At 36.1% G+C, this 144,179-nt stretch overlaps 6 protein-coding genes across 13 annotated transcripts in view; 5 read left to right on the forward strand and 1 right to left on the reverse strand.

Moving 5' to 3' along the window:
- The first annotated feature begins 41,222 nt into the window (after positions 1-41,222).
- On the forward strand, positions 41,223-67,353 carry LOC142605930 (LEAF RUST 10 DISEASE-RESISTANCE LOCUS RECEPTOR-LIKE PROTEIN KINASE-like 1.4). Of its 7 annotated transcripts, none has more exons than XM_075777372.1 (5): positions 55,791-56,660; positions 65,111-65,140; positions 65,225-65,545; positions 65,643-66,541; positions 67,009-67,353. In XM_075777372.1, exons 1-5 carry the CDS (start codon positions 55,871-55,873, stop codon positions 67,036-67,038), a joined length of 2,070 nt encoding a protein of 689 aa, XP_075633487.1. In that variant the 5' UTR covers positions 55,791-55,870; the 3' UTR covers positions 67,039-67,353. The 7 variants fall into 7 exon arrangements, with proteins under 7 accessions (XP_075633493.1, XP_075633487.1, XP_075633490.1 ...); XM_075777375.1 differs by having other exon boundaries at positions 67,012-67,353; XM_075777361.1 differs by lacking the exon at positions 55,791-56,660 and adding an exon at positions 59,606-63,244.
- Positions 67,354-75,414: 8,061 nt separating this feature from the next.
- LOC142605650 (LEAF RUST 10 DISEASE-RESISTANCE LOCUS RECEPTOR-LIKE PROTEIN KINASE-like 1.4) lies at positions 75,415-78,289 on the forward strand. The gene is made up of 4 exons (XM_075777319.1): positions 75,415-75,748; positions 76,146-76,175; positions 76,690-77,019; positions 77,116-78,289. Exons 2-4 carry the CDS (start codon positions 76,157-76,159, stop codon positions 78,051-78,053), a joined length of 1,287 nt encoding a protein of 428 aa, XP_075633434.1. The 5' UTR covers positions 75,415-75,748; positions 76,146-76,156; the 3' UTR covers positions 78,054-78,289.
- A 9,260-nt stretch (positions 78,290-87,549) lies between these two features.
- Positions 87,550-88,597, forward strand: LOC142606680 (uncharacterized). Its single transcript, XM_075778020.1, has one exon. It carries the CDS (start codon positions 87,879-87,881, stop codon positions 88,401-88,403), a length of 525 nt encoding a protein of 174 aa, XP_075634135.1. The 5' UTR covers positions 87,550-87,878; the 3' UTR covers positions 88,404-88,597.
- A 13,033-nt stretch (positions 88,598-101,630) lies between these two features.
- LOC142628396 (putative mitochondrial protein AtMg00820) lies at positions 101,631-102,354 on the forward strand. Its single transcript, XM_075802510.1, has 2 exons — positions 101,631-101,886; positions 102,194-102,354. The coding sequence occupies exons 1-2, from the start codon at positions 101,631-101,633 to the stop codon at positions 102,352-102,354; spliced, it is 417 nt and encodes a 138-aa protein (XP_075658625.1).
- A 3,242-nt stretch (positions 102,355-105,596) lies between these two features.
- Positions 105,597-115,012, reverse strand: LOC142631041 (uncharacterized). 2 transcript variants are annotated; one of them, XR_012843498.1, is made up of 4 exons: positions 114,846-115,012; positions 114,658-114,761; positions 114,242-114,378; positions 105,597-105,926 (listed from the first exon to the last, which is right to left on the reverse strand). XR_012843498.1 is itself a non-coding variant. In XM_075805121.1 (4 exons), exons 1-4 carry the CDS (start codon positions 114,961-114,963, stop codon positions 105,825-105,827), a joined length of 450 nt encoding a protein of 149 aa, XP_075661236.1. In that variant the 5' UTR covers positions 114,964-115,012; the 3' UTR covers positions 105,597-105,824. The 2 variants fall into 2 exon arrangements, 1 of the variants encoding a protein (XP_075661236.1); XM_075805121.1 differs by having other exon boundaries at positions 114,242-114,367.
- A 26,936-nt stretch (positions 115,013-141,948) lies between these two features.
- LOC142613086 (uncharacterized) overlaps positions 141,949-144,179 on the forward strand; it is a 10,991-nt gene continuing 8,760 nt past the window's right edge. The window contains exon 1 of the mRNA XM_075785278.1: positions 141,949-142,637. Coding sequence (XP_075641393.1) covers positions 142,315-142,637 — 323 coding nt within the window. The 5' untranslated portion in view covers positions 141,949-142,314. The remainder of the gene's footprint in view (positions 142,638-144,179) is intronic.

Raw genomic sequence — 144,179 nt, forward strand, 5'->3', positions numbered from 1 at the left:
AGTCAGTGGCAGAAAGTAGGATACGTTTCCCAAGCTTCAGTTTGAATGCAAAAGCCTATGACAATAGGAAAAGGAGTGATGTAAGGAGACCATATTGGACAGGGAGAGGTCTTATCGTGGAGGTTGACGTGATGGGGAGGAGGCGGGTTTCCTGGGATAGGAAGAAAGGGAGAGATCATAAGCTTAAATGGGTTTCACGGGCTGGCAAGGAAAAGCATCAGGGTAAGCTGGGTCTGGGTTTGGGCCCTAACAAGTTGGTAGCCCAACTGACTGTTAGTGAGTCTTGTTTAGGCCCACATTTCACAAGCCCAATATTCTTTGAGCTTGGGGAATGCTCCGTTAAGAGTGTTGAGCCCTTACCCTCAGCAGATATTCACGAGAAGACTGGGGAGTGTCCATGGGCGAGTCAGACGAGCTTTGTGACGTCGTCGCAGGTGGTCGGAGGTCTTGTGTGGTCACCGAAGGTACGGGTTCAGGCCGATAAGGGTGGCTTGTGCCTTGCAGTGTCTCCGGAGCCTCCGACGAGTTTTGTGACGTCGTCACAGGTGGCCGGAGGTCTTGTGTGGTCGCCGAAGGTATGGGTTCAGGCCGATAAGGGTGGTGTGTGCCTTGCGGTGTCTCTGGAGCCTCCGACGAGCTTTGTGACGTCGTCGCAGGTGGCCGGAGGTCTTGTGTGGTCGCCAAAGGTATGGGTTCAGGCCGATAAGGGCGGTGTGTGCCTTGCGGTGTCTCCAGAGCCTCCGACGAGCCCTGTTTTGCCGTTACAGGTGACGCGTCGCACCGGGGATCTGGTGGGTTCGCCTCATCGGCGTCGCGCGCCACCGGTAGGAGTGGTGGGGTGTGCCGAGTCCCTTCCGGCGATGGTTTTCAGGCTGGGCTCTGATCGGAATAACACTTTCGGTTCCATTTCGTTGTCGAGTGGGTTGTCACGGTCGGTAGGACTTTTTCTCCCTGACCTCTTTCTAGAGTTGGTGCGAGCTGGACCAAGGGGCTTGAGGGTAGTGGGTTAGGAGGTTAATTCTTCTTATAGCAAGGAACTCTACTTTCCTGGGGAGGTTATACTTGTGGAGGAAGCAGCTGTTTCTCCTGCGAGTGTTGGTGATACAAACTTGTCAGTTGCCTTTCCTCTGCAAATCTTTGATCCGAGTGCGCCGACAACCTTGGCAGAGTTGGAGGAGGTTGATGAGGGTTTTAGTATCGAGACTAACATAGATATTTCTGGGTGGGTGAAACACAGAATTCTTGGTTTTAGTAAATTGGTTGGGTTATCTATGACTCGACATGAGAAATTGTGCATTGCTCTCTTACAGAGGCTTGAATCAGAGATGGAGGTAGCCAATGTGTTACACAGGAAAGTAATGGGTAGCAAAAAGGTGGCTAAGTCCAAAAATAAGGGATGCAGAGAGCTGCAAAACTTGATTTCTTCGGTGAATTATGACAGAAGGTAGAGGGTGGTCTTGTGATGGTGTTGGTAGCTGGGGATATCTTAGTGTTTATGAAGATAAAAATGATTTCGTGGAATGTTAGAGGTTTAAATGATCCTCGGAAACGTCTTGTGGTGAAGAACTTGTTGCGGGAGTGGAAGTGTGATGTTGTTTGTTTACAAGAGACAAAAATTGCTAGCATGAATAGACAGCTGGTTTGCAGTCTGTGGGGTTGCCCATATATGGACTGGGCTGTCTTGGAGGCTGATAGGACTGTTGGTGGTATTTTGCTTATGTGGGACAAAAGGGTTTTGGATAAGGTGGAGATTATGGTTGGTTTATTCTCAGTATCGGTAAAGTGGAAAGGGGTGGGGGATGGGTTTATTTGGGCTTGCTCAGGCGTTTATGGTCCAATTGCGAATGTTGAGAGGGGTCTTATGTGGGATGAGTTAGTGGGAGTTCAGCAGTGTTGGAGGATTCCGTGGTGCTGCTTTGGGGACTTTAATATAGTTCGCTTCCTTAGCGAGCGTAGGGGCGAGACCCGTTTGTCCACGGCTATGGAAAAATTTTCTGAATTTGTTGAGGATCTTAACTTGGTTGATTTGCCTTTGGAAGGAGGTAGCTTTACTTGGTCCGGTGGTGTTGATCAACCAATGATGTCTAGGATTGACAAAGCTTTGGTCACTCCTGATTGGGAGGATCATTTCCCAGATGTTACTCAAATGATTTTACCCCGTACTGTCTCTGACCACAGTCCAATTCTCTTGGAGGTAGGGGGAATGGCAAGGGGGAAAAGTCCATTCAGATTTGAAAATATGTGGTTGAAGTCAGAGGGATTTGTGGATAGGGTTCAAACCTGGTGGAATCGACACTCCTTTGTAGGTACTCCCAGTTTTGTGCTTGCGAAAAAATTAAAGGCTCTGAAAGAGGACATTGTGCAATGGAATCGCCGAGAGTTTGGTAATGTAACGCGTCAAAAGAAGCAATTACTAGAGGAGTTGATAACATTAGACGCTAAGGAGGGGGATTTTGGTCTTTCTGATGGGGAGAAAGTTCATAGGGCTGGTTTGAGGTCCCAGGTGGAGCATCTTCTTTCCTTAGAAGAAATTTCCTGGAGACAAAAATCTAGGATGTTATGTATCAAGGAAGGGGATAATAACACCAAGTTTTTTCACAAAATGGCTAACTCCCATAGACGGTCTAATCATCTAAGGACCTTGGAGGTTGATGGGGTGGTTTTTGAAGAGGCTTCCGAGGTAACTTATCAAGTTGTACAATTTTATAAAAGTTTGTACAAGGAGACTGAGGAGTGGAGGCCTTTTGTGGAGGGTTTGGAATTTGATTGTATAGAGAATAGGGAGAGCGTTTGGCTTGAAAGGAAGTTTGAGAGAGAGGAGATTCTTCAAGTAGTTAGGGATTTGGAAGGGGACAAAGCTCCAGGTCCGAATGGGTTTACTATGGCGTTCTATCATCATTGCTGGAAGGTAGTGGAGAAGTCCTAGCGGTCTTTGAAGAGTTTTTCCATCATTGCAAGTTTGAAAAATCCCTTAATGCGCTAAGGTCTTGGCAAATTGCCTGAGAGTGGTTTTAGATCAGTTGATTTCTGAGAATTAGAATAGCTTTGTGGGTGGGAGACAAATCCTTGACTTGGTTCTCATTGCGAATGAGTGTGTGAATAGCCGTGGGAAGAGTAGGGTTCCTGGAGTCATTTGTAAGCTCGATATGGAGAAAGCCTACAATCATGTGAATTGGGAGGCTTTGTTGTATCTGCTGAATATGATGGGTTTTGGAGTGAAGTGGTGTAAGTGGATACGTTTTTGTATATCCACAATTCAGTTCTCTGTTTTGATTAATGGGTCCCCAGCTGATTTCTTTGGTAGCTCAAGGGGTTTAAGACAAGGAGATCCGCTATCTCCTATGCTGTTTTTGATCTTGATGGAGGTGTTTAGTAGGATGCTGAGAAGAATGGAGGGAGCTGGCTTGATTCGTGGTTTTAATCTTGAGGGTAGGAGGGATGATGGGGAACGTGTTTCACATCTATTATTTGCAGATGATACTATCCTCTTTTGTGATGCAGATGTGGAGCAAATTCTTCATATTCGGTTGTTGCTCCTTAGCTTTCAGGTGGTAACAGGTTTGAAGGTTAATGTGCATAAGAGCGAAATGGTTCCTATAGGGGAGGTTGGTGATGTGCATGCCCTGGCTGATATCTTGGGTTGCAGAGTTGGATCTTTACCTATGTTGTATCTTGGCATGCCGCTGGGGGCTCCTCACAAATCCCCTTCAATTTGGAATACAATTTTGGAAAATATTAAGCGGAAATTATTTGGGTGGAAGAAGTTGTACTTGTCTAAGGGGGGTCGTTTGATGCTACTTAAGAGTACGCTTTCTAGTCTTCCGACTTACTTTCTATCATTATTCACAATTCCTACTCATGTGGCTAATAAAATTGAAAAGTTGCAAAGGGACTTCCTATGGGGAGATAGCAAGATTCATTTGGTAGGATGGGACAAAGTTTGTGCGCCTATAGCCAATGGTAGCTTAGGAATAAGGAAACTCACTACCTTTAATAAGGCTTTATTGGGGAAATGGTTGTGGCGGTTTGAAAAGGAAGAGGGTCAGTTATGGAGGCGGGTAGTAGCTTCAAAATATGGGGAAGATTAGGGGGGATGGACCTCAAAGCTGGGTAGGGGAGCTCATGGGTGTGGTTTGTGGAGAAGTATCCGCATGGGTTGGGAGGATTTCAACAAAAATTGTCAGTTTGTGGTTGGATTGGGGAATAGGGTGACGTTTTGGCAGGATGGGTGGTATGGGGATCAACCTTTTCAATTGGCTTTTCCAAGGCTGTATGGTATTGCCATTGATAAGGAGGCTTCTGTTGAAGCTTCTTTGCATAGGCAAGGGGCGGAGGATAGAAGACTTTGAAATGTTCGGTTTAGTAGATTTTTTAATGATTGGGAGATAGATGAAGGGTTGCGGTTTCTTCGTATGTTGGGTGCTATAACCCCTCCTATGGATGTTGGAGACCGGATGAGTTGGAAATTGAAGCCTAATGGGGCTTTTGACATCCGGTCGTACTATAACAAACTAAGAAATTCTCATTCAACTATCTTTCCTTGGAAAGCTATTTGGAGAGTTAAGGCCCCAAGGCGAGTTTCTTTTTTTGTTTGGTGTGTAGCTTGGAACAAGATCCTAACGGGAGACAATCTGAGATTGAGGAAATTGGTTTTTGTGGATTGGTGCATTATGTGCCGTCATTGTGGAGAGACGGTAGATCACCTACTTCTTCATTGTGACGTGATCTATCGGTTATGGAGCTTTGTTTTTATAACTTTTGGCTTGGCCTGGGTTATGCCTAGTTCGATTCTAGACTTGCTTTTTGGTTGGTGGAATTGGCTGGGGAAGCATTCGTCTCAGATCTGGAATTTAGTCATGTTGTGCATCCTATGGTGTATTTGGAAGGAGCGAAACCGGAGGACTTTTGAGGATTTGGATAGCTCTAGTGATCAGTTGCTTGCTTCTTTTAGTGAAACTCTCTTTGATTGGTCTCGGGCGTGGGGACTCACGTCTAGTGATTCCCTCCCTTCTTTTCTTTGCTCCCTTTTCCTATTGTAATTTCTTTGTTGTTTGGTTTTCTCTCTTGTTTCTCTTTGTTCTCTTCTTCTTGTATTTTCTGGGTTGCTCTGTGTTTTTCAGGCATAGAGTAACCTTTCGTATATATACCATTCTTACTTATCAAAAAAAAAAAAAAAGAACGCCAAGGAGAATCAATATGTCAGGGCTTTCACAATGAATCAAGGCTCTCACAATGAATCAAGGCTCACTTGCTCCCAACCAATACAGTTATTCAAATATTAAGAAAATGACCCATTAATTCAAAAACAAACAAGGTCAAGGAGGATATGGAAGTGTATACAAAGGAAAGTTACGGTCATCTAGTACCAGTTAAATTCATCAATGAGTTAAAAGGTAGTGAAGAAGAACTTTTTAATGAAGTTGCTAGCATTAGCAGAACTTCCCAGTTATCATAGTCACTCTTTATGGACACTGTTATGAGAGAACTAAAAGAGCTCTCGTCTATGAATTCATGCCCAATGGATCTCTGGATAAGTTTATATACAACCATGAATCATCTAGCAAAAATTGTCAGTTGGAACAAAAAATACTTTTTAAAATTGCAGTTGGTGTTGCTCGAGGATTAGAGTACTTGCACCGTGGTTGTAGCACTAGGACTTTGCATTTTGACATAAAACCTCAAAATATTTTATTGGATGAAGATTTTTGTCCAAAAATATCTGATTTTGGCCTTGCAAGGCTATGGCAAAGGGAGAGTTTGGGAGTTGGAGGAACTATAGGGTACGTTGCACCAGAGGTTTTTAGTAGAGGCTTTGGAGGAGTCTCTCACAAGTCTGATGTTTATAGCTATGGAATGTTTATTCTTGAAATGGTTGGGGTAAGAAAAAATTCTGATGTAGGAGTGTCTCATGCGAGTGAGAGATACTTTCTTGATTGGATTTATCATAATCTAAATTTGGGTGATGTTGGAAACAGCATGGTCATAATAAAGAAGGAAGAACAAATGGATTGGAAAATGGTTTTAGTGGGTGTGTGGTGCATTCAGACCATTCCAACAAATAGGCCACCTATGACTAAGGTAGTGGAGATGTTGGAAGGCAACGTTCATTCCATAGAAATTCGTCCAAAGCCTTTCTTGATTTCTCCTACAAGATCAGAGCAATATTCTTCAACAAAATCATTATCATGAAAATTGGCGATTCGCATGGCAAAAAGAGAAGGGGGAAGGGGTGAAGGAAATTCTATACCTTTCTCATTTTGGATGGAAAGATGGAATCGTTGCTCACTAATGCAAAATAAGAGTTTGGATGAAAGACCCAAGTACAGGGATGGAACTACCTTGAGACTAGTGGGTCCATAGCTCCCTTGGCCCCAATTTTTTTTTACTAATATACAAATAAAATTTTAAGTTAGGATTTTCAAAAGTTACATTTTTCTCCTGCTTAAAAAGTCATTTTCTCCATTGTTCTCCTCAAAAAGAGCTGACCCACGCTTATGGGTCTCCTCTTAAAATAGAAGAAAAAAAAAGAGTTAATAAATACTTAAATTCAAGTATTGCTAGTGAGTTTCAGTTAGTTTAACTGGTAAAATTTCTGATAGTTGAATAGGTTACTACTACTACTACTACTTCTAGGTCCTCAATTAATGATGGAACTAACATTAGACCAAGGAGGGCAATACCAAAATTTTAAAAAAATTTAGACTAAATTACAAATTATATCTTTAAAATTTGGGGTAATTTTGATTTTGTCCCCTAAAGTTTTTAAATTTTTTGATTGGGTTTTCCTTATGTTACTTATCATTTTGATTGAGTCTTTCTGTCCATGTCTATGCTAATGTGTCTGTTAGGTGACACTTAGGCATAACAAATGCGTTAATTGGTCCAATTAAATCATGTTTCGTAGAACAATTTTGGTGGATTGATTTTGGTTTGGGTTTTATTTTTATTTTTTATGCTTGCATCTTTGTTTGCAAGAGCCTGGCCAAGAGCTACTAGGCTCTTGGCAAGCATAATTGAATCCTTAGGACATGTTTTCAAGTGAATTGTTGAATTAGAGTACCAATCGATAAGCATAACGTAAACAAAAAGGATTACTATTAATAAGAGGAAAAACAAAATGAAGATAACTAATTTAAGTCATTAGTACTTGAGACAAGAGTCCCACAGGTTTTGAAGTGAACAAAAGATGTAGAACCATCCTAGGAATTTTTATTTATTTATTTATATAAGATAGAAATTTCACTCTAGCCTAATCTAAGTGTATGTGTATAAAGCTCATTCTTGAATACTTGAACCCGACCCTTGCTCTCTACACCCCACAAACACATACTTGTGGAGTAGCTATCGCACTAAGAGTGTGCGGTAGTAGGAAATTTCTTAATGGTGTTTGATGAGTATAGAAATATAACGTTGTCCACACCAACGGAAAGGATGATTAGAGTCTTAAAGGAGAATTAAATGATCACGACGGTTATGAATAAAAGAGAGTATTAGAAGACTGTTGAAGTTATAATCAATTCCCTTCAACAAACAAGAAACATTACAGAAGAACATAAATAGAGACACTAAAGAGGCCATCATGCAGATATAAATTCCCAAAGTAAAGGAGGTAAATTCATTCATTCTCACTACTACACACTTGATACCTTGATTCTCTTTTTGTCTCAATCTAATTTTGGTATCAGAGGACCTTTGGCTGACACCACACCAGTGTTGGACTTAGTTCTTGGTATCTTCACAAGCTATTTTCCAGGTCCATCCAGAAGAGGGAACCTCATTGACGATCTTAGGTATCGTTAACTGTACTGACGATTTCACACATCAATAGTTTGGCGTTGTCTGTGGGGAACTATCTCTAAACACAAGTTCACTTGTCTTCCCCAAAAGTTCCTCTGGCATGAGATGGATTCCAACGTTCTACTAGACCCAGCACAAATGGCTTCAGCAAATCATAGCACTCACTACTAATGTAAAAGATCTGAGCAAGTAGAACCAAGAAATGAGGCAACGGTTGCACGACGATTGGGCAAGAAATGATGATGAAGCCTATAGCCCATCCAATAGCCACAAAAGAGAAAGTTGTGAACAAACTGGGCAGTCAAGGAGAGGAAACATCGATTTACTTAAAAGCATGAGGGCTGAGATGGATGAAATGAAGAAGAAAATGCAAGAAAAAAGGGTCCGAAGCTTGGATGGAATGATCCATTAAACAAACTCTCGTTTGTCATAGCTAGAAACATATGATAGACTAAAGGGTCCTCTAGATCACACCATGACATTTAAAGCATTACTTAACCTTCAACAGACTCTACATGAAGTCATGTGCAAATCCTTTCCGACGACCCTTAGAGGACCAGCCCGAGTTTGGTTTAGTAAGTTGACTCCCTTAACCATAGAAAGTTTTGAGCAGTTGAGCAATTTCTTTGTCCGGCATTTTATAGTGGCCCAACAACATAAAAGGCTGACTAAACATCTCCTAACGATAAAATAGGGTGAGGGAGAATCCTTGAAGGCATATGTGAAGTGCTTTAATAGGGAGGTTTTAGAGGTAGACGAGGCTGAAGACTAGGTCGTGTTAACTACCTTCCGGGCAAGATTAACTTCACAAGACCCTGTGGTTTCCCTCACCAAGAACCCTCCAAAAGTGATGGTTGAGCTCTTGCTAAAAGCCCAAAAATATATGAATGCAAAAGTCGCACTTGCCATAATCAGAGTTGCTCCCAAAAGAAAGAAGAGGGAGCATGTGAAGGATGACCGTTGTGAGATGAAGAAAGAATGTTTGTTCACAAATAATACCAAGGCTCCAACCGACAAGCCTAGAAGAATGGTAAATTTCACACCTTTTGTTATGCCTATTGACTAAGTTCTTATGCAGATAAAATATGATCAGGAGCTTAAATGGCCATATCCGTTAAACTCCTCACTTGGAGCTCATAACAAGAAGTATTGCCGATTTCACAAGGATCATGACCATTATACAGACGAATGCAGGGATCTTAAAGAACAAATAGAAGAGCTAATTCAAAAAAGAAAGCTGCAAAAGTTTATCAAAAGAGTTATTAAGGGGGATGCAAAAACAAAATAAGGGTTGATGTTAGAAGATAGCCCCAAGGACAAGGAGAATGAGAGAGAAAGACCCAACGTTGCAATAGGCGAGATAAGGATGATTAATGGAGCCCCAATGACCGGCGGGTCGTTCAAATCTTTAAAAAAGGCATACCATAGGTAGGTCAACAATGTCTATACGGCAATCCCACTGCCAAAATACAGGAGGAAGGGAATCGAAGATATGGTTTTTTCAAATGACAATGCTCGAGGGGTGAAACAACCTCATGACGATCCCTTAGTGATTACATTAATGATCGAGAAATATAACACCAGGAAAGTTTTAATTAACAACGAGGGTTCAACTAATATCATATACCTCCTTGCTTTTCAGCAATTATAGATTGATTCGAAGCGACTTTGTCCCTTCGAATCACCACTCATGAGCTTTAGCGAGGAAAGGGTTTATCCAAAAGGGATCGTGACTCTCTCAATAACAGCAGGGACATACCCAATGCAGGTAACCAAGGAAATCAATTTTCGGGTAGTAGATTGTCCTTCGTCCTATAATGTAATAATAGGACTACCCACCCTCAACTGCTTAAAGTTTGCCACATCTACTTATTTCCTTAAAGTGAAGTTCCCAACGGAACATGGGTAGGAAGAATCGAGGGCGACCAAATCCTAGCTCGAGAATGTTATCAAGCTGTGCTGACTTCAGGGGAGAATCATACCTGGATGGTTGAGGAAAGCAGGAGGAAGAAGTTTTAGAGGCTTTTGTAGATAGTGGAACTGGTAGACGAAGATTCATCTAAGATAACCAAGATAGGAACCAAGCTGAAACAGTCAACAAAGCAGAAAATAATGGAGTTCCTTAAAGAAAATATGGTTGTCTTTGCATGGAGCCACGAAGATATGCCAAGCGTAAGCAAAGACGTCATCTAGCACTACTTAAATGTAGACCTAAAGGGAAAGCCCGTCTAATAGAAGCAATGAGTATTTGCCCCAGAATGAAACAAGGTAGTCATGGACGAGGTAGATAAGTTATTGACGACAGGTTTTATTCGAGAAGTATATTATCTAGAATAGTTGGCTAATGTGGTCATGGTAAAAAAGAGAAATGGAAAATGGAGAATGTGCGTAGACTTCACCAACCAGAACAACGCATGCCCCAAAGATAGCTTCCCCCGCCCACGGATTGATCAGTTGGTCGATTCAACCGCGGGACATAAGCTACTAACTTTTATGGACGTGTTATCGAGATACAATCAAATCCTGATGACCAAGAGAAGACCTCATTCATCACTAGCCAGACCCTTTACTACTATAAGGTAATGCCTTTTGGTTTGAAAAAGCAAGAGCCACATAACAGAGGTTAGTAAATCGAATGTTTAATAAGCAAATTGGTCGAAACATGGAATTTTATGTCGATGATATGCTCGTCAAGAGCAAGGAAGAAGATAAGCACTTGGACAATTTGAGGGAGACCTTCGAGACTTTATGCTGCTACAATATGAAGTTGAACCCGGCCAAGTGTGTATTCAGGGTGGCTTCTTAGAAATACCTCAGCTTTATGGTGTCCTAGAGAGGGGTGGAAGCAAACCCAGAGAAAGGAAAGGCAATCCTCGAAACGACCTCCCCAAAAACCATCAAAGACGTTCAAAAGCTGACTGGACGAATTGTGGCATTGAACAAGTTCATTTCTAAGGCCACTGATAAATGTTTACCCTTATTTAAGGTCCTTAAACAGGCCTTTAGCTAGACTGACGAATGTGAAAAAGCCTTCGTGGAGTTAAAGAGGTATTTGTCAAACCCACCGCTCTAAGTCTATCTAAAGAAGGAGAAGAGCTTTTCTTATACCTAGCGGTTTTAGAAACGGTAGTAAGCTCAACATTAATTAGATAAGAATCAAGGATCCAATGGCCGGTGTACTATACTAGCCAAGCCTTTTAAGGGGCAGAGGCAAAATACCCGAAGATGGAGAAAGTTGACTTTGCCTTGATTTTTGCATCTAGGAAACAACGTCCGTATTTTCAAGCAAACCCGATGATAGTGATAGCAGACTAACCGATAAAGAAGGCAATGGGTAAGCTAGAGGCTACAGGACGAATGGTACAATGGCAATCAAATTGTGTTAATTCGACATAGAATATAGACCAAGCATTGGCCGACTTCGTGGCCAAATTCACTATTCCCAACGACGAATCATCCCAAGACGATTCAGATTTATGGACAATTCATACTAATGGTTCATTAGCCATGGAACTCGGAGGAGTAGGAGTAGTTTTGATATCTCTAGAATGAGACTTCTTAAATATGGAGTGCAGATCAAGTTCCTAGCCACCAATAATGAAGCGAAGTATGAAGCAATGTTGACAGGACTCCGTGTAGCAAAGGCAATAGGAGCAAAGAAAGTACTCTTGAAAAGTGATTCACAATTGATAATTGGGCAAGTCAACAATGAATATGAAGCTAAAGAAGACAGGATGCAAAAATACTTGAAATTAATGAACTAGTTGATTGACCACTTTGAAGAAATAAGATTTGTCCAAATCACGAGAGCTGAAAACATGGAAGTTGACGAAATAGCTATGTTGGCCTCATCAAAAGAAGAAGTTGAACGACCAGACCTGAAGATCGAAGTGCAGAAGCACTCAAGCATTGAAGAAGTCCATATCTTCCCCATCCAAAACAAGGAAAGTTGGATGACACCAATCCTATCCTATATAAGGAACGGAGAATTGCCCCCTGATCTAAAGGAGGCCGAATGGGTTAAAACGAGATCGTCAAGATTCACCATCGTGAATGATGAACTCTAGAAACGAGGATTCTCTCTACCATTCCTAAAGTGTGTAGAACATGACGAGTTCATGTATATATTAGCAGAAATACATGAAGGAGTCTGTGGAGACCACTTGGGAGCAAGATCTTTAGCAGGGAGGATGGTCCAGGTAGGGTATTTTTGGTTGACAATACTAAAAGACGCACATGAGATCATCCAGAAATGCGACAAGTGCAAACAATTCAAGAATGTCCAAAAAATCCTAGGTGAGAAATTGACCACGATCACATCTCTATGGCTGTTTTCCTAATGAGGGATTGACATTGTAGGACCATTACCTCAAGGTAAGAGACAAGTTAAGTTTTTACTCGTTGCAATTGATTATTTCACAAAATGGGTCGAAGTAGAAGCATTGGCAATTGTAATGGAAGTGAAAATCCAAAGTTTAATTTGGAGAAATATCATCTGCAGGTTCGGGATTCCATAAGCAATCATATCAGACAATGGACAACAGTTCAATAACCAAAAATTCCAAGAGTTTTGCTCTAACCTTAGAATCAAGCATCAGTTCTCTTCACCGAGACACCCATATGCTAAAGGACAGACTGAAGTGACGAATCAAACATTGCTGAAGATCATCAAAGTAGTACTAGAAGGAGTAAAGGGTGTGTGGCCAGAAGAACTACCCAACGTCCTATGGGCTTATCGAACAACCACAAGAACACCCACCAGGGAGCACCGTTCAAGCTCGTATATGGTATAGAAGCAGTTATGCCCATGGAGATAGGAGTCACGAGCTTAAGAAGAAGATGGTATGACGAAGAAAGCAACAACGACGCTTTGAAACTCAACTTGGATTGCTTGTACGAGACTAGGGACCTCTCATTTCATAGGATGGCACAATACCGAAAGCAAATGGCCAAGTATTATGACCAAAGGGTGAAGCTTAGGAGATTTGACCTAGGAGATCTGGTGCTACGCAAGGTGATAGAAGCGACTAGATATCCAACAAATGGAAAGTTGGGGCCAACTTGGGAACGACCCTACAAAGTCCTCAGATACTTAAGAAGAGGCAGTTACTACCTAGAGACTATGGACGGACAAGCCCTACCTCATCCATGGAATATAGAACATCTCAAGAAGTACTATCAGCAAGAAGTAAACATCCTTGTATTTTTTATTTCAAAGTTGTCAAATTTAATAAAGGAACAACATAATTCATCAAAAAAATATATAAAAATTGCTGCATGAATATGTATCACTTCTAACAAATTATCAGACATTAATGTGATATAAGTTCTCTAAGTGATAATATAACCCACATGACGACGGTATTACACAACGATGACAATGATATAAATTCTCCAAGTAAGAATATAAATCACTTAATGGCGATAGTGAAATAAACTCTCCAAGTGAGAATATAAATCACATGACGTCGACAGTGATATAAATTCTCCAAGAAAGAATATAAATCACATGACGATGACAATGATATAAATTCTATAAGTGAGAATATAAATCACAAGACGACAACACTAGTGATACAAATCCTCCGAAGTAAGAATACGAATCACATAAAGACAACAAAAGGACAAACGAGATGTCAAAAGTCAAAATATTTCATAAACAAAGAAACCAACATAAGGGAATTTGTAACTACGCGAACCCTGCACACATACGTAAATATATTGTCTACCAACCAAAAAAAATAAAAATAAAAATTCAAAGTGCAAAAGGCTTAAACATGGAATAACACAAAATAAACAAGTTCCTCAAAAAAACAAGGACTTAGTTGGTTCAAGAATTGTCTCCTTGTTAAAAACTAAAACCCCAAAACACACAGGGCAACCCAAAAAGAACAAAAAAAGATTTTTTAACATCTAAGCAGGAGGAACAGGGTCATCTGCACCGTCATTTGCACCAGACCCTTCAATGCCAGTAGCAGCAACAACTTCGTCGGCCGTTATCTCCTTGTTAATCTCTTCAAAATTAAGGTTAGACATGTTAAGACTTGTGGACACAAGGGGGAGTCGCCACCTAGTTTTTGCAATGGTCTAGGAACCATATATATAGCGTCCTCTCCAAGAAGGACCTTTTGATCTTATTACCAGAGATATGGGTTCGGAGTTAAGATACGGTCTTGGGAAGGTGTCAGGCACCCAAAACCGCCCAACCCTAAGGTTTGCTTCCTATCATTGTGTCTTATGTCTTAACCCTATTAAAGGCACACTCAATATTGTATTTACTCTCACACACACACTAGCATACATTTAAACACACAACATGGCATTAATCATCCCAAAAAGACCTAATTGTACATCTATCATGGCATAACATAAATCCTAACATGTTATTATCATACATATCATACCCAAGGCAGCAATATAGGCATAAAAAGATCCAAGCAAACATGTGATTACATCTATACTTCAAGAAGAACTCAACCAAACAAACATGTTTATCTCAATCATCAAGGAAAAATCATATTCAAAGATGGGCGGGAATGTGAATGCGTGACTTACCTCACTTACCTTGCAGCACTAAGCATCTATGGCATTCATATATGAACCTGTGAATGCATATTCATGGCATCAAAACAAAGAAATCCAAAGATAAATCCTAATTTAATCATATGAAAGACAAACAAATAACAAAAATAGAACAAGTACTTACCTATAAAAAGGAATCAAAATAGAGGCATAATATGTGAAACAGATGAATAAAACAAAGCAAAAAACTCAAACTAGGGTTTCTGGGTAGCGGTAAGCATGCGCATGATCAAGCCTGCATGTGCATGATCAAGCCTGCATACACAACCAAGATTATGTTTACGTGGGTTTCAGCCTAGAAACCCTAGCCACAAACATAGCAACACAAAAAACAGACTAAGACTTCAAAACAATAAATCTAACATCCTAACATGCTTCTAATATAAATCCTTAACAACCTAAACTAAGAACAAATATATCAAAGATACACAAAACAAAAATCTACTCCTAAACATGCATTGGATCTAACAACAAATAAAAGTAACATTTAACACATCAAAACATATTCATCAATATATCAAATCATTCAACTCTCTAATCGAAATATAATGAGACACAACAAAACAAAATTAAACAAAACAAAACATATATCTAAGAACATATAATATATAACTCAAATATAAACAACAAGAACACAAGTTATACAAAACCAAAATTAAGGAAGAGCCATGAAAAGAGACTCATTGTACTTATGGAACAAAACTTGTTAAATATTTTACCAACCCCTCGGTGCCTACATAACAACAGTCAATGATGATCAGGGGAATCAAAATATTCAATAGTTCATAGATAATCACAACTCAAAATAAAAGATGTTCTTGAAAAGATTGTTTGAAAAAGGTTTTTTGATTTGGTTTAGAAAGTAGTTTCTACCCTAATGAGTAATAGAGAGGTTTTGAAAAGCTAAAAACATGCTTAGTGCTTGATGTGCAGAAAAATCAGAGTTAGAAAAGAGTTTTGGAGAAGTTTAGGTGAAAAATCAACTCTCTCTTGCTAAGGTTTGAGTTTGGAGGCATAAGGATGTATTTGTATGTTAAAACTAGGGTATTTAGTCTTATTTTTAGGGTTTTGACGTTCCAAAAGGTCTAGGGGCCCGACCCCATCAAAGACGGAGGCTTCAAACCCTAAAACATGAAGTTCTGAGGTTTTGGAATGGGCCTTGCGTATACATGTTTGTGTAGGCGTATGCAAGTTTGTGCATGTGTACGCACAACTCCAATGACCCGACTTCAAACGGTCATAACTCACTCAATTTAAATCCAAAATAGGAAAAATTTATTTTCAAATTGAAGCCCAGGATGTCTACTTTCCAATGCACCAAATCTCACTCAAAATTATATGTGGATAAAAAGTTATGGTAAAAACAATGAACAAATGTCATTTTTCAACAATGTTTTTAAAGCGATTTGAGTACTTTTGAGTTGTGATTACTTCCAAACTATCAAAAATAACTGCAATTACCTTTTGTAGACATGTTAAGCTCATCATTGGGATCGGGGACTAAAGTTTATTAATCGGGTACAAAATAAGGTGTCTACAAGACTAGTGAAATGCTTTTCCATGTACCTCTTTAAGAGCTTAAAACCCTTAAAGTAGTAGTTGAGCAGATCACAGGAATACTCCTAAGAAGCCTTGAAAGAAGCAACAACCTTCTCTTTTTCCTCATCGACTTTCAGTAAAACAACTTGGATCTAGTCGTCCTTTTGTTTCTTCAGAACCTTCTCCACAATAAGTTCGTTAGACACGACCTTTAGACACTCCTTAACGGTAGTTGTGTCATCCATAGCCATGATCGGGTCTTTCCTTAACTTTGAAGCCTCAACCTCTAGAACATTGATTTTGGAATTGGCCACCATAGCTTTCTCCTCATTCCTCAAATACTCGACGGTTATATGAACAGACTCCCCCAACACCTGGCAAAGAAGAAATCTGTAAGTAGGAAGACCGATGAAGAAAAATGAACACTATGAAAAAAGTAAAATACCTGGACGAGCTTATGCATATAATGGTTAACCAATTCATGGGAAGGAACCATGGATAAGCTCTTCAACTCCTCAGAGGTCACCATATTGTGAGCCCTCCCAACGGTTGTCGCAGCGTCTTCCCAAACATCTAGGCCAATCTTAGTTTTTCCCTTGTGAAGATTCTTTGGCCGAGGATTCAATTCCTCAAGGGAAAGAGTGGGCGATGAAGCTTTAAGTTCCATCGGACCAGGAATAGATGGAGAAACCAATGCGGTCGTTGGAGCATCACTAGTACTTTTTTCCACACGTCTTTTTTTTTGTTTCTATGGAAATGAGGGATAAAGGCTTGTTCCTCTTTTCTTTGACACGAGCATAGTTATCTTTGGAGAAGCGTGTTGCCATTTCTTCAAGAAACAAAATACGTGTTAAAAAAAAAAGACACGTACTTTTCTCCTTTCTGGCAATGGCTCAAAGGACGAAAGGGGACAATTCCGACCCTAAGAAGTAGGCATACAATGTCTGAGGATCAGTGAAGTCACCAAAGTCCTCTATCATCTTTGAATACTCCAAAACAGCCTGAATTCAACCTTTATAATGACTCTGTAACTTCAAATGGACAGAAACTAAGAAAAGAACATATGCACATGTTAGCAACAGGAACTGAACATAAAAAAGAGAGAAATGACCAAACGGATTTTAGAAGACGCACCATGAGAAGGGCTCCCCTATCGACGCGGTAACCTAGAGACATTACCCCAATTCTCGTAAAAAGGTGTTTCCTAACTAGAACTCGAGATAAAGAAATACCTAGATATGCAGTTATGAAAGGAAAAGGGGAAATAACCCACCACTCTGGTTTTTCTCTCCCAAGGGATAAACTCATAATATCCATTTTGTTTGGATTTCTTTAGACGACACAAATAAACAAACTCGTCCACCTGTATCATATCACCCTCATGGACAAACAACCAAATCTCCATTCAAGTAATTAAAATCCTCCAAGAATTGGGTACGAGTTGTCCTAGGGCTATATGTAGATGATGAAGGAGTTCCATAATGAATGGGTGGACGGAAAACCTAAGACCATTGACAAAGCTAGCCTCATAAAAACAAACTTCATCTAGAATAAAGGTGCAAGCCTTCTCTTCATTATTGGGAAGACGAATAACAGTCTCTTTAGGAAATTGAAATGTATTTTGAAACCTAGTCATATCTTTTTCTTCTAAGTTGTAGGTTTCTAAGAGGGCTTGAAGTACTTTAATAGGGGGAAGATGAGGAAGGTTTAGAGGCACATGTATCTACTTCTCTAATGATAGCCTAGTCGCTAGACGACAACCCAATATCTAAGCTATTGGACCTAACCCCAATCTCCATTGGTTACAACAAAGATTTCTCATGAGCCAAATTAAACCAAGACAAGAATTGACGGATCAAAGGGAAAAGCTCGATCAACACCGACTTTGGGTGCCATTGGAGGAGATGAAGAGAGCCTAGAGAGAAAATAAAAGATGAGGGAAATGAAGAGAATGAAGAAGAAAAAGAAACAGTTGGTAACCATTCTAAAAAATAAAGAGGCGGGAACACACCTGAGGGTTAAACTACGTGTAGTTTAGGCCTTATCACTAAACTACGTGTAGTTTAGTCATGAACGGTAAAAAAATAAAATAAAATAAAAAAATAAAAAAACTCAAGATTGCCCTAATTAGGCACAAAGTCACCAAGGACCCCCTGTGAGCAGTAAAGGAACCAGAAGACTCTTCCCCCAATGAAGCATGTACATCCCAAAACCATTTCCAGCAGATCACATAAACTCAAGAACACTATCCCCAGTAAGGAAGCATAAGATTCTTCCCTAGTGGATCAAGCATATCTAAAAGATCATCCCTATGGAGGTAGAGGATTCTTCCCCTATGGACCCAAGCATATTTAAATAATCCCCAATGAGGAAGCAAAAGATTCTTCCCTAGTGGATCAAGTACACCTAAAGATATCCCCAGTAAAGAAGTAGAAGATTCTTCCTCAAAGTCCTCAGCGTACCATGAAGAAAGCAGAAGATTCTTCCCCAATGGATCACACATCTACAAAGTTACACTAGTCCTTAGCAAGTCCATTTCTACTACTCCTCAATGAGTTTCTCATCCCTAAGTAAGTCATCAAAGAGGCAGAGGATTCCTCTCCATACATACCTACTCCTCAGCGAGTTTTCACCACCCTTAGTGGATCCAACAATCAAGACTACTCGTGCACATATCCTATGGGAATTGAACATGCAGGCACAGTAGAAAAAGGTAGAGATAGTGATAAAGAAAGAGACCAAGGTCAACCTGAAACAAGAGCCTCACCAGAAAAGGTAGAGAAAGAAGTGAAGAAGACTAGAGGAACGAGTCACCTAGAAAATTTTGAGGCAAGAGCCTCGAATGGACATCACAGAGACTGTATCCTTTTGTTGTTTGTTGGGTTAGCTCGAAAAGTGTCCTTGTTTGTTTTTCTTTTTCTATTTCAATGACTCGAGGATAGTTTATCACTCGCCATTTGTTTGTAAGTGGCAAAACAGGTTCTAGGATAGCGAACCTGTCATTGCTCATTTCCCGAGCAACAAAGGTGGGACTTCAGACATACGAATCCCATGCAACTCTCCGTGGTTGCACCCTGCCCCATGTATGCGTGATGTGTATCATGTGCATGGGTTGAGCCCGAGCCGTATGTCGAAACAAAATGTTTTATTTCTTATTCTTTTCATTCCATTAGTGAAGCTCATGAATCAAAAGAGGGGCATCTATAGACACCGCATTTTGCACCTCTTACAACTGGGGCCCCTGTTCCCCAATGGTGCATGAACTCTAAGGCCTAAGGCTAGTTTAAAGCCCAACAGATATCAAATTAACTTAGGGAATGTTAAAATGGAAAATATAACTTTTTAAATGAGCAAATCTATTTTTGGAAATAAATGACAAAAGAGGCCATCGGCCCATGTACGTGGGCAACAGTTTGCATACCTACGCCAAAGCATGCATATGCAGGCACAATCTTGCGTATGCAGCTAGGGTTTCAGAAACATAAAAAATGCAAGTTTTCTACAATAATTGTAGAAGTTTAGAATGAATCTCACTTCGTAGGGGAGCTCTTCCAAACCCCATTTTTTTCACTATATAAAGTCTTACATGGTACATTTTCAAGACACAAAAATCTCATCAGAAAAATACAAGATTCACTAGAAAATAATGAATCAAAAGGGAATTTTTCACAAAACACCCTCAAGTCAATTTTGTTTTATTGAGACCTTTTCTGACCCCAATCCTTTTAGTTTAATGTTGCTAATCACTTTCTTATTAATTTATGAATAGATTTGACTGAGGGGAATGGTCAAAAATCAATTTTGAAGAGCTTTTTGTTTTAGGTATCCTTTGAACTTTTTTTTTTCTCTTTTGCCTTTAATCTTTGTTTTAGCCTGTTTTATTACTTAGTGATGAAAATCAACAAGCATTCAAGGATCCATTGCATGTTCCAATTGAGCCTATTACAAGAGCAAGATCCAAGAAGATCAAAGAAGCACTTAATGGGCTAATTTAAGAGATTTGGGCTAATTCTAACGTAGGACATTCCAAGCTCGGCCCAAAGGAAGATGAAAGCGTAATAAATTTAATTCAAGCTATTTAGGGCTGATCTGACTTAATTGGGAGTGATTTATGGTATGAATTAATGGCTGATTGACTTTCTAGCTCTATATCAGTTAAGGCAGACTTTTTCCTATTTTGGATCTGCTAATTTCAGACCAAATCAACTTTTATTTAAGGTTTTATTATTTAGTACATTTTAAAGGTATTTTCCTTGTTTTTAGGTGCATTTAATGCTTTTTAGGTCAAATTTGATTCCTGATATGGTAAGGTATCAATTAGGAGTTATTTTAGAATATATTTTCTTGTCTGTGAAGTTTTGTGGAGTCCTTAAATAGGTCTTGAAGTCTGTAAACGTTTTTCAGAATATTATTGAATAAAAATCAGAAAAGGTGAGGCTTTGCTCTCTTTTGGTTATTCAAGAACTGTGAACTTATCAAGGATTCTTCCTTGTGGCGTTCAAACTTTATACCTTTGGTTCGTGATTTTTTATAATCATTGGGTCAATGTCAACTTATACATTTGGTTCGCGTTTCGATTATAAACGTTGGGTCAAGGTTTCTATCATAAATCTGATTTTTAGCTTTCTTGGGTTAAATATTCTAATATTTTTGTTGGGTCTCAAAGCGTGTCGATTGAGGTTCGCATCATTTGGTATCAGAGCACAGGTTCTAAAATCAGTTTTCTATCCCTTTATCTTTTGTTTCCTGTTATCATCCTATCCTGTTTCTTTTGTGTTCTTCATTCATCGTTCTTATTTTTTTGTTTTTGTTAAAGTGCACTAGGTTAAAATCGTGCACCCAGTTCCAAAAAAAAAAAAAAAATTTGTTTGTAGTTTCAATTATCTCAGACCAAAATATCGTTTTCTTTTGTCCTCTTCCTTTGATTTAGTGTTTCTGTCATATTTTCTTGCCGTTGGTATTTGTTTTTACACTACAAGTTGAATTTTTTGATCAAGTTTATTAGTTTAATGAAGAACTGAAAAGGCGAAGTTACGAGTGGAAAAAGGCAAGAGAGTGTTAGAATAATATCGGAAAAAAACCAATTTAAGAGTGAAACACGAGTGGGAGTGACATAATTTGAGTGCAAACACGCGAGGGAGTGCTGTGAGGAATTATTTCTAACAATTCTCTGTTGTTTCAAAAGTATGTCTTTCAGGTGTGAACCATCAAATAGGGAAGGAAGGGAGGAGTCTTCCATCATTTTACAGGCTATGCAACAACAATTTGAACGCATGAATGTGGTGTTTAATAAGATTCGGGATCGGATGGATAGGCAAGACACTGTTATTGCTACTTTGTGTGAGGAGCGTCCCTAAAGAGGCCCTAATGCTAGAAGGCAAGAAAGGCGTTCTCGCATAAATGATTCTGATGACTACCACGAGGATGAGTTTGAAGATGAAGAAGATCAAGCTTTATTGAACAATGAGGGCAGGTTTGTGCCAAGGAGAGAAAGGCGTGGTAGAGGTTTTCGAAGAGATCCAAGATGGCAAGATGGAACTGACAGGAACCTAAGAAACATAAAAATGAAGATACCAACATTCTAAAGGAAAAATGATCCATAAGCATACTTGGAGTGGGAGAAGAAGGTAGAGTTAATCTTTGAGTGCCACAACTACTCCGAGGAGAAAAAGGTAAAACTCGCTATCATTGAGTTTACTGACTATGTTATTATATGGTGGGATCAACTTGTGATGAACAGAAGGAGAAACCATGAGAGGCCTATTAAGAGTTGGGAGGAAATGAAGGCCATCATGAGGAGGCGGTTTGTTCCTAGTCACTACTATAGGCACTTGTATCATAAATTACAGAGTCTTACTCAAAGCTATAAGAGCGTGAATGACTACCACAAGGAGATGGATATTGCCACAATTCGGGCAAATGTAGAGGAGGATAGAGAAGCTACCATGACAAGGTTTCTGAATGGGCTGAATCGTGACATTGCCAACGTGGTGGAGTTGCAGCACTACGTGGAGTTGGAGGACATGGTGCACATGGCAATAAAGGTGGAACAACAGCTTAAAAGGAAAGGAACTCGGTCATTTCAAAATTCGGGTTTCTCTACTTCATGGAGGTCAAATGGGAGGAAAGACGAAGAGGTTGTTTTCAAGTCCAGAGCCAAACCACAAAAGAGGAGAGATGAAGCTCCCAGTATCAACAAAGGTAAAAATGAATCCTAGACTCGTAATCGTGATATTAAGTGTTTTCGTTGTTTGGGAGTAGGTCATATTGCTTCACAATGCCCGAATAAGAGGACCATGATCGCACGTATTGATGGAGAGGTGAAAACTGAAAGCGAGGAAGATGATGACCAGATTCCATCACTTGAGGATGCTTGTGATGAGGAAGTGGAGTATCCAGTGGAGGGCGCGTCACTTGTGGCTAGGCGTGCTTTAAGTGCCCAAGTCAAAGAGGATGACATGGAACAACAAAAGGAGAACATTTTTCATACTAGATGCCATGTCAACAACAAGGTATGTAGTATGATTATAGATGGGGGGAGCTGTACTAATGTGGCTAGCACTACTTTAGTTGAAAAATTGAATTTACCTACCTTGAAACACCTTAGACCATATAAGTTGCAGTGGTTGAATGATTGTGGAGAAGTTAAGGTAAATAAGCAAGTACTGGTTTCTTTTTCAATTGGGAGGTACAAGGATGAAGTTCTTTGTGATGTTGTTCCAATGCAAGCGGGTCATATGTTATTGGGCAGGCCATGACAGTTTGACAGGAAAGTCAATCATGATGGGTTCAAGAATAGGTATTCTTTTGTTAAAGATAATAAAACCATTACTCTTGTACCGTTGACTACAAGATAAGTGTATGAAGATCAAGTGAAACTGAAAAGAGAAAATGACTTGAAAAATTGTGAGATTGAGAATGCAAAAAAAGATGATGAGAAAGAGAGTGAAAGAATAAAAGAGTGTGAACAGAAAAAACAGAGTGAAAACATAAAAAAGAGTGAAAAGACAGTTGAGGGTGGAAAAAATGAGAGAAAAATAAAAAAACAAGGGAGTTTTTATGCTAAGGCGAGTGATGTCAAAAGTGCTTTTTATACAAAACAGTCTATATTTGTACTCTTGTACAAAGAGATGTGTTTTAATACTAACGAACTTGATGAATCTTTGCCTAGTGTTGTTGTCTCTTTGTTGCAGGAATATGAGGACGTGTTTCCTAAAGATGTTCCTAGTGGATTGCCACCTATTAGAGGCATAGAGCATCAAATTGATTTTGTGCCAGGTGCGACGATTCCTAACCGACCAGCCTATACGAGTAATCTAGAGGAGACAAAGGAACTTCAAAGGCAAGTTGAGGAGTTGCTGACCAAGGGACATGTGAGAGAAAGTATGAGTCAATGCGCGGTGCCGGTGCTGCTTGTGCCTAAGAAGGATGGAACTTGGAGAATATGTGTTGATTGCAGGGCTATCAACAACATCGTGGTAAAGTATAGACATCCCATTCCTAGGCTAGATGACATGTTGGATGAATTGTATGGATCATGTGTTTTCACAAAAATTGATTTGAAAAGTGGATATCATCAAATTAGGATGAAAGAGGGTGATGAATGGAAAACTGCCTTTAAAACTAAATATGGATTGTATGAGTGGTTGGTAATGCCTTTCGGTCTAACTAATGCACCAAGTACATTCATGAGGTTAATGAACCATGCATTGCATGCATTGATAGGCAGATTTGTTGTGGTTTATTTTGATGACATTTTGGTGTATAGCAAGAATTTAGACGAGCATATTGATCATTTACATTGTGTGCTTACTGTTTTGAGAAAAGAAAAACTATATGTCAATTTAAAGAAATGTTCATTTTGCATGGACAAAGTTGTATTTCTGGGTTATGTTGTTAGCGCGAAAGGAATTGAGGTGGATGAGGAAAATGTGAAGGCTATCAAGGAATGGCCCACACCTAAGTCAGTCATTGAGGTAAGAAGTTTTCACGGTTTGGCTAGTTTTTATCGCCAATTTGTCAAAGATTTCAGTACACTAGCCGCACCACTCACTGAAATTGTTAAAAAATCTGTTGGTTTTAAATGGGGAAGTGAGCAAGATCGTGCATTTAATGAAATTAAAGAAAGGTTATGTGGTGCTCCTTTATTAGCATTACCTGATTTTTCTAAAACTTTTGAGATTGAGTGTGATGCCTCAGGAATAGGTATTGGAGCTGTTTTGATGCCGGAGAAGCGGCCGATAGCCTATTTTAGTGAAAACCTAAATGGGGCAACTTTGAACTACCCAACATATGACAAGGAGCTTTATGCATTGGTGAGGGCATTGGAGACTTGGCAACACTACCTTTGACCGAAAGAATTTGTCATACATACTGACCATGAGTCCTTGAAGCACCTGAAGGGACAAGTTAATGAAATGACTAGTTTGGATGGTGAGAAGAAGGCTGAGATGATGAAGAAACTCCATGAAAGTGTACGACAACATATAGAGAAGAAGAATGAGCAATATGCGACTAAAGCCAACAAGGGCCGTTGAAAAGTCCTCTTTGAACCGGGTGATTGGGTTTAGGTGCATATGAGAAAAGAAAGATTTCCAGCTTGTAGGCGGTCTAAGCTGCATCCTAGAGGGGATGGTCCATTTCAAGTCCTTGAGAGAATCAATGATAATGCATACAAGTTGGATCTTCCAGGTGAGTATAACATTAGTGCTACATTTAATGTTTCTGATCTTTCTCCTTTTGATGTAGGTGACGATTCGAGGACGAATCCTTTTGAAGAGAGGGGGAATGATGAGAATCGACAAGCATTCAAGGATCCATTGCATGTTCCAGTTGGACCTATTACAAGAGCAAGATCCAAGAAGATCAAAGAAGCACTTAATGGGCTGATTCAAGAGATTTGGGCTGATTTTAACGCAGGACATTCCAAGCTCAGCCCAAAGGAAGATGAAAGCGTAATAAATTTAATTCAAGCTATTTAGGACTGATTTGGCTTAATTGGGAGTGATTTATGGCATGAATTAATGGCTGGTTGACTTTCCAGCTCTATATCAATTAAGGCAAATTTTTTCCTATTTTGGACCTGCTAATTTCAGACCAAATCAACTTTTATTTAGGGTTTTATTATTTAGTACATTTTTTAGGTATTTTTTTTTATTTTTAGGTGCATTTAATGCTTTTTAGGTCAAACTTGATTCCTGATATGGTTAGGTATCAATTAGGAGTTATTTTAGAATATATTTTCTTGTCTGTGAAGTTTTGTGGAGTCCTTAAATAGGTCTTGAAGTCTGTAAACGTTTTTCAGAATATTATTGAATAAAAATCAGAAAATGTGAGGCTTTGCTCTCTTTTGGTTCTTCAAGAACTGTGAACTTATCAAGGATTCTTCCTTGTGGCGTTCAAACTTTATACCTTTGGTTCGTGATTCTTTATAATCATTGGGTCAAGGTCAACTTATACCTTTGGTTCGCGTTTCGATTATAAACGTTGGGTTAGGGTTTCTATCATAAATCTGATTTTTAGTTTTCTTGGGTTAAATATTCCAATATTTTTGTTGGGTCTCCAAAGCGTGTCGATTGAGGTTCGCATCACTTAGTTTATATTAAGCATGTTTGTTTAGGTTAGTTTTACAATTCTTTTTATGTTCTGAGCATATTTGGTTGTTAGAATTAGGGTTTTCTTTTATGCTCTATTTTTTTGTTTCGTGTTTCTGGGTTAGGGTTTTTGAACAACCCTGCACACGTATGTCATGAGCATGCGTATGCAGGTCAAATCTTGCGTACATGGGATTCAGCCTGCGTATGCAGGCTTTTTTCTTCGTATATAGGCATTTGCCCAAAAACCCTAATTCAAAATTTTGCTTTGTTTGGTTTGCTTGTTTCACATATTTTTCCTCTAGTTAAGTCCATTATACATACATATCTGCATTTGAGTTCCTGTTTCACATGTTTTATTTGCTTGTTTGCTTTTAACTTGTTAGATTAGGGTTTTCTTGTTTAAGATGCTATGTACATGCATTCAAATGCTTATACATGATATCATAGGTGCTGTGTTGCTGAAAGGTAAGTAAAGGTAAGTCATGGATTGGTATGAACATGCATATGATGATGTATATTGTTTGAATATTTGTTTTATGTCTTTTAGTTCCAATTACGTGCTTTATATAATTTTGTGATTGCCATGATACCTTGCTACCATGATTGAGTTGTAGCCTCGTTTTAGATGTATGATATGATAGGGTTTTAACATGCTAGAAGAATGCTAGGGTTTGTATATGTGTGTGATTGGGTTCCTTATGCTTTATGGATGAATATGTATGTGTTTTGAGATGAATGATGCCATGTTGTATGCTTAGATGTGTGCTAGTGTGTGTGTGAGTTAGAATACAAGTGTTGAATATGATTTTATCAAGGTTAAGACGTAAGACACAATGATGGGAGGCCAACCTTAGGGTTGGGCAGTCTTAGGTGCCTAACACCTTCCCAAGAACGTACCTAAACTCTGAACCCATATCTCTGGTAGTAAGATCAATGGTCCTTCCTCGAAAGGACACTATATATATGGTTCCTAGATCATTGCAAAAACTAGGTGGCGACTCCAACACTCTTTCCATTGTGTCCACATACACGCATGCACAGTGAGAGGCAAAACCCTAGTTTTCTTTGTTTTGAGTATGGTTTTCTTCCACATACTTCTCCTATGGATCCTATGGCCCGAAAGACTATTCAAGGCACAACTCAAGCTCAGGCTTTCAAGCATTAAAGATAAGAATAGCATAGAATCATGCATCCATTCCCACAAGTTGCAAATTAAGTACATATCCTAAATAAAAAGCATGAATGTAAAATATGTTCTTAAAATACAACCAATGTCTCAAATCAAATCCAAATTGCAAAAATGTATACTAATAGGAAAAATGATAATAAAAGCAACAAAAGAAAGAAAAGAGATATGATATGTTGTGTGTTGTGTGTCTATTTGTCTGTCATGTAGGAACATCAGAAATGCCTCTTCCTTGGTTGGTAACTAGGGGTCGCCACCGAGTCCTCACCACCATCACCATCATCATCATCATTATTGTTGTCGAGATAGGCTAGTCCTCTAGGGCCGTACAAGTCCTTCACATACTAAGTCACTTCCAGCTTGAGGTTCCTAGCCAACCAAACTAACTCCTCATGCTCTTGGATAATGGGCTAAAATTTGAAGGAAAATGGGTTAGAATGAGTACTTGAAAGATGCAAAAGAAGAAGAAGCAAAGAAGAAAGAAAAGAAAGAGAACTCATCGCCCATGTGCCGTTCGGAAAGTGATAGCCCATGACATTTGTGTTGCGGGGCACAGGACGCTCCCTAGTAAAGCCATCAAAGTCATAAGCATAAACCATCCAAGGTAGATGAGGAAGGTCAATAGGAATGCTGGGAGTAGGGGCATCCTGGTACAAGTGTTTCAATTGAATGTCACCAAGTACAAGAATGCAAAAGAAGAGAGTAGGAATGGGAAGGTTGGGAAGAAAGAGCAATACCTCGACAGTATGGGAATGCATGAGGCAAGTACAGTTGAACTCATCATAGTCCAACTCCTCCCCAAGCCGGTTGACATCGGCCACACCGAGACTCCATAAGGCGTACTCGGCGTCAGACATAGAGAGTAGGGCAAGCATGAACTCTAACAGGTCCATAGGCACTTATGGGGCATCCTCACCCACCAATTGGCAATGCAATCGCCCCGCCAAATAAAGCACCCTCAAGCCCGCACCCTCTAAAGGCTGAGTTATCTCAGAGGTGATGACAACAGATGCCTCCAAGTCAAGAGTCGCATCAGGAGGAATGTCAGCCCACGAGTTCCAGTTGATCTGTAAAATGCATGAGGTTAGAAAGAAAGCATAAGAAACATGTGAAGAACACAGTAAAAGGCATTAAATTTCAAACTCACATCATCAGAAGACAACCCCTTTAGGTGGGCCCTTACTGCAAGGGAATTCCTAAGACTTAGGTCCAGCCCCTAAACAATAATACCATATCGAACAGCCCAGCGCTGAGATGAAGAGGGAGGCATGAATACAGTTTGCAAGAACATAGTGTACAAGGCATGAATACAATTTGTAAGAACATAGTGTACAAGGTGCGAATACAGTTTGCAAGAACATAGTGTACAAGACGAATACAATTTGCATGAACATAATATACAAGGTGAATACAATTTGCAAGATGATAGTTTGCAAGGAAAAATAGAGTATGAAGACAGTTTGCAAGAGTATGTATTACAGCTTTCCTTAATATGTACAAGAGCTATAAAATACGAGAGAAAGAAACTAACCTCTAGAAGCTTCCAATGCCCCATTAGCTAGCACAAGGTCCCTCGACTGAGTGTATCTAGGCATGAGTATAGATAGGCAAGACATACCTACCCCCAGTTAGCTCCTCCAACAACCTCGAAGTCACGAAAGAGGGCTAGCCACCTAAAGGATATAGTTTGCCATCCATTGGCAAAGAGATATGCCCCTAGAATGTACAACAAGAATGCCCTAGCCATCCGGGCATAGTCCACAGCCGTCTCCTAGGGAAGGGGCTAGTAATCAGCCTCAATATCGAAGTAGCCAATCGTGTCTGAGGAGTTTATCCTCCCGAGCAAGTCAATCTCAAACCTAGTGCCCAACTTGCCCTCCAAGTTTATGATGGCATTGCCACACCTAAGGCTAGTCATGCGGTGAAAATCACGAGGAGTCACAATCATCTCCCTCTCAGCAATATGGAAGGTGTGGGTAGTGTCCCACCACCTCTTGGTGAGAGATTGCACCAAGATGGTGCTCGCTGACCTCTTTTGTAGAAGGCAAACAATGGACTAGAATTCCGCAACATTTCTGCCTAGCGGTGTGCCTGCGTGAGCCAAAGCCTACATACGCAGACATTAAGCAAACGTACGCAGGCTAAAGCCCATATATGTAGACTCTCAAGAACAAGATTGCGTATCCAAGAAGAGAGGCTGCGTATGCATGAATCTAAGCTGTGTACATAGGCTCGAGTCCTTGTACGCATGAACCAATGAAAAGTGATGTTCTTTGACAGTTTCAAGCATATCTCAACCAAAATTCATCCTAAACATGTTCATACCCCTCTTAAGGTGTCAGGTTTGATCTAAATTCATCCCATAACAAAACTCAAGCATTTACAAGTCCAAAAATAGAATAAACAGAAGATTAGAGGAAAAGTTAAGAATGAGAAAAAAATGAAAAACTCACCAATTTGGCTCGGGCATTTTCCGAAAGATGATCCTCCAACAGGTATGTCAACGAAGGGGTTTCTAGCAATCTCATTGCCCCACTCCAATGAGTGAGATTGAAGGCATTGCTTGAGAGTGCGTATGAGGTCTTTTTGGACTTCGGTGCTATGGAGTAGATGAGAAAGTGTAGGAAGGGGGAGAGTTTCAGAGAAAATGTGAGAGGGAAATTAGATGGTGAAAGAGGGAGAGAGAGGACAAAAGCTTTTTGTAGAGAAAAAAAAAAGCTAAAAAGTAGAAAGAATATGAAGAGGTGAGGAAGATGAAGAAAAGAAAAAAAGAAACGGTTGGTAACTGTTAAGGAAATATGAAGAGGTAGAAACACATGTGATGACTAAACTACATGTAGTTTAGGCCACTACTAAATTACGTGTAGTTTAGCGAAAAAAAAACCCCAAAATCTCTAGTGGGTTCCCAGAAGGTAGGAAGTGCAGAAGAAAAATCCAAGAACAAGTTGAAATGACCAAAGTGCCCTCAGTTGAGTAAAAGACACAAAGACCACACAAGCATCCATAGCAAATTGAAAGCCTTAAGAGCATCCCTCAATGGACCATATGTCACCAAGAGAACTCCCTTGAGAGTTCAAATTTTCAAACGAATCCCCAGTAAAAGTGTGGTACCATCCACGGCACAATGTCAACCCCCTCGTGAGTTGTGAAGAAGATAATCCTCGTGAAGTTGATGAAACTCCCTCGTGGGTAAAGTTAACACAAGTTCCCCAGTAAACCATGAAGAAAAAGTAAACCGTCCCTAGTGGATCACACATCTTCAAAGACTTCCTCGTAGGTCAAAATCAACAAACTTCTCAACAATTTCTTTTTCCCCAATAAAGAGGCTCCCCCAAGGGTCACCAAAATTTTAAGAAGATCATACTCCCCACTGAGTTCCCCTTTATCATCCCTAGTGGATCATTCATCCAAGACTCCCTTGTGGGTTAAAAGAGACGGAACTTATGCACATATCCCAAGGGAATTGAACATTCAAGCACATTACTCTAGGATAGCGAGTCACTCACCTTTTTCTTACAATTGGCTTCTAGGATAGTGAACCTGTCATTGCTCGTTTCCCGTGCAACAAAGGAGGGATTTTAGACATATGAATCCCATGTGGCTCTGCGGAGTCGCACCCCACACTATGTATACGAGTTGTGTGCCTTGTGTGTGGGTTGGGCCTGAGCCGTACGTCAAAACAAAATGTTTTGTCTCTTATTCTTTTGATTTCGTGAAAAAAAGATCACAAATCAAAAGAAGGGCATCTGTAGACCCCGCATTTTGTACCCCTTACAACTCAGGCCCCTGTTCCCCAATGATGTTGAAATTCTAAGACCCAAGGTTGGTTTAAGGCCTAATCAGATTAAAAATTGACTTGAGAGATGTTAAAATGAAAAATATAACTTTTAATGAGCGAAAAAACTATTTTTGAAAATTAAAGGCCAAAAGAAACCCTAGGCCTGCGTATGTAAGCATCAACTTGCATACACACAGGTAAGGTTTTAGGAGCACTAGAAAGGCAAGTTTTCTGCATTAAAGACTAAGGTTTGGAATAAATCTCACATCTTTTGGGAGCCGTTCCAAATCTCCATTTTCATAATATAAATAGCCATACATGGTACCTTTAAAAAACATACAGAAATCCCACAGGAAACACTAAGATTCACTAGAAATAATGAATCAAAAAGGGATTTTTTCACAAAATATCCTCAAGTCAATTTTATTTGATTAAAGCCTTTTCTGACCTTGATCCTTGAATTCAAAGATTACTAATTGCATTCTTATTGGTTTGTGATAGATTTGTCTAGGGGGAACAGTCAAAAATCAAGCCTAGGAGCTTTGCTTTGAGGTATTCATTTCAAACAATTTCTTTTATTTTCAACTTGTAATTCCATCTTTTTTTTTTCTTCTTTACTTATTTTATGCTTTAATATGTTTATATAGCTTAGGTTTATGTGTTTGCATGTCTTAAAAGCATTTTAGGTTGCTAGAAATCGTGTTTTGGAATCTTGCTCTGTTTGCTGTGTTTCTAAGGTTTCTGGGGAAAAACCCACGTGCGCATGATCAAGGCTACGTACACAGGCTTGATTTATGTGTACACAAGTTTGTTCATGCGTACGCATGAACCAGCCCAGAAACCCTAATTTTGTTTCCTCTATTTTTGCTTCTACTTTCACTTGTATACTTCTATTTTAGATCGTTTTTCATGTTTTCATGGTTTTAAGTCTCTGCTTCACACGTTTGTTTTCTTCTTTTCTCTTCACATGTTAGAATTAGAGTTTATCTTGTGTTTTCCTTGTTTAATGCCATGAACATGCATTCATATGCTCATGCATGATGTCATAGGTACTGAGTTGCTACAAGGTAAGTGAGGTAAGTCATGCATTGGTACATGGATTTTTAGTGATGTGATGTGTTTGGTTGATGTTTGATTTCATGTCTAAAAGCTTGGGATACATGTGATGATCTATGTTTACTTGCCAATGTTTCTGCCTTGGATGGATATGATGATACGATGATAGTAACATGTTAGGGTTTATGCTTGGATACATGATACTATGTTAGATGTATGTTAGGATATGATGTGATGAAGCATGATTAGATGTATGCTAGGGTTTTTTGATGTGATGACGTGCCATGCTAGATGAATGTTAGGTTGTTTGTTAGATGTATGATAGGGTATGCCATGCTTAGATGTATGTTAGGTCTTGTTTGATTGCCATGATAGATGTATGGTTAGGGATGATTAATGCCTTGTTGAGTGATTAGATGTATGCTAGTGTGTATGTGTGTGTGTGTGTGTGTGAGTATAGATGTAATGTTGAGTATGCCTTTAATAGTGTTAAGACATAATAGATTGAATAAGAGATTTGGGGTTCAATCCCCACCTATACTAAAAATTGTTTGGTGTATTGGTCTTATAATAAAAACTATAATCAAAAGCAGATGCCATAGATTGAAACTTTCTCAAAAAAAAAAAAAAAAAAAAAAAAAAAAAAAAAAAAGATATTGCTTCCCAAGTACTTGTCAATTCTTCTCGAAATTTGGACAAGAACATGTGAATCATAGAATTCTCACACTTTATGGAAATGAACTTCTATTTATTGAATTTAGTATTCTTTGTTACAAGGATCTTCTCTCAGAATGTTTATGCTCTCTTTCTTTTTGACATATTCCGTGTCATTCTTTTCTCTTTCTTCTTTTATCTCTTTTATATGAGCCATCTCCTTCTTTTTCATATTTTGTTCTTGTCCACCTGGATTCTGGTCTGGTCGAGCTCTTCTTTCTTGCTTTTTCACCATGACCGAAGTCTTCTAGGGTTCCTTCTTACTGTTTAGGCGTCCACCTAGACAACTTCTAGTCTTATCGGGCTCTTATTTCTTAGTTTTTCATAATGAACGAAAACTTTTGGGGCTTTTCTTACTATTCAAGGTTGTCCTTCTACATTAAATGTGGTGGTGGATTTAAACCATATGGAGGGAAAACAGCATTGTACGTGCATAAACCTTAACTCAATTATTTAGGACACTAAGCAAGATATGTGCCACAACTAATTTGTATTATGGGTTAATATTGATCCATAATGGAAAATTTGTACAAGAACACATGAATCATATGACTCTCACACTCTATGGAAATGAACTTTTATTTGTTGTGTGAGAGACCTCGAAATTAAGTTGCTCTAAAAAAAAAAAGATTTTTGGAGTGCTTTTTCAAGACACCTCTCTTTTTGAATAGTTATGGTGCTTCCCCTTCTTGTTCAGATCCTTTTCAGAATAAGAGATAGTAAGTTCCCTATTTAAGGACCCAATCATAGGATTCAAATCTTGGGAGGTTGTGGTTATAGGGACTTGGATTTGGTTGAGTAGGTCTATTAGGTTTTGATGGAGTTTGTATGAGGCCATGAGTAAACCCCATAGGGATATGTTGGCTTGTGTCTTCTATAGTTGCTTGAGGACTTCATCTTCCTTGGCAGGTGTTTGTTAGGTAAATCTATTCAAGGCTTCCACTGGGTTGTTAGTTTCTAAATATAGGGGTTTGAAGTGTCTCCCCCCACTTGATGTGGGCAATTTTTGTTGGATCATTGAAGTCGATGTCATATCCTGTGGTGATAGTAGATGTCATATCCATTAATTCTTCCAATGTCATCATGAAGCATTTGGGTAGGTCATAGATTAGGTCGGATGGATCTTCCTTATTTTCCTCTTCGATCATCAAGCAATTAATCCTAGGTCCTTTTCCAAAATTGTGATTGGGCAAGGGATTATCAATGATGCTAGGCCTTGTAGGCAGCGCAATCACCTTGTTTTCTATTAGGTCCTAAATTGCGTGATGAAAGGCAAAACAACAGTCAATGTCATGACCAGGGCCTTGGTGGTAAACACATCTTTTACTTACATCGAACTTTGAGGGCAAGGGGTTTGGAATTGGTCTAGGGTCTAAGGGTTTCAGTAACCCTTTTACTTTTAGCTTGTCATACACTTGGCTTATGGGCATGTACAACTCATGAAATTCCCTCCTAGGTCTAGGCCCTTGTGGCACTTGCACAGGTGCAATAGGTGCAATTAATTAATAAGGATCATTTTTATAAAATGTTGGAAATTTCTGCAGGTTTAGATCCTACATTCTTTTTAAACCTTGGTGGGTCATCAGTCCTTATGGTTCCATTGGTTATAGCATCCTTAATTTGAGTTCCGGCAGCAATTAAAGCTTTAAAGTTGGGAAAGTATTGTGCAAACAAATATTTATGATACATAGGTAATAAATTCTTTCCAACCATGGCTAACTGTTCTTCCTTACTCAGCCTACTCATCATTTGTGCGGCCTTAGCTCTCCCCTTGGTAATGAAAGTGGAGAAGGATTCCTTCAGCTCTTGCTTGGTAGTCTCGAGATCTCTTCTTGTGATGTCTACTTCCATATTGTACTTATATTGCTTGTGAATCTCTCTGCAGATGTCCTCCTAACTTCTTGCTCTTGCATCATCCAAGTTAAGGAACCACCTAAGCGCGGCTTCCATCAGTGTGCTTTGGTACATTTGTGCAAGTACTTCCTCAGTCACGCCTAAAGGCTACATAGCCCTCATATGCATCATCAGATGGGACTTTGGGTAGCCTATCCCACCAAACTCAAACTTATCCAGGGTTGGCATCTTGAACTTGGGTGGTAACCTTGCATTAGGGAACAGTGAGAGAGAATCATAGTCCATAAGGTCCTCCATCTTACGGGCTCTTCTAATTAGCTCCTCCATTTTATTCATCCTTTCATTGATCTTCTTCTCACTCTCTATGGCTAGTGGATCATGATCAATCTTGTCCTGCTCTTGATTACTCTTCAAATTCTGGAACTATTACATCATACGATTTATGTCTTCCCTCAACTGGATTTGACTAGCTACCATAGTGTTGAGTAGCTCTTGGGTGTTCATGGGTTCCTCTAGGTTTGGGTGTTCTTTTTCCTCTGCCATAGTGTGGAGAGCTTCAAACTTCTTGTGGCTTGAACTATCTTGGAGGTCAAAGATGGGGTTGTGATGTTGCAGCAGTAGAGTTTCTTCTATGCTTGATGGCTTTAGTATTGTGATGGGAGTGACGAGCTTGGAACTGGAGCTACTGCCTTGAGTGTTAGGCTTAGGTTCTCTTTGTAGCCTTCCTTCAGATCTTGACCAAATTCTCCCCTAATGACAGGCTTGGTTGGGTTAATCAAATCTAAGACCTTTCTTTCTTCTTTCTTCACTTTGTATGAGCCATCTCATTCTTTTTTGTATTTTTTCCTTGTCCACCTAGATAACTTCTGGTCAGATTGGGCTCTCCTTTCTCGGTTTTTCATCATGAGCGGAGTTTTCTAGGGTTTCTTCTTACCATTCAGGCATTGACCTGGATAAATTCTAGCCTTATCAAACTCTTCTTTATTGGTTTTTCATCATGAACAAAGATTTCTGGGCTTTTCTTACTATTCAAGCTTGTCCTTCTTCATTAAATGCAGTGGTGGATTTAAACCAAATGGAGGGAAAATAGTATTGTACGTGCATGAACCTCAACTCAATGATTTAGGACACTAAGCAAGATTTGTGCCACAACTAATTTGTATTAAGGGTTAATATTGATCTACAATGGGAAATTTGGACAAGAACACGTGAATCATAGGACTCTCACACTATATGGAAATGAACTTCTATTTATTGAATTTAGTATTCTTTGTTACAAGGATCTTCTCTCAAAATGTTTATGCTCTCTTTCTTTTTGATATATTCTGTGTCGTTCTTTCTTCTTTCTTCTCTTTTATATGAGCCATTTCCTTCTTTTTCGTATTTTGTCCTTGTCCACCTAGATAACTTCTGGTCTAATCGGACTTTTCTTTCTTGGTGTTTCATCATGAATGGAGTCTTCTAGGATTCCTTCTTACTGTTTAGGTGTCCACCAAGATTACTTCTAATCTTATTGGGCTCTTCTTTCTTGGTTTATATCATGAACAGAAACTTCTGGGGCTTTTCTTACTATTTAGGCTTGTTTTGCATTAAATGCAGTGGTGGATTTAAACCAAATGGAGGGAAAATATTATTGTACATGCATGAACCTCAACTCAATGATTTAGGACACTAAGCAAGATTTATGCCACAACTAATTTGTATTATGGGTTAATATTGATCTACAATGGGAAATTTAGACAAGAACACGTGAATCTAGGACTCTCACACTATATGGAAATGAACATCTATTTATTGAATTTAGTATTCTTTGTTACAAGGATCTTCTCTCAGAATGTTTATGCTTTCTTTCTTTTTGATATATTCTGTCTCGTTCTTTCTTCTTTCTTCTCTTTTATATGAGCCATCTCCTTCTTTTTCGTATTTTGTCCTTGTCCACCTGGATAATTTCTGGTCTAATCGGACTCTTCTTTCTTGGTTTTACATCATGAATGGAGTCTTCTAGGATTCCTTCTTACTGTTCAGGCGTCCACCTGGATAACTTCTAGTCTTATCGGGCTCTTCTTTCTTGGTTTATATCATGAACAAAGACTTCTAGGGCTTTTCTTACTATTCAGGCTTGTCCGTCTGCATTAAATACAATGGTGTCAGGCAAGTAACCTTCATTAATGCAAAGATTATTGTGGAATCATTAGGAAATTTCATAAAGCTACCTCGGAAAAGTGTACCTTCTCTGAGATTTATCTCAGTAGCTCAGATATGCCTTAGATACGATCTCGACCTTGGGCATGGAAGACCATTGGTTCTGACCAATGATCCGAGGACCTTTGTTTATTATTAGAATGGGCTAGCCAATGCTAGGTTTGTTTCCTCCATTTGGGCCAATGCTTAAAATAGACCCAATGTTTATCCCATTATAATAAGGCCCAATATTCACCCCATTACAGGTATCCTATATGGAGAACTAAGTAATTAGCTATTAAATTCCACAAAAGAGAATTAAGTCATTAGCTAGGAAACTACTTGAGAGAATAGCTAATGAGATACACAATAAAATCTTACAACATTTTTATAATACTTATTTTTAATTGCACAATTTAATATTTTATCATTTTATTTTGACCTATGAGAGAGACTAACACCTTAAATATAGTCTAAAAATTATCCCAAGTAACAATTAAAATAGCCCAAACAATAATAAAATTATGCCAAATAATAATAAATGAATAACATATTTACCACAAAGCGCATTCAAAAACAAAAAATAAAAATCCATATTTAGATGTATTTTAGATGGTGCCACCGACATAGCCAAAGTCTAACAGGTGCCACTAGATAGCATCAATGAGAATAACGAATTTTCAACTAAAATGTGTTACAGAGACTCTTGGTGCAATTCTGTTCATAATACCATATTTTGTAGCCTCAAACACAAAGAAGCCCAAATTTTGAAACAGTGAAATGCGTTAAGGTCAAATTTTCTATGTATTGGTTTATCCTTTGACAAAACGCACTTTACTTGAAATTGGATAGATCTAACTTGGGTTTAATGTATCAAGAAGTATGTTGCTCAAAAATAAAAAGTGGTATCAGTAAAGACATGAAAGATTGATCCAAGAAACAAGTGAAGAAAAGCAGTTTCAATAATTCTTGACACTAGGCTTGACACTAACATCTATCGAGAATTAATGGTGAAACTCAACACAAGCTCGATCTATCTAGACTTATGATTTAAGAATTCTTAGATTTGAATTTCGGGTTATGATGACTTAAATGATTAGGGTTTCTCTCTCTACAACCCTATATCATATAGAAAGCTTATTTGAAAGTCATCAAAGACACAAAGACTCAATCAGAGAACTCAAACACTCTGTGAAAAGCTACTGCATTTGTGTGCCTTAGGGTTTTGTAACCAAGTGCTTCCAGATCTTCAGTGTGCATTGAAGTGAAGAACTTTGTAGCCAATAACGATCAATCAATTGCTTGGAGTTAGTCACGTATTGGAATCCGTGTATGCGAAGAAGTCTTCTACAACAAGAAGTCCAATTAGAAATTGGTATAAAGGTTCAACTATAGGTTGGTATTTTGTGATAGTCTAGGATAGTGGTAAGATTCCTTATACTTGTAACCACTTGTTCTTAATTAGTGAATTTTTAGAAGTGGTGACCTGAAATTTACCTAGTGGGATTTTTGCCTTGCGAGAAGTTTTCCTCATTCGTCAACAAATCATTATATCATTAATTTCCACTGCATATTAGTTTATTTGGAGATTTGTTGGTGCCTCCATAAATTGTATATAATTTGACCTAATTAATTCAGCTTATTTAGATTTTAATTTTTTATTATTATATTATATTAAGTATTTATGAGAGTAGAATTGTGTGCATCATACTTTTTCTTTTTTTGCGCAAAAATCGGATGTGTCGCATTGTTATTGGAGGGGGTAAAAGTAGACTTTGTGATGGGTTTAATTTAATCTCTTGTACATGACCATAAATTCAGCAAATTGAACCACCAGATAAGTTGGAGAACAAAATTGGAAGCCTAAAAGCCTTTGGGTTCATGGTTTGTAAGTCAGTCTCTTCACATAGTTTTTTGACGACAGTTGCCGTGTTTGTTCAATCCCTTCGGCTGGAAAAAGATCTAATGAAATAGGACTCTTCACATAGTGTATATATATATATATATACACACACACACACTATGGGAGCTACTCGTTCACATCCAAGTGTTGATGAGTCACGACACCTAATCTGGACCAAATTACGCACAGCGCATTGAATACGCAAAGCTTTTAGTCATTATCTGATCAATATAGGCTATATAGCCTTTGCGACTTTGTCCGCTATTTTAATTTGATTCACATTAAATGAACACATTTTTGTTGGTCTTCCACTTTCATTATATACTAGTTAAAGTCCCCACGGTTTTACTCATCAACCTATATACCATATAATTAATTTGAGAAATATTGAGTAAATGAATATATATATATATATATATATATATATATATATATATATTCAAAAATCACAATGATGTGATTAAATCTAGAATTAGGCTATACATGAAAAAAGTATATCATATTATCTTAATAAAGTTAAAGAAATTAAAGTCTTACCGTGAGATAGAGAAAAAATTTGTGATAGTTTAAGTATTATAAAGTATAAACTTTGATAACCTTGTGGAGTGCAAATAATATTTTCTTGGGTGTGTTCACTACTTGTTTCAAGATTAAATATAGAGACAAAGAGAGATTAATATTTGCTACAAATCTGTCGATGTTATGCTTGTAAGGGAAGCCCTTTCTTCTTCCTCAATCTCATTCAATGATTTTCTCCACAATCTTCTGTAACCATAATGTAAAAACAAAAACAAAAAAATTAGTAGATTGAATTCTAAGTAAATAAACTAGCAGTTTCTCAAAAAAAAAAAAAAGTAAATAAATTAGCAGATAAAACAAAACAATTACTTAAAATAAAATAAAAAAATCCTGTAGTCTACACATGAGGCTAAGAGAGGAAGAAAAAAGAGAAGGATGAAGATAACTGATGAAATGCTAATAATGATAATATGGAGTAGGACTTTCAACAGACAACATATATAGATTTCTCAAGGTAAGGAGAAACAATTGAACTATAAAAATGTCTTTAGGGCTAGGATCTTTCGGTTTCGTAGTTTTTTTTTTTTTTTTTTTTTTTTAACTGCTTTGTAGTTGAATTGCTCAATATATATATGCTTAGAAAATCTTAACTACAATTTATAATCTTCCAAATTAAAGTAGAGTACATGATTGGAATATTGGATATTTGTTATCCAATTAGTGGAGAAGAAGTATAATTCCTTTTCATAGGGAATCAACTAGTTTCTCTTTTTTGGACTACAAACTTAATCTATCCTCTTTCTTTCTCCTTAAAAGATTAAGATTGTGTGAAAAAAAGAAGAAGATTAACATCATCTAGAAATTTATACACTTGGAAAATTAAGATCATCCAGGGATCTATGGCGAGAAAACATAAAAAGGAAAGAAGAAGAAGAAGAAGAAGCTATAAGATAGAATAAAAAAGTGAAGAAAACAAAAGGTTAATATCAATTTTTATTTACATGATTTAAGATTTTTGTTCATTCTAATATCTATTCCGTATATTAATAATCAAGGAGTTATGTCTAAATCTGAAAAATCATGGATGAGCTAGAATTTATGTCTTAATTCAAGAAGTAGAGAATCATGATAGGAGAAAATCATGGAGTTATATTTCAATCTTTATGAAATAGCACCTTAGTGATTTTGAACCAATGTTGCACTTTTAATACGACATTTCCACTTAGAAAAGATAAAGAGTTTGGTTAATGTACGGGTCCCTGGCCCCTACATGATAACAGGGTTTACATGACTTTTTTTTATCTCTTATTTCTTAGTCACAAACGTATTTTATTAATAAAAATTATTGATACTAAATTCTTATTTTTATCTAAAACATGATATTGACTATTCAGTTTTGGTGTGACAAAAAAAGGTTGCAATGATTTGTAAAACACGAAGGAGAAGTTGATAAGAACTGTTATTTCTATCTAATTCCAAGGCTTCTAAGCTCTTTTTACTGTACTAATTAAAAAATAAGGATTAGATGAATAATTAAGATTGTAATCAAATTAAGATTTTTATCAACATAGAAATTATAGGAGAATAAAAAAAAATTTCTAAAAATCTAAAAAATTTCTACAATTTGGTGAAGCCACTTGGCGTAACCACAACTTCTAAGCCCAACTTTTATTATATAGTATACTAGTCGCTAACCCGTGCTATGTACGGGAACCTACCTATTTGTGAGGTAAACTAAAATAATTTTATAAAATCTTAAATTAATTAAGAAACTAAAAATAAAAAAATATAAGAAAAAGATTGGGTTACATTCAAAAGAATAATCTATGGCTATAATTTTGCACTGTATCATAAATTATCACGTTAGTGAAGTAGAGAAATAATAATAATAATAATAACAACGTTTGAGTTTGAGTCTAAGTTGGACTTGTTAGAGAGATAGAGTTTCATTTCTTGTTAAATTTGGATTAAACATAAATTATTTTGTTTTAAAAAAATGATGAGTTTGAGTTTAAGTTTCAGTTTCACTCCTTGTTAAGTTTTGACTAAAAAACATAATTTTATTTAAATATTATGCTGACGTGAAAAATTATGAAAATTTCAGAGGTTTCAGTTTTATATATATATATATATATATATATATATATATGTATGTATGTATGTATGTATATGTATGTTGTAGTCTGAACAATAGTAGAATTTAGGAGACTACAACTTGGTAGGGACATGATATTGGATGAGAAGAAAATGTATTTATTGTGTGTAGCGAAAGGCTTTCATCTAAACTCACTTTTATATTAATTAACCATAACCACACATGCAACAAAAATTAGTTGTGGCATGGAGTCTTAAAGACTTTGTAATTAAGTCAACTAAACGTCCAATGTGATTCCTTCTCTCTCTTTCCACACAATTTTTTATTTTATTTTATTTTATTTTTTGTTTTATTGGTTGGACGTTATGTTCACCTGTTAACAGTCACTCAGTTATGTTTCGTTTATTTTCCTTAGTACAATGGATTACCCATATTTCACTACCTATCTTTCTTTTCTATTTTTGAGTTTCTCTCAGGAAATGAATTCGTGGGTTCTCTCATCGTCTCCTTTTCTTGTTTCTTTATTTTTCATATTCTTCTTTTGCATCAAGATTCCTCTTTCTTTATGCGATGAAGATACGTACGAGAGCTGTAGCAATATGTTCAACTGTGGAAAGTTGAATAACATTGGGTTTCCTTTTTGGGGAGATAACCGACCAAATAGTTGTGGCTATCCTGGACTAAAGCTCAATTGCCAGGGAAGTGTTGCTACCATAAAGATTATGAACGTGACGTACCAAGTGTTAGGTGTCAATCCCGATGCCCAAATACTCAAGATTACGAGAGAGGACTTCTCGACTGGGATTTGTTCACCAAAGTTCGTGAATTCCACCCTCGATCCTTCACTATTGGATCTTGGCATTGGTTTTCAGAATCTTACAATAGTCTATGGCTGTGATTTTTCTTTGCTGATACCTTTCCTCGGACAATTCAATTGCCAAAGAAATGGTTTTACGCGCATCAAATCGGGAGCTTATGGGCCTGGGGAATGTAAAGTAAGCGTAGTTGTTCCTGTTCCAGTAAGCGTAGTTGTTCCTGTTCCAGTTCCAGTTCCAGTTCCAGTTCCAGTTCAGTCCAGTCCGTGGACAGATATAGAAATAGATCAGTCAAAATTAGAGGAAGCCATTAGAGAAGGATTTGATGTAAAATGGAAGGTGGATACAGCGGCATGTCATAATTGCACGAGATCAAAGGGAGTATGTGGTTATGACCTGAAGCGGAATCAGTCAACGTGCTATTATTCCTCACCAGGTACGTACTCTCTACTTGTGTCAATAATCGATTTGCATCCTCACAATTTGTCATCTCAAATGGACAACACAGCACCACTACTTATGTTATTCATCCCATAAGCGATGACCAAATGATTCGATTCATTTTTGTTATCCTCTTAATTAGTCTCAATAGATTGATTGGCAATATTGATAACAATTTGGGGTTGGGTCTAATAACTAATACTCTGGAATTTTATTGATTGGTAGTTGTAATAGCATGTTGAAAGTTGAAATACAACATTAAAATCTTAAGCTAGTAGGATAAAATCGGAAATTTTATGTCAGCAGTCACTCTTTTACCTATCATGTTTGAATATTTTGACAAAAACAATAATCCTCTATATATGCCCCAAAAATATCTTTAATTTGGTCTTCAAATTTCCCCTTCTTTTTTTTTGGTCTACGTGGCTAATTGATTATAAGTGGGATGATGACGGAAACTAAAATGATAACAAATTAAAAACTATAAAGACTAAAATGAAAGCTATAAAATGTTGAGAACCAAATTAAAAATAAAGCTAAAATCCTTAATGATAAACAAGAAGTGGTCAATTGATACAATAGTAGGTAGATTTGAAGAGTTCGTTTGATGTGTTGTGCTAATTTCGCTGTTAGATTGTACCTTCTTTGTCTTAGCGTACTATCCATTTATTATTATTACTTGTTTCTTTTTTTCATAATATGTAAAACTTTTATTGAACCAGAAAATTTTACAACTTAGGAGGAGCCCATATTAGAACCAAAGCAATGCTAAGATAACATCAACAAAAGCTTGGGGGCCTGAACTTAAATCAAAGAAACCAAAAGCCCACTCTTCAAAGATCACCTAGCCTAAACATAAAGAGGTTTATTAGCTTCCCTACTAACCCAATTGAAAATACATACACTAAAAGCCTCCGCTAGATTACTAACTATATATCTCCAGCTTATAATCCTCCAAGGACAACTCTAACCCAGCCCCTGAAACGCCTCTATGCAAGCTTTGGAATCACTTTCGATAATTATTCTCTCCAAGTTCTGTGCTTTGGCTAGTTGCACTGCCCATAGTATTGCTTCGACCCCTACTTAGAGAGGGATAATGGTATCGACTTCTTTAGATGCAGCCAAAACCATTGTCCCTCTCCAAACTCTAGTGACCACCGCAACAATTGAGAACTCTTTGCCCACTGCAGCGTTGCAATTAAATTTCACATGTCCTTTTTGAGGATGAGACCAATTGCTGTGGATTTTTAAGACAGAATTGTTATGTGGGATCTCACTTCTCCAGCCGTGTTCTTTTTTTAGCAAGCATAGATTCCCAACTAGGCTGTCAATCTCAAAAGTCTTCCTTTCAAACAACACCTGGTTCCTATTTTTCCAAATCAATTCTAGTACTATGGCTCCAGACAAAGTAAAAGCTTCCTTACGTTCCATATTCAAACCAAATATCATTGGTGGATCTAAAATCCATCTATAAGACCTTCCCAACTTTGAAAGAATAAAGCATCAGTTTTAACTTTCCACTCACTTTCTAACCATAATGCCCTTGCGACTTGACAATTCCAAAAAAGATGAATGGGGGATTGAATATTACGGTCATATAAAACATAAGAAGTTTCTTCAATGAGACATAGCCTGCTCAATCTATCCCTTGTGGGAGGGCCACCCACTGTAGTATGCCAGAGGTGCATTTTTCAACCTGTCATGGAGCTTCGACTTCCAAATTTTCATTCAGACTGGGCGGCTAGGGGCTACGTTACCATCCATTGTTAATTCTCTATAAACTGATTTGACAGTCAATCTCCTTAACTACTTCTTATCCAGGTCCATCCATCCACCTGGGCACTATTACATCTAGGTGTGTTCAATATGGCTTTAACAGAGGCTTTATCAAAATAAAATTACCTGAGAAACCACTAAGCATTAAGTCTCCCTACAAAGTACCAATGAATAACCCTCATTGGCTGGGTATCAGAGTAACAATGAATAACCTCCATTGATTTGGATATTAGAATACTAATGAATAACCCCCATTGACTGGCTGGGTATCAGAGTACCAATGAATAACCCTCATTGGTTTGGGTATTAAAGTACCAATGAACAACCCCTATTAGTTTGGGTGTCAGAATCAATTCATTGTCAAATTATCCATAATCATATATATGAAATCATAGTTTCTAACAAAAAAATATCTTATTCCAATACATATATATATATACACACACACACACACACACATATAATCATATATTCAATATTCAAATATATTTGTGATATTTCTATATTCTTTACTTTAAATCAATATAGCTAAAAAAACAATTAAATAAAATAAATCTTATATTCAATGTTCATATATATTTGTGAAAATTTTTTATTCTTTACTTTGAATTAATATAGCTAAAAAAACAATTAAATAAAATACATCATATATTCAATAATCAGGTATATTTGTAATAATTCTTTACTTGAAATCAATAATACAATAGAAATAAAATTGTAATAACTGTAAACAATTTTCAATAGTTAAAATACGCAAAATAAAACCAATTAGAATAAGGTTACTTACCTCAGCTAGCTCATTACAAGAACTTCTCCTTAACACTTTTTCTAAAATCCTTAGATCTCACCTAACAATTTACAAGCACCATTTAGTCAATAATCATATAATTCAAAAAAGACTTATAACAGTACCTAACTAGGAAAAAAGATTATTAAAAATATCTCATAATTGTCTACTTATTTCACACCAAAATTCCAACTAATCATAATATCTTTTCTTTATATATATATATATATATATATATATATATATATATTCTGCCACCATCTATGCCTTAAAGGTAAGGCTAGCACCTAGTAGTAGTACCATGTCACATGAGACAAGGACGTGTGCTACACTTACTTTATAGCTTTCTTCTTCTTCGTTTCAATTTTTTTTTTTTTTTTTTTTTTATAACTTGTCAGACCTCTAAACCCATGCTTATTAGACTTTTTGTTTTTTCCCCAATTCCATCAATTCAGGCACAGTTTCTTAAACAACCAAACTGTGTAGAAAGTTGACCTTTAGACCCATCACGCCTAAAATCTACAACATCCATCTATGCTTATCACAACAGAGCGCGCGCGCTTGTGTGTGTGTGTGTGTGTATATATATATATATATATTTAAAATGCTGAGCATAGAAAAATATGTAGGTAGTAGCATCCAATTGGCCGAAATATAAATCTAAACTTTTCTTCGTTTGCATCACTAAAACTCTCGAATAATTGAATAGTTTTACTACTGGTCAAAATATCCGCATAAAACAAATACTCTAATTCCAAATAAGTTTAGATTTGACAAGAGAGAAATTCTTAGGCTTTTACCTCAATTGTGCAATCAAACCTCCTCTACTTGAGTATTTTGGATAGTCTCCTCTCTCAAAACATCTATCAGTATACGCTAACTTAAATTAGACTATATATTACTAGAGTTTCAACCTTATTTTTCTAAAAACCCCCTTAGTAATATCAATTATAAAAATTGACCCCATATACAAATTTACTTAAATATCCCTCCTTTTAATTCTTTTTTTTTTCCTGGGTATTACACCATGTTAAAACTTTCAAAAGATTTAAAGCCCAACTCACCATCATGCAATGGTTAACATAACTCATTCCAAGAAATAGGAGTAAAATACTTGACTACTCCAAGCTAATAGATAGACCAGACCATCAACAGTATATTTCCAAGCAGCCCATCAGAGACTCAATCTCAGCTACCTTTGCTTTACAAAATAGCATAACATCATCTGTGCGCTTATAGTAATTTCGATACTCTCAGGGTCTTACTGTTAGGGTTGTTCAAGCCACCCGCAAACCAAATCCACCTGCCAAACTCGACCCAACCCATCACCACCAAATCTGACTACTTTGGCAGTTGACTGTGAGTCCCAACCTTCAAAAACCAAACAGCAACAGATCTCCTCCTCCAAAACCCAAGCAACCCTACCCAACTGTAAATACATAAATTTGGCAATTTTAACCCATTCCAACGACATTTCCAACTAGATGCAATGGAGTTTGGCTACCAACATAGCTAGATCTGGTGGAGATTTGCTAGATTTAGCAGGAATTCACTATGAGTTCTTCGCAAGATTTGGTGGAAATCTCTCCAGATCCAACAAGATCTCCACCAAATTTGGCGAGATCTCACGAGATCTTAGATGAGTCTCGCCAGATCTTATGAGATCTTACCACTCCTTATACTTTTTTGATAGTTTTTGGCTTCACTTGAAGCTGAACACCATCCAAGGATTACCTAATCCATTCAACCTAATACCCTTATAGATCAACTATAGGTCTGGAAGTTCTCCACCTGATCTAATTGGGTCGATTTTAGGTTAGGCACAAACTCAACCCGAACCAACCTGTGGACAGCCCTACCTACTACAATCTGAACTCCACTGATATTACCTCTATCCAATTCTCTATTAATAAGCCTACAAATAATTTCATGGCATAAGATAAACAAATAAAGGGAGATGGGATCTCCCTATCTAATGCCCCATGATGGAGTAATAACATGCCCTTTACTTCAATTGAGCATAAGGGTGAATCTAATCATTGCTACACAATGTTGAATTGGGGAAATTAACTTTTGACTGAAAACTAGTTATGGAGGACAACCTAGATGAATTCTCATTCCAATTTGTCATAAGCTTTATGGAAATCTAATTTAAACCCCGTATAAATTGAAACTATGAACCACTTTTTGAGCTAAGACCACATTCTCTGATATCCACTTGTCAGGCACAAAAACAACTTGGCTAGGATCTATAATCCTAGGTAACAAAGGTCTCAACCTCTTCACTATAATTTTAGAAATTATTTTGTAATAAAAATTAGATAAAAAAATTGGCCTGAACTAATTGAAATTGCAAGCACCTTAAGTCATGGGGATTAAATTAAGGAAGATATGATTTGATTCCTTGAATATCCAGCCATCCCATTCTATTAGGTCATGGGAAATGTTAGTTGTTCATAGTGATGGGGTTTCGGTAGGTTGGGGTTGCTCAAGTATAGAGGTTCTTTGATAAGGATAGAGCCAGGATTTCTATTTGGGGGGTCAAAGTAAGAACTATTTTTTATGATGATCCAAATTAGCACCCATTTATTAACAAAATATCAACAATTTAATAAAAAACACAAAATAAAAATTTCTTAAAAAATTGCAATGTAATTATCTATCCAAATGAAATTTGATGTTCTTTTAATTCTCAAAAATCATAAATGATTAATTCCGTACTAGATGTGGCAAAAATTTCCATGTCAATGTATAAAATCAATGAGTGTTTTGATAGTATTCATGGTTGCAAATACCCATTCAATAGTTGTAGTGGAAATTAGAAGATTAAGTATAAGCTCAAATGTATAACCACTATATAAAAAAATTAGTAGGCTACTAATTTTCTAGTCCTTATTAGCCATTGACAAAATTAAAAAATATTTAACTATTTTTAGAAGCCAAATGTCAAATTACATTATGCTTAAATGATGAAATCTATTTTCAATAGTAGTTTTGCATGATTTATAAATCTTCTTGTTAAAACTTGTTTAAGCATAAAAAATATCTAATCGAAATAGTGCTCAATTATAAAGTCAATTTACTAATGAGAAATAAAAAAATCCACTAGGTGGAACTAGCTAATTGAATAACACCCAAATCTCAAAATTTCAAAAATTTTAAAATAGTCCCAAATAAGCAATCAACCAAAGTGTCGTACCAATTTTTTTTTTTATTTGTAGATAATTGAAATTTTTTGAAAGGGACAACAAACCACAAGTACGGATTAGATGGCCATTTTAATTAATTTTGAGTTTTTTTTGGTTTAGATGATTTTTTTTTTTTTTGGTTTCAATTTTAAAGGGCCATATGAATTTTTAACCAAAAATTCAATAGTATTTATAAATATCATATATTAGGTGGAAAAAAAACATTTCAAAAATCCAAGGGAGGCCATGGCCCTCGGTGGCCTAAGGGTACCATTATGGCTTTGCCTTGTTCTCTAGGTCCTTGTGTTTTTTTGTACGTATCAATCACCATAAAACATTTTAGAGCATTTTCAGAGAGCAACCAAACAAAAGAAAATTAACATGAGAGCAAGCGCATCAACACACAATCTTTCCCTTTTGGGGGAGCCTATATAAGCGCTACTAGGCGAAGAACCTTTGCGATCCTTATTCTTAAAGCGTGAACGAATAGTCGACAAAACTAGTAATTAGTGTAGATGGTCATGGTCTTGCGACTTGAGAATTTGTCGGCATGGGATTCCCTTCTGCTACATGCGGTACTAATTGTGCTGAATGTGGCCCCGTATTAGGCACATCGATCGGGTTCAATTGATTTTTTTTTTTTATTCATAAAGCTTTCACCATCTAGGTTTCGTTTGGTATACGTTTATCATCCTTTTCCACAATCATTTTTTTTCGTCTTCCACTTCATATTCCAAGCATTTAAAAATCATCCTTTTATGTATGATAACTAGAATGAATGAATGGTCAGCGATTAGGTAGGTGGAAAATGGTTCATAGCCACATGTTGATAAAGTTAAACTGAAAAGATCGTGTGGCGTTGCTTGTAGTGAAAAGTTTATGGTATGCTCACTCACATATATGATATGGGTACGTGGAGTATCCCAATGACTAATTTATCATATTTTATTATTCAGTTATAATATTGCCTTTGTTTAAGTCCTAAACTCCCCCGATTTGATCAACTCTCATTTCCATTTCTTATATTTTTCCTCTAACAACCATACTCATATTAGGTAATTTAAAAGAATCTTTTCTCCTCCACCCTCTTGAGTCTTGACTGGAAAAGCTTCACTTTTCGTTTACCATTTAATTCTTTTTTATGCCGTGTTTTGGTTACGATCAAGTTTCATCCAGCATCATTCATTCATTCTATAAGCTGTGGTATATCCAAAGCTAAGAGAATCCAATTAAATTTCTAAATTAGATTTCAATTTTGTGACATGTGTTAATTCAATATCTTAATTTTGGTGAAGATATTTACTACTCATCTATATATATATATATATATATATATATATATATATATATATATATATATAGAGAGAGAGAGAGAGAGAGAGAGAGAGAGAGAGAGAGAGAGAGAGAGAGAGAGAGAGAGAGAGAGAGAGGGGCAAAAATTAGAGACAATTCAATTAAAATCTAATTTTACGTCATGTGTCTAAATTTATGTAGGGAACACATCATAATTATCCACTTAAGTTTGTGCCATGTGTCTACTTAAGTTTTTCAATCTTTGTGCCAAGTGATTTAATGAGTGCAAAATACTAAGAATTTAATATTAACAAACTATAAAATTAATAAATAAATAAAAACGAATCACATATACTCAATAAAAATTATCGCACAATAAAGATTACCACGCGTTTTATCTTATTAAAAATTAGAAAAAAAAATTATCATAAGTAGTATTAAATTTAGGTAAGAATTTTAATATGCGTCTAATTACATTTACTTTTAAAAAAAATAATTTGATTAATTATTTATATTTTATGGTAAAAGTTGTGTCTAATTTTAAATGTAGTTATACATATACATGTGTTACATGCTTTTTTTTTAAAAAAATTAACTAATTATTTGTATTTTTATAATAAAAATTGTGTTTAATTTTAAATGCATCCATGCGTTTGCATGAATTATACATGCTAGCTTAAAAAATAGAGAAGTTTGTTCATTTTTATATTAAAGGTAACACCACATTCAAGGAGAATTATTATTTTTTAAATATAGTCACTTTTATTGCACAATCTTTCAAGAGAAATGTGTTCACAACATTTTCAAAATATTTTCCTAATAAAACGTAAGTGGCGGGTTGTTATTGGTGGGCCAAAAAAGTAATTTTAATAATTGATTCAATTATAACCAATAATAACTAAACATCTATAATTTGTTGTGAAAATGTTGTGGACGTAGCACTTCTCATCTTACAAATGATCATAAATCAATAATATCGATTCTCTACCTGGCACAATTTAAGGAATGATGTGACGAGTACTAAAATTATGAGTTCGTCATATAACTGACGAACCTTCAATCCACAGGCTCGTCCATAGAGATGACGAGCATAAAGTCCACAATGTTGTCATACGAGAAGACAACCACACAGCATTAATGGCATAGCCATCAATAGTTTTGTAAATGATGAGCTCCAACAATTATAAAGGACAATCATAAGCTGGTCAAACCTCCATTTAAGCTTAAGCAGACATTACTCAAACAGCTAAAAGAGCCATTAAAATGGCCAACGACAATTACACTAATAATGAGGCTCCCAACGGCTATATCAAGGCTATAAATAAGCCACCAAACACCAAAAACAAGGTACGCAATTCTAAACATACAAAATTACATTCTTATTCTCTGAGAGATATTGAGAATTCTACTGAATTAATCATCGGAGATTCATTGGCTAACACCACTCCGATTTCTTTCTCTTACATCTTTGCAAGGAAGGTTACCTCATCATAAGTTCTGACGAGGTCATTGACTGACAACCATTTTTGTTTTCATCAATTTGGCGCCATCTATGGGGAACTTAGATCTAAATCATACAGATTTTCTAGCCCTACCATTCAAACGACGCAATGGATCCAAGTTCATCAGCTCCAATTGATCCAATGCAAATGACCCAGCAAATCCAAAGACTAGCAGCAAGTTTTGAGGAGTTGACTAAGTAAAATAAGGAGTTAAGGCAACGCATCTTGCATGAGAAAAGCAACATGCCCCATCCTCACCAGCATAATCGAAACAACGACGATGATGAGGGTCGTAGCCCCCCAACCCGTAATAGAGAAGAAAGTTACAAGCAAGCAGAACGGTCCAATTCTAGAAGAACTGGGCAGTCCAATTCTAGACAAATTGAACAACACAATCGTAATAATGATGAGCTTTTGAAAGACATGAGGAAGGATGTGCAGATCCTTCCTGAACCTTTAGAAGACACTTGACAAAGTGATGTGTAGATTCTTCCCAACAACTCTTAAAGAAGCTGCTCAAGTTTGGTTTAGGAAGGCCGAGTCATCTTAAATAGCAAACTTCGATCAATTAAGTGATTTGTTTGTTTGTCATTTCATCGAGGCTCAATGGCATAAAAGGCCTACTTCCCATTTACTAACAGTGAGATAGCAAGAAGGAGAAACTCTAAAGGCCTATGTGAAATGTTTCAACCGAGCAATCCTAGAAGTAGACGAAGCAGACGACCAAGTCCAATTGACGGCCTTCCAGGCCGATTTAACGACTAAAGACTTTATCTTCTCTTTGGCCAAGACCCCACCAACAACGATGACAGATCTCTTGTTCAAAGCTCAAAAATACATGAATGGAGAAGATGCATTGATAGCAAAGGGGATGGATGGCAAGTGAAAGATAGACGACGTTAATGAGCCTCAACACAAGAAGAAAGAAAAGAAGGATCACTCCCCAAATCAGAAGAATGAAAAGGGAAGTTCAAGCCTCTTGAAGAAAATGGTAAATTTCACCCCTCTGAATATGCCTATAGAAAAAGTTTTGCTGCAAGAACGATCCAAGCTTGAAGTAGCCAAAGCCTTTGACTTCATTGCCACACAAATGAGTTCAAAACAAGTATTGTCAATTTCACAAAGATCACAACCATACCACTGAAGAATGCAAGGATTTGAAAAGACAAATCAAAGAATTAATACAAAAGGGAAATTACAGAAGTTTGTGAATAAGGACCATCGCCATCACCAGGCAAAAGAAAAGCCCAAGCAAGTAAACATTAGGAGAAATGATGCGCAAGATGCCAAGGCCATTATTGGTGAAATAAGAATGATCATTAGAGGACAGGTCACTGGGTGGTCGTTCAAAACTTTGCAAAGAGCCTACCAAAGGCAGGTTAACAGTGTACATATAGGACACCCAATGACGAAGTGTAGAAAGACTAGGGCAGAGGACATCGCGTTTTCAAAACACGAAACTAGAGGAGTGAAATAGCCTCATGACGATCCGCTGATAATTATGCTTGCAATATAAGGATACAACACTCATCGAGTATTGATCGAAAATGGAAGCTCGACAGACATCATGTATATGACGGCCTTCCAAGAAATGAAGCTTGACCCAAAAAGATTTCGTCCTTTCAAGTCTCCACTGTTTTGTTTTAATGAAGACCGAGTTTATCCAAACGAGATTATTTCCCTATCCATCACAGCTAGAACCTACCTTGCACAAGTAACCAAAGATATCGACTTTCTCATAGTTGATTGCCCATTGTCCTATAATGTCATTTTAGGATGACCAACTCTCAATCGCCCTAAATCTGTACTTCAACATACTATCTCAAAGTCAAATTTCCAACTGACCATGGGATAGGAGAGATTTGTGGGGATCAGGTGTTAGCCCGAAAGTGCTACCAAGCAGTGCTTGCGAGGAAAGAAAACCATACCTAGATAGTTGAAGAAAAGCAACAAGAACCAATAGAAGAGTTGAAGACCGTGAAGCTGGTAGAGGAAGATGCATCCAAAACCACCAAGATAGGAGTGACTCTACCTTTAGTAGTAGCAAGTGACCTTATATCCTTCCTAAAGGAAAGTTTGGATGTATTTGCCTAGACTCATGAAGACAAGCTTGGTATAGACGAAAGTATCATAGAACACCATCTAAACGTAGATCCAAAGAGGAAAGCCTGTCTAGCAAAGATGAATACAGTTCGCTCTCGAGCAAAACAAAGCCATTATGAAAGAAGTAGACAAGCTCCTAGCAATAGGTTTCATCCGAGAAGTTTATTACCCGGAGTAGCTGGCTAATGTCATCATGGTGAAGAAGTCAAATGGGAAATGGAGGATGTGTGTCAACTTCACAGACCTTAATCACGCATGTCTAAAAGACAGCTTCCACCTGCCAAGGATCGACTAGCTAGTTGATTCAATTGCAAGACACAAGCTATTGACACTTACGGATGCCTTTTCAGGATCCAATCAGATTCGCATGAGCAAAGAAGACCAGGAGAAAACAACGTTTGTCACAAGCCAAGGACTCTATTTCTACAAGGTAATGCCCTTTGGATTAAAAAATGCTAGGGCCACATATCAAAGGTTGGTGAACCACGTGTTTAGCAAGCAAATCAGGCAACATGTAGAAGTTTATGTTGATCACATGCTCATCAAAAGCAAGACAAACGCAGAGCATTTGGACGACCTAGAGAAACCTTTAACACACTCCAAAAGTACAAGATGAAGCTCAATCCAACAAAATGTGCCTTTGGAGTGTCATCAAGAAAGTTCCTTGGTTTCATGGTGTCCTAAAGATGAATAAAAGCAAATCTTGAGAAAGTGAAGGCCATCCTAGAAATTACGTCGCCCAAGACTGTGAAAGAAATCAAAAGATTAATGGGATAGGTAGCAGCTTTGAACAGGTTTGTGTCGAAAGTTACAAACAAGTGCTTGCTCTTCTTCAAGACACTTAAGCAAGCTTTCGAGTGGACTGAAGAATGTGAGACAACTCTCAAGAACCTGAAGGAGTACTTGACGAGACTACCACTCCTAAGCCCGTCAATAAAAGAGTAAGACCTTTTTCTGTACCTTATAGTCTCTCAGATAGTCATGAGTTCAACCTTGATTAGGGAAGAAAACATGGTGCATAGGCCTATGTATTACACAAGTGAACCCTTCCAAGGTGCATAAGCAAAATACCCTTATCTAGAGAAGGTATCATTTGCATTGGTTGTAGCATTGAGGAAACTCCATCAATACTTCTAGGCACATCCAATCATCGTAATGACGGATCAACCCATCAAGAAGGCCATGAATAAGCTAGATGCAGTTGGACACCTGGTGCAATAGGCCGTCGAGCTTAGTCAATTTGACATTGAGTATAGACCTTGTTCAACAATTAAAGCATAGGTATTGGCAGATTTTATCATTGAATTCACTTTTTCAAGTGACAACCAGACACAGTTTTGGACGGTGCACACTGATAGATCGTCTGTCAAAGAATTGAGAGGCATAGGAGTTGTTATGATATCTCTTGACAAGGACGTCCTTAAATATGGAGTACAACTTTAATTCCCAGCAATAAATAATGAAGTAGAGTATGAAACAATACTCACTAGCTTAAGACTAGCCAAAGCTCTAGGCGTCAAAAGCTTAGTGGTCAAAAACGACTCCAAGCTCGTCGTCAGGCAAGTGAACCATGAGTATGAAGCAAAAGAAGAACAGATGCAGAAGTATCAAAAGTTAGAGTATCAATCCAATTATATATATATATATATATATTTTTTTTTTTATCATAACCCAAATGTATTGTTACTTTATTGCCATATATATATATATAACACTTCTACTTAGGTTGATTTTAAAAGAAAAAAAAAATGAACACTTTATACTTGTGTTAGATGACATGTCCTTTTCAAAATATAATAGATACAAACAAGTGAGCAACTCCTCTCAAGTTGAAAGAGGTAGTAAAACCGTTTGTCTCTCTCTCAAAACTAAAATTTCCTATTAGATGCCACAGTATTAGGTTTTTTGTTTTTTGTTTTTTTTTTTTTAAGAGATTTTCAACCTATAGCATTTGCTGCTAATGATAGCTCTTTATCATCAAACCAAGACACCAATCAGTTTTTGGTGTAGGTGGGGATTAAATCTCAAATCTCTTATTCAACTATCAGAGACTTTACCAGTTGAGTTAATTAGAACCCACGCCACAGTTTTAGTTATAAATAGTAAGTAGCGCGTGCAATGTATATCTACAAATGGCACAATATTGCAAGTCAAAACGAAACCACTTTCAGTTGTAAGGCTAGCTTGAATCGAAATTCAATTGAGCCATTTAATGGACGGCGTGAGAGAACCATTCCCACCTAAAAAGTAGAGACCAACATATCTTTTCATACTCGTCCTATAAAAAGGATTGATCTGTTCATCAAAAAAAAATAAAGATTGATCTAATTCTTACTTGTCCATCATATCTTTTGTTTTTTTGTTTTTTCCGTTGACTTTCTTTCTCTCCTATTTTTTCTGTTTTGGCTGCCCTTAATATTATTTCTTGTTCTCTATATCTTCCAGTTTTTCCATGTAGCAAACTCCAAAATCCCTCATATTACTATGCCATATTCCACTCCTAGAACTATCAAGCAATACAACCAATTCCAGGTTTCCACTGGAATTAACCACATTATTGGGAGGATTAAAAAGTAATAAGTATGAAACGCGAGTCCTTTGAGTCGAACCATGTTGACTTTGATCATATGGTAAGAGTAACATGACATGGATTTATTTGTTAGCCGTGAAAAAAATTGGTGTTTAGGTGAGTTTGTTTGTTTTTTAAGGCGGCTGATATGTTTGACTGAACATTAAATGCTTAAAATGGTTACAGCCTAGTTGTGCGTATATATATATATATATATATAGAGAGAGAGAGAGAGAGAGAGAGAGAGAGAGAACTTGGGTAGACAATCAAGATTTCGTGCAGGGACCGCTTACAAATATTTAGATCTATTAACATATATAACATATTGGACTAGGTCACCTAATGCTGAATTGACCTGTAGTGGTAAAGTCCCAAACAGAAGCTTCTCTTTGAAATTATTAACCCTCTGATTTTTTCAATGCCCACCAGTTCTTCGATGATGTTTGACAAGAAATATATATATATATATATATATATATATATATATATATATATATTTGGTTTTGGTTAAAATGTTTGATAAGAAATAAAAAACCATATCATTTCCACCATCTTCTTTTTCAATCCTTTTACTTGCAATATCTCTCTCTCTCAAAATGCATCCCCATCTCTTCCCAACCATCACTTCGTTCTTGATTATAGTAACCATAACCTTAATCCATTGTCCAACATCTTTGCGTGCGGATAATGAGACATACCTCACCTGTGAGGCACCATTTAACTGTGGCAACCTTGTGAACCTCAGTTATCCATTCTGGGCATCCAATCGACCAAACTATTGTGGTCACCCTAGTTTTTACTTAGACTGCAGCAGCAATGTTCCGCAGATCAACATCACTACCATGAATTACAGAGTCCTTGACTTCAATCTCTCATCACGGACTCTCAAGGTTGCTAGGACGGATTACTTAGACACGATTTGCCCTGCTGCGTTCGTTAATACCACCATTGATAACAACTTATTTTCCTATAATACTTCGGGTGATGTGAACCTGACACTCTATTATAATTGCCGTACACCTCTAGCTACTATGCCAAATCTTGCCTTTTATCAGTTTAATTGCTCCATAAGCAGCAGTACCAACTTTATCAATTACTATACCCTGAGCTCTCAGACTTTTTTGGCAATTAGCAACTTAATCGGAGCATGCGATTACTGGGTCAATGTTCCAGTCTTGCAATCAGCAGTTCCAACTGCTGCAACTTATGATGCTTTAATTGCAGCTATTGATAGCGGTTTCATGTTAGAGTGGGATGCAAATAATTCCCAATGTGATACATGCCTCAAGGCTGGAGGGCTGTGTGGTTCCGACCCAACCACGAGTACATTCGCTTGCCATTGTACAAACGGGACTTTTGCATCCGGTTGTAGCACTGAATCAACAAGTAAGCATCCATTTTTGTTGTCATATATTCTTATTTCATTTCTTATCTAGTTGTCTAAGTCGTTTAGATGCTCAGTTACTAGCATCTATATTGGTAGCTAGCTTGAGTGCTTTAATGGAAATAATTAAAAGCTCCTCAGCAGCTAGCCAAACTAGAGCTAACATAATTTTCATCAGAGTAGAGGATTAAGATCAAGCGTCTATGAAAAACTCCAATCTTGTTTTCCAGAATATATAGTATAGATCCATTGTATATTCCAACATCATACATCATACTAGTCCATGAGACCTGGCATAAAAGAAGTTGCTTCCTTCAATGCAAGAATTAAGTACCGATTTCCTCTGGTCAATGATGGACTAATTCTTTGTGGATCGATGATTAAGATTTTTTTGATCTAACTACTTAATTAGGTGGGGATCAAAGCCAAGTCAAGTTGTGGTAACATTTATTAAAGGTTTTCATTTTAGACAGCGACCTTCCTCTAGTAGCGTTTAAGTTCTGTAGCAGTGCACTGTTAGCCATTTTGTGTTAGGCTTAATCTGGGATTGCAAAACTGACTAACCTTATCTTTTTTATTTGTGGAAGAGGCTAGCCTTTTCTAGTATTCGGATTTTTGCGAACGTATACATATACCTAACCCTCCTTGACCGCATACCAATCACCAACCCTGTCTCTTAATTATGTACTGTCTATTTGGGTGTTATTGATAAAACTCAATTTTCTATCAATTTAGTCTATTTGGGTTCGAATTTTTCTCCTATTCACATTGAAAATCCTAATCCCTGTCTATCAATTTTGTTCTGTCTATTTGGGTTCTTGATAGAATTGTCTTTCAATTTTTTCTGTTGGTTGGGGGCAAAATTTTCTACTATTCGCATTGAAAATCCTAATCAAGATTTTTCTCTAAATTCAATCACATCAGAGCCCCTTTCTGGTACCCATAACAAACACTGGGCTCCTTGGAAAGTCTAACCTGACTGCTTTTTAGACCCCTTTTTTTTAATCCCTCCATTAGTATTGATATTATGCTTTCCAATTTCTTGCTTCGCGTGTATCTTGCAATATATATTACTATGTTCGTTAATTAATTAATTGATAGTGGTATAATATTGACATTGGAAACGATTAACAGAGCTGGTTGCCACCATGGGCAGCAAGTTCCAATTAATAAGTTTAGAAACATTGAATAATTACTGAGGTTTTAATTTTTTGGATCCAGTTAATGTGTGCCGTTAGGATATTTGTTAATAAATTATTTTAAAAAAATACTATTTTTATGAGAAATATGAAACAAAACAAAAAATTATTTTTTTCATTTTCCATAAAAAGTTTTTAAAAGAATTTCCTAAACAAATACTCTTAGGACATCTATTAACAAAATCTTTATTTTTTAAATTTATCTTAAGTGGGGGAAGGAATGTGAATTGTGAAGTGAGAACCCTAAAAACATTCACATTAAAAATACTAGAAAATGTCAATTAACCTAAAAATCATTTGACAAATAAATACTCATACTTAATTCACAAAATATATAGGAATTATTATCCACAAAAATAATGTTATCCAAATCAAATAATTTGCAGGAAACATGAAACATAAATAAAATAGAATTTATTTAGAAGAAAACCGAAAGTTAATTTAATAAAGGATGAACTATTAGTGGTAGGTTATTTGTACTAATAAGTGATGTTTCAGTTCATCACTTATTTCCATTGAAAGTGGTAAGTTAGTTAAGTATGGGATATTAACAAAAAGAGTAAGTTAACGTAATATAATTGAATCTGAACTTATGAATCGACTTAAGCTTTTTGGTCAAGTAAAGTCTCTATATGTTATATTAATTATAGTAATATATGGCTTACTTTAAACAAATGTGATATATTTACACTCTGTTTGTTTCATTGTAAAATATTTTATAGAAAATATTTTTAGCATTTTACCGTGTTTATTCATTGTAAAATTTGGTCAAACCTAAAAATATTTTCCATTGACCTACCATAAAATCTTCTTATCATCAAATAAGAAATATGAGGCTTAATCCCTGCCTACACCAAAAATCAATTGAGTATCTTGGTCTAATGATAAATAGCAATCATCAGAAACAGACGTCATAGTTGAAACTCTGTAAAAAAAAAAATCTTTTGTAAAATGTTTGTAAAATGTTCTATCTTTAAAAACTTGGTAAAAAATTTTACAAAAAAAAAAACATAGTGACTTTCCCTTAATTTGGTGGCTGGGTTGTCAATTCAATTGCCAATGTTGGTGATCCACTGATGTCGGTGATTCAAATTGCTGGACCATCAACTCTCACGAACGAACTGTCAACTCCTATCGTCAAACCACTGATACTAGTGGCTAAGCCACCAGTTTTGGTGGGTTGTGCTTGAACAATTTTACATGTCACACGACTCACACCAAGCACTTAAAAAATTTTTAATTTAAAATATCGTAAAGCGGAACAAACAGAGTGTTTAACACAAAAAAAAATAATAATGCACCTCTTCTAGATAGATGTAGTACTGTAGTTTTCATCAGTAATGAAACATAACTAAAAATAACTTAATAGCAAAGAGTTGGTCAAAAAGTTCCAGCTTCATTTTTTTTTATAGAGATTACGTCAAAAAAATATTGCACCTCTTCTAGATAGATGTAGTACTATGGTTTTCATCTCTAATGAAACATAACTAGAAATAACTTAATAGCAAAGAGTTGGTCAAGAACTTCCAGCTTCATTTTTTTTTAAGATTACGTCTAGCTAACTGCTATTTTCTGATATGTTAACTGCAGTTTTACATTGTTGGGTGTTAATATATATCATTAAATTGACCTATAAAGTACCAACCAGACGCTAATTAGCTTAAATTGTGTCTATGGTCCATGGGGCTATTATTATCTCCACCTTTGTGGTGGCCCTGGTTGGTTTATTTTCAGGGTTCAATTTTTTGACGCCTTCACCTACTCAAAACTAAAAAAACAAAAACAAAAACAAACAAACTAGCCTAAATTTTAGATTTTTTTTTATTGGCATCATGTCAGTTTTAGCTGAGCTTAAAGGCCTCCAAAAAATTTTGATGCCGATTTAGAGCAATCTCAACACTATCAACAAATCTCGTTTCAAAAAAAAAAAATACATAGCCAGACTCACCTAAAATCCTTTTGCATCAATATCAACAATTTGTCCAAGAAATTTACAAATGAACAGTGTCTCGAAAAACTATTGGTGAACAGACCACCACAAATTATTATTTTATTTCTCTCTCTCTAGAGTCAAAATTCCCAGTCTCTCTGTCTCTCTTTCTCCCACCAATCATCGGTTGCTATGGCAGAGAATGATAAATTCTCCAAAATTGAAATGGGGGAGGCAATTTGCAACAATGGTTGGCCTTGATTTGTGATTGGCTAATAACAAACCGTGATTTGCAATTGGTGGAGAACAATTCACCGGATGTGGTTGACCATGACGGTAGAGGAGTGTGACTTGACGGTAAAGGAGTATGACTTGGTAATGACACCGGCAGTGGGTGGTAATGCATGATTTGTGAGTTGGGAAAGATTTTGGCTGATATTGGGGAAGGGTGGAAGAGCTTAGAATGAAAAAAAAAAGTACTCCTAATATTTATATAAATAGAGAAATAAATATTGAGCCTAATTTATGGACTAGATGAATTTAAGTTTATTAAAATTACAAAAGTAAAATTTTTAGATTAAATTTGACTAAGTCTATATTCAGCCTTGTGTGAATGCTCTTAGCCACAAAAGTTGTCTAGAAAAGCCTTGCTTAGTACAAACCTTCTTTCCAATTAAACCTGCTAATTTTATTTTTTTATTATTCTTTAGCGACCTTTTAAATCACCCATAGTTTAAAATTTCTTCGACAATAGATCCATTGTTTTACATGACTCAAGACTCATGTAATAGGTGTTTGCTTGTCAAAGGTTTAGCCTGAAATAGCACTCTTTATTTTCTTCTTATGTTTTTATCCCTGGGAACACTGCAGTTATTTGCTTGTGTCCCCCCTTGTCAAAGGTGTTTATCCTTGGCTTTTGTAATTTGTATACTTCTTTATATCAGTACAATTTCTATCAAATTACTCTTTATCTTTTTCGTGTTAATCAATCAAATTATGATATAAAGACATAAAAACCCACGTTACCATGTGCCACCAATAATATTGAAGTTAGAATTTGTATTGAGGTAGAGTCTCTACCTCAATGCATCCATTAATCATCTTCTTCTTCTTCCTCTTCCTCTCCGTCGCCTCCGACGACGAATGTTATCATCAGCCGTCCTTCGACTATGGGCCCTTCAAGAACCTCTCTCTCCCCTTCACCTCCGAACTCCGCCCTCCCAGTCCCAATGTGGCCAGCCCGAGTTCCGACTCACCAATGCGACCCCACCATGTCACCCGAGTTGACCATCCCCCACTAAGTTACCAAGTCCTCGACTCAACCAAACCAACAAAACCCTAACCCTTGCCAAGTTAGACCTCTGGAATAACACGTGCCTCACGGATTTTGGGATCGGTTTCTCTAGGTGTGTGTGTGAGGTTGTACTCGTGGATTTTATTTTAAGATTAAAACTGTGAATTGAAAGAATATGATATCTGATATTTAAAATATTGAAGTTGATGGATGTGTATTAAAAAATGAATAACTTAATGAGAAAAAGTAAAGTTTTTTGAGTTAGGGTAACTAAAAATAAAATAGTCTGATGTGAATGATCTAAATTTGTTATATAAGCAAAGAAACACAAAAGTAGGATTTTTAGATTGACTTTGACTAAATCTATATTATGCTTGTGTGAATGCACTTAGTCACAAAAGCTGCCTACAAAAACCTTGCTTAGTACGAAACTTCTTTCGAATCCTGCTAAATTTCTTCAACAATCCATTATTTTACAAGGCTCAAGACTCATATTAATCTTCCTTGTCAACAAATAAATCATACATAGATACTATTTCTTGTCCAAACAAGTTGGCCACATTACCCTCAATTATTAAACAATCCACAACATGTCACACTAATCAATCAAACTACTCTCTTTTTCAAGTTAATCAATCAAATTACGTGATAAAGACATAAAATTATAAAAACCCACGTTACCATGTGCCACCAATAATTTTAAAGTTAGTAGTTGAATTGTGTGGCTTTGTGATTGGCTCACAATATCCATTAGGTTTTGGATTAAAAACTTCCAACCAATATTTTGAAGTTACTTCGAAAGAATTCATTCATGTAATTGGACTTCACACATCCAAAAAGTAGTCAATTATAAAAAAGAGTTTTAGACATCTGATAATTACCAAAGCTTGTGAGAAGAACTATAGATATTGAAAATGATTTCATGGGATCCATTGTTTTGTTAATTATCACTAATCACAATTTAGTATTGTAATTTTCTAGCCAATCTTTCAATTTCAAAAGCGAAGTACTACATTTTACACATTTTTTTACACTTTATCACAATCATTTTTATTATATATTGGCTCATTTTAATAAGTGTCCTTGATTTGAAAGTAAGTAGGGATTGAACCGAAGATCTCTTATTCAACTATTAGTGACTTTAGTTGTTGAAAATCCACAATAAATTATAATTAACTGTTTAGCACATCCTTATAAAACCTTTTTTTTTTTTCCCACCGTTTAGAGTAGGTGCCTTAGACATGTGCGTTAAAGTGCATAGTAACATTTATTATTGATTCAAAAGCTCCTTCATTTCGGTCATTTTGTGCAACTGGAGAGAAATGAGAAAACAAAACGTTAGTCCAAGTCAACGAAAGCCCGCCACTGTTATCAGTCAACCTTCCAAAAGTCCAAAGTCCAGGCAAGACAACAGCATTACCCAGCAGCAGCGGCAGCGGCAAAGACCTCTCACCTCATGCCATCTCACTCTTCACCCCTTCCCACCTCAATCAATGTACCCATTAATATTCTTCTTCTTCCTCTTCCTCTCCGTCTCCGCCACCACTTCGCTTCCCACCTCACTCAATAAATTCGACGAATGTAATCAGGCCCCCTTCGACTGTGGGCCCTTCGAGCACCTCTCTCAACCCTTCACCTCCCAAACCCGACCCGCCAACTGCGGCCAGCCCCAGCCGGAGTTCCTGCTCACCAAATGCAACACCACCGATTCACCCGAGTTGACCATCGCCCAACTGCGTTACCGAGTCCTCCGACTCAACCAGACCGATAAAACCATGACCCTAGCCAGGTCAGACCTCTGGGAAAACACGTGCCTAACGGAATTCACTAACACCTCTCTGGGTTCCACGATTCTGAAGTACACTCGCGACAATGAGGACCTCACTATCTACTACGGTTGCTCCGCTAAGTTTTCGGTGAAGCCTACTAATCAGTTCAATTGTAGCATTAATGGGACAGTGAGCGCTTCTTTTTATCTGACCGGTCCGGTTCCGACCGATCCGGTTCTGAATATTACTACATGCCTAGTCGGGGTCAGGCTCAAAATCCTTCGAACCGCGGCGATTGAGCTAACAACCAATCGGTCCGCTCTTAAGGAAGCTTTGATGAGTGGTTTTAATGTGACTTATAGTGACTGTGGCACTCAGCCGTGTCCCAACCCAGGTATTAGACAGTTCATTTCCAAATCAGTAATAACTCTTTTACCAACTAAATTTAAATTTTATATTTATCTTGTTATTCTTCATTGCTTTGTTACGCTGTTCTTTGAGTCCTCTACATTCACCAAACCGCATAAAACTCGGAAATTTGTATTCAATTCAATTTGCCTCGTGCTGGAACATTTATCAGGAAAACCAACATTTTTTATATTGCTCTTTGTTCTGTTCTGTTCTGTTTGCCATTTTCGTTCATTCATTTAGTGGTCCCAGTCGTTTATGTGTCCAATGTAACTTGGTGCTTCAAATGGTTCTTGTCTTGATTCCTTGTTCCCTGCTCGTATTAAGTTGCAAGCCCAATGCCCAAAATGTAGCACGAAAGCTTAGAGCGTGCTGAGATGGTACAGAACACATTAATGCACTCCACGTGTGTGTGGTTTACAGAATTGATATAGTATGTTATGTAATCAAAGTTTCATAAATTCAATCAGAGAACATCAATCTTGACAAATAATTATAGTTGCTAATACTTAGCTCTAATGTACGCACACTCCGTACCATTTAGTTGCCACAGGACATGGTTGTGCCAGGATTAAACTATATCTACAATACATCTATCTTACATATTGATTTTTGGTTCTTGGAAAAATGGAGATTTCTGAATAGTGTGAAAGTGACCCGCCTTACACTTGCTACCTAAATTTTAGAACTATGTAGTAGAATGGTTTCTTCTGTCCTATTTACAGTTGTTCTTTTCGATACTTTTCTTGCATCCTGTAGAAGCCATCAAGCTGCTCTGGCTAATACATAATTCTCTTTTTGTATGCTAATGCGACTCTCTTTTTCAGTTGGTCACTTGACGATTAGAACATCTTTCACAAAGGACACGTAGTAAGAAAGAACATGGGATTTTATGATATCTATTATTGTTGATACTTGATAGTGCAAAGAAGCATTGTTAAACCATGCAAATTTATATCCCCTATTGTTTGATCCTGTTACTGGAACAAAAAATGAAAACTACATTCTGTTCTTTCCTTCCATCTTCTTCCTTTAAGTTACTGCTGTTGACATATGTATCTAAACATGATTAGTTTTGAAAGGGTCGACTTTCTTTGGGGGGATGAAAAGTTTAATTAGGCTTAGGCATTGCAGTTTCTGCAGTTCCTTGCAGCCTGACTTGTATATAAGACCCATTCTACAGTGTATTTATATGCATACAACACCCACACACACACACTACTAATATAGCACACTTTTTCTGAGAATTTTTGTCAATAAAATTTAAAATTTCCCACTAATTTTTTTATATAAAGGACCTTGAAACCTTTCATTGCTATTTATAAGAGCTTAAAAGAAAATGTTATATTAGCAAATTTACATGAAGTGGAATTTATCCCAATATCCAATAAACATTGTACAACTAATGACCAGACTGGTAGAGTGACAGGCCCATCTAGTTGATATCTATTCTTGTCAATATGAAATGCTATCTCCCATATCCCCTACAATACGACATGACAAGCTCACCTCATTTATATAAAATAAAAATTTAATAAGTACTCTTAAGTTTTTGGGTACCCTGCCAATGTGAAAGTTTTTCATATTTTCTTTTTAATTAGTTTTTTCCTCTAGATTTTTCACGTGCAGATCCTCCCCCTTCTGCTCTGTGACGGCTGTTCCATAGTCTTTTCTTGTTTACAATCTTAGTTACAGAAAAATATCAGTTTTGAAAAATAGTACTTGGATTATCTTTTAAGCTTAAATTAGGTCTTGACTATTTGTGTATGATCATGTTGATTGAATATTTTCCTCTGTAATATGAGTCCGTACTCATTTAGACTGACATTTCTGCATCTTTTGACTATTGCAGAACAAAAAACTCAGATATCACTCGGACTAGGTAATATTTTATGGTGTTAAAATTATATTGTATGTTTTCAATGAGAGCAGAGGAAATTTAAGCAAACCCTTGTTTCATCTTCAGGCCTAGGCATAGCAGGTGCGGCCATTGCTGGCATTTTTCTAGGTTTCTGGGTCTTTTCCATCAGGCAACGAAAGAAAAGACACGTGCAAGAATCGAAAAGCAAAGACCTGCCTACACCTCCTTCAAGCACCGGTGGACCTGCTTCTTCATCTAATTTCTCTCGAAGCATCCCGTCTTATCCCTACACAAAGTCAGATCTTGAAAAGGGAAGCACCTACTTTGGAGCGCAGATCTTCAGCTATGATGAACTGGAAGAAGCCACTAACAATTTTGACACTTCTAGAGAACTTGGAGATGGGGGATTTGGCACTGTTTACTATGGTAGGATAACTTCTGTTGTATAATTAACTCACCCATGCCACCGAGCTATATTTGTTTTTAATCTCATTCTTTGAAGTGTTCTCCTAATCATTTACAGGCAAGCTCCATGATGGGCGTGTAGTTGCAGTGAAGCGCCTATATGAAAATAATGTCAAACGTGTTGAGCAGTTCATGAATGAAGTTGAGATCCTAACTAAGATAAGGCACAGAAACCTTGTGACACTGTATGGGTGCACCTCAAAACGTAGCAGAGAACTTCTCCTTGTTTACGAATACATTCCCAATGGAACTGTGGCTGATCATCTTCATGGAAATCGTTCAAAATCTGGTTTGCTGACTTGGCCAGTTCGGTTGAGCATTGCCATAGAGTCAGCTGAGGCACTGGCATACCTCCATGTATCAGATGTTATACACCGTGATGTCAAAACCAACAACATTCTCCTTGATGAGAAATTCCAAGTGAAAGTGGCTGATTTCGGATTGTCACGGTTGTTCCCAACAGATGTCACACATGTTTCAACTGCTCCACAAGGGACACCTGGGTACGTCGATCCTGAGTATTACCAGTGCTACCAACTCACTGATAAAAGTGACGTTTATAGCTTTGGAGTGGTATTAATTGAACTTATATCATCATTACCAGCTGTGGACACCAATAGGCACCGGCATGATATAAATTTGGCTAACATGGCTGTCAACAAGATTCAAAATCATGCGTTACATGAGTTGGTTGATCCGCTTATTGGGTTTGAAAAGGATTACACTGTAAAGAGGATGACAACGTCAGTGGCAGAATTGGCTTTTCGGTGCTTGCAACAGGAGAGAGATATGAGGCCTAGCATGGATGAAGTACTGGAGATTTTGAGAGGAATCCAAAATGAAGAGATAGGTGCTCAGAAAGCTGAAGTGGTGGATATTAGGGCAGCAGATGATGTTGGGCTTTTGAAGAATATTCCTCCCCCGCTTTCTCCAGATTCAGTTGTGAATGATAAATGGGTTAGCAGCTCTACCCCACCTAATTCCTTCTAGTTGTTGAGATTTACTTTTCTCTATGTTTTTGCTTAAAACTCTAAAGTAGAAGGGTAAAGTAATACACTCATGATTGGATGTCAATGAGTGGGTTAGCATTTTATTATCTTCTGTTTTGATTGCCTTTGTTTTGTACTAATAGAATATTAGAAAGAATGCATATATTCATGTTGAGCAGTGTACATAGTATATGGAGCAGTCAACAATTACATTAAATTATATTGGGATGTATTTACACACATGCTATAATGCTTTGATGCTATATTTGAATCTAAGATTTTGAGTTAAGTTGATTTTTATGACTAAATCAGAATTATAGTTCACATAATTAATTGATGAATTAGAAATGGTGGTGATATTCAAAGATTAAATTTTTTTATGACAACTCCTTAAAATTCCTTGTTTTCTTGTTTTTTTGTTTTCCTTCCTAACAGCAGATGCAAGATTTAAGGAGAACTGCTTGACCCAAGTTGTGCAGGCAAGTATGGACATTCATTCAGTGCTCTGGCAAGTGGGTTCAGGTTTACCTTTAGTGATGCGCATTTGTATGAATATAATGGTAAAACCTTGGTCCATTTCAATCATGTACAAAGTGTCCAGAAATTGCATCATAAAAAATCCTATTGAAGGATCAATAATGGGAACCCCAGTGTAGTCTTCAGCCTGTAATTCCTTTGAGACTTAAGATACATGTTCGACTTTCCTGCAATCTAAATCCCACTATCCCATCCAAAATCTAAATAATAATAAAAGAGTACATACAAATTTACGTTATTTTATACAATTAAGATTGTATGTTGAGCTTTCAATTACTGTTACGGTGTAGAAAAAAAAAATTTGGTAGGATAGTTATTTGTGACAGTAATGGTTTTGTTTTTGGGGTTTATTGCATTTTGTCCCTTTAAATCATATAATGCAATATCCCTCCTGATTGATTGGTATTGGTAACATGCAAATTGCTCCCCGCTGTTACTGAATTCTATTCATTTCAGTTTTTTTTTTTTTACGGAAAGTTTTTTTGTTTGAAATTTATGCATTATTTATACTGAAATGTCAATTATGTTGGAAAAATACATGTTTGTATCACATACAAAATATACACATATTTTCATAATAGTGTCTCATATATAAAATTTTGTATATTTTTCATTTTATATCTAACTGATTATCTAATTGAACTGGCCTTTTGAGCTAATCCAATTGGGCTCTAGTATGTAGCTTGGAGTGGGACCAAAAAAGAACCAATAAGACTCTAACTCCAATGGGTCTTGGGCTTTTCTGTCAAGTCTTAACAAGTTTAAAGTTACTATTAATTATATTTAATACTACTATATAAATATAATTACACTCTAGGCCTTATTAATAAATTATATCCTAAGACTTTATTGTACATGCAACCCGTTCATAAAATATTCGTAGTAATACAAAGTCATGAATGTAGACTACCACTTTGAAGATTACTACATCTTAATTCTTGAGTACCCGATTTAATCATTTAAGTTATTTTTCATATATTTATGAAATCTAATTTTATAAATATATATTTTAGTAACTCCTTACTAAAGTGATTAGGCCTAACACTCTGAATAACCAAACTCATTAAATTTGTCTCAAGGGAATATTTTATATCTCCATTAAGAAACTATGAATTCCATCTTGAGAATGTATGTTTCATCAGTACTAAATATGGCTGCCCAACATACTAAGTTTTTGATCGCGACTTTAAATCTCACTCATGATATATCAAAGTAACTTACACCTCATGATCATGTTCAATATTCTCTCAGAATTAAGAGTTCATATAAATAGAAGTCGTGAGATTTATTATTCATTTGACAATCGTTAGAAAAATGATAAATCTCACAGCGGTTCAGTTCAATATGTCTTAACTCTTAAAGTATATCAACACATCAACTAGAAGTCTCATCTTCTATGATCAAGACAAATCATCTTAGTTGATATGTTATAGTCTTCACAGATGAAATGCCAAATTTCATCACTGACTACGAACTATAATTCTGAGTTTAAAAAGAACTTGTGATCTATATCTTCTGTGATTAAATTACATTAATTGCATACTATGCATCTCATGGACTATATGACAATGTCCAATATTCATGTTACCATTATTTCAGATAATAATAAAACAACAGTATTAATCACAACGTTAAGTCATATATAATGTCATACATAGCATCATACAATAAGATTCAAGGACACTAATCCTAACAATCTCACACTTGCCATAAAGACTATTGTGCACTAATCTAACTCTCATTTCTTCCAAATGTGACTCAAAAGTCCTTTGGAGCAAGGTTTTGATAAAGGGATCCGCTAAATTGTTTGCACTATCAATCTTTGCTACTACAACATCTCCTCGAGTAACAATGTCTCGAATAATGTAGTACTTTCTTTCAATGTGCTTTCTTTTCTTGTGATTCCTTGGATCCTTGGATTGAGCAACCGCTCCACTATTGTCAAAGAACAATGTGATAAGAACTTGCTCCATTCTTACAACACCAAGATCAGAAAGGAATTTCTTGAGCCAAACAGCTTCCTTTTTCGCTTCACAAGCAGCAACATATTCAACTTCCATGGTGGAGTCGGCAATACAAGATTGCTTAACACTCCTCCAACTTATGGCTCCACTTCCCAAGGTGAACACACAACCTGATGTGGACTTTCTGAAATCAAGATCTGACTAAAAATCTGAATCTGTATAATCAATAGGTATCAAATTCTCACAACGATAAACAAGCATATAATCTCTCGTTCTCCTCAGATACTTAAGAATATGTTTTACAGTTTGTCAATGTTTAAGTCCTGGATTTAATTGATATTGGCTGACCATACCTACTGAATAATAGATATCTAGCCTAGTACATAGCATGACATACATGAGACTTCCCACTGCAAAAGCATAAAGAACTTGTCTCATCGTATTTTCTTTCTCAAGAGTCTTAGGCCTTTGGTTATTAGACAGAGGAACTCCATATCTAAAAGGAAGTAATCATTTCTTGGAGTTTTGCATGCTAAACCGTTCTAGAACCGTATCTATATATCCAGCCTATGACAAGCCTAAGATCTTATTCTTGTAATCTTGCCAAAACTTGATCCCTAGAATAAAGTTAGCTTCACCCAAGTCCATGGTTCATCAAGATTTTGTTCAAAACCAAATGACTTGATTGCTTGATTAAATCTGATGTTCCATGACCTAGATGCTTGCTTAAGTCCATAAATGGACCTTTTCAACTTGCATACCATATAGATTTCTTCTTCAAGATTGCCATTAAGAAATGCAGTTTTGACATCCATTTGCCAAATCTTATAATCATAATGAGCAAAAATAGATAAGAGAATTCTAATAGATGTAAGCATAGCTACTAGCGAAAAAGTTTCCTTATAGTCAATACCTTCTTTTTGTGTATACACTTTCACCACTAGTCTTACTCTAAAGGTTTCAACATTTCCATCTATCTATCTCTTCCTTTTGTAAACTCATTTGCAGCCAACAGGTTAAATACCGTTAAGCACCTTTCCAAGATCTCATACTTGATTGGAATACATAGAATCCAATTCAGATTTCATAGCTTGGATCCAATGATATGCATCTATATCATTCATTGCCTCTTCACAGGTGTAAGGATCAGATTCAGCCTCTTCTGGGATAGCTTCATAAGTTTCTTCCAAACCTATAAATCTTATAGGAGGCCGAACAATTCTCCCACTACGACGAGGCTTTTGTGTACTAGTCATCTCATGGGTAATATCTTGTGGTGTATCTAATACAGCCACACATCCCTAGTTTCATCCATTGGTTGTTCAATTACAAGTTCATCTATTTCAGTCAAGACAACTTTACTCCTAGGATTAAAATTATTCACATAATCATCCTCCAAAATTTTGGCATTAGTGTTAACAAACACTTTGTTATCTTTATGATTATAGAATAAATAACCCTTAGTTTCCTTTGAATACCCTAAAAACATGCATACTTCTATTTTTGCTTCCAGCTTATCAAACTTCCCTTTCAACACATGTGCCGGACATCCCTAAATGTGGAGATATCTCATACAAGGCTTACTCCCACTCCACAATTCCTTAAGTGTGTTGGGAACAGATTTTGATGGAACTAAATTTAAAATATGCATTGCAATTTTTAGTGCATATCCCCAAAAAGAAACTAGTAAAGTTGAGTGAATCATCATGGACCTAACCATTTCTAAAAGAGTCTTATTCCTTCTTTCTGCTAAACCATTTTGTTAAGGAGTTCCAGGTCCAGTCAATTAGGATACAATCCCATTTCGAGTTAAGTAGTCCTTGAAATCCCGAAGAAGGTATTCGCCACCTCGATCAAATCAAATGGCCTTTATGCGTTTACCTAACTGATTCTCAACTTTAGCCCTAAACTCTTTGAACTTTTCAAAGGTTTCGGATTTCCGTCTCATTAGGTACACATAACCATATCTTGAGTAATCATCAGTAAAAGTGATAAAGTATTTATAACCTCCTTTTGCTTGGGTTAACATAGGACCACATACATTCGTATGAACTAATTCAAGCAACTTTTGGGCTCTTCTACCTTTTGCATTAAAAGGTTGTTTGGTCATTTTACCTTCCAAATAAGACTCACAAATTGGAAATCCATCAAAGTCCATGGGCTCTAAGAGTCCGTCTTTAATCAGTTGAATTCTGTTTGAATTAATATGATCCAAATACAAGTGCCAAAGATATGCATCATTAGTAGAAAGAAACTTTCTCTTTAATGATTTTACATGAGAGTTATTATCTAATTTAGAATTGTATAATTCATGCTTATCCGAAGTAGGGGCCGAGCTAAATGCGATGCACAATTTAATTAAGAATCATGTGTAACTTTAACAAAGGATAACAACAACTAAATTTTTGTATTTATCTAAAAAATTGATAGAGATTCGTAGAAAAAAGTCGATAAGAATAGTTATAATTTTGTATTTATCCATGAGGTGTTTTAAAAAATAAAAGTAAACTTAAAGGTTGATATTAGTAGTTGTATACGTGTACTATGATTGTTATTTTATTATATAAAATTAACGTTGATATGAACAATTAGCGTGAAACCAAAATGCTAATCCTCTAGAATGCTGGAACTCATAACTCATAAATGAAGTAGATTTCCAATTGCTAGTTTAGTAAATCACTTAGAAATTATAGATGAACTAATAATAAAAGGATTAGATGAAGAATTTAGATGGTTGTCAAATTAAAATTTTTATTAACTTAGAAATTATAGGAGAAGAAAATAAGAACAAAAAAAAAATTATATATATGTTTTTTTTTAATCTAAATAAAATTTCTGCAATTTAGTAAAGCCACTTGACACAACCACACTGAGCCCAAATTTTATTTTATATATATATATTGGCAAACCCACTTACCACTTGGTGGTGGCCACTGCCCACTGCTTAAAAATGTGGATTTTTTTTACCTAATGGGGGCTCAATCTGAATTGGTGGCAAAGTTGATTTGGTTGGATTGTGTTAGGTGGTTGTGGATTTTGGGATGGGTTGTGCTAGGCTTGTCCAAGAAAACCCGTTGACCCGACCCACTCGAAATTCCAACCAACCCAATCCAGAAACCACTCAATTCGACTCCCGTGACGGGTCAATGGTGGTTTCTGAGGTACCCAACCCAATTCTGGCGGGTCAATTATTAGGTCCTTGCATTGCATCTCAACTCGATTTCAACCAACCCAACAAATTCCACCACCAAAAAGGCCGCCAATCTCCACCGTTTAGATCCAGCAAGATCTCGCCATACAAGGCCTATTTTCAGCCAAATCCACCTAATTTTCGGCCAGATCCGACCCTAACTGAGAGCCGTCCACCTTCCAGCAAAGAACCATCCGATCCGACTCGACTCTCTGACCGGTCGACAGTAGGTTTGAAAATTGTTCACCCTACTTGGTCTGGTCGGTCGCGGGTTGGGCACAAACCCAACCCAAATCGACCCGTGGTCACCCCTAGGTTATGCTGGGTGTGTAGGGTTGTGCTTGTGGATTTTATTTTAGAATAAAAAATGTGAATAAAAAGGATATAATATTTAATAACTGAAATAGTGATTTAGTATTGAGGCTAATGTATGTATATGAAAAAAAAAATAGATAGCTAAACTTTGAAAAAAAAAAAAAAATTGGTTAGTTTGGCTAGAAAAAATTAATGTGTTTTGGGTTAGTTTGGCTACAAATGAGCAGAGGCTAGTTTGAATGCTCTAAATTTGTTAAAATAACAAAAGTAAGATTTTTAGACTAAACTTGATTAAATCTATATTAAGCCTTGTGTAGATGCTCTTAGCCACAAAAGCTGCCTAGAAAAACATTGCATAATAAGAACTTTCTTCCCAAACCCATTAAGTTTCTTTTTATGGAAATGTTAACAAGCACCTTAAGATGATTTATTATAGGGTCCACCTAAGAAAAAATTAGTATAAATTGATGAGATGACTCAAAATATTACTAAAGTGACAAGTGAAACTCATAGTATTAGTTATTACTTACCACCTCTCAAATCACTCACAGTTTCAAATTTCTTCCACAATCCATTCTTTTACATGACTCAAGACTCGTATTAATCTTCCTAGTCAACAAATAAATCATACATAAAGACTATTTCTTGTGCAAACAAGTTGGCCACAATACCCTCAATTATTAAACAATCCACACAGTGTCACACTAATCAATTAAACCACTCTTTATCTTTTTCAAGTACATCAATCAAAATTAATATAAAGATATAAAAACCCATGTTACCATGTGCCACCAAATAATATTGAAGTAAGTATTTGTATTGATTATCTTAGTGGTCTTTGTGGTTGACTCACGATGTCCAAAAGGTTTTGGATTAAAAACTTCCGACCAATATTTCGGAGTCACTTCAAAAGAATTATTTCATGTAATTCTTTTATGTAATTAATAGTCTCTGTAAGATGCGGGACTTCACACATCTAAAAAACTAATTATCAATTATATATAAAAAGAGTGTTAGACATCTAGTAATTACTAATTACCAAAGGTTGTGAGAAAGAACTATAGATATTGAATATGCTTTCATGGGATCCACTATTTTGTTAATAATCACCATTCATAATTCATAATTTGTTATTTCCTAGCTAACCTTTTAATTTCAAAAGTCTAATAATTCTAGTACCACATATTTTTACACATATTTTACTAAAATTGTATTATATAACGGACTGTTAATATCAAATAAACTTATTATTTTTTCTTCACTATTTATCCTATATAATCATGGCAAAGTGTGTAGTAACGTACTAAGAGCATCCACATCAGTGGATGTAAAACTTTGTAAAATGCAAAAACTAACCAATTTTACACATTTTGCGCCAAAAATCTTCCACATCAATCTTTCTAAAACTGTGTATATTTACACATTTGCTACAGTAACCGTGTATATATGCATGGTTACTGTAGCAAATGTGTAAATATACACAATTTTAGAAAATGTGTAAATATGTACGGTTACTGTAGATATGTATCTTATTATTTTATTAATTTCACGTTCGCACTTTTTTTTTCTCTTTTCTCCGTGCACAACGAAATCAGTGACTTCTCATCTCCTCATCTTCTTTTTCCTCAAATGCACACAAACAACACATCCACACACAAACACATCCACACAAACAAATCAACACAGAGATACACAAACAAATCAACACAGAGATACACAAATACACCCACACACAACATAAACCCACACGAACAAACCAACAGAGAGACAGATCGGTGCTTGATCGGTGCTTGTGGGTCTTGTTTGATTAGTGATTATGGGTGTTGCTTGATCGGAGCTCGTGGGTGTTGCTTGATCGGTACTTGACCGAGTTTGATTGGAGCTCGTGGGTCTTGCTTGATCGGAGCTCATGAGTCTTGCCTGATCAGAGCTAGGGAGATCTGACTGAGATGGGTCTTGCCTGATCAAAGCTAGGGAGATCTCACGGAGAGGGTGTGAATTAGACCGAGAGGAAGAGTTGATCTGTGTTCAGAAATGGATAAATCAGAAAAAATGGGTAGAGAGAGAGAGAGAGAGAGAGAGAGAGAGAGCATGTAAAGGGTAGTTGAGAGAAATAATAAAAAATTGAGAAAATTGATTATTTAAATAAAATAAATTATAAAATAGATGGACTGATGTGGAGAATCTTAAAATATGGGAATATGAAATAAAATAAAATAAAAAGTAAATTTTTAGTATAAAATAAAAGAAAAATTATAGTCGAACTAACGTGAACGCTCTAATAACGTTATTGTTTCAAAAGCTCCTTCATTTCGTTCCTTTTGTGCAACTGGAGAAATGAGAAAACAGTATAAGTCAACCAAAGTCGGCTATTGTTATCGTAAAGGACAAAATACTTCATTCGGTCTTTTTGTGCAACTTTTTTTTTTTTTTTTGCTGAAGTCTTTTTGGCAAATGAGAAATAAGAAATAAGAAAACAGTCCAAGTCAACCAAAGCCGGCCCTTGTTATCATAAAGGACAAAATATATATATATATATATATATATATAAAATGGAATTATTAGTTTTAATTTTTGAATTTGATTAAAAGTTAAAACTAGAGGGCACAATATTTTACATAAAAATTTCACAATAAATTTTGTGGAACAAGTTTTTATTTAAAAAAAGTGTTTATAATGTGAATAACGAGCTGGAAACTAATAATGATGGTGACTTAAATATTGTTACGAAATTCTTGAATAGCATAACTTTAATTTTTAATTATTATTTCTAGACCTTGTCTTACATGACAGCTGACACACATAAACCAACCAACTAACACAAACACTTCCCCCTTTTTTTTTTCTTCCTTCAGTTTTTCTCATCCACTCATTTCTTCACTAGTCTTCTCCTTCTCCTTTTCTTCTTTTCTTCCAGGATTTTCCATCAATGCCTTGACTTCTTCTTCTTCTTCGCACTCTCTCTCTTTCTTTCTCATGTAACCCCAAAGCGGCTCTAGATCCAGTAACTGGGGTCTACGGCTATTTGATACAAACACCTCAGCTCTCTCTATAGACCCAAAACCAAATTCAATCTCTCTCTCTCTCGGTAACCCAAGAACCAATTCTAATTCCTGAACCCTTACATGAGCCAGATCATTGCAATTTGCTTATCTCCAGAGGATTTTTTGTAAGTATTTTGTGGTTAGATAATTGTAGTTTGCATATCTCAATATGATTTTTTGTTAGTATTTTGGGTTTAAAAAACTATTCCATATGATATCCCCTACAATACAATATCAATATGATGAGCTCGGAGTTTTTCTGGGCATCTTTGGAAAATTGAATAAAATTATTAAAGGCTTCCTTCCTCTTTATTTTTCACTTGCTTATCCCGCCGCTTTGCTTTTTTTTTTTTTTTTTTCTTTGTTAGAGCTGTTCCATCGCCTTTTTGGTATATAATCTGAGTTACAGAAAAGCATGTCTAATGTCTTAACAAACATGATCATGTTGATTGAATATGTTTGCCTAGAATTCCAGTTCATGATCATTTTGACTGACATTTCTACATCTTTTGACTGTTGTAGGTAAAACGGCAATGAATAACCTCCAATTAGGTAATATTTTGTGGACAAACTTTTACTCCAACCCGTTGCGTGTGATTCAAAAAAACCATCCACATGTTAAATCTCATTACTTATTATTCATCAAATCATTTTAGTAAGTTACATCAATACTAAATAGGTGAATTTGACGATGTTTGTTGAATTTTCTCTAATCCATTGAATGATAATTCATAACATTATAAGTTCATAGGCATTAAATTACATGATTTTTTATTCATTAAATCATTTAAATAAGTTCATAATTATTATAAGTTCATGATTATATGTCATTACGACATATATTAGTAAATTATTTTTAAAAAAAAATTATAAAAAAGAAAAAAGAAAAAATTGTCCAAAAATTTATATGATTAATATGTTCACTAAAACATACATAAACCCGAACCATTATTAAAATAGTTCATGTAAATAAGACTTTCTATGGAAACAGTATATTTTATGGTGTTAGAACTATATTGCATATATATGTCCAATGAGTTCAGTAACATATTTTTTCCATCTTCAGGCCTTTTCATAACAGGTGCAGCTATTGCTGGCATTCTTCTAGGTATCTGGCTCTATTCCATCAATCAACGGAGGAAGAGACGTGCTGAAGAATCTAAAAGTAATCACCTTCCTACAACTCTTTCAAGCAAAAGTCCTGTACCTGCAGCTTCTTCAACTAATATCGCTCGAAGCAACCCATCTCATCCCTACTCAAATACGGATCTTCAAAAGGGAATTAGCACCTACTTTGGAGCGCACATCTTCAGCTATGAGGAACTGGAAGAAGCCACTAACAATTTTGACCCTTCTAAAGAAATTGGAAAAGGGGGCTTCGGCAAAGTTTACCATGGTAGCTAAAATATATATACTCCAATGCAACTTTACCTACATTTAAAATAAAATAAAAAAATCTCTTTTCCTGAAGTGTTCTCCTAATCATTTACAGGCAAGCTCCATGATGGGAGTGTAGTTGCAGTGAAGCGCCTACATGAAAATAATATGAAACGTGTTGAGCAGTTCATGAATGAAGTAGAGATCCTAACTAAGATAAGGCACCAAAACCTTGTGGCACTGTATGGGTGCACCTCACAACGTAGCAAAGAACTTATCCTTGTTTACGAATATGTTTCCAATGGAACTGTTGCTGACCATCTCCATGGAAATCGATCCAAGTCTGGTTTGCTGACTTGGCCAGTTCGGTTGAGCATAGCTATAGAGTCAGCCGAGGCACTAGCATATCTCCATGTATCAGATGTTATACACCGTGATGTCAAAACCAACAACATTCTTCTTGACGAGAATTTCCAAGTGAAAGTGGCTGATTTCGGTTTGTCACGGTTGTTCCCAACAGATGTCACACATGTGTCAACTGCTCCACAAGGGACACCTGGGTACGTCGATCCTGAGTATTTCCAGTGCTACCAACTCACTCAAAAAAGTGACGTGTATAGCTTTGGAGTGGTATTACTGGAACTTATATCATCGTTACCAGCTGTGGATATGAATAGGCACCGGCAAGATATAAATTTGGTTAATATGGCTGTGAACAAGAATCAAAATCATGCGTTACATGAGTTGGTTGATCCGCTTCTTGGTTTTGAAAAGGATTACACTGTAAAGAAGATGACAACGTCAGTGGCAGAATTGGCTTTTCGGTGCTTGGAAAAGGAGAGGGATATGAGGCCTAGCATGGATGAAGTACTGGAGATTTTGAGAGGAATCCAGAATGGGAATGAAGAGATGGGTGCTCAGAAAGCTGAAGTGATGGATATTAAGGCTGCAGATGATGTTAGTCTTTTGAAGAATATTCCTCCCCCTATTTCTCTAGATTCAGTTGTGACTGATAAATGGGTTAACAGCCCTACAACACCTAATTCCTCCTAGCTATTGAGATTTTTTTTTTTTTCTTATAAACTCCAATGGTCTGTTTAGAAGGAAGAGAGAATGAGAGGAAGCAGAGAAGAGTATAGTAGAGTTGACTAAAAATAAGTTAATTTTAGACTACATCTACTCTACTCTACTCCGTCTCTCCTCTTCTCAATCCAAACGAACCATAGAGTAAAAGGTAAAGTAATGTACACTCATGATTGAATGTCAATGAATGGGTTAGCATTTCATTATCTTCTGTTTTGATTGTCTTAGTTTTGTGTTAATAGAATACAAATGAGAAAGAATTCATATACTCGGAGCCGTAAGTAATTATATTAATTCATATTGGGATGTATTTAATTACACACATGCTATAATGCTGTGATGCTATATTTGAATCTCATATTTTGAATTAACTTCGTTTTTATGGCTAAAAAGATAATTAAAGTTCACATAATTGATGAATTAGAAATGGTGGTGATATGTGAAGATTAAAATGTTATGACAACTCCTAAAAATTCCTCGTTTTCTTGTTTTTGCGTTTTCCTTCCTAAACAGCAGTTGCAAGACTTAAGGAGAACTGCTTGACCCAAGTTGTGCAGGCAAGTATGGACATTCATTCAGTGCTCTGGCAAGTGAGTTTGTGTTTAGCTTGGTCAATTTCAATCATGTCAAAAGTCTACTACTTGCCTCCAGAAATTGCATCATAGAAAATCCTTGGCAATTCCTATTGAACAAAGTTTAACCATCATGCATGAATAATGGGAATGCAGACTCTTTCTCCAATTATAGAATGCAGCCACTTTATATAAGTTGAGAACCCCAGTATAGTCTTGAACCTTTAATTCCTTTGAGAGTTAAGATACAGTTTCCTCGATTATGAGCTTCGACTTTCCTGCAACCTAAACCCCACCCATCCCACCCAAAAACTATTAAAAAAAAAAGTATATACAAATTTATGTTATTTTATACAATTGTGATTGGATGTGGAGCTTTCAATTTCTGTTACAGATTAGAAAAAAATTAGTATATAGGATAGTTTTTTGTGACAGTACTGATTTTCTTTTGGGGGTTAATAAATTGCATTTTTCCCTTTAAATTGTAAGATGCAATATCCCTCCTGATGATTGGTAACTTGCAAATTAATCCCCGCTGTTACTAAATTCCATTATTTTCAGCTCTTTTTTATGGTAAGTTATTTTGTTTGAAATTTATGCATTATTCATACTGAAATGTTAAACCCTTTTCTCTCAAAAAAAAAATTGTTAAACCCTTAATAAACACCGCAAATGCCAATTTTATTATCCATATGATGAAATAAGGTCAATTTTTTTTTTTTAAAGAGAACCCGTTGAGAATCATTTGGATCAAATGCCCAAAATACAATATCATTCTTAATATAAAGGGTGAATAATAAGAAAATATGATAACAATCATTCTGGGAAACTAAAAAATACAATATGGTTCTCAATTCACTACCGGCCAATTATACCATGAAATCCAACTAAGTTACAAATGTTGTTAATCAAATCCCCTAAAAAATAAATAAATTCAAATGCGTCCCAAATGGAACCATGTCCATCTTCAAGATCTCATTAATCAGGGTTTCATGATTTGATTTGATTTTTTTTTTTCTACACACCCCTAGGTTTGTTTTGTGATTGGAAAATGTAGTACTCCCAAATTATAATAAATGCTCTAAATTAACCCTTACCCAAAAAATAGAATAGCCTCTGAGCACGCGCGTCCGTCTTCAAGATCTCATTAATCAGGGTTTCATGATTTGATTTGATTTTTTTTTCTACACACCCCTAGGTTTGTTTTGTGATTGGAAAATGTAGTACTCCCAAATTATAATAAATGCTCTAAATTAACCCTTGCCCAAAAAATAGAAGAGCTTCTGAGCACGCGTGTGCTCAGAGGCTAGTATTCTGTAACTATTATCCATTTTTACTAATTTTTTTATGCAATAATCAACGTGTTATTGATTGAAAGATGATGCAATAATTTAGTATTAACCTTTAGGGGGAGGAAAAAAAGATCTTCTGAATAAATCTTATAAATAGTGCATATATTGAAAATGCATAATAAAATTGTAACAATAAAACTACTTACAAAATACATGTGATGACCTTTACAAAAGCTATTATGAAGAAGTTGATGGATCAATGTTGAAAACTGAAATATTTACATCAGGTAAAACTGTAAAATAATGCACTACATCTGAAACATGGAATAGGTGAACTTATTAATATTATGCCGGCTACGGTGGAGAAGTTGGTGGAGCAATGCTCTTTGTTCCACATTCTAATTGTTTTCCAGCAGCATTTGCCATGAACCTATGATACAAAATGTGTTAGTTTGTGTTATTAATTGAGACTTTAAAAAGTACATAATAATAATAAGCACAATAAATATCAAGCATAAACTTGGATGTAGTGATGAGTATTATGTGTGGTGAAATAATTTTTCATCACAGCCCTTGGTTTTTTTTTGTAACTGAAAAAAAGTAGTGATCCGAAATTATAATGGATACTCTAAATTAACCCTTACCCAAAAAAAGAGAGCCTCTAAGCACGTGCGTAAGCGCGTGCTCAGAGACTAGTTTTTAGTTAATAATTTGAAATTACTCTATTTTTTTATAACTATTATTTTTTTTTATATATTTTTTTTTAGATAAACATTAGGTGTTTTTTTTAAGGAAAAAAAAACAGTAACTTGAGTTGTTTAGCTTATTTTTCTATTTAAAAAGAAAACAATAAACGTATAGTTATTTTGAAAAAATGGAGTAATGGAAGAGTATTCTTATTTTGTAGGCAATGTTTTAGTACAAATTAGAAATGTATTTTTACCAGACTATCCTTTAGTTTTGTCTCTACTTAAACCTAGGGGTGTGATAAGTGTTAAGCGTTTGTGGGTGAAATAAATTTTTAATCACACACCTAGTTTTTTTTTTGTGATTGGAAAATATATTAATCCCAAATTATAATTTATGCAAATTATTAATCCCAAAAATTATTTTTTGATTAGGCACTTATTATTTTCTATTTAAAAAAAACAAAAATTTTCATTTATTTTAATTCAGGATTGTTATATTTTCAAATAACAAAAATTTCTAGGAGTGTGATGAAATGTAACACAAAGTATAAACACATTTGAAAATGCAAAAATCTCATCACATCCCTAGATATTTTTGTGATTGGAAAAAATGCATCAATCCTGAATTATGATAAATAGAAAGTTTTGTCCTTTAGGGGTAACAAAATAAAAATAAAAAATAAAAAACCGTCTCTAAGCACATGCGAGGCTAGTTTCTTCTAATGTGAAAATTGTCAATTGTTTTGATTTTTCTATATCATTAGAAAATTAGTTTTAAAAATATTACTCAATTTGAATGCTTCTTGAACTAATGCTTTTATCAACTAACATAAATGCACCGCAACGTACGTATTAGTCCTTTCACGTATGCTCAAAGATTTTTTCATTTTTTTAAAATGTCAATACTTTCTTTTTCCTAATTTTTTTTTTCTTTTGCCATTCAAATATAAACTGTAATGATAATGATAAGATACAAATAAATCAAATTTTGTGAATAGATTCATAAAGCAAAACTTAATTCACCACAAATTAGTGCATCATTAATCCCAACATCTTTACATGAATATATAATGAAAATATCTTGAATCCACTACTAAAATATTTGTAATTTGTTTTATTACTTTAAAGCCTACAAAGCATTTACTATTCAAGCAACAAAACTTTGTATGAGTCTATGACACAAAATTAAGACCCAACTTCAACTAAAATATTCTTTAAAAAATCATTATAAAAAAAAGTTTTACAGAGCAATAATTCAACTCTTGTTCTTGAGTTCGGTCCAATGGAGATTCGTACATTCTATTTGAAAAAAAAAAAGCAATTATTTCATTATTATATAATTTGGATAGAACAAGGAAATAGAGCAATGATATTTTTACATTATGTAACTCATCCAAAAAATAAAAAAGCCTGAATACAATTTATGCTCCTTATAATTAGAATATAGAATCTATAGATAACAAATCCAGAGAGAGGTTCCTTGTATAGCCTAACCCATTATGTATGTTGCGGGTTCTTTAGAGAGTGGTTTCAAATTTGGGAAGGAATAGACCATTTAATTCCTTACTTGAATAGAATTGATCACTTGACTCAGCGTCCACCCCAAGTGTGTGTTGTATTTGGCAACTTTAATCCCTTGTTTACGGGCCTAATTAAGGAACTCAAAATTAAGTTTCTTTCTTGTTGAAAATAGTATAACAAAGTAGCACAAAGGAAAATGTGTGTGTAAAAGATCTGTTGAATTTCTTTTGAAAATTTGAAATTGACAAAAAAAAATCCGTTCATGGATATCTTGGTTTTTTGGAGCAATAATTTGCTAATAAATTTGTATAAGAAATTCTAAAATCTAAAAAAAAAAAAAAAACTCAAAGAAGAAGGTATAGATATAGACATGAATATCAATCCACCTCACTTAACTAAGTGCAAAGACATTTGCTCCAATACCAGAACACCTTATCCATGCAAATCTTCTACAAAATACACAAAACCAACAAACAAAATCAACATGCCACATAGAATTATATAAGAAATTGTAAAATCTAAAAAAAAAAAAAAAAGATTTGGCCGCGATAAAGTTTTAGGCATGCCAAATAGAACCTAATAAGGCAATAAACTAAAAACTAAAAATTTAAAAAGAACATGAGAGAGAGAGAGAGAGAGAGAGAGAGAGAGAGAGAGTGATACCTAGCATATAAATGAGATACACCAACAATTGTATCAAATCTTTGCCTATAAATTCCCAACTACACACCACCAAATTGAAACAAATAAATAAATCACAACCTATGAAAATCACAACACAAAAAAACTAAAATGTCAATTACAGAATACATAAGGAAAGATTTGAGTACCAACCTTTGAATTTTATTTTAAGCGTTGGCCTTCTTTGCATGTCCACTCTGCCAATCTTTTATTTTATTTTTTTTGGTTCGATACCAGACCTCTAGGGCTCTTAACGTAGCAAATACTATTTTTTTTTTTTTTTTCTTTTTTTAAATTTGAATATGCAAAAAAGATGGGATGTGAGGATAAGGATGGACAGAGTCAAATAAAATTGTAATTGCTAGATGATAATGGGGAGCTATTTTTTTATTTTTATTTTTTTTAATATGAGGGAGGGGAGTTTAAACTTGTACGTGGGTTATTTATTTTTTTATTTTTGAAAAGAGAGTGGATGAATTTTCAGTAGAGTAGATTGAGATAAGAATTGTGGTAGCATTTACTTTATATATATATATATATATATATATATATATATATATATATATATATATATAAATATAATTAAATACAGCTTTTTTTCAACAAAATAGAACCACTAAAAAAAAGCCTCATCTTTGCACGATTGATGAGGCTTGTGTAGTTGAAATATTTGAATTCTAGTAGATAATAAATACATATAGGAATCAGACATTTGAATACAAATGGGTGTTGAGAATAACAATTTTTTTTTCCCTTTTGTGCGTGAAGGTTTTTTTTTTTTTTTTTTTTTGGTAGTACTAATAGGGATTAAAGAGATCGTGATAGAGAACATGATAAGAAATATTGGAATTTTGAAATCTGAAAATTTGCTGTAATTTAGGAACCGTTTAGTGGTTGTAGTCTTGCATTGTGTAGAGTGTAGTGTAGACAACTTTAATTGGATAATTTAGATACACTTAAAAGTCCCACAAATTCAAAAACTTATAAATTAGATTTACAAAATATAAATTATATATATACACAACAATTTCTTAGATAACAACCACTTTATGTGAGGTTTAATACATATAATAATTCTTGTAAAGTCTCTCACCCGAACTTATCTAATATTCCATTCCAATGACTCCTCAATGCAATCCAAAAAATTTGTATATACGTGAACTTGAGAGAGATAAAAGAATTAGGGTTAAACCAAGTTAAAAAAAAAATTTAATCAACAAACCAAAGTTAGAATTTAACTCTATCATGAACTCTTTAAAATCTAATCACCACATCATCAACTATTTAAATAAATAACTAAATAACAATGATGGTAAAAAAATTTAGAATCTAGTTCATGATAGATTTCAAACTCATACTCAACAAATCTAGTTTTTTTTTTTTTTTCTCAAATATTTAATATGCTCAGAGGAACCCAGTGTTTAAAGTTGTCATCTTTGTTCCATTTTTTTTAAAAACGAATATTTAATAAATGCATGCATTAACCAAAGTTACCAAATAAAAAACGAATATTTAATGAATTATATTTTGATTTTATTAAAAAAAAATAATGATAACTTCTTTTTTTGGCAGTGGGTAGAGAGTGTTATTTCAACCGGGGGATTTTTTTTTTTTTTAATTTTTATGAATGTGGGGAGTGTTTTGGTGGACTGGGGGTATTTTTTTTTTTTTTTTTTTTTTTTATAGAACTTTTTTTTCAATAAGAACGTGGGTAGATATTAGATAGTGTGTGTTTCTTTTTTATTAGGTTTTTTTTTTTTTTTTACTTGAATTTCTAAAGGTTTTGTAGGGAAGAGGTTTTTTTTTTTTTTTTTTACTACTGGGGTCCGGGGAAGTGTTTGTATTTGTGACTTGTGAGAAGTTAAGTAGGCAGATAATTGATAGAGTGTCATTTGAACGTGGGGAGTTTTTTTTTTTTTTTTTTGGTTGATGAGAATGTTTTGGTGTACTGGGGGTGTTTTTTTTTTTTTATAGAACTTTTTTCTTTTTCAATAGGAACGTGGGTATATATACAATGATGGTAAAAAAAATTCTTAAAAAGAAAAAAAAATACAAAGAAGGAAAAAAAAGTGAGGAAATAAAAGATAAAGATTTATTAGAATTTAACTCTATCATGGACTCTTTAAAATCTAATCACCACATCATCAACTATTTAAATAAATAATTAAATAAAAAAAATTTAACGCCAAAAACATATACAATGATGGTTAAAAAAAAAAATTCTTAAAAAGAAAAAAAAATACGAAGAAGGAAAAAAAAAGGTGAGGAAATAGAAGATAAAGATTTTTTAGAATTTAACTCTATCATGGACACTTTAAAATCTAATCAAAACATCATCAACTATTTAAATAAATAACTAAATAAAAAAAAATTTAACTCCAAAAACATATACAATTATGGTAAAAAAAATTCTTAAAAAGAAAAAAAATACATAGAAGGGAAAAAAAAAAAGTGAGGAAATAGAAGGAAATAGTAATTGATCATTTATATTTTGATCATTAATCAGGGAGTATTGTAGTAACTATTTTTATTTCAATTCAAAATTTCAAAATTGCATTTCAAAAAAAAAAAGTAGAACTCAAAGAAACTCAATTATAAACCAAAGAAAAGAAAATAAAGAGGAACTTGCAAAATATAGAACCTGAAAATTTATTGGTTGAATACTTCTTTTGTAGCATAAGGCAGCCCTGTCTTTGGATGACAATACCTACAACATGAAAGGACAATTCATTAAGAAATACAGTGGTAGAGTATATGAAGGAACCATTAATTTCAAAATTACATTTAAAAAAAGAAAAAAGAAAAGAAAAGAGAGAGTTAACGTTATACATATAATAAAAAAAAAAAAAGTAGAGCTCAAAGAAAGTCAATTATAAACCAAAGAAAAGAAAACAAAGAGGAACTTACAAAAGACAGAACCTAGAAATTTGTTGGAGCCTCTGACAATAAATGTCTCCAATTTGAAGAAGAATGAAAGATAGAAAGTAAGATAGAAACTGCAAAGCGTACGTGAATTTATAGGTTTTAAAGTGTAGGAGTTTTACTTTACATATCTATCTTTGTTAGTTGAAAACTTGTAAGTGGATATGATGGGAGTACTCTAGACATCCAAAATGTGGAATTCAAACAGGGAAAGCCCCTTAAATAGTAGTATAGAATTAGTTGAAAACTTGTAAGTGGATATGATGAAGGTACTTTAGGCATTCAAAATGTGGAATCCAAACAAGGACAGTACCTTAAATAGTAGTAATTTACATATTTATCCTCGTTAGTTGAAAACTTGTAAGTGGATATGATTAGGGTACTTTAGGCATCCAAAATGTGGAATCTAAACAGGGAAAGCCCCTTAAATAGTAGTATAGAGTTAGTTGAAAACTTGTAAGTGGATATGATGAAGGTATTTTAGACATCCAAAATGTGGAATCCAAACAAGGGCAGCCACTTAAATAGTAGTATAGATAAACTAGCCTCATCACACGGGCAAATATAATTTAAGTTTCTTAATGATTAGTCTAGAAAAAATTTCCTAGAACCACCACCACTAATTTCAAATTGATGTGTTGCATTACAATTCGTTTCTTATCTATACTACTATTAAAGGGGTTTTTCCTATTTGGACCGGATTTTTTTTGTTCTAAAATACCTCTACATCCTTATATTTATAGTGACAAAATTAAAAGACAATCCGGTAAAAAAAAACCCAAACTTCCACTAAAACATTACCTAAAAAATAGGGTCACTCTCTTGTTGATTTTCAAATTTATTTATTCACTTATAAATTAGATTCTCAAAATAAAAATTATATATATAAAATAAAAAGACATATATATATATATATATATTTTTGCTACTATCACTAAAAAAAAAGTCTCATCGCACGCGCGAAATGCATATAACGAGGTTATTGAAACTTTTGGATGTTTTATTTTTTCTTTATATAATAAGAAGACCGTTATACCTTACTAGTCTAATTTAGTAATTTCATTGCCCCTTTAATTAAACAGACAGTCAAACCCCAAAAAAAAAAAATCAACGTCACCCTACCAAACCAGGCCTACTAATAAATAGAAGTCGAATTTCCAAACCTTAATTTGACATAAAAAAAAAAAGAAAAAAAAAAGAAGAAGAGAGAAATGGTAGTAGTAACGAATAAAGTTCCCAACATCACTAAAGGGAGCCACGTGTAAAAATTGGTAGAACATGAAACAGAGTATTATAGGTACTGGGTAGCTTAAGAGACCGAACTAAAACAAAAACCAAAACCCATTTCAAAACAGACACATAAACAAATAATAAATTAGGCTCGTTACAAGTGCTTTGCGCGTGCTATGAGACTTTTTTTTTAGTGATTTTATTTTGTAGAAAAAAAAGACATGTATTTTTATTTCATATATATAATTCTTATTTCAAAATTTTAATTTATAAATGAGGTTTTTTTTTAAGTGGTCCTATTTTGTAATAAAAAAAGTGTTTTTATTTTATATATAATTTATTTTGAAATTTTAATTTATAAGTGAATAAAACAATTTGAAAATCAACAGAAAAATGACCTTATTTTTTAAGTAATATTTTAGTAAGAGTTAAAATTGTATTTTTATCAAATGGTCTCTTATAAGAGTAATTTAGAATCATAAAAATGATAAATCTAAAGAATAAAGCTTTAAGTAGTATTGAATAAATACGAGTAACACATAACCGTCCCAATTAAAAAGCCGTCCATTTTATCACTTTCCACTTTCCACTTTCTAGTTTCCAAAGAATCCAAACCCCACCACCTCCCCCCCTCTCTTAACTTTCCACTTTCCTCTCTTTCTTTCTCTCTCTCAAATTCGCAATCATATATCTCAAATCCTCTCAACTCTTCACTGTTTTTTCTTCCTAACAAGAAAGAAGAGTAAAGCGCAATGAAAATGGAATCCAAATCCAACGCCAATCATATTCCCTACTCAGATCTCGCTTTCTAGTTTCTCTCCTTCACAAGCAAAGCCAACTACTGCTACTCTGTCTCTACTACACCCTCTATTTTTTCTGTCTATAAAAATGGCTACCCTCCAGAAATTCAAGCTCCTTGCAACTCAGTGCGCGGTTGTCGCCGGAAGCCCCACTCGGAGCCCGTCGGCGAGTCCAGTCATCCATCTCCGTCGCCGCAAGACTCTCCGGATGCTCCTTAACCGCACCGACCGACGATTCTCTCGCCGAAACGACTCGCCGTCGGAGATGGACTCCGATCCTAATCCCACATCCAGAAACAACCACAACCACAACCACAACCACAAGAACAGTAGCAAAGAGGTTAGGGTTCGGCATAAGTTAAAGGACTTGTTCGTGTCCTCTCCGCCAATTGAAGATAGGGTTTCCGATTCTAGATTTAACCGTCAAGAAGATGCGGTCGGGTTGTTACCGGCAACCGGAAGCGCCGGTGGTAGTGGAGGAGGAGGTGGTGGAAACGGCTTCGCGGCTAGGCGTGGTGGCGGAATCGGCCCTTTCAGGCCGATAACGGCGTCGTTTCGGTATAGATTGCTTAGAAGACCTTGGCGACCTGTACTCGTCACCATTCCGGAGTAGAAACCACCCAAAATAAATTGTACGGACATTTTCCGAAATTTCCTTTTTCTTTTTATTTTTTTTATTTTATTTATATATTTCCTTCTTTTTATTTTTTTTTTTTTTGTATTTTTGGAAAGTGTTTTCTCCTGTGACATTTTGGAGGTATTTAAAATAGATGAGGCAAAAATGTGAATATTTTGGGTTTGCTAAAATGCGCTTGGAAAATGGGCGCAAATTGGCGGCGCATTTTAGCAATGGAAATATCAATAATAAAAAAAAAAAGAAAAAAAAAGAAAAGAAATGTTGTATTTATGTATATGATTGATGGGTCTTAAAAAGCAAATTTGTGCTTTTATATATGGGGTGATGGGTCCATGAGATGAGAGAGTGGGATTGATCATGAAGACAAGGTTAAGACAAAGATATGAGCAAGGTCATTCATTTTTTAATAAAAGCTCTCTGTCTCTATTGCATCTTCCATGTGTTGTTGTTCAGAGATGTTCCATAATAATTAGTTTATTTTATTTTTTTCTTTTTGGCCATAAAAGAGGATGAAAATAATTATGTTAAGGATATGGATATATATACATATATGCATATATTATGGGTGTTCTTCTAGGTCTATATATATATATATACATATATGCATATATTATGGGTGTTCTTCTAGGTCTATATATATATATATATATATATGCATGTAGGACCCAAATGTATGTAACTTAAGGTGCTGAATAGTGAATACATACTTTGTTCTTTTTTTATTGGGTCTTATATTTTTTGGATTTTAATCATTATACGAAGCACAATCTACGTTGAAATCAAGCTTTTTAGATTTGTGGAGCTCTCTGTCTGCTTCAATTCAGATTTGAGCAGGCCTGGCAAGTATAATTATTATGGAAAATTTGACTTTTGAATATAATAAGGTTTGATTTGGTGGAATTTCTGGGAATTACGACAAAGCTAGATATACAGGAAAGCAAAATGACTCGTAATTCAGTAAAATCATACATGATACATGTGCAATTTGGTTTTCTTTTTATGAGATTGTGTTACAAGCTGATGGGGTGCAAGCAAATTGTCATTTCCCAATAGCCACTTGAATGCTTTGCTTATCTTGGACCTGCTTGGACCACTACCTTTTACCAAGTCATATGGTGGGTGTACGACTTTTGGTGTATTCTTTACGCATGACAAATTTCACAGTGACGTGTCAATGTCACACCATTCCATTGGAAAATTGTGTTGTGTCATTTTGGAAGAGGAATCTTTAGAGATTATTATTTCATAATTCTATTTGGCAACTTAGCAATAATTATTCAATTTTTTAGATTGAATTATGCAGTTTTACGGCACAAATTTCACTCAAGAAGTTATGAGAAGTTTCAATGGAGATTAGGATGAGGAGTTTCAATGGAGAATAGGATAAGACACGTTATACTACGTGTTTGCTTGAGAAATTGCCATATTTTAGAAGTTCTGTTTTGGTTCATTTGCTCAGTTTGAGTCTACTCACACTGCTTTGTATTGATTCTTTTTTCTTTTTTTTTTTTCTTTTTTGAGAAGATTGTATTGAGTCATTTGACTCTAGATTTTATATTATATTTCTTCTATAATTTTTTAATCAATAATATTTATGATTAACCAAAAGAAAAAATAGTACGATTGGTGCCATACCGAATTAGTATCTTGAGTATTTTATGTCGATTCATCTGGCACAAAATGATCAGTTCAAAATGTAAATGTACCCCAAATTTCGACTAGAGGTTCAATAACAATTTATGAAAGTGATAACAAAAAATAACAAGAAATATTCACCCTTATTGTGTTATTGACTCACTCCAACCTATTTAAAAAGTACTATAAAAGAACCCAGTCTATTCAGTATTTCCAAGTTCCAAGAGGGCTTAATTTTTTTTAATTTTTTTTTTGGTTTTTAAATTCCGAAAGGGCTAGATTTTTAAACCGGGGATGCAATGGATACATGCAACATGAATTGCAGCATCTCAGATACTGTTTGCGATTGTTTTCACGTTGCAGGTCAGGTATATTGTACATTTGTATTGTATCATTGTATGGATTGGAACCTAGAACGAAGCTGGCGACAATTTCTTTCTAAGAAAATAATAGGAATCTATTTTGCCTTCTTCCTTAATGAACTGTAAAAGCAAAAGGACACGAGAAATCTATATGCTTTTGAGCTGTAATGCACAAATATTTTTGACCAGACCAGGAAGTTTTCATCGGAATCAAATTTGAGCCTGAAAGAATCAAAAAATTAAAGAAGTTCTAACAGTTAGAGGAAGGTATTTATGTTTGATTTATGATAATTGTTAGGGTATATATATAAATCTTAAACCCTATAATTAAAGTGGTTTTAAATTGAACTCTATGCTTTAAATATATTCCAACTCAAACCATAAACCCATTTTTGGCATGAACTCATTTATGGAAACGGTCAAAACAAAGTCTATGACTTGAAGTAAAATAAGAGAAATGATATGTCCACAATATTTTTACAACAAATCCTAAGTGGCAAGTTGTTACTATTTGTTATTATTGGGGCAAAAAAGTCATTTAAGTTTTAGATTCAAATTTGAACCAATAACAACTATCCATTTATGATTTGTTGTGAAAATGTTATAAAAATGTTGTGGATGTAGCTACATCCACAACATTTTCACATTAAATTATAGGTAGTTAGTTGTTATTGGTTCAAATTTGAACCTAACACTAAGATTGCTTTTTTACCCCAACAATAACAACCAGTAATAATCTGCCACTTAGGATCTGTTGTAAAAATATTGTAAAAATGTTGTAAACATATCATTTCTTATTATATATATAACATATAAGGAGATCGGGTTTGGGCCTTATTGCTTTGATTCAATGGTAAATGTCAGTGATCATATCTTCGGATTTGTGTTTGTAAATCAACCTATATATATTGAGAATAAGGTCGTTTACCAATCATTTCTTCTAAACCAATAGAAGTTAGAATTTTGTTCACTTGATGGGTTTGTTTGAGATTCGCTTATTTTGCTAAAACTGAAAACTTTTTACTAAAAGTATTATAAATAAAGGTAAAAATTAGTTAAAATAGTACAGTGAAACCCATGAATAGTACCAAAAAGTACATTAGGATCTATGAATAGTAGCAAAAATAAGCTGAATAGTAAAATAAGTTGACAAGAAATAAGCTATCCAAACGCAACCGATATATCATTTTTCTAGTTGGAACCTGGCTTAAAATAGCCACAAAACATCATTTTATTTAAGTGTTCGTTTGCCAAAAATTATTTTTGTCAACTTATTTTACTATTTAGCTTATTTTTACTAGTATATATATGTCCCACTGCACTTTTTGGTACTATATAAGCCTCATTGTACTATTTCAGCTAATTTTTATCTTTATCTACAGTACTTTCTACAAAAAAATTTTAGTTTTAACAAAATAAGCAAATCTCAAAATTGACCTTAAGAATGCTGTTATGGTTTATAAATGAATTTAAAGTTTGAACTGATTTTTTTAAAGTCAGGTTTAAATATTTAAAATTATAAAGCACGCTCTTAAATTGGAGAACTTTTTTTTTTTGGATGGAGAAACTATTTAATCTTGATATAGGATCACATCAACAATGTCTAATGGTTCTTTACTTCTTTCTTTTTTTCTTTTTTTTGAGAAATAATGGTTCCTTACTTTAGTAATATAAAGTCATGTGTCCAATTTAAACGAATCATTATCCTAATCACACCGTTTCAATATATATATGAACTAAAACCAAAAAATCTCAATTCCAACGTTGGCAGCAGAAGCGACAACCCTCTACCCCACTCCGCCACCAATAAGATAGCGAGCTCAATGGTAATGGTGAATCTTTACAAGGTTGAATCTGCTTGTTAAGAAGATGGTGAGCACAAACACCTCAATTATGAATTGTTTTTCCATAGAAATACAGTCGGCATGTACCGGAGATGCGAAAGTGACAAGGTTCTTGTTTTCTTTTTTGAAGAATGTGATTGATTAGGATAATGACTCATTAAATTGGAAACATGGCATTACATTACTAGTGGTGGACTACTAGACATTAGTGAAGTGGTCCTAGACGAGGACTGAATAATTTCTCGTTAAATTGGGTTTCATATATATATATATATTATTTTGATACATTGGGTTTCATAATATTTATTTACCTGAATATTGTTATTCTTGAGTTCTTGTCTGCCGGATGCAATATTGAAGCACAAGATTGACGGCTACTTTGGCACTTCGCCATTGCACAGAGTTGCTTTGCCACAAAAGGGAAAACATATTTAAGATGGCCAAGAGCCGAGATTAAAATAAATATATTAATAAGTAAAAGAGAGATCATAAAAAGTAGGGTTGTGCGTGGTTCGGTCAGCTCGGTTTTTTTCCAAATTTATTACCGAATTGATGAAAATTAGTTTTCTCATAACAGATGCATACCGCTTAAGGTCAGTTTTTTGACACATAGCAGTACGGTTTTTTGCGGTTGGTTTAATTGGTTTGGTCGGGTTTGAAACATTTTTTTTAGACAACACAAACACAAAACTAAAAACTAAAAACAACATCACAAATAATTTTTCACAACCAACTTGCCAGCCATACACAAAAACATATTCCAACTCATACAAATTATACTCAATTACTCATTACTCAATTAGGAAATCGGTCCAACAATGAGAAAGCCAATACAATGAGAAAACCCTAGATTTAATTTATTAACTAAATAAAATAAATAAATAAATGAAAGCAAGAGTAAAAGGTATAGTTCACAGATGCCAAAAATCAAATTGTTGAAAAATGCCAAAAACAAAAAACGTTAGACAAATCATAGTTCACAGATGGACTTTGATGGTTGGACTCAAAGTGAGAGAGTGAATCTTTAAAACAGCAAGGTGAGAGATGGAGAGTGGAGACATGGAGTTACCGACGGAGTGGTTGGAGGCAACGAGGTGGTGAGCCGGTGATTGGTGAGGCAGTGAGAGAGACATGTCAGACAACGACTCAAGGAGAGCCAGCACCCAGCAAAGCCAAGAGGCGAAAGAGAGACTGAGAGAGTTAAGGAATAAGGAGGAAGGTCTAAGAAAATAATGAATTTATACATAGAGAGTTAGGGTTAGGGTTGTGCACAAAACGATGCCGTTCTCATTTTTTTTAAACCACATGAAACGACGCCGTTTTGTTTAAGAAATAAAAAGAAAAGTTATGGTAAATGACGCCATTCTATGAGATATGTATCTATATATCAGATTTATCGGTCGGTTCGGTAAGTGAATCGGTTTCAGATTTGCTTTTCGACTTTTGTACTGCACTGGCATCGGAACTAGGGTTCCCCTCTGTTCACCAAACTCAGCTCCATCGGTCGGCTTCAGCGATGGTGCGGTATTGTCGGCGCCGGTTGGTTGGGTCGGCCACGGTCAGGTTGTGCACACCCCTAATGAAAAGAGATGCAAATTGCAAACCAAATATCACACATGGTGTGCATGCATGTTTGCACACTTGTTGGTTTTCTTTTACTTTAATAGTTCTTCAATAATTTCTTTGCATGCTAACTTGGTTTGCTTTGACATCTCTTGGGTCTTTAAAAATGTTGCCAGTTCATCAATTATCAGGCTTCCTTCCATGGCTAAAATCCTGTAACATATGAGAAGTGGTATTGCTATATATCATCTACATATATATATATATATATATATATATATATATATATATATATAAAACCAAAACTCTGCTTGCTCCATAATTTTCCACGACAGCACAATATTTAAAAAATTAAAATTAAAATTAACAACTCTATTTCACTCAAAAACAAAACCGGATAAAAGCCAAGCATTCTAGGTTTTCTCAAACACAAACCCACTACTACCTTCCCTCTCTCAAACGTTTTTTTTTTTTTTGTGGCTCCCCTCTCTTCCTTTTCTCTGCTCATCTCAGCCAAACCCTACAATTCAACTTATACAAATCTGGTTTTCACTGCCTAGATAAGTAGTGCTCAACGAGAAAACTTATTTCTTGCTCTACAATTTTTTATGTCAACACAATATTTAAAAAATTAAAATTAAAATTAAAAACTTTATTTCACTCAAAAACAAAACCGGATAAAAGCCAAGCATTCTAGGTTTTCTCAAACACAAACCCACTACCACCTTCCCTCTCTCAAAGGTTTTTTTTTTTGGCTCCTCTCTCTTCCTTTTCTTTGCTCATCTCAGCCAAACCCTACAATTCATCTCATACAAATCTGATTCTCACTACCTGGATAAGTAGTGCTCAACGAGAAAACTTATTTCTTGCTCCACAATTTTTCATGTCAGCACAATATTTAAAAAATTAAAATTAAAATTAAAAACTCTATTTCACTCAAAAACAAAACCGGATAAAAGCCAAGCATTCTAGGTTTTCTCAAACACAAACCCGCTATTACCTTCCCTCTCTCAAACGTTTTGTTTTTTTTTGGCTCCTTTCTCTTCCTTTTCTCTGCTCATCTCAGCTGAACTCTACAATTCATCTCATACAAATCTGATTCTCACTGCCTGGATAAGTAGTGCTCAATGAGAAAACTTATTTGGTTTTTAATTTATTTATCAATTAATAATGTAAGACTCTTCCCTTCTCTTCCTTGCTCCATGATAGTCCCTGCATTCCAACCAACACTCCCAAATCAATGCTTCTTGATTGCCCATCAAGCTTGACGGGAGGCCTAGGACAAGTATCGTGGTGCTAAAGGTGGTGTTTTTACAAATCTAAATCTACAACTAACGAACCCTAATCTTGGTATGTCCCTTTTTTCATCTAAGTTTTTCTAATACTTCTGTTTTTGCTTAATGGTTTTTCTCTTGTATTTGTTTTGTTGTTGTTGTTATTATTATTATTATTATTATTATTATTATTATTATTATTATTTTATATTTGTACCCGATACAATTTTACAATCTCATATCATATGACTTCCCAAGTCCTAGACTAACATCGAAATCCCATGACAGATAAAACACTTAGATAATGTTGATGTTTACCTTCTCTATGTGAGGTTACAATCTGGCCGTGATATAGGAACAAGGGTAATCGTAAACCTATTGAAGTTAGGGCAAATAGGTAGTATATCTCCAATCTTCTTTAACAAAATAGGATAATAACATAGCATAAGATACATTGAAGAATTGAGAAAAAATAGTATAAATTTATTGAACACATCTCCATACGAAGAGAACACTTGACGGCTTTCATTAATTTATTTTATTTTTTAATTTCTTTAATTAGATTGCAATAGTAGAATCTAGAGATACTCATGTTGGGATTAGGTTTCAGAAAACATAAGTTTTGGTAGTCCCACAATGTTATACATCAAATTTTTTTTTTGTCAATATTGTTGTTCCATATTTTATAAAAGTTTAAATATGATAGAAATATAAATAATGCACCTTTGTTTCATCTACACACACAATTTGGTTTTTTTTTTTTTCAAGATGTGTATCTTTATTTCATATAATAAATATTGATTTTTATTCAATTTTAACTAATATAAGTATAAACTATACTTTCATAAGATTTCATCCCTTGCATTGCATTGGTTAGTGACTAATTATTACTATACATCTGCAAGTATTAATATATTTCACATGAGAAATTTATAATTTTTCATAGTAAAATGGACATTATTATATCAAGGAACTGAGCTTGAAATTTACCATAGAAATAATGATTATGTTGTATTGAAACTATACTTATTAGTGATATTGTTTGTTGTCATGAGTAAATAAAAAGGGTCTATTTTAATAATTTTATTCCCCCCAAGATTTTTACATATATGTTTATAGAAACCTCCTCACTAATTCAGTTTGGTAACCTCAAAAAATAGGTTTGTCTTAGACTCTCAGCTAATGTTTGATACGAGACCTATAGAAGCCTACTGGAGCTGAGAGTTATTTGCTACAAATAGTATTTTATTAATCTCCCACATGCTCAACCTATCTCATAGGAAAGAATATTTTAGATGAAAAGTAATAAAACAGTAAAACAAGAATAAAAATGAATATTTAATTAAAAGCTAAAAATTTTAGATGCTTTGATGTTGAGTGTATTGTTAAGTGAGTTGTTAAAATAAAAAATATAGTTTTTTGAGTAACTAAAAGCTATAATTTTTAGCAATTTTACTGTGAGTGCTCTTAGGATGTACATTTAACATTCTACATAGCGAGGGAAGTGTAAAACATATCAATTTGATTCTAACAGGAAAAAATTTTGTTCTTAAGGTTCGTTTGGAAACAGCTTATGTTAAAGTTGATGAATTAATTGATACTAGAAGTGTGTGAAGGTCGGTTTTCAGGTAGTATCCAGGCCCAAGTTTAAACAAGGACCCTGGACCCTCTAGTTGTAGTTTGAAGGAACTGGGCTTGGTTCACCACAGCTAAATGGGTTGTTTACAGACCAAGTGGTGCACAGGACAAGACTCCTGCAATAAGCATACACTAGCAAGGGAGAATATGTGTATTGATCAACAAGAAAACAACAAAGGAAGACAAATGTAATAAAGAAAACGCAACAATAATTGCTTGGGATCCTCAAATCAATAAGAAATACTCCATTAATTTTCTTAGTTATGGATTACAATGCGCTCACTAATACGTAATACAAGGTCCAAATAAACTCAAAAATTATAGACTTAGACGACTATTTAAGCTTCTAAGACTTGCAAAGTTTGAATCCTTTTGAATCCAAGTATATACTGTAGTGGCTGTTTCTGGGATACCGGGAGATATTCCTCTGTTTCTTATGAGTTTTACAGAGTTTTTTCAATGATTCTATATGATTTCACTATTGCTGAATCTGCCTTTCAACATTGGCTGCTTCTCCCTTTTATAGTGTCACTTTAGGGTTCTGGGGTACCATTGATTCTTCCCCCTTGGCTCCTTGGGTACTAGAGCCCCTGTTTGTTTCAGCCCTTCTAACGACTGATTCTTTCCTTATTTCCCATAGCTCTCTTCTTTTGGTGTTTTTTCTTCAAAAGTGCTTGGCTGACCTTCCATTCCGAGGTGCCTTTTGGGGAGCTAACCTTTAGCTTTGCTCCCTCTAAGCTTTCTCTATCTTCTCTTTTCAGGCTTAGACCCCTTTTAGCTGCCCCTCTCCTTTGGTCATCTTGCCTAGTAAGCCAAGTCCTTCTCTGCCAAGTCAAAGGTTTCCCGAACTATTTCCTTTCATGGGTATCTTTTCTGGGTTCCTTAAGGTACCGGCCTCTTGTTGCTGAGTCATTGCTCTCCAAGCCCTCTGGCTTTGTATTGCATCGCTGAGTGCTTCGAGAAGGACCCATCTCCCTTTCATTCCTGGTGCCTTTTGATCCCCCTTTGAGCTGTCTTAATCCCACCTTGGCCGTGCTACACACCCAGAGGTCTTAGGTAGCCTTCGGTATCTTGGCCCAGGCCCTTTCTTCTGGACTTTCTTTGGTTCCTCTGATTCTAGCAAGCTGACTTCTTTCCTTTCTCCCTTTGTTTTATGGACTCTAAACCTCGCCTCTTCACGGATCCAGGGCCTCAAATCCATCATCCTTCCTTCTTTTGTAAGCCCAATCTTTCCTCAATTTCTTACTTCCTATGGGTTGGCCCAATGTGCCATTTGTTTGGGCCTTTTATCATGATTTTTTTTTAGACCTCAACAAAGTGCAATAAGGCCAAGCAATGACACTGCATGTATAGAGCATCATAGCAGGGTTAATGCAGTAGATGCAAGGTATCATAGTAAGATGGAAGATCAACCTAGCATAATTGGAAAGGCAAGGACCAATAGTTTAGTGATAGCAAAGCGGAGTTGGGCTAGCATTAAGTTACAGGAAGTCATTAAAGCTATGCCACATCATGAGTTGTTTATTCATAGCTTAGAAGAATTCATACCACATGGATTAGGGAGTTAGTTAAGAAATCAGCACAATTAACACGTGTGTGATTAGTTGGAATTTGAAACTGCTTTTCTCGCCACTCTAGGAAGTTAGTTATTTCAATTTTGGCTCAATTGGGTCGTGTATATATAGGATAGCCCTTATGTATTTTGCTCAGTTGCTTGTATTCAAACATTTCATTCAATAAAACATTGAGTTTTATTTAGATTGAGAAGAGTCCTAGAAGTTTATATGGTATCAAAGCTTCACAAGGTTCATCAATGGCATCCCCTGATACAAGCAATCAATCTGATCCTATTAACAACCAATCTTCTCATCCTAGTTCAAACACAAATATTGAATCCAGTCTTCCCAATCCTTTCTTTCTCAGTTATAATGAGAATACAAGTAATATTTTGGTTACTCAACCATTGCTTGGGATGCGAAACTATCAATCTTGGTCAAGGGCCATGGTTTTAGCTCTCATTGCCAAGAAAAAAAATAGGTTTTGTGAATGGCAAGATTGCGATGCCTGATCCTGATTCACCATTGTATGAAGATTAGCTGAGCTGTAATACGATGGTGCTCTCTTGGTTGATCAATTCCATGCATGTAGATGTTTCCAGTAGCATTATGTACTGTGAAACGGCTAAAGAGATGTGGATTCAGTTGCAAAACATCTTCTCACAAGGCAATGGTCCCAAGATTTACAATCTTCAAAAGGAGATTTCTCATATCTCCTAAAATCAGATGACAGTGACAGAGTATTTCACAAAGTTCAAATGACTTTGGGATCAACTTCTCAACTATGTACCATTACTTGTCTGCACTTGTGGAGCAATGAAATCCCTAAGTGCTGCTCATGAGAAGGCTTATGTAATGAGATTCTTGATGGGCTTGAACAAGAATTTTGAGACCATCAGGAGTCAAATTCTCTTATATGAACCTTTTCCTTCATTGAGCAAGGTATATTCTTTGGTTCTTCAAGAGGAGTCACACAAGAGCATTGGACATGATGGATCACACTCAGCTAAGCCAGATTCAATAGCAATGTTTGTCAATTCTAAAGGAAACAATTCAGGCAACAAAGGAGGTAGCGAAAAGGAGAGACCTTTGTGTACCCACTGCAATATAATTGGACATACCATGGACAAATGTTACAAACTCCATGGATATCCACCTAGATATAATCCAAAATAGAGGCTCAATGTAAATGCTAACCAAGTTTCCTACAATCAGAACACTACAGTTAAGAATTTCTCCAATGGTCCAGTTCAATGTCCAATTTCCAAAGCTCAATATGAGCAATTGCTTGCCTTTTTCAACAATGGCAATACTCTTGGAGATAGTCATCATGTTGCTGCTGTTAGCACTGGTGAAGGAATGTCTAGTATGGTTACTGGAGCTTCTGGAGTGGCTTCGACCTCTTCTAATTTCATTGATACCATGTCAGGTATTCATTCTACTTTACCTTTCATTCCTACAATGTCACATTCCATTTTTTTTTTGTTGCCAAATTGGTTAATAGGAATAGTTTCAGTGTCACTGATTGGGTCATAGACACAGGGGCTACTGACCATATGGTGTATTCTACTTCTTGTTTCACCACCATAACTACTACTTTAAACACACATGTCAATCTTCCCAATGGTGAAATTGCTTTGGTCACACACATTGGGACTGTGCAAATTTTTGACAAGCATATCCTTTATAATGTGCTTTGTGTTCCCTCTTTTAGTTTCAACTTAATCTCTGTTAGTCAGTTGAAAAAATCAATTCCTTGTTGCCTTATTTTTCTTGGTAATCTGTGTTTCATCCAGGACCTTGCTCTTTGGAGCACACTTGGTCTGGGTAGAGAATCTAATGGGCTTTATCTACTGGAAAAGTGCAAATCAGCTTCCTTTTCCACCACTGCTGTGTTTTCTGTAAATAGCAATAAGCCACATGTATGGCATTACAAATTAGGAAATTTATCAAATGGCAAGTTGGCTTTGATAAAGGATTATAATGTACCTCTTTCTAATTCAATTGAAGGTTTTCATTGTGATGTCTGTCCTATTGCTAAACAGAACGTTTACCTTTCAATGCTAGTTCTACTATTTCAAGCAATTTTTTTGACTTAATTCATTTTGATTTGTGGGGTCCCTTTGTTGTTTCCACCATTGATAATTGCAAATACTTTTTGACTATTTTGGATGATTGCTCAAGGTGTACATGGGTTTATTTGCTCAAACATAGGTCCCAAACACAGCAGGTTTTAGAGCAGTTTTACACTATGGTAGAAACTCAATTTTCTAAAAAGAATAAAAGCACTAAGGACTAACAATGGGACAAAATTTTTCATGAAAGATTTCTTTGCACAAAAGGGTATCTTACACCAATTAAGTTGTGTTGAAACCCATCAACAAAATGCAATTGTAGAGAGGAAGCATCAACATATCTTAATTGTTGCAAGAGCACTTATGTTTCAATCACATATGCCATTACATCTTTGGGGTCATTGTGTTTTAGCTACTATGTATTTGATTAACAGAATTCCTACTTCACCCCTTTCTCACAAAACCCCCTTTGAAATTCTTTTTGGTCATGTGCCTACCTATTCACACTTAAGGGCTTTTGGCTGTCTAAGCTATGTGTCAACCCTTGCCCACAATAGGTCTAAGTTTGCTCCTCGAGCTAAAAGGTGTGTTTTTCTTGGTTATCCTTTTGGGATGAAAGGCTACAAGGTTCTTAATTTGTCAACTAATAGTGTTTTAATTTCAAGGGATGTCATATTTCATGAAGATATTTTTCCTTTTACTGCTACTAACAATGCTGTTTCAGATCCTTTTAACTCATTCTATGAGATTGATACTCATACTTCCTCCATATCAAGTAATGATTCCTTTGTTACTCCCAATGTTATACTTGATGCTACTTCCCATTCTTCTGTTGTTCCTGTTGTTTCTTCATCTGACTCTATTCCTTCAGGAACCCTTAACACTAATGTTGATTCAATCCTACCTCTTCGTGTCTTAATAATGGTTCTTTGTCTAATGATGTTTCAATTCCTTCTTCTTCCCATTCCATGCCACTTCCTGCAGCTGCACTGCCAGACCTAATACACACACCAACACCTCTTAGGAAGTCTCCTAGACCTTCCAAACCCCCTGCTTACTTGAAGGACTATTCCTGTGCTGTTGCTTTCACTTCAGTCTCTAAGTCACTATCTAGTGCTCCCTATGACATTGCAGCCAACCTTACTTATTCTCATCTGGAACCAGGTTATCATTCTTACCTAATGATTGTTAGTTCTTGTCACCAATAACCTCAGTTCTTTCATCAAGCTGTCAAAGATTCCCTTTGAAGAAAGGCCATGGACAAGGAAATTCAAGTCCTTGAACAGAATAACACTTGGAAGCTTACTTCTCTCCCTCCTGGTAAAACTCTAATTGGATGCCAGTGGATTTATAGGATCAAATTGAAGGCTGATGGGACTATAGATAGATATAAGGCTAGGCTTGCTGCAAAAGGGTACACTCAGAGGGAGGGGCTTGATTTTCTTGAGACTTTCTCTCCCATGGCTAAAACTGTTTCAGTCAAGGTTTTACTTGCTTTGGCTGTTGCCAAAGGTTGGCCCTTACATCAGTTGGATATTAATAATGCATTTTTGCATGGAGACTTGGATGAAGATGTTTACATGTGTCTACCTCCTAGTTTTCACAGTTAAGGAGGGGGGGGGGGTTTCCTCCAATTCATCATCATCATCTAATACTATGGTTTGTAGGCTAGTTAAGTCTCTTTATGGCTTAAGGCAGGCCTTTAGATAGTGGTATACTAAATTGTCAGCCACAATTTAGCAATTTGGGCTTGTTCAATCTCAAGTAGAACACTCTTTGTTTGTGTATAACAAAGGTCCTTTGTTTAATGCATTACTAGTATATGTGGATGACATGATTATCACAGGCAATGATTCAACTTGTGTTGCTGTCTTGAAGTCTGTTTTAGATCAAAAGTTTGGTATCAAAGATCTTGGTTCACTCAAGTACTTTTTAGGACTTGAGATTGCAAGGAGCAAGACTGGCATCAGCTTGAATTAAAGAAAGTTTGCACTTGAGATTCTTAAGGAAACAGGCATGCTTGGATGCAAACCTGCTCAGTCTCCCATGGATCAGCAATTGAAATTATCTAAGGATAATGGAGAGTTGATTCCAGACCCTAGCTCTTATAGAAGACTAATAAGGAAACTTATGTACTTGACTTTGAGCAGGCCTAACATAACCTATGCAATGCATAGATTAAGCCAATTTTTGTCACATTTAAGAGTTCCACACATGAAAGCTGCCACCAGAATCTTACAATACATCAAGGGTACACCAGGGCAGGGAGTGTTCTTTCTTATTGAGTCTGATTTACAATTAAAGGCCTATTGTGATGCAGATTGGGCAGGCAACCCTGACACTAGGAAGTCATTGACTGGATATTGTGTATTTTTAGGTAATGCATTGATATCTTGGAGGTCAGAGAAGCAGACTATGGTTGCAAGATCCTCAGTAGAAGCTGAGTACAGATCAATGGCTACTACCACTTATGAACTGACTTGGCTACTATTCTTGTTGAAAGACTTACACATTGGTCATGAGAAACCTACCTTAATGTACTGTGATAACCAGGCAGCCCTTCATATAGCTGTCAATCTTGTATTCCATGAAAGATCTAAACATATAGAGGTAGATTGTCACATTGTGAGAAATAGGGTCCTTGATGGTACCATTAAAACCTTTTATGTTTCAACAAGGAACCAACTAGCAGATGTGTTTACCAAAGCCCTTGGTGTAGACCATTTTGTGAGACTAATCAAGAAATTGGGTGTGATTAATATTTTTACTTCTACTGTTGAATACCCTGAAAGTATGCCACATAATCAATCAGCAAGAGCTTTGCTCTTGAAGGGGGGTGTTAAAGCTGATGGATTAATTGATACTAGAAGTGCAACAAGGCCAAGCAATGACACTACATGTACAGAGCATCATAGCAGGGTTAATGCAGTAGATGCAGGGTATCATAGCAAGATGGAAGATTAACCTAGCATAATTGGAAAGGCAAGGACCAATAGTTCAGTGACAGTAGAGCAGAGTTGGGCTAGCATTGAGTTACAGGAAATCATTGAAGCTATGCCACATCATGAGTTGTTTATTCATAGCTCAAAAGAATTCATACCATGTGGATTAGGGAGTTAGTTAAGAAATTAGCACAATTAACACGTGTGTGATTACCTAGAATTTGTAACTGCTTTTCCCGCCACTCTAGGACGTTAGTTATTTCAATTTTGGCTCAATTGGGTCGTGTATATGTAGGATAGCCCTTATGTATTTTGCTCAATTGCTTGTATTCAAACATTTCATTCAATAAAACATTGAGTTTTATTTAGATTGAGAAGAGTCCTCGAAGTTTATAGCTTATTTAGATGAAACTGAAAAAATTTTGTTGAAAGTATGCTAAAGTATGCTTGTATTTAAAAAAAAAAAATTGAAAATGTGAGAAGGGCAGGAAAAAGTGAAGTTTTAAAAAACAGGATACAAAACTAAAAAGAAAAAAAGCTAAAAGCTAAAAGCTAAAAGCTAAGCTTATAAGCTCATGCCAAACGTACTCTTAATCTTACTAATCAACATCAATTGGAATTAGAGTGAGACTCAAGAAATTTCGACTCAGACTACACATTCACAAATAAAATTGAGAGTACAAGAACAAGTTTTAAATATATAGCCTACTCAAAGTTTCTATAAAATTACATAGATACATATTTCATATGTGTGTGCCTACGTGCTTGTACATGTAAATATAATTTATTAAACATAAAATGACTGAAAAATAATTTTATAATTACAAGAAAAGGTCAGCCCTGCTGCTTGCTGATCTTGTTGTAAAGTTTGATTCTTTTTTAATTGTGTCCAAGCAATATCATGTATAGTTAACCCTTTATTTTAGAAGAACATGTATAGTTAACCTATTACCTCTATATTAAAACAATGGAAATATTCAAAGTTTAATTATTAAATTCATCATTGAATTATTGTGAAAACTATAATTTGGCTCTTCAATTATTAATTGTATTAATTTAATGTCTCCACTTTCAAAATTTAGTAAATTTAATCTCAACAACCATCAATCTCTCACCCCTTTTGACCAAGGAGGCAAGGATATCATTGTCTTGATTTTATAGATTGAGAGACTGAATGATGTAATTAATAGTTTCTTTTTTTTTTTTTTTTGAGGGGAGACGTAATTAATAGCTGAGAAAGAAAACTGAGCTTTACCCAATAATGCTAAGACATTATTAGTAACTTAGCTAATTAAAAAAAAAAAACTAAGCTTTACCCAATAATGCTAAGACATTATCAGTAACTTAGCTAATTAAAAAAAAGAGTAACGTAGCCAATATTTTTCTCATTAGCAACTCTTAGGAAATTACGAAGTGAAGCAAGTAGTATTGAATGTGCGATTAAATCTCAACTTACACTGTAAAGATTTTGACTTAGATATCCTTATCGATGCTAGATTATACGAATTTTTTCGAGCTCAATGGAAGAAACTGGGTAAGCCACTAGATTGGAACCAAACCAACTACAAAAATGATGGCATGGGTGATGGGACAAGAAGTTAGCTCAAGGAGTGCTTAAGGACCCTTATTACATAGAAGGAGGAATACTTATTTGACAAAAATTGCTTATATTTTAGTTGTCATTTTAAGACTTTTACTTAACAAAAAAATCTTATTATATCGCTATTATACATTGTATTTTGAAATCGTGTTTTAAAAACATAATTTCAGTTCATATGTAAGTGTGTATGTTATGAGTGTGCAATTGAGTAAACTATCATTACTCTTTACTGAATTTACACGCTCTTTCACATGTCATCTCACTTAAAAGAGGGGTGTACGAATTTTTTCTATGAAAAATTTGGTGCCCATAAACTTATTGGTGTTATATCAGGTGCAAGCCTGTGCTTGTTGTTGTCGTAAAAGGGATGTGAATAATTTCCAATTTTCCCACCTAGTGGGTTAGTTTCCAAGTTCCTTTTGACTTTGTGGGAGTCTATTCTTAGAATTCATTATTAACAACAAAGTAGTTGAAAAGCGAACTAGGGGCTTGTAATTGAGGAGAGATGGAGATCTAGGAATGGCATATCAATCATCATTGGGTGGACCTTGCTTGAACCGTCCAAGCTCTCAATTGATTTCCTTTCATTTTTAAAAAATGTCCAATTCCCACCTCATAGTGGATTAGGTTCTATGTTTCTATCCCTTTGTCTATTGACACATTTGAGAGTATTGACTCTTAACACTTTGTATTAGTTAAATATATTAATACAAAAAATGCTTACCCGTAGAGTTTGCTAGCAATGTTTGACTCAACAAATTGCTCAGTATTTCGTAGACTCAAACTTTCACACAGCCTGTACTGCTTCTGCAGATAGTACTTCTGATGGTGGTTTTCTGCCATGTAGAAACCTGTATCAAATGCTATGATTTTGGTCACGATCTTCTTGTTGAGCTTCATCTGCCTTCTTATCTTTGACTCCTGTGCTTGCTTCCTCTCTTCCTCCTAGTTGTAAAATATTGCAGATCTTTGGTGCGTACTTTAATCCAAAGTTCTACCATATATATTATCTAAAAGTTCAAAAAGCGTGTAAAACACCTTTGAACGTTTAAACCCCCAAATTACAAATTACTAATTCAAACTTATAAATAAACAATGTACGTGCGGAAAATGTAAATAAGCTAAAATAGAATTGATAGCATAATCTAAACAAAATAAAATCACATCCACAGCAGAAATTAAATGACAAAGATTAAGGGAAGAGAGATGCAAACACAAGGAAAACACAGCGATGTGTTATCGAAGAGAAAATCGAAGCCTTCGGCGTAAAACCTCTCCGCCGTCCTCCAAGCGGTCAATAATCCACTAAAGAATGTAGTTGAGATACATGGACAATAGAAGACCCTCCAAGCCTAACCTACCTAGTGTACCTAAGCCCTCCAAGCTCCTACTCCAACAAGGTTGCGCCGAACCTATTTCTTCTTTAGCTTACCGAATTTCGCTACAGCCCATAGCATCAACCAATATGAAATTGGTCACTTCTTAACTGCTTCCTAAAGCACCAAACAGCCTTCTCACAGATATGGGTATGGTGAGAAAAGGTTTTAGTAATGGACCTCTCAAGGATGTAACAATGGAGAGGAAGAGAGCAGAGGAATTTGAAGAGTCTCTATGTGAAGATTGTGGATGAGTCAATCTTGTTTTTCTCTAGGGTTTCTCTCTCAAAATTCTCTCTAGAAACTCTCTACATTTCGTGGGTATAAGGGGTATTTATACTAGGGTGAGAAAGGAATGCAAAGAGTCATATTTTCCTAAATAGGGCTGGCTGGCGACTTGGACTCGCGACTTGATTGAGTCGCGAGTTCCAGCCGCGAGCAAACAGAATGGCCAGACTAGACTTTTTGTCCTGTAGTACTCTAGCTGGCATGACTGTTCAACTTCTCATCACGCTTCGCTCGTGTGCATCATCTGGCGGCTTGCTAGCCGCGAGCCATCCGCGAGATCCAGCCACGAGTCTTTGCTTCACTGCACATTCTTGAGCATTTCTTTACACTCTCTCACACACTACCCTTACATGAATCCCACCTATATACAGGGTTTCTAAGTGCTGAATTACAAGCAGATTGGCACGGAATAAAGCCAACACAATGGTTGATAAATTTTAACCTTACAATCTCCCCATTTGGTTATTTCGTGACAAAACCCTAAAACAAACTCTAGACTTAACATGTGAGTTGGGAACAGTTGAACAAAACTCACTCACGCCTAGCTCTAGAATCTGTGTAGCTCTTGAATCATAAGAACAAGTGTCTCCTGAAATACAACAACACAATATGATCATTGCATGCAGAAAAACTTGTAATGCATATGAGACAAGCACAATGCAGTCAAGCACAATGGAGTAAAGTAATAGACCAAAGCTTGACCATACAAGCAATCACTACAAAATAGTCACCACAATGCTCATTCACACTTGGAATGAACATTCGGACATGCAAGCTATTAAGCTAAAATGCAAAGAATCATTTGCATGTCCAACACTCAACCAATGCACAATACAAGAAGTATATGCATCTAGGAACAAGATCCTACACGGGCACAAGAGTGATGTACTAAAAGTAGTGCATAGCAGAACAAGTACATAAGCTACAAAGCAAGGTACAAAACATAAAGGCTGCCTAAGCATGGTACAAACCATAAAAGCCTACAGATCAAACCTTAAAAGCTTACAAAAGCAACATGGGTACAGATTGAAAGCATGCATAAAAACTGAAAAACTATCTTAAGTATATAAAAATATGATCCTTGAGTTTAAGACAGCAAAATATGTAACAAAGTATATAGCAAACCAAAAAAAAAATATGCCCAAAGGTATGTGATGAGTGTATAAGTTAGCTTTTACCTCTTGAGCACACAAGCACAACTCCCCCTTTCACTATGCACACTTCCCTTTGTGTTACTCTCCCCTTTACTATATGCTTATCTCCCCCTTTTTGGCACGAATAGCTAAAGGCTGTCCTTTAGCTTTTGCTGAATAGCATTTAGTTGATTCTCTACGGTTGTGAGGCGCAATTGGACTTGATTGTTGGTGGAATAGATAAGTCTTTCAATTCTGGCAAGGCGCATGTGAAGACTTTCAAACAAGGAACCAAATCTATCCGCTTGAGGACCAGACTGTATTGGTTGATTGCTAGTCGGCTGTAACTCGGGGGTGATAGGAGAGGTAGTCGCGGTATGCACAGGTGTATCTGACCTATGAGCAGATGGAGTAACATGAGATATGTTTTCACTCTTTGGCGTTCTAGAGGAATGACTTTTGCTAGCTTGAAGAGTTATCATGGATATTGGTCGAGGACGGGTCAGCAATTTTCCATCTAATAGGGGATTGACACCTTCGAGAAGTATGATCTTCATGATGAGACTACAAAACGGGATACATCCTCGTGCTGCAGATCGAGTCGTTGTCCTCCCAATGGTCTAGAAGATGTGGGCACAGATATCAATCGGGACTCCTGAAATAAGATCACATAGGATTTGAGCTCTTCCAAGATTGATGAAACCAGTGCTGGACAACGGGTAGAGGTTGGAAAGCATGATCAGCTTTAGGGTGATCAACTTAGGTGCAAACTTTGCAGTGTTTATAGATGAGCCTTTACTGGAGACTTTGTGATCAAGTCCAAGAACGCGCAGAATGTCTTGAACCTTAGGAGTTCTATCATCATAAGGGGTGAGGTCAACTTTCTTAGGTCTAGTGATGTGAAGGACCTTGGCTATGTAGTTTGGATTGATGGAGAACCCTTTTCCTTTTACCCAGCATTTCAACTCAACTCCAGTGTATCTGGCATTTGAGAAAAATTCCTTCACCAACACATCCATCGAGTCTTCAAAATTCCCGAACAAATTAGCCTAATCTTTAGCTTCAAAGATCCTAGGGATAAAAGTTGTCCCCAAAGTGTCAAACTTTACCACTCGTTCCACTATAGGAGAAGCATCTTCAAAAATGCTTAAGTGAGTCTGTGAATCGAGAGGAGTTTTGAACCTCTCACTGTTTGAGTCTTTAGACAATTGAGACAAGAAACGAGTTCGTTTAGCAATAGGGGATGATGAAACATCAGTTACAATATCTTTTCCTTTAGAAGATTGGCTAGACATCTGCAAAAGTGCAGTCACACAACAAAGATCTAGGGGCACAGACACATGACACAAACATCCACTTGATTAGATTCAAGAAAAATGAAGTCTCATGGAAATTCAAACAGAGATATCTCTTAAATATAGCATACTGATACAATGTAAGCTAAATCATTCTACAATGATAAATACACAGTCACAGTTTAGTTCACTGAGAACTATGGATAACACAAAGTCGCAAACATCTGTCATTATGACAGTCTACCATGAGAATGATATGCATAGAGCAACATAGTCAAGATACACAACAAAGAGTTTGACAAGTAATCAGGTGAATCAAGCAACAGAACACTAGAATCAACAACACCCTTTCAGCAAACCCAACAGAGCAAACCCATCCCAAAACACGACAACAACTCAAAAATCAAGAAAAAGTATGTTATAAACAAGAAATACCAGAAGATATTAAGAAAACCCATACCTTTTCATGAGAGATGAAGTTGAGAGGATGAAGATTAATGGTGGGTTTAGGAAGAAACACAGTGAGTTTGAAGTGGTGTAAATGGGAAAGACAATGAACAGTCACAAAAGTTCGAGGGAAAAACTGAAAAAGTTTTAAAAACTATCCAAAAACGCAAAACACGCGATTTTTACAACTAATTCAAGTCGCATGCAAGTCGCTAGTCCAAGTCGCCAGATCACTTGAAAACAAAAATTTGAAAAATTTTGTTCAAGTGTTTTTCGTGACTGGAAGTTCTACCCGCGAGGAAGTCGCGAAGTAAGCTGTGAAAATCTCTGTGACCCCTCGTGACTAAACCTTCCACCCGCGAACAAGTCGCCACTCTGAGCCACGAAAAGCATAAAGACTCAAACTTTGAAAAATATTCTAAGTATTTTTTGCGATTAGGACGATTACCCGCCAGTGAGTCGCGAAAAATCTCTTTATGAGCTCACGACTGGGGCATGCAACTGGATCAACCCGCAACTGAGTCGCCAAAACAGGGCAGCACAGTTTTTGAAATTTTTAACATTTTTGAAAGACAAAATACTTTCCAAACACAACTTAAAAATTCAAAAATCTTTTTATGTTTGATCAACAAAGATTGAGCATGTGAAAACACATTTATCCAAGTACAATCACACAAATGAATATGGCATTCATTGATCATATGCTTGTGTGATGTGTGTGGAAATCAAAAATGAGATAGTCCTTAGTCTAATGTAAAGCTTCAATGATCAATTCAACTAAGGCATACACAATTAGCACTAGATAATGTGACCCATCTCAATTATAGTAGAATGCATATATGACCTCCCACAACACTTGATAGCATAAGAATGAAGCTTTTCATTTGGCTCCATAAACATCATATCAATTGATCTTTTTGAATCAGTGCATCTCATTGTGAGATTGATGCCAGAAATTTTGATATTTCAATTGATGAGATAGCCTTTGGCCTTTTTGGGCATCATACAATTTATAAAGGTCGCTTTCCCTTTTTCCTAGTCAAATACTAGTATGTGCAACAGGTTTTTGCAGCTCAATATCTCTTTTCATTTAGAGATTTACATTTGATGAGCTCTTTTTTTTTTTTTTTTAAGCAAAAACAATAAATAAAAGAGTGGGAAGATATATAGGCACAAGTCTATGCATGACTCAAGATTGACAAAACCATTCACTAATCATTCATGATAAGTTTGAAGATCTATTTACAACAGTCACATAGATGTTAAGATTTCTCCCACAATGATTTGAGTGCATAGGGAACAAGCTATGCTCGTAGATGCACAAGGCCATTAGTACAAAGGTACAAAGCAAAACATGTTTTTAAACAAAACCCAACAAAGACAATCAAACTTTTAGGATTTTCTACTTTTTTATGTGTTTTTGGGTTTTTGACACAAAAACAAGAAAGATAAATCAAAACCAGCAATGTGAAAACATTTAAAGTGAAAACAAACAAACAACCCACAAGCATACAATCAAGCATATTCACACGACATAGGAAGAATTGATGCATGGACATATTGTAATGCTTATGCATGAGCACCCTTTTTCACCCACACGTCACGTGCATTTGGGGTGATATCCCTATAGGATTAGATACAAGAGTTAGAACTTTTAAACCTTCTTGTGAAGCTTTCCAAGCAATTGGTGAATGCACCAATCATCTTCATCACGTCTATCATTCTGAGATCACCATTTCGACCTCTTGATGGTTCAACAGCCCAAGTTGTCTTGTCGTTTCTTGGTCCTCTTGACCTTTGACCACCAGCATTCCTTAATGCTTTCAGCTGATGACAATTTGGTCGAGTGTGCCCTTGAAGTCCGTAGTGAAGACACATATGGTTCGTTCTAGAATCTTGTTGTGATCGTGGAAGAGATTTTGCTCTAGCTTCAAACCTGACCATAGATTGATTACGGGGCTTGTTCAACACCCACTGGTCAGCCACATTCTTCTTCTTCTTCTCAACCTTGGCCTTCTCTACATTAGGAGCATCTATAGCCGGCTCTTTGGCCTTCACAGACTTTACTTCTTTGGAGGTATTCACAATTGAGCTACTTTCTCTGGTGTATCCTAATCCAGTTTTGTCAAAAAAAGTCTTTTGAGAGGAAAGGACATCATCGAGCTTTTTTGTGGATATGCGCTCTATTTTGGCATTTGCTTGAACCACCTCAAGCTCAAGGAATCTCAACTTGGTGTAAGCTTCGATTAGTTCGCCATTTAGTGTCTCAATCTCACACTTGGCCTTCTTGTATCTCACTAAGAGACTTCGATAGTCCTCCTCTGCTTTCTTCATCTTCTTTACAGCCGCCTTGGCCACATTGCATACTCTCTCGACTTCTTAAGGAGTAATTGTAGTTCTCTTAAAGACCAGTTGTATCTTCATCTTCTTCAGCATCCGATTCTTCTACAATTCCCATGTATTCCTCATCACTATGCTCCCCAAGCTCTTGCACAAGCAGATTCAAGTCCTCCGAAGACTCAACATAAGCAATAGTCATGAATGCTAAGAAATTTCCATCTTCATCAAAGCTATCCTCCGAATCAGAGGTGGAAGAATCTGAGTCACTAAGAGTGGTAGCATAAGCCTTCCCTTTCAATCTCAAATAATTAGGACATTCCTTTTTGAAATAGCCATGCCCATTACATTCAAAACAAGTGACTCCTTGGGTAGATTGGGATTCCTTCCCGTCTCTCTTTTTGAAGTCCTTTTTCTCCTTTCCGGAACTTGTGAATTTCCCTTTATCACCAAACTTCCCATTGTTCTTGAACTTCAGGAATTTCCGAAAATTCTTTGCAAGGTAAGCTACATCCTTTTCGACCACATCCTCATCCAATGATTCGTGTGCTTCTACCCTTTCATTTATCGTCTTAAGAGCAAGTGATTTGCTCTTTCTTTGATTTGACAATGAGAGCTCATACATTTGGAGAGATCCAATCGGCTCTTGGAATTTGATTTCATCAAGGTCCTTGCTCTCCTCAATTGTAGTCACCTTTGCATGGAAACTCTCTGGCAATGAACGAAGAATTTTTCGGACAACTTTCGAGTCCTTTGTTTTCTCTCCCAAGTTAAACTAGCCGATGACCATTTCATTTAGCTTACTATAGAAAGAGTCAAAGGACTCATCCTTACTCATTTTCAGCTCCTTAAACTGAGTGGTCAACATCTACAACTTGGTGTCCTTAATTTTCTTCGTTCCCTCGTACGTGGTCTCCAATATCTACCATGCCTCCTTGGCAATAGTTATGTGAGATATCCTGTGGAACTCATCTGGAGATACACCACAAAAAATAGCGTTAAGTGCTTTGCTGTTTGCATTAGACACTGCGAGGATTGCCTTATCCCATGTGGATTTGGCTGCCTTCGGCCTAGTCCAGCCGACATCAACAGCATCCTAAACATATTCATCTATTGAACATAAGAATGTTCTCATTCGTACCTTCGAAAAGGCATAATTGCTACCATCAAAATATGGTGGAGCATTCAAAGATTGAGACCGGTCCATCTCAATACAGGGTCAAGGATCGCACTAAGGTGTTTAAACCACAAAGAGTGCACCCGCTCTGATACTAATTGAAAGTTCAAAAAGCGTGTAAAACACCTTTGAACATTTAGACCCCCAAATTACAAATTACAAATTCAAGCTTATAAACAAACAATGTACGTGCGGAAAATGTAAATAAGCTAAAACAAAATTGATAACATAATCTAAACCAAATAAAATCACATCCACAACAAAAATTAAATGGCAAAGATTAAGGGAAGAGAGATGCAAACACAAGGACAACACAGCGATGTGTTATCAAAGAGGAAATCGAAACCCTTGGTGTAAAACCTCTCCGCCACCCTCCAAGTGGTCAATAATCGACTAAAGAATGTAGTTGGGATACATGGACAACAGAAGACCCTCAAAGCCTAATCTACCCAGTGTACCTAAGCCCTCCAAGCTCCTATTCCAACGAGGTTGCGCCGAACCTATTTCTTCTTTAGCTTACCGGATTCCGCTACAGCCCATAGCATCAACCAATATGAAATTGGTCCCTTCTTAACTACTTCCCAAAGCACCAAACAGCCTTCTCACAGATGTGGGTATGGTGAGAAAATGTTTTGGTAATGGACCTCTCAAGGATGTAACAATGGAGAGGAAGAGAGTAGAGGAATTTGAAGAGTTTCTATGTGAAGATTGTGGATGAGTCAATCTTGTTTTTCTCTAGGGTTTCTCTCTCAAAATTCTCTCTGAAAGCTCTCTACATTTCGTGGGTATAAGGGGTATTTATACTAGGGTGAGAAAGGAATGCGAAGAGTCATATTTTCCCAAATAGGGCTGGCTGGTGACTTGACTGAGCCGCGAGTTCCAGCCGTGAGTAAACAGAATGGCCAAACTGGACTTTTTGTTCCATAGTGCTCCAGCTGGCGTGACTGTTCAACTTCTTAGCACACTTCGCTCGTGTGCATCATCTGGCGGCTTGCTAGCCGCGAGTCACCCGCGAGATCCAGCTGCGAGTCCTTGCTTCACTGCACATTCTTGAGAATTTCTTCACACTCTCTCACACACTACCCTTACATGAATTCCACCTAAACACAAGGTTTCTAAGTGCTGAATTACAAGTAAATTGGCACGGAATAAAACCAACACAATGATTGATAAATTTCAACTTTACATTATCCACTAAGATTAAAGCTACAAATTATAAAAATAATCACAATGATAGTGATATATATTATATTCTTAAGGAAAAGAAATTACTAGGTAGTTTTTGTTGGTGGGATCATGGAAATCCCAGAAACTGTCCAAGAGAGATTTGTATGAGATTTTTCTATTATCGTATATGACTTTCACAGCTTCAGTATGGCCTGTTGTTCCTTCACAGACCTACGAATGAACTGAAAAGAGTTCAGTTTTTGCTATAAAAACTACATGAACAATCATGGTTCTAGCACATAGGTATAAACATTGTTCTTATTTTATCTTAGTTCACCAAATAAATCTAGAAACACACTTTAATTTCACAATTCGCTAGCTGAAGTTGTCAACTGTGACTAGGGAACACTTTCTGTCTACTACTTTTTAAATGAATCTATTATCTTTTTTTTTTCCACCACATATAATCGACTATTTCAGTAAGTTGTGAAAATAAGTGTCGTAGAACTGTTGTTTTTCACCTCTCTATATGTAGGCTTTTCCACGGTTCCTCCGCAATTGCCTGTGGCAGTTTTCAAAACACCATCTACACGCCCAAACACAGCTTCAAGATTCCAGAAGATACCTGCAGCAATGCCCATGTATCAATTAATCACAATACTGTAAGAAATTCACACTTCAATGAATGAGAGGGAGAGATAGAGAGTACCTCCTGCAAACACTACTTCACTGAGAAACTCCATCGGCATATTATTGGGTCTTGAGGTGTTCTCAGAAATGGGGAATTCAGAATTTTTAGGATTAATTTGAGGAAGCGAAGTATACATGGTTTTGACACTCAAAATTAATTCACAAGTAATGAATTGGGTCTTTGGCGTCTCTTCATCATTTGCTGGTCACTTCAAATGTATATACTGCTTTATATATAGTGTGAGGCTAGTAGTTTAACAAAAACCATGAAACCAGATATGATGCAAGGGAAGCTGTTTTCTACGTATTTTATTAGAATAAATCAATCAAAGTGTATGGACCCTTTCAATAGCTAGCCGTGATGAATAAAATTTGCAGCTGGTCTTTGGGGGTGCAATAAAGTACTCTAGAAGAGAGGCACTTTTCTGCACCTTTTTGAGTTGTCTAGTTCTGATCTGTAACCTTCTTTCCTTTATTTACTAGTGTCTTCTCCTTGTCTGTTCTAATTTGTTTTTGACTTTTTTTTTTTTTTTTCCTTGTGTAATTCCATGAGTATTATATGCTAGGGACTTGAACCTAGACCAACTTCTTGCCTGTTTCGGACATTCCAGTCTCCCATTCTTTTTACTCGATTTTCTTTTTAATATAAAAAAAAAGCTTTTTTGAACCTTAGACCAATATGATCTTTGTTAGAAATACTAGAATATATTAATTAAGTTACAAAGTTCTTGACAAAATTATAAAAAAAAAAAAATAGTGTAATGGATTAGAAGCATCTACTTTTATGTGTATATATATATAAAAGAATTTAAAATGTTTATTTTTGGGAAGTTGAGAAGACTACTTAATTATGAACTAATAGGTCAGTATTAATCACACTAATGTCTATTCTTGGGTTTAATTTTTTTTGAGTAAATTGCAAAGTACACTCCTAAAGTGTAGAATTACTAAGATTTTACATTATGAAGTTAAAAAAAATTAGTTCATATATATATATGAACTAATAGGTCAGCCTTGACCATACTAATGCGTTTTATAAATAAATAAATAAAAATTGGTAAATTGCAAAGTACACCTCTAAAATTTAGAGTTGCTTGGATTATATATCCTAAATTTTATCTTTGTTAGCAAAAGTAGCACCTCTATTAGTGAACTCACCTATGTGGCCGTCAAGTGACACGCTAGCTTTTAATGTGTAATTTTTCTTGCCATGTAGGTGAGTCTGCTAATGGCTTGGTTGTTTTTGCTAACAGAAGTAAAGTTTAGGGTTTAAAGTCTAAAATTGCAAACTTCAGGTGCAAATCTAAGCAACCCCAAATTTTAAGAGAATACTTTGCAATTTACCCTTATTTTGATTTATGGCTTTGTCTTTGTGTGTGAACTCTAATTTAACAAGCCCTACATGTAATAAAGATATTCTGCCTTCTGCCATTCAATGACTAACGTTATAGGGAAATTTTTTTTTTAAAAAAAGTTACACTTGATCTAATTTTATATGATGTTACGTCATTCCTTCTTCTTCTTCTTCTTTTTTTTTTTGTTTATTAAGGAAAATATATCAACAGATCAACCTTTGAATTACATTGTTTTGTTATACACTTTGTACTTATAAATATCAAGATGATTGAACATTAATAATTATTTCAGCATAAATAATTAAAATTTCAAGTATTTTTAATTTTAAAATTATATGCAAAACATGAGTTTATGGATTAGAAAATTTATGAGATACTCTAGGTAATTTTTTGCGATATTACAAAACTCAATAATTTTTTATTTTGACAAATTCACCATATAATACATTATTTTCTTATACCCTTCATGCATGCAAAGTTTCAATACTATCAAATATCAATAATTATCTCATGTAAAATTTTTAAATTTCAATTTTTGTAGTTTAAAAGGTAAATTGTAAAGTATACCCTTAAATATTAGGGTTGCTTGGATTGTATGGTTTGAAGTTTGAAATTTTGGATTTTTCACTTTAAAGTTTACCTCGCTAGTAAAAGTAGCCCCTCCATTAGTGGACTCACCTACATTGGCAAAAAGAATTATACATCAAACGCTAGCATGTCGCTTATTTTTTTCTTTTTTTTTTGAATAACGCTAGTGTGTCACTTAATGGCTATGTAGGTGAGTCTGCTAATAGAAGGGCTACTTTTGCTAACAAAAATAAACTTCAAGGTGTAAAATACGATTTTTCAAATTTCAAGGTGTAGATAGAATCCAAGTAACCTTAAACTTTAGGGGTGCACTTTATAATTTACCATTCCTTTTTCATTGAAAAACTGCAAGCTCAAAATAACATCATTATTCTCCCCCTCTTAAAAAAAAAATATAAAGAACAAGTCATATCATCAACAATAAAACTTTAGTCCTACAATTTTGTGATGAACTATGAATACTCATAAGATTAATAAAAATTATAATTTTTATATATAAAAAAATTAATTGGAGTTGACTACAATATTTTTTTCCTCATTAATTTCTATCCAATTTTTTAAAATGAAATTTCTATCCAAAATTAAGCTTTTGATCACCTCTTTAATTAACATGTCAGTTTTTAGTCTTTTTCTAACAATTCAGCAAAACCAAAAAAAAAAAATATATATATATATATATAATCTATATATATATTTAACTGAAGCCTCTGAAACTCTCACAATTTTTCACGCCAGCACAATATTTAAATAAAATTATCATTTTATTTAAATAAAATTATTATTTTTAGTTCAAACTTAATCAGGAGTGAAACTCTATCTCTCTAATAAGTCTAACTTAAACTCAAACTCATCATTATCATTTTTTAAAAAATAAGATTATTTTTGTTTAATCAAAACTTAACAAGGAATGAAACTCTATCTCTCTAACAAGTCTAATTTAAACTCAAACTCAAATGTTGATAATCTATATAAAAACAAAAATTGTGATAGGACTTAAAAAAAAAAAAAAGACTAATGTTGAAAAAAAAATTAACTCATGTTGATAATCGTGGGTTTGGTTTTTGGGTTGAAATTTCTACTAATTATTTTTTAATGATAGGGATAAGTTTAATTGGTAAAATAAAAGAAGTTATTTTTCTCCAAGAACCCGTCAACTCTATTATGCATGCTAATGACTGCACACAGGATGAAGCCGTTAGTCTCAATGCTGACGACTTCACGCAAGGTGAAGTCGTCAGTTTCAAGGCCGACGACTTCATCCCACTACCTAACGGCATCTACGCTTGGACGGGATGAGGAGCTGACGAGGAGATAGTTAAAGGCAAGAAAGGAAATAATGATGGGTCTAGCATGACTATACTTGGCCTCCAAGAATATGTATATATGGAAACACCTTGTGTCCCACGATTAACCCTAATCAAGGGGATCCCTACAAGGAAAGTATCCCACGATACACGTGTACTAATAAAGAGCTTTTCTATAAGGAAAGACCTTCTTCACCAAAAAATGGATGTCAACTCTACGCTACTATAAAGATCCCAAAACCCCCCACAAACCAAGGTACGCTTAATTCACCCCAGCTCTAGCACTCTAGAGTTGTGAACAAGAAATTTCTCTAACTTTACCGTTGGAGGGTATTTGGCTAGTACCACACTGGTACCCTTCATAGGTTCTTCTTCTTCCGTTTGTGTTGTGCAGGTCTTGCTTGGAGCACGTGAGGACCATATAGCTCACTAACGATTTTCAGCATCATCAGTTGGTGCCGTTTGTGGGAAATGATAGGAAGTAAGCCATACTACCGCTTCCCGAACAAAGAGTTGCATGGTACTTACTCGCTCAATGGCAACCACTACCAACAACCAAGGGGACGAACCGCATACCATCGCCCTTGAGAGACAAGTTCAAACGCTTGTTGTAGCTGTAAAGCGCCTTACCAAGCAAAACCATGACCTAGAGGAGCAACTGCGCCAAAAGAATGCAGTGCTTAACACTTAAGAGGAGGACCAGGAAGGAACCAGCGCCGAGAGGAGGAACCAAGAGTGGCCGGAAGGAAGCAACGCCCTAACCAAACAAGAGCGGCAAGATACAAGCCGTCCGTCCGCCGCAGATACAGATCCACCATCGCACATAGTCGCTGAGATGCAGATGATGAAGGAACAAATGGATTTCATGATGAACGCCCTTAAAGGGCGGGTATCAAACGATCTTGATGAATTGGCCAACCGGACGGACTCGCCTTTCACCGCATCCGTTACCTCATTCCCCCTTCTGCCAAAGTTTCACATGCCCCAGGTGGAAACTTACGAAGGCAATAGGGACCCCCTCGATCACCTAGAGACCTTTAAAACACTGATGCACCTATAAGGGGTAGTAGATGAAATCATGTGCAGGGTCTTCCCAACTACGCTAAAGGGTCCCTCAAGGGTATGGTTTAGTAAGTTGACGCTAAATTCCATCGGCATCTTTAAAGAGTTAAGCGCTCTGTTCGCATCGCACTTCATTGAAGGGCACAGACACAAGAAGACCACGACGTGCTTCAACAAGGAGGCACTCTTGATTGATGAAGTCGACGACAAGATACTCGTGGCCACGTTTACCAAAAACCTACGGAAGGGTAAGTTCCTGTTTTCCTTATACAAAAATGACCCAAGACTATGTCAGAAGTACTTTATAGGGCAATTAAGTACATGAATGCTGAAGACGCGTTGCTGGCCCAAGAAGATAGACCTAAGAAGAGGGAAAGACAAGAAGAAGCACGACAGGACAGAGGATGAAAGAGAACAAGGATTGGAGACCGATAAGAAGATGGGCCTTCCGAACCCCCCGTTAGGTGGTTTACAAACTTCCCCGATTGATCAGGTCTTGATGTAGATCAAGGATGAAGGAGCCCTAATGTTCCCAGGGAAGCTGAAGGGAGACCTTAACAAGAGGTCCCAAGATAAGTATTGTCGGTTCCACTGAGATCACGGTCACTACACATCTGACTGCTATGATTTGAAACAACAGATTGAAGCCCTTATCCGACAAGAAAAGTTGTAGAGGTTCATCAGCAAAGAAAGGACAGACACACCACAAGAGCAACCCACACGACAGGAGAACAAACATCCCAGGTTGCCCATAGGAGACATAAGGATGACCGTGGCTGGAACTACAGCCTCCTACTCCACTAAAAAGGCTTGTAAGACTTACTTAAGGATAGTTCAAAATGTCCAGCTCACAGGCGTCGTTCCCAAGATGGCACGAGTTGACAGCCTTGTCATTGGATTTTCAGAGAAAGTAGCTCGTCGTCTCCATCACCCACATGACGTTGCACTAGTTGTTAGCATACAGATAGGGGATTACAACACACACCGGGTCCTAGTTGACAATGGCAGCTTCACCGACATCCTTTAGTACCCAGAATTCCAGCATAGAGGATTAATAGAGAACGGCTGGTTCTGACTAACGCCCCGCTTGTTGGTTTTGGAGGAACAAGGGTATTCCCCCTCGGGGTAGTCACGTTACCTATTACAATTGGTGATTACCCCCAGTAGATCACTAAGGACGTAACATTCCTTGTGGTCGACTGTTCGTCCCTTTACAATGCCATCTTAGGATGGCCTATCCTCAACTCATGGAAAACGGTAACTTCAACTTACCATTTAATGATCAAATTCCCTATCGAGTACGAAGTGGAAGAATTACATGGAGATCAGGTGACCGCTCATGAGTGCTACATAGCTATGTTGGAGATGGACGAACATCTTTAGGCCATGAACATAGAAGAACATCGGGCGGTGGCGGAGCCCGTTTAAAGACTTGAAGAGATACATCTTGACGATTCCAAATCCGACTGGACGACTAGGATTAGCACTCTTGCTAGTCCGCCAAGCACTTATAACTTTTCTCCAGGAGAATTAGGATGTCTTCACTTGGGGTCATGAAAACATGCCAGGGATCGACCCCTCAGTCATGGAACACAGGTTGAATGTGTCGCCTACTTTTCCACCTATTCAACAGAAGAAGAGAATATTCGCCCAAGAGCGAGACCAGGCTATAGCAGAAGAAGTTCACAAATTGCAAGACACGAACTTCATCAGGGAAGTATATTACCCTGACTGGCTGCTCAATGTGGTAATGGTCAAGAAAGCCAACAGAAAGTGGAGAATGTACGTGGACTTTACAGACTTGAACAAAGCATGCCCCAAGGACAGCTACCCACTACTGTGGATTGACGTTCTCGTAGACTCTACAGCTCACCACCAGTTCCTAAGCTTCATGGACCCTTTCTCTGGCTACAACCAAATCAAGCTAAATGAAGCTAATTAAAAGAAGACTTCATTTATCACAAGTCAAGGGCTATTCTGCTACAAGGTGATACTGTTTGGACTCAAAAACGCAGGCACGACGTATCAAAGGCTCATGAACAAGATGTTTACACATCAGATCGGACGGAATGTCGAAGTCTACGTTGACAACATGTTGGTAAAAAGTCGAAAAGGGAAACCTCCCACATCCTTCGCTCTTACAACATGAAGCTCAATCCGAGCAAGTGTGTGCTTGGGGTGATGGCTGGAAAATTCCTAAGGTTCATAGTGTCTTAGAGAGGTATCGAAGTCAACCCTGGGAAGGTCCGGGCCATTATGGAAATGAAGCCACCAAGGAATGTGAAGGAAGTCCAAAGCCTTAACAGCAAGGTTGCAACGCTGAATAGGTTTGTATCACGGGCAACGAACAAATGCCTACCTTTCTTTCGCACATTGAAGAAGTCTTTTAAGTGGACCGCCGAGTGTCTGTGAGAGACCGCGTCCCCGGCCTGTTTTATATGGTGTTGGGTCAAACCCACGTGAATGGGTGGAGTTGTGTTATTGCCTCTCAAAATGGAGGTTCAACTAGTTATATTTTCCCCTTTAGATTAAGGATTTTACAATGGAGTCGCCACTTATTTAATTATTGGGATAAAATAAGAAAACCAAAATTGAAAAATTCCTCATTTTATTAATTTTCAATTGAATTTACATTGATCATAGGAAAATTACATGGCTTTGGTCCTAGATACAATCTAAGATAAAGTACATAGCTTTGTTTCCTAGTTACAATCTAAAAATTGAAAATTACAAGGATAAACATTGGTCTATCAATCCTTGATCTAAATTCGGAGGCTATATTACAAGGTGAGAAGGTGTTAGACACCCACCTTGCCTAATGAAATCGGTCTTCTAGACTATAGTGGCCAACATTCATATCACATCATTCAATATGTTATCAATCAATATGCATGTTGAATTTAAAGTATGTGCATGTGATAAACCCTAATTCAATTTATTAAGCATTTCATTTGGACTGAAAAATAAATTCTAGTGTGGATAGTGATATTCTAGATTCAAAAATTTAAAAGAGTTATTAAACAAACATTTTTTTTTCATGTTTTTGATGTGGATTTAAGATCGAAACTAGTGTTATGCATGAACATGTGATGAACAACCAAGAACATGTGAAGAACATATAAGAACAATTAAGAATATTCAAACATATTCAAAGGAATCTAAATGATTATTATCATGTTTTAATCTTAAACTCTCATCATGGCAATACAAAAAAATAATTAGGGAAAGGAATTATACCTTCATGCAAGATTCATATAGTGGATGAGGAGACTCTTGAGGGAGGTCCTAAGGGCGGAGGAAAAGAAGAGTTAGGAGAGGAAGGGTGAGTCTTACTCAATACCTTGAGTCTCAAGAAGACGATATGACAAGACTACTCAACTTCCTAGAACTTAAGAGAGGAGAAGAGAGGGGGGTTTTTTCTGTCCTAGAATGGAGGAGAAGTGGGGGTTTATATAGTAGTAGTTGAGGAAATATGAATGGAAGACCATTGAATGAAGGTTGACAAAGAATCATGAACCTAGACCTCATTTTAGCCTTTAGGGAAATCTGGTGCATTAAATGTAGAGATTGATGGGAGTGAGGAGTAAGCCAAAATTCGGTTTTCCCGTAACTGCTGTAACAGCCTGTAGAGTCAACTTCTAAAAATCATATATGAATCAATTCTGATTGGAATTGTCTCGCTCAAATTGAAGCCTCGGATGTCTAGTTTCTGGTAAAATTAGCCTCATTCACAAATTCAAAATATTCCAAGAGATATCGATGAAATGGTGAGCAAAGGTCATTTGTTTGAAAATGATTTCAGCACAATTAACATTAATAGGTCCCAAATTAGCTCCCAATTAACATTAAATGAATCCAATCACTCTCATTTCAGACTTAATTGATTTCAAATTTACTCTAATTAAAAGATAATTGCAAAAATTATTCATTGAATAATTAATTTTTAACTATCTAATTAATAAGATGTGTACAACCTTATCATAAAATGTAGTCCTAACCAATCAAATTATGACACATTATTAATCTCAAATTGATTATAATTATAACTAATTGGAATCAATTGTTCATAATCACATATAGTCGGACTCAATTTGTGATAGTGCATCTTGGCCATTAAAACTTGATTTGATGATAACTTTCAATCTGATGGTCTGATTTGGGCTTATGACCAGTCAATTTGATTGTTACAACATCAAGATCATTTTGGTGAAATGAAATTAAGGATCTAATGATCAGAATCAAGATGCATATTTCCAATGCGAAATTACCCTTTTACCCTCCATGTAAAGTTAAATGCAGGTTGTAAAATGGGGTGTCAACAGTGTCAACAGGCATTCGAGGATTTGAAAGCCTACCTCTCTTCCCCACCATTGCTAAGTCCCTCCAAGCCTGGGGAAGAGTTGTTCCTCTATTTGGCAATATCCCCGATTGCTGTCAGTGATGCCTTGGTTTGGGAGGAAAATAGGACACAAATGCCCAGGTACTACACCTGCCGAGCACTCTGAGGTGCGGAGGAAAATACCCACCGATGGAGAAGTTTGCCTTCGCTTTAGTTACCACAACCCGTAAGCTAAAGCCATGTTTCCAGGCTCACACTATCGTCATCCTGACTGAAAAGCCTCTATAGAGAGCAATGAGTAGTCCTGAAGCTGCCGGACGAATGGCGCTATGGGCAATAGAACTGAGTGAGTTTGACGTACAATACCGCCCGCATACCACCATAAAGAGGTAAGTAATCACTGACTTCATCTCGGAGTTCACTAATATGGAAGGCCAGAGGGCAGAGGAACATCATCAATGGAGCATCCATATGGATGGGTCATTTAACAGGCAAGTTTGAGGAGTCGGTGTAGTGCTCCATTCCCCTGAAGGAGACAAAGTTGAGTGCATGGTTTGTCTCGACTTCCTAATAACAAACAATAAAGTCGAGTACAAAGCATTGGTGGCAGGACTAGACCTTGCTAAAGCCGCGGGGGCAACAAGTGTGATCGTACATCATACACTACGACTCTCAGGTGGTCATTAGTCAGATAAATGGCAACTACGAGTGTAAAGGGGAAAGAATGAAGAAGTATCTGGAGCAAGTGTAGAAACGAGTAAGCGAGTTGTGAGCCAAGTTCGTCCAAATCCTGAGGGAAGAGAACGAACAAGCTGATCGCCTAGCTAAAGTCGCATTAGCAAAACATATGCTTATCTCCGATAAGGTACTTTCTTTTGTTTAGCTTTCACCTTTGATTGATGACATCAGTATACAGGAAATAAACTCAGGAAGCAACTGGACTATGCCAATAGTCTCTTATTTGAAAGACACCATGCTACTCGACGGTAAGGAGGCTGCCAGAAAACTGAAGGTCCAAGCAGCACGATTCGTCATGATAAAGGACATCCTTTACAAAAGAGGCTTCTCCTGCCCGTATCTATGATGCTTGAGCCTTGAAGATGCAAACTATGTCATGAGAGAAGACCATGAGGGTATCTGCGGGAACGACTTAGGATCACGGTCCTTGGTGCACAAAATGATTCGGGCTGGGTACTATTGGCCTACCATGCAAAAGGATGCACAGGCCTATGTTAAAGCCTGCGACAAGTACCAAAGGTTTAGCAACAACATCAGACGGCCGGTAGAAGAGTTCACCCCTATGGCACCCCTGTGGCCTTTTGCTCAATGGGGACTGGACATCATGGGCCCATTCCCAATAACAATGAGACAACTGAAGTTCCTAATAGTTAGCATAGAATACTTCACCAAATGGGTAGAAGCTGAAGCCCTAGCCACCATCACAAAGAAGAACGTACAAAGCTTTGTTTGGAAGAACATCATTTGCAGATACGGGATCCCTAGGGTCTTGGTGTCAGACAATAGGAAGTAGTTCGACAATGACTCCTTCAGGGAATTTTGCTCACAATTAGAGATCAAGAACCACTATTCCTCCCTTACCCACCCTCAGGCTAACAGACAAGTTGAGGTCACAAATCAATCCTTGCTTCGAATCATCAAGACTTGGCTTGAAGGGGCAAAGGGTGTATGCTCAGAAGAGCTGCCAAGCATACTATGGGCGTACAGGATGACAAGTAGAACTCCTACAGGTGAAACGCCGTTTCGATAAGCATATGGAAGTAAGGCAGTTATCTCAGCTAAGGTCAGGCTCACAAGCTACAAGGGGGACAATCACGATAAGATGAGGAACGATAAGGCCATACGTCTACTGCTTGACCTAATGGATGAAGTAAGGGTGACAATTGAGCAAAGGCTTGCACAATGTTAGGACCTTATGGCCAAGCACTACAACGCCAAAGTCAAGCACAAGGACTTCCAAATTGGAGATCTCATCCTAAGGAAGGTCACAGGCGCCACAAGAGATCCATTCCACGAAAAGCTTGGACCCAATTGGGAATGGCCTTACAGAGTCACGTCATGGCAGAGGAAAGGTACTTACTACTTGAAACACTTGACGGACAAAAATTACACCACCTATGGAACGCCGAGCATCTTAGGAAGTACTACCAGTAGAAGACAGCGTGAAGGACGCTACTCCTCATTTCTAGTTTATTTCTTTTAGTTAACTCTTATCTACAATACTTTTTAAGCCTAAAGGGCTGAGTTTTATTCTTTTTTGGAACAATTTTCTACTTATATATGCATTCATCACAATAAGAGGAGTTATTCAGATATAATCTGTGTACATGTTTGCCCCTACAAAACTACGTTTAAAGTCCATAAAGTCAATGAATCTATCACTAATAAGTCCACAAGTGGACGAGCTTATAAAGTCCACAAGTGGACGAGCTTATTAAGCCCACAAGATGACGGTTTATAAGAGGAGTTATTCAGATATAATCTGTGTACATGTTTGCCCCTACAAAACTACGTTTAAAGTCCATAAAGTCAATGAATCTATCACTAATAAGTCCACAAGTGGACGAGCTTATAAAGTCCACAAGTGGACGAGCTTATTAAGCCCACAAGATGACGGTTTATAAAGTCCACAAGTGGACGAGTTTATAAAGTCCACAAGTGGACGAGTTTATAAAGTCCACAGTGGACGAGTTTATTAAGTCCACAAGTGGAAGAGCTTATAAAGTCCACAAGTGGACAAGTTTATAAAGTCCACAAGTGGACAAGTTTATAAAGTCCACAAGTGGACAAGTTTATTAAGTTTACAAGTGGGCAAGAGTCCACAATTGGACAAGTCTAAGCCCACAAGTGGACGAATTTATAAAGTCCACAAATGGACAAGCTCAAGTGGGCAAGAGTCCACAATTGGACAAGTCTAAGTCCACAAGTGGACGAGTTTATGAAATCCAAATCTGGACAAGCTTACTACTAAATCCACAAGTGGACAAGTTTATTACAAAGTCCATAAAGTGGACGAATTTGTTACAAGGTCCATAAAATGGACGGATTTATCACTACTAAGTCCACAAGTCTACAAGTGGATGAGTTTATCACTAAGTCCACAAAGTGGATGAATTTATCACTACCAAGTCCACAAGTGGACGGGTTTATTACTAAGTCCACAAAGTAGACAAATTTATCACTACCAAGTCCACAAAAGTTGACGGATTTATCACTACCAAGTCCACAGGGTGGACGAGGTCATCCCAAAGAGTTCCTTACTATTATCAAGTCCATGAGGGCACCTTGAAAATTATTAAAATCCCATGAGGATACTTTAAAAGTTGTTCAAGTTCGCAAGTGGACGAGTCAACCAACAAAACCACAAAATGGAAGAGTTTATTCCAAAGTCCACACGATTGTAAAACCAAGCCCAAAATATGCAAGTCTACCCAAGGGACACGTGCAAATATAAAACCATAAGCTGGCGACTTAAAGAACACCTCCACCAATGGACGGGTTCACTACAGTCCGTAAAACGATGAAATAGAGTAAACAGTTCAAGCATACTCGTCCAAAGATTAATAAACATGCAAATGAGATACGAACATAAAGTGACGGATGTAAAGCAAAACATCTTAAATCATGTTTTCAACAAAAGCCCAAAAATAAAAAGGGCACTTAAATTTGTCTTAAAATAAAATGAAATACATAATAAAAATATATATAAATAGAAAACTAAACTACGGGGTCCTCAACGTCCTGCATGGGAAGATTCTCATCGTCTTTTGGAAGGGGGTCTTGGACACTTGGAGTTGAAGGGTTCTCAAAATCAAAAGGAGGATCTTCAGATGACGGGATTATAGGAGTAACGGGCCTCTCCTGGGCAGGTTGAGTGAGCACCACGACGTCATCCTGCACACCTTGCTCTTTATGAGTAGACTCGTCGGTCACATCATTAATGGTGTCGCTAGCAACAGGGGACATTGGCATAGGATCGTCCATGGTGACCTTAAATAAAGCCAAGCGTAGGATGACGTACTTGACTTGCTTCAGGCAATCCTAAAACCCATCAGCATAATAGACGGCGCTATCAATAAAATCCTGCGACGCCTTGAACTCCATCACAACATCGGTTCTGGCCGTCTCCACCTAATCACAGAGAGCCGTTAGTTCCTTCTCTACATTTGCCTTCACCTCCTCAACCTTTTCTCTAAGAGTGGCCTCCTCCATCAGCTTCTTCTTCAAGTCTTCCACCTTCTTGTTCAAAATACGAACGGCCTTCTTGTAATGTGCTTGCTCGTCGATCAGGATCTCATTGCATTTTCTAAGGCAATGGATAACCCCTTCCTCGACAACGCACCTGTCTTGGACCACCGCCTGCAAAACGAGACAAACGTCAGCCAAAAAATGGAGAATCATAAGGAGTATGTATCAAAGGAGGAGACGCACCCTAGAAAGGTTAAAAAGACTTGATGACCCTAGGTCCTCGATCTCCTGATTACCACAAGGATCTAAGTCCGTCTCCTTGATGATTGATTCAACCATCTCAACTGCATACCCCTTGTGAGTAAGGAGACGATGAGTTTCTTGTTAACGGGGCCTGACGCCGTCATTAGGCCTTTGCCAGCCCCATGACCTTGTTTGGGAGGTGACGACTTCTTCAACCCTTTTTCATTTGTGGGGGTAACCTTGCCTTTCTTAAGAGGTCGGTCCTCCTTCCCTTCAGCCTTACGTTTAGGCACCCCTTTCCCAACAACTTTGGGAGCTAATGAGGACACCACCTACTTGCCCTTCTCCTTTTCCTTCTCTTCTCTTTTATGAGCAGCAGCTACCCTCACCGAGGCTCTTAATCTAGTTAAATGTGTAGACGACATGCAAATGACGGCGGGCAAAAAAAAGGGATGAGATACTTACGTGGACGAGAATAATTGTTTATTCTACGTGCTGCTGGCATCGGCTCCAGACCACCATAATAGGCGTGCAGACTATCAAAAGTAATCAAGTCCCTGCACTTCCATTGCTCAAATGGAATGTCAAGGACTCGAAGGATAAACTCCTATTGCTCTTCAGTTATACGTGGACGGACGCTCGCTGATAAAAGAAGCAGACGACTTCATCAAATTAAAAGAGTAGGCGACTTTAAAGGTAATAGATATAGGAAAAAGCGAAAGCAGACGGCGCTAAACCTGATTCCTTAACAATACCCCAAGTGTTGTCAAAACCATGAGGCATAGTGACCCACTCTTCTGGACGACATACCCAATTCGTCCCTTGTACGAAAAAATATCTACTCTTCCACTTCCTATTGAAGTCAAGCATATCTGACACTAGCCTAAGTGTTTTCTTCCTTGCTGCAAAATGGAATATTCATTTTGACGAGGCGATGTGCTGCAGTCGATAGCACCAGAAGAACTCATCCAAAGTAAGCTGACGATTTCCGCTGCTTAGAGGACCTCAGAGGATTTCAGCTCCAATGAATATCCTCCAAGTGTTGGGAGCAATCTAGCTTACGGATATTCCCAAAAAGTTAGCCAACTAATGGTGTAATGCTATCTGCGACAGCCTCAACCTGGCAGCAAACATGGCATCATACATGTCAGCGTCTGCAGTTCTCCCTGAGTAACACTTCTCAAACTTCTCGGGGAGATGGATGGGGATATTTTCAGGGATTTGGTACCGATCCCTTAAGTCCTTAAAGAAAATAAGCGTCATTTTCGACCTGAAATCGTTGATGGTCCATATTTTGGGCAGGATAAACGGACAGGTATAACCATCCCCTGGGCTTCCTGAACTATCTCCCTCAGTAGCCCCCCCTCACCCTCAACCTCGTCTTCGTCACCTTCTTCTCCCTCTTCTCCCTCACCTACCTCTCCATCATAGCTCTCTTCTTCTTCGTCAGGAGAATTGGCTAACAATTCCCTCTTTGATGACCAGGAAAAGCCCTCCTCGAGCTCATGACCTGACTAGAAGACTTTGTCGTAACCCGCTCCTTCACGGATTGATGACTGTTCACTCGTCGCTTCCCTACCACCTAACATCTATTCACCTACAAGCTATGGAGTAATCTAAGAGCCTAATTTGACGGGTCTCTAATAGAAGTGACGACTAAAACTACAAAGAGCCAAAGAAAGAGAAAAGGAAAATAGAGAAAGAGTACTTACAGGGTAATAAGACGGCTCTGAAGCTGACAAAATATGACAAGGCCGATGTGGTCCATAAGCTGATGGCAATGTAAGTGACAGTATAACTGCTCTATCCCTCTCTTAAAGTTTGCAAGGATGAAATAAGAGGAAATATGAGGAAGAGGTGAGTTATTTATAAGACGAAAATACACGGGATTCAAAGCGACGCCTTTGTTTAGAAACAAGGCCAATCAATCTGTGCCACGTGTCCTAGCATTTAATAATGACTATTCAAAGGACCATTAATGAACATGCCTTTTTATGAGCAAATGAAAATAAGAGATGAAATCAGACTCCATAGCCTGTTGACTAAAAGCCAACAGAGCCATGGAGTAGGGGGCAACTGATAGAGATAAGTTTAATTAGTAAAATAAAAGAAGCTATTTTTCTCCAAGAACCCATTAGCTCTATTATGCATGCTGACGATTCACGCAGGATGAAGCCGTCAGTCTCAATGCTGACGACTTCACGCAAGGTGAAGTCATCAGTCTCAAGGCTGACAACTTCATCCCACTACCTAATGGCATCTACGCCTGGATGGGATGAAGAGCTGACTAGGAGACAGTTGAAGGCAAGAAAGGAAATAATGACGGGTCTACATGACTATACTTGGCCTCCAAGAATATGTATATATGGAAACACCTTGTGCCCACGATTAACCCTAATCAAGGGTATCCCTACAAGGAAAGTATCCCGCAATACATGCATACTAATAAAGATCTTCTCTATAAGGAAAGATCCTCTTCACCAAGAAAAGGATGTCAACTCTACGCTACTATAAAGATCCCAAAACCCTCGCAAACCAAGGTATGCTTAATTCACCCCAGCTTTGGCACTCTGGAGTTGTGAACAAGAAATTTCTCTAACTTGACTGTCAGAGGGTATTTGGCTGGTACCAGGCCGGTACCCTTCGTAGGTTCTTCTTCTTCCTTTTGTGTTGTGCAGGTCTTGCTTGGAGTACGTGAGGACCATATAGCTCACTGACAATTTTCGACATCATCGTTTAATATTGTATATGGTAGATAAAACATCTCTACTTTTTTGGAGAAAAATCAAAGATGTAACTTATGTCTTCCAACCTAAGGAATGATAAATTTTTATTTGGTATGTTATATATAAATTTGTTAATTTTGGTTTGGTTCTGAAGAAGAATTTGGGGATTCTATAAATTTTAAAGTTTTAAGTCTTTGAATTTTTGGTATTTGCGTCTCAGTAGGTCGATCCTAATTTTTCACCTAAATGCTTTTTACATAGGTTCATGTGATTTTTTGTTTTTTTATTAAAAACTATATTTTTGATTGATTAATTATTTGTTTGGATTAATTTCATTTTTTTTTTTAGAATTTCTATTTACTCATTGTTGGATTTTTTTTTTTTTAGAGTTAATAGTTTTTCTGTGTGAAGTGGGTTTGTCAAATATCGTGTTCACATTTTCCTGCGTGCGAAGTGGGTTTGTCAAATATCGTACTCATATTGGTGGTGGTTTCACGTTTGTATCAAGAGCAGTTTGAATTTGGCCAGCTTCTTTAGTTTTTTAATTGAAAGCTTATTCTTTTTTTGACTGAAGAAGGTAGGAAAGCTTATTCTTTTAAAAGGCTTAAATATTTTCAACACCAAAAGTATAAAAATGAAATGATGTACAGCCATATAATGAAGTTGAACAATGAACATTGACTTGATAGATTGATATTTTCTTCCAAGTTTTCTCGGTGTTGACTTTTGGGGTTGAAGAATGGAGGACACTGAGACGGGCATTTGCCGCGAGAGAAAAGGTTTGAGAAACCTTACTTTGAATTTTTTTGGACATGACAACTTATTGTTAGACCATGATAAGTAGTCATTGAGACTGAAATTATTTATATAATTAATATATTTTTAATTAATATATAGTTAATCATCGGGCAAACTATCTTAGTGCGAAATCCTAGATTACAAAAAATAAGGGTAAAACATCATTTGGTCCGAAACTTTCAAACATTGGTTTTTCATCCTTAAATTTTATAAAACATTTTATTTTTCGTCATTTTGTCTATGTTTGTTAGGTTATATTTTACATGGCCTAAGAGAATTTACATCTGGTATCTACAAATTACCATTTTAAAAGCTACTTTCTCTATTATAACATTTTATTTTACAAAACATCCAACATCTCATTTCTTATTTATATCATCTACTCAATAAAATATTAATTTCACCAACTTTTTCTCTCTCATCCTCTTCATTAAAAATAATTAAATATACCCACCCACAACCAGGAAAAAAAAAAAAAACCACCACCACCATTAACCCACTCTTCCTCTCCATTTCACTGTATCTAAAAAATTACGACCACAACAAAAAATATTTAAAAAACAACCCAACTACCACCAAGAAAAAAAAACCTAACCACCATTGCCATCCAACAAACCCACCTCGCCTCCGGCCAACAACCACCACCACAACCAAACCCACCACCAACAACAACCACAAGAAACAACTACCACAAGAACAACCAAGAGGAAAAGAAACACAAAAAACTGCCAAAAACCACCACCAACAACCACAATCACAAGAAACAACCACCACAACAACCACCAAGAGAAAAAAAAAACACACACACACACACAAACCCACCAGGCCACCATGCCGACTCACTGACAACCATGCGCAACTCGCTGACAACCATGCCACCACGTCGATCTCCACCACGATGATCAGCAAACCCAAGCCGTGGATTAGAAACCCACGCTGCCGATTAGCACCGGCTAATTACGCCACTAAATCCATGCCGCCACCTAACCCATGCCGGCCCACGCCCACGCCTGAAAACAAAAAAAAAAAACAAAAAAAACCATCGTGAGCTAGAGAGACAGGCTTGGAAGTTTTGGTTTTGGAGAGAGAGAGAGAGAGAGAGAGAGAGTTTTAGATATTTTTAGAATAAAATAAAATATAAATCTTTACAAGTTGCTACAGTGCTATCATAAAAATAAGATGACACTATAGCACAATTGTAAACTTTTTTAGAATTAGAAGATCGGGTAATGGCAAATTTTAATGTTTTGATGCTATAGTTTTGCAATTTGGGACTTTTACAATACCTAATACTAATGCTCTAACAGAGTACTGACATGGCATTTGACTTTGACCAAACTATTTTATTGAAAAAATTATTAACTTATGGAAAAGAGTTAATGACACATGAGAATAATAATTTTTGAAAGGAAGAATTACCAATTAGTGAGACCAAAATCTTTGAGTCTCGGGCGTAAGTGCATTAGCGTTTATAACCCAAAATCTCTAAAAATGTAAAATCCCTCATTCACTAAAAATCTCAAACTGGTGACTCTAATTGGAGTAATGTGTTTGAGTTTGGTGAGTGTAATTAAAGTATGGGTATGTTTAGTAGCTAGTTTGTTTCTCAAAAAAAAAAAAATTGCTTAGGCGTCCAGTAATTATCAGCCACTACTTTTCGTTGTGAAGCTCTGCCTACGTTGAGGAAATGAAATAGAAGGTTCCTCTGCCATGAAACTCCTATGGAAATAGAAGTCTACTAATTTGCGACTTTGGAAGTCTACTAATCAACAGAATAGTTCTTGTTGGTGCAAATACAATGGTAATGGAAATAACATGAAGCGAAACTGAATAATACTTCTTAATTTTTATTAGTTTAAAGAAAGAGATTATACAACACTATTTGGACTGAGGCACGACACTCGCTCTCTTTAAGGAGATTCAAGCCCTTGGTTGGCTAAACTTTGTAACCAGTACAGACCGTCTCTGACTTGTCTCTCTCAGGATACAACAGCCCAACAAGTGTCGTATGGCTAAAACAACCTCTGCACAAAGTGTTCAAGCCCAAAACTCCACCAGAAAGAACACCATTCCTTGCCAAAAATCTCTCTATTTTTTTTTTTGTGTATATTAAAGTAACTTGGATTGTGTCTAAATGGGTCTATTTATAGGCTCAATGGGCCTCACGAAATTACTACCCAAATTAATCTGATTAATTAGGTCCATTATTCTGATATAGTGGGTGTTACAAGATTAATTGTTGGATATTATTCTAATGGGCTAGAGTTACACAATTAATGGTGAGATAAGGAGTTTTCTGAATAATGAAAAAGCCCAAACGGATAGTCCATTAAGTGGGTTAATGACTCATTATTTTCCATAATAAAAATGGAATATTAATTCAGGTCATTTACTCACCAACGGATATGGTAATTACTCTGAATGGGTTGTCAAGCAGGAGGATCCAAGGTGCTGATTCATTTCCAAATTCGACACCTCCACCCTTCACCTCCCCTTTGCGCACGTATCTGACCCAATATTTGAGACAATTCATGTTAGCCCATTAATCACCACAATTAAAAAGAACAAAATAGTCTCTCTCCTTTTCAATGTGGGATTAAACATTTTCACTAACTTCTCATTTTCCACATTCACTCCCACATCTTTACATTTATGTTATAAAATTTATTCATTTTAATTATTTAATATTACAATGCTCCAACAGTTCTATTTAAGGAATTTATTATTTATGGTATTTAAGCATTAACTTTTTTTTTTTTGACAGTTAGAAGCTTGATCATGTTATATCTCGAGTTCTTGTTAGCTTTGATCTATTGTGTGTTTTATGTCTCTTTTATTTTTATTTTTTATTATGTGAGTGTTTTACGTCTGTTTGGATCAGGATGTGAAGTCGGATCCTTGGCTACTCTACTCTATGCTATTGGTTAGGCTGTGAGAAATTTTATTGCGAGTAAAATTGAAGACCCGTGAGTGCAAAATTGGAAAATTTTATTGGTTATGGTCATCCATCCAAGGGTGGATATATATAGGCAATGAGTGATTTCAACTACCAACAATCTTAATTTGGCATTTGGTAAAGGGTAATGTTTTAGGATTCTCAAGAATGTTTAAAGATTTTCATATTTGATTGCAAATCACACTAGAGAATCAAATGTCAGAGGAATCTGAATTCCCTCTCAACTAAGAATGTGGATTTCCTTTAAAATAGGTGGATATCCAGAATTTTTTTTTTTAGAATTCCCCTAATCCGGGGATAATTTATTCAATTAGGCAAATCCTTGGATACAAGATTCAGAACATTTGGTGGAACATCCTCCAACTAAATACGTAATGGAAAAGACAATCTAGCCTCCCTAGCTAAAGCATGGCCTACACTATTACCCTGCCGCCTTACATGAGAGATAGAATAAGTTTGACACAAACCAGCTATAGACTTAAAGTCTTTTACTAAGTAGCCCACAAAAGCATTGGAGCTGTCTTCCTCCTTGATACTTCTCACCACCCCCTCAGTGTCACCTTCAAAGCATACATTCTTGAACCCCAGTTCATTGGCGAAGATGGCAGCTCTCCTAGCAGCTAGCATCTCAAGTACCTCCACCGACAACGACATCACAATTTTCTCTGATAAGGCAACCGACACCTCCCCCCTCTCATTCCGAACCACAACGCCTACCCTTGCTTCATACGAATTGCTAAAAACTGCACCATCGAAATTTATCTTTACTGAATTTGGTGGAGGAGGCTTCCAGTGATTTGGGCTTGGTTGGCGCTAAGCTATTGACCTCGGTTTCTTCTATTGGAACTCAGCGAGGAGTGTCAAGGCAAATTTATAGACTTTATGGATCAAAGTGTTTTCTTCCTTTATCCGAAGCTTGTTGCAACGTTGCCATATTACCTAAGCTACCATTGCAAAATTTTCTAACTCTCCAGTCTCCTCAAGTATGAAGCTAACCAGGTCACACATGGAATTCATCCTCGGGTTTTTCATCCTAGCTGCTGCAAATGGGGTTTCCCAAATTGTTCGGATGCAGTCACAACTCCAGAGCACTTGGACTTCATCCTCAATTTCCAACAAGCACTGGTCATAGATTTCATTCTCAACAATCTTCCTTTTGTGTAATCCCACCTTAGTAGGAAGTGCACTAGAGCATGCTCGCCATAGGAAGACTTTTACCTTATTTGGCACCTTGAGACGCCAAATACCCTTCCAAAATCTTTTAACACCCTCATCCGTAGACCTCGATGGTGCACATGTTGCCTCAGCTTCACACAATAATTGATAACTCGATCTGATAGAGTAAGCTCCGATTCTGCATTTAGGCCATGACACACAATCTTCCTGGCTTGTGACATTGATTGGAATACCTTTGATTTGTTGAGCCTCGAAAGGAAGGAACATGGCATCCACCAATTGATCATTCCAAGTAGCCCCATTCGGATCCAGCAGCATACTCACTGTCCAATCCGCAGAAATACTATTTAAAGGTGAGATCGCCTTATCAGATTGGAAGGAACTTTGAGATTCTAAGATAATGAGAGGTAGTAAACCCCTCATCCTATTGGCAACAACCTTTGAAACAAGCTTATAAACAATATTACATAGAGAAATAGGACGAAATTCAGATACTTTGGTAGGACTTTTTACCTTAGGGATAAGAGTGATGAACGTACTATTGAGAGAAGTAGGAATGACTCCAGTGAATAGGCAATTCAGCACTGCCTCAGTCACGTCGTTCTGACTACATGCCAATACCGTTGAAAGAATAAAGGAGGTAATCCATCGGGCCCCGACGCTTTCAATGGTTCCATTTGCTTCGAGGCCATTACTACTTCCTTTGTGAAATCAGCCAAGAGTTCGGCATTCAACTCATCTGTTATGGTGCATGGAATGTCAGCAACAACCTCATCTATCATGGACAAGTTAGATGAAGTAAATAGTTGCTGGGACTAGTCAACCAAAATATTTGAGATGCCCTCATCATCAGTACGTAACTCACCATTTGAATCCTTCGAATTGTCAATCCGGTTCCTCCTAAATCTATGAGAAGCTCGGCTATGAAAGTACCTTGTATTGTTGTCACCTTCTTGCAGCCACAAGGATCGAGATCTTTGCTTCCACATTTGTTCCTCCCTTACTAAGAGTTTGGAAATTTCATTTTTCAACCTTAAAACCTGAGCATAGCTCCCTCCTCTTATTGCTTCAGCTTTGGCTAGCCCCAACAATTTCTTCTTTTCCTTCAATTTTCGGGTCACATTACTAAAGGAAACCTTGCTCCACCATTTTTGATTTCTATGGCACTGATCGACTTTCCTTTCTAATCTGATTATAGCACTTCCATGTGGATCATAAGCCCATGCATCTTTCCTGTGGGTATCTAGATTCTCAAGTTTAAAGAAAATTGTATTTTTTATAAATTGACAATTTTAACCTTTTTTCCTTATCATTTAAGCAATTAAGATTAAAAAAAAAAATCATCAATATCTTTTACCTTGTCTTTATCTCTTCCTACCAAAACAACATAAACAAGATAGACAACTTTGTTGATATATTCCTTAACAAAATTCTATTTAGGTTTCATGTGTGAAAAAAAAAAAAAAAGGTTTGAAGGGAACCTCTATCGTTGCTAGGTTTTCACTTTTACTATTTTGTGTGTGTTGCTTAACAAATTATTAATGGATTTATTTTCAAATTATTTGACCACTAGTTGCTATATTCAAATAATGGTGTAAATTATTTGTTTGCTTTATTGATACTTTTTCTTTAATTGGTATGATTTATTTTATTATATTGGGCCTTTAATTTTGCGGCAACTTTGTCTCTTATTATTACAGTTTGTCATTTTGAATTGTTAGACTATAGTTTTAGTGAATTTGTCATAATTTATAATATATACCTTGTTTTTCATTATTTATTTAGAGCAAGATTTTTTTTATATAAAAAAAGACTTGATATTATATTTACAAAACTAAGGATAGAATGAAAATAAATAAATAATTCATTTAAGATTCTTAGGAATAAATTAAGTTTTATAATCTCACATTCCTAAGAATCTTATTAAATTCTTAATTAAACCAAACATAAGAATAGTTACATTCTTTGGCATACGGATTGCAAGACATCACATACTTAGTAATCTGGATGCTAAGAGTAATGTGAATTTCTCATACCAAATGCCATCTTAGAGTAATATTTTAGGCCTTACTCCTCTAAAACAATACCCACTTTAGTTGGAGCTGGTCATGTAGAAGGATTTAGAGCCCACCCTAGTAATTTTAGTATCATGTAAAAAATCACAAGTTTTACTACAACTATCTTACGTAGCAAGTTGTGATTGCCTACTTGTCATTTCCATGAACTCACAACTTTTTCTTCACCACTTACAACCCACCATGTAGAAAATTATGACAAGAGTTGTGAAAAATTTTATAGTCCTAGATTTTTTCAGACTCAACCATTGTGGGTGCCTCTCCATCTTCTAATTACAAAAAAGGACCTCAATTAAAGTATTTACTAAAATTTTAAACGTCATCAAATGTTAATTTAGGATCATTTTGTATATATACTTAGGTGGAGTTTGGATACAACTTCTGCGTTTTCACGTCGCGTTTTGCTTCCTTTTTTTTTTTTTTTTTTTAAACCCAGCCGCAAGGTTTGACTATTCAGCCATGAACAGTGCACAAATGCATTGTTCATGGGTCCCACAAATTTCACTTTTCAGCAACTTTTTCATTAAAAATGGGTCCCACAGTACTATTCACACATTTAAAAATTATTTTGCTACAGTGTTTTCAGTTTTCAGTTTTCAGTTTCAGCAAAATAAGTTCTATCCAAACGGACTCTTATTATATTATTGAAGTTTATATTACAAAAAAAATAGAAAAAAGTAAAAGAAAATTTTATAAGCAAGTTCAACTTTTTTTTTTGGAAAAAATTAACGAATGCCCTAAAAGTATTAGTTTAGAAAATATTTTTTAAACTTTTTATGTGAAAAAAAAAAATTCAAAGTTTTTAATATTTTTTATAGAAATGATATTAAAACTTTACTAAAATAGAACATTAACAAATAGCTAAGGAGGCCTTTGTGATAATTGATTTTTACCATTAAGACAAATTAAAAATTACATATAAATTTCTTGTTTTCGATGTAGTTGGGATTTGTTCCCAAATCCTAAATCATTTATTCAATGCCAACTAAGCAAATTAAAACTCAGAATTACAAACTAAAAGTTATCATGAAGTTTGAAGAACTAAAATTGAATTGTAAATTAACCAAGATAAGGGCCAAAATGGCAAATTCCGTTGATCCCATACTCCTATGATAAATGAGATGAATTGGATGATAGATGCCTCCAACTCCAAAGTTCTTTCAGACTTCAATTATGAAAAGGTAAATACCAGAATATCCTTTTATCGTGGGACCCACAACCTAATCGGGTGGGATCTTACGTATGATCCTTTTCGTGAAGCCACCTAGTCCTGTCGAGCTAGGCGCGTAACCAGCCGCCTAACCATAGCACGTGGGGATTGTCATCAAACCCCAGCAGCCTAAAAATCAATAACATGCTTTTGCCCCCACACTTCCACTAGCACCTCCAAACATATATAGCCTAACGTTTCCATCTAATCCAATAACTTTAATGATTTATAAATTAAAAATTAAAAAAAAAATTATGTATCCATATACCTACCTACCTCTATATATATATATATATATATATATATATGTATATGTTTGTATATAGGATAATTATTAATTTCAAACTATTTTAATTTTTTGGAAAGAATCTGTAATTTTTTTAATAAAGGAAGAATATGTACATACATAATAGTAAATTTATCAAATACAAATCATAAAACTATGTAGTATGAACAAAAGCTATAAATTTCACTTGAACCTAACTTTACAGGTTGGGTAGAATAAAATCTATAAAAATCTTGAACCTAACTTTATAAACGTTCATTAATATCAAAATTTAATTGATATGTTAATTTGATAATAAAGAGTAAATATCAGGAATAGACACCATAGATTGAAACTATATCTTTATATATATATATATATATATATAGACACACACACACGCATAATACTTTATAAATTTTATGATCCTTAATTATTAATCAACAACACAATCATTTATGATTGTTTTATATTTCTAAATTTATATACAATGATAGGTTGTAATAATGATGTTTGAGTTTGGAGAATATGATTTCATAAAGTGAAAATTCAAGTTCTGAAATTTTCTAAATGAAAATTCGAAAATCAGTATTTTCAATTGATCAAAGCTTTGGCTCGATCAATCGAAAATGGTAAGAAAATAATCCTAGAGTTTCTGGATGTCTCAATCGTTGTTCGATTCTTGTTCGACAGATCGAAAAGAGTATTTGATTGATTGAAAGTAATTTTTGACTGATTGAAAATCGTGAAACATGATTTTTTGTAGAATTTTCTAATGACTGTTCAGAAAGATTGAAGATGTTTCAAGCATTGTTAACAGTTTTATGAAATATTTTAACTCTCCATACGTGCCTTTTAATGAAATATAACCATATGAATATAAATAGAGGCTTATGTTCATTTGAAAAAAATAGCAAGTTAGAGAAAAATACAAGCAATCCTGTGGTCATTCTCCAGAATTGCTATCTGTAGAACCTAACATCTTTGTTGTATCTTGGGGGCAAATTTGTGATAACCCTTTAGCAATAATAGTGTGGGGGACAAATATTATCTAAGGAAAATGATATAGTATTTCTAAGTTATCTATTTTCTGTTTGTTTTTTGTGTTAACATTGTTTTTTAATTATTACTTTGTGTAATATCCCAACAATTAATGACATTTTTGTAAGTGAAGTTTGTTCTTAAGTGATTTAATAATTATAAATTGATATTGTTATTTCTAACACATACAATTTCCTTTAGATAGAAGTGTTTAAGAGAATTATTTGAGCTGGAATTTTTATTTTAAATAAGAATAGAATAAAAATATATATAATTGGAATAGTATTATTTAGTTTCCACTTTTCCATATCTCCCAAAAAAAAAAAAAAAATTTACCTGATTGGAAGTAATTTAAAAATCAAAGAAGTGAAGGTCATAAAGGTGAATTGAGAAATATAAAATTGCCCATTAAATCTACTCCCACTAACAACCTCCACACACACACAAAAGAGCCAAAGTTTTTTTTTTTTTTTTTTTAATAAAAGAATTGAATAAATTAAAAACCTTTAAAAAGTAGAAATAAAAAATAATTCAAATTCTTTAGAATTAGGACACAAATTTTTGTACTTTTTTTAAAGTATAACTAATATATATATATATATGTACTTTTTTTTTAAGTATAACTAATATATATGAGCCTATTTGGGATGCGCACAATGTGTGAAAAGGCTAGTAGAATATAAAATAACAAATTTGTGTTTCTATTAATAAGCAAATTTGAAATAATTAGGTGTAATATGTTTTCTAAATCTTAGAGGAGTCTTCTTTAAACCATTAAGTAAGCTTTTCAAATCCCTAATAGCAAATAATTTTTATTGATAAAATCTTCAAATTTTATATCAACATGTGTTATTAAATTTATCAATTCATTTGATGATGCAAAGAAAATTAGTGAGCTAATCTAGTAAACAAAAGTTTTGAAAGACCTACAAAAAAGAATCACACTATCGGAGCTCACTAGTGTGATACTGACTTAAGCTTTTTCAATGCTTAATGTTGAACACCCAAGATTGAACTCAAATGGCTAGAGTTAGGCTTTTTTTTTTTTTCACTCATACTTTAGAATGGAGATGGTCTGGTGTTTATATAGACCAACTTTTTTTGCCACTTTATTAGTTGAGGCATGATTGAATGTTTAGAGTTAATGGTAGCGAGATCCTTGGAGTTTATGCCCATAACTTGGGAATGTGGGTTGGTGAGTGGGTATATAATGCCTGAAGTTTGGAGGTTTCAGAAGTGTACTTTCATCGGTGTGCAGTTGTTCAGGTGGTGAACAAGTGGATGGAAGGTCAAGCGACTTGTGTTGAAGGTTACCTACGACACTTGTTGGATGACTTAACATCTTTGTCCAACGAGCTTGGCTGGAAGGGCCTTGATGCCGGATGATGGAATTTTGAAGGTGCATTTAGGTCGGAGGACCCTTGATGCTTGGTGATGTACATAGTGTATGAGGAGTTTGGGTTGTTAAGGGCGTCTTGGTCACTGTCTAAGAAAGTCATTCTTATGGCATACATTAATTATTCATTTTAAAAAAATTTTATGAAAAATTTAAAAAGATGTAAAAAAAAATTAGTTATTTTTTTTATTTTATATTTTCATAGGAAATTTTCAAAAATAGTTTACTAACTCGTGCCCTACTCCTATTCCTTACTAAAAGGCTATTTTAAAATTCTCTTAATTTTAATTTGTCACTTCCAATCTCAATCAAAGATAAGAAAATTCGTTATTAGTATAGTATGGTATCGTATAGTCACAAGTAGTTAGTTATATACAAGTCCAACTAAACATTTTTCAGTCTCCTAATCCTTTGCAAATACACAGCTTTTGCCTCCATAATACAAATATGTAAACACAGACAAATCGTATAAAAGTCGCCGTCAGGCGACAATACCCACTGAACAGTCCCCCACTTCTCTCTCCCATTATTAAAACTCTTTTAAACCTTTAAAAATAGGAGTTTCCACGGCAAACTTTGACACGCTCCTTTCCTTCGACGCGCCACCACCAACTACCACGCGCCACCATCTTCCCTCACCTTTTTGTCATCTTTCTCTTATCTCAACTTTCCTTTCCTTTCTGATCTGAGAAAAAAGAGGGGCTTTAAAGGCTTGTATGAGTCTGTTTCCGTCGATGATAACAACAGAATGGGCGGAGTCACGTCGTCGATCGCGGCCAAGTTCGCTTTCTTCCCTCCGACCCCACCGTCTTACACTCTGATCTCAGAAGACGACACGTCGTCCTTGGAAACTCAACCTGTTCGCTTCTCTATTCCTGAGGTTCCTAGGAAAAACAACGTGGAAGTACTCAAGCTTCGGACCAGAAAAGGCAACGATATCGTAGCTATTCATGTTAAGCATCACAAGCCTTCCGCTACTCTGCTTTACTCTCATGGAAATGCTGCTGATTTGGGTCAGATGTTTGAGCTTTTCGTTGAACTTAGCAATCGACTTCGTGTCAATCTCATGGGGTAAGACTACTTTTTGAGCTTAACTTTGGGTTTTTGAGGTTTATTTTATGGATATATTATCTGGGTTTTTGGTGTTTTTGTCACTGCCTTGAGTTTTGGTTGGGAATTATTGTGTATAAAATTTGATGGGTGTTGCTTAGTATGGTGAAATTTTCATGACAGTGCAATTGGGTTTGTCTTCTTTCTCAAATTGTTGGTGTGATAGTGGTTTTGGATGTAAGCAATGCTGTAAATGATTAATATTTCTTTTCTATTGCACATAGTATGGTGTTTCGTGTGTAAGCTTAAGTCTGATGGTTCTTCTTTGATATAAGGATTTTAGGAAGTTTCTAAATGTCACAAGAAAATGAGAACTTTAAAGGGCAAGAGTTAGATCAGGAAATGATTAATTTTGTTGTCAACAAGTATACTCATAGTATATCTGAGAACTGAAATAGAAAAATGATGATTTTGTTGACAACTTTAGTTCATGGAGAGGGTATATGATGGAATCCAGTAGCATGGCAGGGTAGATGTTATAATTAAAACTAAGGATGTCTAGGCATATTGTCAATTTGTCAAGATCATTCAATGTTATTCCTCATATAACAGGATATGTCTTCTGATTGCTGAAAATTAGGTAAAAGAAACTATATCTGTTCCACTGAGACAATGGATGCCCAACTAGAAGAATGAAGAGATACATTCATTGAATTTTGTGAAATTCATCAAGAATAGGCAGTCAAAGAAAAATAACTATAGGAACTTTATGGGTTGCAGATATTGACTGGATCAGGATTCTTTCCATTTGTCTTAAAATGGAGAGGATCGATTTCATGGTTCAAATTTAGTTTTCATGAACCTGAAGGGCTACACAGTACATTGTGCTATGCCATTTAAAATTCCATTCAACCACATTGGTTATGATAACTAAATTTAAAGTTCCAATATGAAGCTGTAAATGCTTCTACTCGGTCAAGATGTGCTCAAATACTTCACAACCTGAAGAATTGCCTCCCAATGTGGATGACAAGGATCTGTCATATATTGGCTTACAACACTCATTTCAAAGGATAAGGACAGTAATGGTGAAAAAAATTCAACTCTCCAACCAAGTGACAATGTTTTCAGGATTCGATAATAACTTCCCTTGATTCACATGCAATTTAACATTGGTATCCGTAGGAGTTTCTACAGGTTTAGAACTTGACAGTCTAGTTTTTCCCAAAATATCCAACACATATTTCCTCTGCAGCAAACTAATTGTTTCCTTAGATCAGGCTACCTCAAATCCCAAGAAGTAATGTAGGTTTCGTAGATCCTTAGCACAGGAAATAATGCAGGTTGCCTAGATCCTTAGTTCAAAACGAACTTTGGATGAACTCCTTTAACTCCTGTGTCCCATTCTTATTATCACTAGTGAGAATTATATTATCAATATAGACTTTTAAGACAATCTCTTTGTTCTTAAAAGTAAAAGAGAAGATTGAATGATTGGACTGGCAACGGTGAAGTCCAACCCTGATTACTGTGTCACTAAAGTTACCAAACCAAGTTCAAGGA

This window comes from Castanea sativa, chromosome 1 (assembly GCF_040712315.1).
Source record: "Castanea sativa cultivar Marrone di Chiusa Pesio chromosome 1, ASM4071231v1".
Taxonomy (NCBI): domain Eukaryota; kingdom Viridiplantae; phylum Streptophyta; class Magnoliopsida; order Fagales; family Fagaceae; genus Castanea; species Castanea sativa.

Bases quoted from the DNA above. Each gene is read 5' to 3' on its own strand.
- LOC142628396 (XM_075802510.1), top strand. From the start codon at position 101,631: ATGGACAAGGAAATTCAAGTCCTTGAACAGAATAACACTTGGAAGCTT. The intron at 101,887-102,193 runs GTTGGCCCTTAC...ATGCATTACTAG, and splicing joins TGCTTTGGCTGTTGCCAAAG to TATATGTGGATGACATGATT.
- LOC142605930 (XM_075777358.1), top strand. From the start codon at position 62,404: ATGAGAAAACAAAACGTTAGTCCAAGTCAACGAAAGCCCGCCACTGTT. The intron at 63,245-65,110 runs GTATTAGACAGT...TGACTATTGCAG, and splicing joins TCAGCCGTGTCCCAACCCAG to AACAAAAAACTCAGATATCA. The intron at 65,141-65,224 runs GTAATATTTTAT...TTTCATCTTCAG, and splicing joins TCAGATATCACTCGGACTAG to GCCTAGGCATAGCAGGTGCG.
- LOC142606680 (XM_075778020.1), top strand. From the start codon at position 87,879: ATGGCTACCCTCCAGAAATTCAAGCTCCTTGCAACTCAGTGCGCGGTT.
- LOC142605650 (XM_075777319.1), top strand. The intron at 77,020-77,115 runs GTAGCTAAAATA...AATCATTTACAG, and splicing joins CTTCGGCAAAGTTTACCATG to GCAAGCTCCATGATGGGAGT.
- LOC142631041 (XM_075805121.1), bottom strand. From the start codon at position 114,963: ATGTATACTTCGCTTCCTCAAATTAATCCTAAAAATTCTGAATTCCCC. The intron at 114,762-114,845 runs GTACTCTCTATC...GCATTGCTGCAG, and splicing joins TGAAGTAGTGTTTGCAGGAG to GTATCTTCTGGAATCTTGAA. The intron at 105,927-114,241 runs GTAATTTCTTTT...TTGAACTTTTAG, and splicing joins CCACCAACAAAAACTACCTA to ATAATATATATGGTAGAACT.